The sequence below is a fragment of the Lemur catta genome, chromosome 12 (genome assembly GCF_020740605.2).
Source record: "Lemur catta isolate mLemCat1 chromosome 12, mLemCat1.pri, whole genome shotgun sequence".
Classification (NCBI taxonomy): Eukaryota; Metazoa; Chordata; class Mammalia; order Primates; family Lemuridae; genus Lemur; species Lemur catta.
In genome coordinates this window covers 4040073-4143295 of record NC_059139.1, presented here as the reverse complement: position 1 = coordinate 4143295, position 103223 = coordinate 4040073, and the positions used below count along the sequence as shown (strand labels likewise).

The 103223-nt window shown below is 44.0% G+C and overlaps 2 protein-coding genes across 3 annotated transcripts; one reads left to right on the top strand and one right to left on the bottom strand.

Annotated features, from left to right (window-relative positions):
* Window positions 1–29019: 29019 nt before the first annotated feature.
* On the bottom strand, window positions 29020–65311 carry SRD5A1 (steroid 5 alpha-reductase 1). Of its 2 annotated transcripts, XM_045566142.1 has the most exons (5): window positions 64923–65279; window positions 48053–48219; window positions 44894–44995; window positions 38105–38255; window positions 29020–31143 (listed from the first exon to the last, which is right to left on the bottom strand). In XM_045566142.1, exons 1-5 carry the CDS (start codon window positions 65207–65209, stop codon window positions 31077–31079), a joined length of 774 nt encoding a protein of 257 aa, XP_045422098.1. In that variant the 5' UTR covers window positions 65210–65279; the 3' UTR covers window positions 29020–31076. The 2 variants fall into 2 exon arrangements, with proteins under 2 accessions (XP_045422098.1, XP_045422099.1); XM_045566143.1 differs by lacking the exon at window positions 48053–48219 and having other exon boundaries at window positions 64923–65311.
* A 127-nt stretch (window positions 65312–65438) lies between these two features.
* NSUN2 (NOP2/Sun RNA methyltransferase 2) lies at window positions 65439–93576 on the top strand. Its single transcript, XM_045565820.1, has 19 exons — window positions 65439–65884; window positions 66005–66162; window positions 66750–66854; window positions 71591–71696; window positions 74133–74204; window positions 75071–75155; window positions 76669–76861; window positions 78979–79053; window positions 80145–80275; window positions 82778–82851; window positions 83468–83598; window positions 83973–84069; window positions 85814–85998; window positions 86331–86423; window positions 87225–87360; window positions 88225–88305; window positions 88532–88670; window positions 89863–89902; window positions 92561–93576. Exons 1-19 carry the CDS (start codon window positions 65789–65791, stop codon window positions 92913–92915), a joined length of 2352 nt encoding a protein of 783 aa, XP_045421776.1. The 5' UTR covers window positions 65439–65788; the 3' UTR covers window positions 92916–93576.
* The last annotated feature ends 9647 nt before the right edge of the window (window positions 93577–103223 follow it).

The window sequence follows — 103223 nt, the reverse complement described above, 5'->3', positions numbered from 1 at the left end:
GCGGAACCCGCTTCCTAGCCGGTCCGCGGCCGGGCGTGGGTTTCCTCTGGGATTGAAAACTTCCGAGTCAGTGCCCAGTGCAGCTGCCCGCGGCCACACGGGAGCGTTGGCCCGGGAGGCGGCTCGAGGACGCAGGCTCGGGGGAGGTCGCCCCGCTGCCCGCCTGGGACCCGGTGTCCCGAGCCCTAGGGAAGCCGGCTTGACGGCGGCTTCGTTTGGAAGGCGGCGCCGGTCCCGCGCTGTGAGGTCCGAAGCTGACGCCGGGTGCCAGTGTCCGTCGCGGCTGCGCCCCCCGCGAGCCCGGGCAGCGCGGACCCCGGAGCCGCCCCGGCGAGGCAGCCCCGCGCGCGGTCCCGGGCCCGACCCCAGAGTTTGCCCACTGGCGCCCGGCACCGTGTCGGCGTCAAGCTCGACCGGGCCTTTTAAAGGGCACATTTTAAAAGCTCTCCTCGTCTGCATCACGGATGAGTGGGCGTTAGTGAGCGCGACAGCAAAGATCCCGGCGTTGCGTACTGGCTTTTGGACAAGTATTATTTAATGATAAAAATGAATATTTCAGTTCAGACGTCTTTAAGTACCTGTATGTGGTACAGGTGGAAATTATGACCAAGGATTAGAACATGTGTATTAAGTAAACTACAAAGTATCAAACACACAAGCAAGTCAAACTAATAGTCGTTATTCTGGAGCTCTTTGCTTGCAGCGGCTCATTCCAAAGTCCTTGAAGTCATACCTGGCGCTTCTCTCTCTCCCTCTCCCTGTAACCAACACATCATCTTGGTCTCACTGCCAGCAATATCAATATCCAGAACCCAACTGCTCTCCCTCCTTCCACCGTCCTTCCTCGCCTTCCAGCCATCACTATTTCTAGCCCATTTTAAAGCAGTGTATCCTAGCTGGTTTCTCACTTTCCATTCTTGTCCCTTTAAGCATTTTTGCTTGAGTGATCCTTTTAAGAAAAAAAAAAGGTGTTACTATTTTTAAAGTCAACTCATGCCACTCTTCTGCTCAGAACCCTCCAGGGGCTTGCTTTCTGACTGAGCAAATATAACAGCCTTGCTGTGGCATTCGAGTCTCTTGCTGTCTGGTCCTTCTCCCTCTTCCGCCCACCTCGCCTCCCAGCTCTTCCCCTAATCCAGCCATCACCAGCCACAACTCCTGCTCCTGCTTGGGGCCTTCGCACTTACTATTCCATCTCCTGGCCTCTTCCCCCAGGTGTCTGCACAGCTCCCTCCCTCTCCACTCTCACACCTTAGTAAGGACTTCCAAGTGGCTCTACCTAAGGGCAAACTTAACCCTTCACGGATTCTCTTCGGGTTCGCTGCTTAATTTTTCTCTTCGCATTTTTGTCCGTTAAGTCTCCTAGGGCTGCATAACAAAATACTACAGTCTGAGTGGATTAAGACTGCAAACTTATTCTCTCACAGTTGTGGAGGCTGAAAGTCCAAAATCAAGTTGTCAGCAAGGTCACTCTCTCTCCCAAGGCTCTCAGGGAGAATCTGCCACATGCTCTTCTCTCAGCTTCTGGTGTTGCTGGCCACCCTGGGTATTCCTTGGCTTGTAAATGCATCACTCCAGTGTCTGGCACCATCATCCAATGGTGATTTCCCTGTGTCTGTGTCTCTTCTTACAAAGATGCAAGTTGTATTGGATTAGGGCTAACCCTAATGACTTCATCTTAACCTGATTACATCTGCAAAGATCCTGTTTCCAAATAAGGTCCCATTCACAGGTGCCCAGGTTTAGGACTTACGTGTCTTTTGGGGGCACACAATGGTACCCACTACACCACTAGTATATATTTTATCTTGTTTATCATCTGTGTCCCCACCCCATTAGAATGTAAGCTCCATGAGGAGAAGAATGTTTAGCTGTCCTGTCCCTGCTGTGTGTTGGCTCAAGGACTGTCTGGCACATGCTAGGTCCTCAGTGAACAGTGGCAGAATAACCGACAGTGACCTGACCCACTGGCCTAGTGGGAATGAGCTCAGGCAGGTGCCCTTGTGCAGCTGCCAGGGTCTGTTACACAGGGTGTCACTGTTTGCTGCTTTCAGCATTTTAAGTTTTTCTTTATCACCTCATGCTCTGTCTTTGCAGATTAGCCTCTAGCTAATCCCCCTTAATTTGATTCATCAGCCACCAGACAACTTTTTGTAATTAAAGCCAAGGTTTCGTTATTTATGTATTCGATCATAAATCTCTTTATATAAATTAGGAGCAGTATATTTTTTAATACAAATCAAGAAACAATACTGAAAGTAAAATGTGGTTCTTGAGACCCTGGGCAAGGGAGATCCTTCTCTTTGCTTGTCTATTTCCACAGATAAGCCAGGCTATTCTCCTTTTGGGCCAAACTCACTCTTCTCTCTCACCTGATATTGGAGGGAAGGTAATATTAGAGATTACACTATGGTTTTAGATTTGTTATCATGAAAAAATGGTTTACAAAGTATATTCCATGGACTACCCATGCCCTATGCAGCAATACTGGTCAAAATGCAGATACCTGGTGAAGTTTTAAAACTTTTGCCTAGACCACAGAGACTGAATAGGGAATGTAAATAACTGAAAAAATCAACGTGTGTGTATATTGGTCAGCTACTGCTGGGTAACAAACAACCCCCAAACTTGGTGGCTTAAAGTAGGTGTTTAGTATTGCTCACAAATCTACATTTCAGCTAAGTAGTTTGGCTGCTCTGGGTCACATACCACTGAACCTGCTGTGGGCAGCTGACAGGTCAGCTGAAGGCTGGCAGGTGAAAGAGTGGCCACACTCACATGGCTGGCACTTGGCTAGCTGGCAGCTGGGGCACCAGGGTTGACCTGCCTGTGAGTCTCACGTTATCCAATAGGCTGGCCCCAGCTTGTTCTCAGTGTGGCGCTGAACAGGGTTTCAAGAAAGCAAGCTGACATGCACAAGGCTCAGAACTGCAGTGCCTTCACTTCCTCATCATTCTATGGGCCAAAGCAAGTGGCAAGGCCTCGACAGGTCAAGTTGTGAGGAAATGGCCCCCACGTCTCAGGGAAGGAGCGGCATCACACCGCAGGGGTGTGGGGTACTGGAGGGGAGGAACCAGGACTGCAATATCCATACTCTGCTTCTGTCTTCACATGACATCCTCCCCTGTGCATCCCTCTACACCCGCTCCCCTTCTGATAAGGACACTAGTCATTGGATTTGAGGCCCACTCTAAAACCCAAATGATTTCATCTCAAGATCCTTAACTGATTGCATCTGTAAAGACCTCATTTCCAAATAAGCTCATGTTCTGAAGGAAATTTTACTATTCAGCCTACCACTGAGGCTTAAACAAAACCAGAGAGTCATTTTGCTCCCATAACAAGAAATCCTAAAATTGAAAGACACTGGCATGCTGGTTCAGTGGTCCAGGGTGTCCATGCTGACTTGTCTGAAATTCCCCTGGCCTTTGACTCATGGCTGCCCAGCCCCAGCCCTCATGTCTACAGTCGAGGCAGGAAGGAGGTGGGGGGAGGTGGGCAGTGTCTGTTGTATAGGAACACTTTTTTTTTTCATCAGAAAAGCGAAAAATTTCCTAGGAACCCTCACACTATATTTCCCCTTAAATCTCATCAACTACAACTGCCACCCCATCTGCAAGAGAGGCTGGGAAATTGAGGCACAGAATGATCATGAATGGCCTAGACCAACTATGAGCCATTGCTCATGCTGGACATAGGGCCACACTGAAAAACACTGGGGTCTGTTAGTGAAGAAGAAGCAGTTGGTGAGTACCATGTAGACCCTATGTCTGCCACCCGCACCTCTTCTGAATTTGCCTCATACGAGACTGTTTCTGAGAGTCTGTTCTGACAAAATCCGGTTTTCAGGTCAACCTTGAATAGGGTAAGCCCAACAAGACACTGCGGCCCTCTGTTTTCTTGTCAGAGTGACCAGATAACTGCTTCTCCCACATCACCCTAGAGCAAGAAATCTCAACTGGAAATGGTTTTGTCTCCTGGGGGATACATGGCAATGTCTGGAGACATTTTGATTGTCACAACTGGGGGGTAATTGTCGGGGCCCCTGCTATGTGTCAAGCACATGCAATCTCTGTGTAAGAATCCAGATTTGCTCACAGCATAGAAAACACCCATGTGGTGTAGGCAGGGCTGTGGGATACTAGGGGAAGGGAACGCGGAGGAGGTGTTGCCAGACTGATCCTAGAAGATGCAGAGAATTAGCCTAACCGAGGAAGGACATTCCAGGGTGAGGTGGCAAGAGAGGCAGCCCTGAGGACAGAAATGCCCAGAGTTCTCAGTGGCCAGGGCCACAAACGGCAGCAGAAATTGGATGTGAGGTTGTCAGCCAAGTCCAGGCACAAAAAGAGTATCCATCTGACAGCACTTTGAGGCCACCATTAAAATATGGACATCAAGGAGTGACACAGTCTGACTTGTGTTTTAAGAAGCTCATTTTGTCTTAACAAATGGATGTGTGAGGGCAAGATTGAAGGTAGAGATAAAGGGTGGGGGGATGTGGCCTGTTGAGAGAAAATCAGTAATGGGCACAGTAGTAGGTATGGAAAGGATTATTTAGGAGAAAATAAATTAGGATCAGTAGCTGTAGTTGCTATAAGAAACAATCTGAAATTGGAACAGTGTGACACATTAAGAGCTTCTTATTCACATTCCAGCCCAAAATGAGTCTGCGAGGGGCTTGGGGCATGGGGAGAGAGGGCTCTGCTCCACACAGTCACTCAGCGGGCCCACTCTTCCCTGTAGAAGCTCTGCCATGCCCCACGGCAGTGGAATTCTCTGTTAGTTCTCTGCAGAGGGACTGGGGGTGGGAGGAAGGGGAGTAGGACTGAAGGTCCTGCAGAAGTTTAGGGGCCAGGCCTGGGGATGGCCAATACATTACTTGCGCCCATGTCTCTCGGTGTCCAGAACTCAGGAGTACAGCCCCACCCACCCTGAGGGAGGCTGGAAAGTGTGGACCAGCTGACCTCACAGAACAAAATGGAGCTGGGTCTGGCAAACACACAGCGCTGACTCTGCCACAAAATGTTTAGGAGGTAAAATCATCGGGGCTCTATAATTGATTCAACGTGGAGGAAGGAGTGAGGAAAGACTGCAGGGCTTCCAGGTTTCCACCGAGGAGGCTGGGACAGGATGCCTTAGATGGCAAACACAGGAGCCACTGCCTTAGCAAGTAAGATGATGGGTTTATGTTAAAAGCACCACAGAACACTTAACATTTACCACCTGTTCGACTATGTGACCTGCGTTCCATTTATCAGAGAAATGTCTCCTTTTATTACTATGTATTTTTTTAATGGATATAATTTACAACGTAAAAGGACAAATAACATGAAACAGAAAAATCCTCGTTTTTCAATATTTCTTTCTCACCTAGTAAGTTTTCAATATTCCTTTCTCGCTTCCCTTCTTTAGTTCTCCTTGCTCTGTGGCTTTGGCCTAAAGCAACAAGCAGCAGCAGTCGCTGAGTGTTTGTGTTGCACAGCAGACTCTGCAGGCATCGCCACCCCGGACACTCCCTGCGGCTTCAGTTGTCCTGAATTTGCCAGCTGAGGTCATTGGCAGCCCAGTACCAAACCTTACTGCCACCAGCACAAGGAGTTAGTAAGCTGGGTCTCCATACAGGGAAGCAATCCCAGGTAAATAAACCCAGAATGTCCATCTCAGGGAAAGTTTGCCAAACTTTCCCTCTGTTTTAAGAGCCTTTCAACAGGGCACACAGCCCATTCTCAAATTTAGATCTTTTTTTTTTTAAGAACAGAGGCTGTGGAGCCAACTTGCCTGACTTCGCAGTCATTCTGCCATTTCCTGGTATGGCCTTGGGCAAGCTGATTAGTCCTGCTGGCCTCAGTCTCCCATCTGCAGAAAGGGGACAGTAGGTGTAACTCGTGCTTAGGATTATGAGAGGATGAAAAGAATTCACATCCATGACGTGCTTACAAGAGTGACCAGCTCATCGTACCAGTCCTATGTGTGTGTTAGCAGCTGTTAGTTCCCTGTGGTTCTTCAAGAAGCTGGAGTTTTCTTCAGTCTTCTTGCCTTCTCTTTTTCGCTGCTTCTAACTGAGGAGAAGAGCAGTCAGTGGCTTCTGCTCTCGATTTAGACCCCAACTTCCCCATTAATGGAAGAGAATAGCTCTCCAGCTCCCCAGCTCTAATGAACTCATTAATTTTTCTATTTCTCTGACTGTTCTCTGTTCCCTGCCAAGCCCTGTGGGTATCTGTTTTGTTCATTTGTTCAAGCTGGGACTTTGAGAGGTAGGCTGGGGGCAGCTCTATTTCCAGTAATTGCTAAAGCACACACTCGAGGCTTTAGCGTCCATACGTGACGTCTAACGACCAGAGACAACAGCAGCCTCCCAGGACGCCGCAGGGAAACCACCGCAGACTTGTGCGCCTGCACCCCAGGCCAGGCCTCCCTCTCCCCACAGTAGGAAGGTGAAGGCCTGGAGGTTTGTGGGTCTGGTGATCAAGATTACTCTGTGTTTGTGTGGCAAGGTCACCGGGTGGGGGCCGAGTCGGGGTGGGGACTGGGTTAGGAAGCTCTGGCAGGAGCAGGTGGGAGCTGGGAGTTGAGTGGCCAGCAGGAGTCAGGTTCAGCACAGATTTTGAAGTAGAGCCATCGGGACCAACTGAGGAGTGGGCAGAGTCTCCACTGGGTCAGTGGCCTGAGGTGGCGGACGCTGGGAGGAGCAGGAAGCATCTCTTTAGGGAAGGTTAGTTCTGAGGCATCCCTTGTGTCCCTGGGGAGATGTCCAGGGGACGGCTGGACACACAGGTCTGCATTTAGGAGAGGAGCTGGAATGGAACGGCCCATCGGGGAGCGAGGCCTGCACAGCTGGCGTGGGGCTGGCATTTAGCGGGACCGCACTGGCTGAGCCCACAGGGGCGGGGGGAGGGGTGTGGACAGTGCAAGGGGTGGGGGAGCTTGTCATTTGTCTCTGTGAATTAGCTGTGTGACAATTTAAACCTATTTAAAGTTCTGAGTAGGTCTGAGGCATGTGTTGTACTTTTTCAAGGCCCTATTCAATAAAATATTTGGGTAATTACCAACTCGGGAAACTGGCCCAAGTCCACTAGGGCCTAAAAATAGCAAGTTTACAGACCTGTGGATTCTTTTCTCATGACAGCAAGGCCTAGCACACCCGCCCGGCAGCCCGAGAGGCTCAGGCCCCCCTTAGAGACACAGACAGAGGCTAGACACGGGGCCTTGCTGGCCGAGACCTTTCCAGTGAATTCTGTGCTGCCAGGAGGACAGACGTAGGCGATGACTGGTGCTCCACTGGTCCACCAACGGGCTGTTTGTTGAGAAAAGTGCTCCTGGTAATTTCACATTCCTTCTGAATTTCAACCGTTACACCAACGACAGCTAGAGACACCCATCACAGAGGGCACAACGGTACAAACAGATGGCAGCTGCAAGGACAGGACAGCCAGGTTCTAGACCCAGGGGGCAGCCCTGAAAATGAGTTAGTGACCAACGGAATCCTTTCCTGAGGTTTCGAGTCCTGTAAACGATGCCTCCATACATCCCTCGCCAATCACTGGTTGTGGAAAGGGAGTGCCACCACCAGCAGAGAAATGGTCACAAGTACCATGTTTAGGAAAAGAATATAGGCAAGGACATTGTTCACTGCTGTTGTCCATTCATTTATTTCCTTGAATTGCAGGAGTGTTTAATTTTAGCTGTGAAATGTCTCCATGCAGGTGAGAGAAGGTGGTTTATTCCATGGGAGTTTGAGGGCCTCCACTCTGGGTGCAGACTCTGGTTTACAATTGTGTTTCAGGATTTTGGTATTCAAAGGAGAGAGGCCAGGAAAACAAATTCTACACAGGGGAGCTTGCCGGAGGTTTCTCACTGCTCTGGACTCGCCACATTGCACTCGTTTCTGCTTGAGCACACACGTGGAAGGAGGACAGTGCCTTTGGGGTGGGACTAAGGCCACCCATCTAGCATCACAGTAGGCCTCATTAGCCTTTCTGGAAGGTGGGAGGGTGGCCACCACATTTGAAAAAACACCCCGGCCCAAGGCATGCTTTGCTTGGCCTACACTATGTTGTTTAAAAATGTTACGTATGAAACTCTTTATCAGTCAGCTCTTGCTCATTTATGCCGCAGTAACAAACAGCCCCCACATCTCAGTGTCCTATAGGAATGACACGTACACATCCTCAGTGGCCCTTCTCCCTGGTGCTACTCCACATCCTGTCATCTTTACTGCGGGACCCAGGCTGGAGTAGCAGCCCATCGCAGTCCCATATAGTGGCCCTCAAGACTCTGCAGGGATATGACAATGTCTCAAAGTGTGTGTCACCAGTCGAAGCAATGCCAGGAGCCCTGCGAGCCTCGTGGTGGAGGGTGGGCTGTGTGGTCCTCTGACAGGTCAGACACAGAACAAACAGGAATAACTGGGGGGCTCTCATATCATCTTCCACAATTCATTTGGATAAAGGATGCCTCTCCCGGGGACATGGCTTGTCCCTGCGACTCTGTCTCACCACTGGCCCAGACCACACATAATGATCTGAGTTGACACCTGAGTTTGCAGCCCCTGAACTAATAAATTCAGTGCTGCCTGCTGCTTCAGTTTGGCTAACATTTCCACACAGCCACTAACAAGTCCATTGCTTTTTATCATAAAATGTTTAATAATAGGCTGGGCTCACACCTGTAATCCTAGCACTCTGGGAGGCTGGGGTGGGAGGATCGCTTGAGGTCAGGAGTTTGAGACCAGCCTGAGCAAGAATGAGACCCCATCTCTACTGAAAATGGAAAAATTAGCTGGGCATAGTAGCATGTACCTAGCTACTCTGGAGACTGAGGTAGGAGGATTACTTGAGCCCAGGAGTTTGAGGTTGCTGTGAGCTATGATGACGCCACTTCAATCTAGCCTAGTCAACAGAGTGAGACCATCTCAAAAAAAAGAAAGAAAGGAAAAAAAGAATGGTGGATATTCTGACTTCAAGATATCTGGAAAGAAGAACAAAAACATTTAAAAACTGTCAAAATGTTGCCTTGTCTTTGTGACTGACTCTGTTCTTACATGGATACATACATCCACTCATGTATTTATTATTCAGTTATTCGACAAATCTACGTGGAGTTCTTCCCACATGTTGGGTGAAGGTGGATGACAATGAACAGAAACCCACCTGTGTGTGCCTCCCCTCCTGAATGAGGACTTGGGGTCACTCACCCCAGTCCTCAACATCATCCTTGTACCTATGAGCAGGCACAAAGGCAAGTTGTTCAGAGTGGGTGGTAAATGTTCTGTGTAAAAACTTTCAGCGTTAGCAACATTGCATGCCACGGCTAGAGAGCGAGCCAACAGCGGGGACATGGACTTTGTGTTTGTCATCAGTTGTTCTCTAGGAAAGGGTTCCTAAAGAGTAGGGACAGCAGAGGGACACATCATTGGCACAGATTGCCGTTCTCACTGTGCGAGCGACTGTTTTTCATCCGGGGTGTGTTCTCCATGGCCCCTTCCTCACCGCCTGCAGTCCAGCCCCTGACTGCAGACCTCTGTGGGTCTCTTTGTCAGCGTTCCACTCTCTCCTCCTCTGCCTTCCTCTCCAGGTCCCAGTTTTGCCCCCACCTAACTGGCACTCTACCCACGGCCACCTGAGCCCCTTCAGAGCCTCGGCTGCACCTGCTCCCATGCTGCAGGGCTGAGCGCTGTCCTCTCTGCCCCAGGAAAGCTGTCCGTGAGCTGCTCAGCAACCTCGCTCCCGGTCACCCCTGAGATCTGGCTCAGCCGTGCTCTGGGAAGCCTCTCTCCTATCCCTGCTCCTTTGACACATGATCAGGTCACTGTGAATTTACTCACTTATGTTCCTGCATTAGCTGCCCATCCCTGGGGACAGGGACAATGCCAACCCCTGGCCAGTCTTGTATGGCAGAGCTCAGCAGAGGGCTGGCAGAGAGCCACATACATAGTGATTGACTGAATAAAAGAGCTGATACTCGAGATCCTCCCCAGCCGGACCTCAGCCTCCAGACCAGCCCTATGTTCAGCCACTAGCGATCTAGCAGGATCACTTTGCTCACGGCCCCTCCAAGAGCTTTCTTGTCTCTGACCTGTGGCTCAGGTGCGCCACTTGCCAGAGGCTCCTCCCAGGACAGCCCAAGCCTTCCAGGCCCAGGTCCGCCCAAAGCCGCTCTAAAGCTTCCCTGGCCTCCCAAAGGGATGGAATCAAGAGGTAGAGATTTATAGTAATTGTGGAAATCACTGTGGTGATTTTGAAAATGAATGATAGGGCTTCTCTTATTGCTTGGAATTATGTTAACTCTTACATTTTTTAATTTTTCACTTTTTTGCTGAATGTCCCAAATGAAGTATAGGATTTGTCACCATAGGAGCCTTGCCTCTCAGAACCTAAGCCCTCTCCTGGCCCAGCTCTGTGTCCTGCAGGCAGGAGACAGCCGTGTAACACACACTGGTGGGGCTGGAGTTTGCCTACCTGCCTCTCCACTCCCTGTAATTCACAGGTGGGGCGAAAGTCCTTGGGGGTTGCAGCAGGCGTCCCTGACACCACAGGGGAGAGACGTTCCCAGCAGCAATTGGGTCTTTAAAACAACTATGAGAACTAGTTAGTCCCAAACTAAATGAGAGGGACATTATTCACCTCCACGTACTCCAAACAACAAAAGGATGAGGCTGAGGATAAGAAAAGCTTTCAAGACTGTAAATATTTAAGGAGCAATCCCTCAATGCCCACTCTGGGCCAGCCACTTTCAGGAAAAGATCAACTTAGAGCACAAGAGACAAAGGTTTTTCACACCTGTGAAATGTAAGCATTATTAAATAAAAATCAAAAGATTGAAATGGGCTGCTTAAGTAGGAAAGCCATACTCACGAGCTTAAAATCCAAAGAAACTCATGTAATTTACAAAATATATTCCATTTACTTCGTTTTCATCTCCAGCTCAATCGCATAACTTTTCAAAAATTCACTCCCCTCACTTTTGAAATGGAACATGTGCTTTTCTACTGGAATGATACTTTTCATCATAAAGTTAGAGAGAATGTCTTGGCTCAGGTGTTTTTTTTCCAGAGAAGTTGACTCTTTGCAAGACGAGGCACTCAACATATTTTAGAGACACAGATCATAGCATGTGTCTTCCAGAAGGCACACAGCTCTTGGAGGGAGGCGACAGAAACGTTTCTAGGGAGGAGATGGTGCAGTTTGGAGTGTCATAGGAGGTATGTGCATAAATGCTGTAATCATATTGTTAATAAAGGCTCATTTAGTGACAGATGAATCAATTTCAAGTCTAACACATTGACTGCCACACTAGAAAAACCAATTTTTTTCCTTGGGGCCACAGTGTTTTATTACGAAAATAGAATAAAAACTTTGAAAACAAAATGGCCCTATCTGATTTAATGAAAATTTTTTTATTTTTTTCTGTGTGTGAGCTATATGCAGCTTGAAAAATAGTTCATGTGGGTCCCAAGGTAAAGAGACAAGTGAGTTACTCATGCTTCACGAGGTCCTGGGCAAAACTAGTGTGAGTTAAATACAACTCACATGGCAGTTAATGGGCTAAACGATACAATGACAAACCATGGGGGGTGGTTCTCAAATTATTTCAGGGGGAGATAGAAAGCTCTATTCCAATAGTATTGTATTTGCAAAATGCCTAAAGCAAACAAAACACGCTGCCCAGGGAAAGGCATTTCCAGAATTCAGATTTTTAAAATAGCTATGAAAGATTATTGCCAACACTAGCACGTTATTTATATTCTGCTAAAGTTTTTTAAAACTACACAAGTTTAAATTCAAATTGCAACCTCTTAGGATCTAAAGTTTCCTGATATCTAAACTGTGACTTGCAATTTCATAGAAGAGAAATATTATATTTATGGTAAACTTAAGCCCATTGCTGGAAAAGTCTTTTAAATCTGTAAGTTTTGTATGAGAGAATAATTTGAAGACAAAATGTGTATACTGTTTTCAACTAGTGGATCATGAAACATAAGACAACAGTTCAATTGGTTAGTATGATATTTTAAGAATAATGATCAGCCAAAGTGAAGGAAAGAGCTATTCATAGAATGCTTTATCTGACTGTGAGTCATACTTAGAATTTCCTCACCCAATCAAATATGTATATTCATTTCTACTCCTGTGTTTATATTTTACATTTAAAACTTTAATGCATTTGAATTCATTTTTTTTGTATAAAATATGAGGTAGGAAATCTAATTTATTTTTTCTAAATAATTAATTAATCGTTCCAATATATTTCTCCAATTATTGGGATGATGACATAAGAAATTATTATAAACACTTAAGTATGTTTCTAAAGTTTCTATTCTGTTCTAGTGATTTGTCTGTCCAGTCCTTGACCAGAAAAATACTGTTTTAATTATTAGATTATAAATTGGTATGTTTACTATCTAGTAAGGTGGGAGAGGCGCCCCTCCCCCAAAATTACATGTTATTTTATCAAAAAATCATCTTGTATATTCCAGCAAGTGCATTGTTCCAGACTGATCTTAGAATAACTCTATTAAGTTAAAAAAACAAAAATCCAGTAGAGTTCTTTAAATTTAAATATATTGTATTATCTTACTTCTTAGATTCTATAAATTAATTTTATCAAATTGTATCAAATATATATAAGAATTAATACAAATCTCCTATCTAGAAGAATACTATCTTCACTTATTCAAAAATTTTATGTCTTGCAGTAAAGTGTTAATTACTTCACAGTGACTCTGCACATTTTTTAAATTTATTGCCAGTATCTTTATACTTTTTATTGAAAATATGTAGATTTTTTAACTAGTTATTGTGGCTATGCTGGAAAGATATTGGTTTCTGTGTGTTGGATTGCTAACCAACCATCCAATTAGAATTTGTTATTAATTCAAGTAGTTTTAATCAATTGATTCCCTTGGGTTTTTCAGGTGGATAATCAAATCACCTATAAAGACAAATAATATAGTCTCCTACTTTGCTGTATGCAGCTTCACAGTTTTCTCATCCTAGTTCATTGTCTAAAATCATTAGACAATGGAAATGCAAATCAATGAGGAACTATAGCAGGGACAGTTGGCATTTTCCCTTGTTCTTGATTTTAATGGGAGTACCCACATTTTTTATTGTTAAATACACTTTAGTTGCTGGTTTCCAGCAGATTATTAGATTATTAAGAAGATGACATTCTATTCCTAGTTCTAGAAGCTTTTTAAAATTCAGAAATGAATATTATCAAATATCTTTTTTATATTTATCAAAATATCCTGTAGCCTTTCTCCCTTGACTTATTTATTTATTCAAGAATTATAGAACAGCTACATTTATGTTAAATGACCTTCACATTCAAGCAATAAAATCTGCTTAGGCATGGTATATTATTACTAGAATATACAACTAGACAATACACATTAATATTTTATTCAAGTTTTCACATGTATAAGTGATACTATTAGGAAGTTTAAATAGTGTCCTTTGTTCCTTAAAGATTGCATGATGATGATTTATAAAATTATCTGACAACTGCCAACCCCCAAAACTCTGAAGATAGATTTTTGATAAATTTGAAATTTTCAAGAGCTCTTTCCTGGTGTTTTTATCAGATCCATTTATGTAATTTGTATCTGTCTAACAAAACATCCATTTCCTCAGGGTTTTCAAGTTTAAATAGCATAAAGTTCTATTTCTGTCAATTTTATTTGTATTTCTAAACAGCTTTTGCCTTTTGTTTTGAAGCAATCTTTTTTTGGTAACTGAAGACTCATTACAATTATGTATTAATTATGAACCGCACAATTTAACAGTATAAAATGTTCTTCTCTGCTCTATTTGCTCTCTTTGCCTTATGTGCCAGTCGGAGTTCTGTTGGAAACACAGAGCCATTATTAGAATTAAGGAAATATAGGACTTATTCTAGGAAGCCCAGCTCACAGGTGTGGGAGGAGCTAATGGAGGGAAGGTCTGGAAAAGGAGGTGAAGGGGCAGAGAGACAGTCACTCGCCTGCTGGACTGAAGAGAGCAGGTGAACCAGTGGGAGCTTCACATCCAGTCAGAGAAGCGGGGCCCAAGGGCAAGCACATGGTGAGCTCTAGGGAAACTGATGCCTCTGGGGGATGTTGCCTCCCAGTAACTGCCACTGTGCATGTCCAAAGCCACATGTCTGGTGGTTGCCTGGGGACACAGTTGGTCAGCAGGGCCAGCAGTAAGTAAGATGAGTTGGAGTCACAAAGGGGCAAATGAAGACAAGCTGGGGTCTGCCAATTTTCTCTGCATTTGTCTATCATTATATCTGACCAGAACAACCTAAGATAGTGACTTTTTGCTTCTAAGGCTAATGACTTCCACCTTCCAAACCATGTGCACTTCTCCTTTAGTCAACTATAGCCAGCACCATACAGAGAGGGGGGTTCTGGGAAAATGATATAGTCCTCAGTCTTCACCAAACATATAACACAACCACACTGAGTCAGATTTTGTCTAATGCCAAATACACATTGAGTCATATTTTGTCTGATGTCAATTTGTAATTGCTAGTTTCATTTTGTTATGTTTTCCCAATATGCCTTGGAGCATATTTTGATACTGCTTAAATAGATTTTTTCTGGTTTTAAAATAATAAGTTCTCTAGATAGCCACTAATAGAAGAATGTACAACCAGCATATGAATTTAAAAAAAATAAAATGATGCAAATATTTGACTAATCTATAAGAAGTCATGAAAAGACAAAAGAAGAACACAAAGCAGGTGGATCAAATAGAAACCAAACAGTAAGACGGTAGATACAAACACAGCTTTATAAGTAATTACATTAAACATTAATGTTCTAAATACTCCAAGAAAAAGATTAGGAATGTCAGTTGAGGCTTTAAAGACTCAACTGTATGCTTCTTGGAAGAGACAGACTTTAAATATCAGGACACAGAAAGGTTTGAATGTAAAAGGTTAAAAAAATATATGCCAGAAAAACCAAACCAAAAGAAAACTATTATAGTATACCTAAGCTAATACCAGATAAAATTGAGTTTAAGGCAAGAAGTGTTAATAGAGATAAATATTTGAAAATGTTAAAGGGATAAGTCCACTAAGAAGATATCATAAATCTTAATCTGTATGAATCTAATAAAAACTTCAAAATATATGTAAAGTAAAATTGACAAACCATGAAGGACAGCTGGGCATGGTGGCTCATGCCAGTAATCCTAGCACTCTGGGAGGCTGAGGCAGGAGGATCACATTAGGTCAGGAGTTCAAGACAAGCCTGAGCAAGAGCCAGACCCCCATCTCTACTAAAAATAGAAAAAATTAACTGGGCATGGTGGCACACACATGTAGTCCCAACTACTCAGGAGGCTGAGGTTGCAGTGAGATGTGATGACATCGCGGCACTCTAGGCCAGGTGACAGAGCAAGATGCTGTCTCAAAAATAAGCAAAAAACCAAAAAAAACATGAAGGATAAGTAGATGAATTCACATCCATGACGGTAGATTTTAACACATTAATTTCAAACCAGATATAAAAAGTAGACAATTTAAATAGCACGATTAGCAAACTTGGCCTAATTACTATATATAAAATATGGCACTCTAAACCCACAACACACACATTTCTTTGTAATTGCATGTGAAGCATTTACCAAAAGTGATCATGGCTGGTCAATAAAGCAAGCCTCAAAAATTTCAAAACATTTAAATAATAAAGAGAATATTCTCTGACCACAGTGAAAGTAAACTAGGGGAAAAAGAAACTGGAACATCCCTGGATATTCAAAAATTAAGCTATACAATTCTAACAAGCCTATAGATAGAAGAAATCAGAAAGGGCATTAGAGAATATTTGGAACTAAATTATAATGGCTATATAACATATCTAAATCTGATAAAGATTTTAAGTCATGCTTAAAAGAAAATTTCCTAAATATGAACTTCATATATTACAAAGAAAGAGAAACTGAAAGTTAATCTGTTTTCTTCATAAACTTAAGACACTGGAAAAAGAATATCTAATCTAGGCCGGGCGCGGTGGCTCACGCCTGTAATCCTAGCTCTGGGAGGCCGAGGCGGGTGGATCGCTCGAGGTCAGGAGTTCGAGACCAGCCTGAGCAAGAGTGAGACCCCGTCTCTACCAAAAATAGAAAGAAATTATCTGGCCAACTAAAAATATATATACAAAAAAATTAGCCGGGCATGGTGGCTCATGCCTGTAGTCCCAGCTACTCGGGAGGCTGAGGCAGTAGGATTGCTTGAGCCCAGGAGTCTGAGGTTGCTGTGAGCTAGGCTGATGCCACGGCACTCACTCTAGCCTGGGCAACAAAGTGAGACTCTGTCTCAAAAAAAAAAAAAAAAAAAAAAAAAAAAAAAAAAAAAAAAAAAAAATCTAATCTAAAAAATAGAAGAATGCAATAAAAATAAGAGCAGAAATCAATGATACAGAAAACAAATGTACAATAGAGATAATCAGCAAAGCAAAATGTTCATTTTTTGAAAACATTCATAAAATTGATTGAGAAAAAGGAAAAAGAAAGGATGTATATAACCAGTATCAGGAATGGAAAAAGGGAAAATGCTATACAACTTCCAGCTGTCAATCTTACACAAACTCTTTTAGGGAATGAGGAAGAGGAGAGAGCTCCCAGGTCACTTTTGAGGTCAGCATAACCTTGTTACCAAAATCCATCAGAAATGCTACAAGAAAGGAAAATTATGGGCCAATGTCTCTTATGAATGTAGACGCAAAAATCCTAGATAAGACATCAGCTAAAGCTAGCAATACATAAAGATGATAATACATCCGGTCTAATTTGAGTTTATTACAAGATTGGTTTAATGTTTGAAAGTCAATCTCTGTAACATAAAAAGTAGAAAATTATATGATCATCTAGAGAGAGGCATAAAAAAAAATCTTGTATTTAGTGAATTAATAAGCAGATAAAGAACTGAAACAGACCCAGGCAGACGTGGAATCTAGTAGATGAAAAGGGGTAGGAATTTCAAATACCTGGGGAAAAGACAAACTATTGGCTCTTCTTTAAGGGAAAAAAAAGTTATATTCCTATTTCTCAACACATCCAAAACTTTCAAATGTATTAGAGATTAAAATATTGTTAAATGAAACTATAAGGTTTAGATGTAATTATAGGATATTTATTAGGCAATCTTTTTCTGATTGACTTCTGGGTTTTAAAAAGCCTTTCCTACCGCTAAGACATAAAAACATTTTCTTAGCAAAAGATACTAGGAAAATGTTAAAAGACAAACACAAAGAGGGAAAATATTTGCAACTTATCTGACATATAAGTAATATACTTAATATATAAAGAATCTATATCAATAAGAAAAAAGGATGAACATTTCCAGTAGAAGAAAATGGGCAGAGAATGATGCTATCATTGTTGGTAGGGTGTGGGGAGGGGCTTGCTCTCTTGTGCTGCGATGAGTGTGGAGTGCATCTGACAGCATCTACCAAACCGCGGCTGGTGGTCTCTCCTACAGACACCCAGCCGCAAGGGGGCACAGTGACACAGATGTGGGTATTCCTTGCAACATCATTTCGAACAGTGGAAATGCAAAGAGAATAAGTATGCATATGTTGAGAATAGACTAAACATAATATGTTCACCCACACAAAGAAATGCCATAAAGCAGGCCGGGCGTGGTGGCTCACGCCTGTAATCCTAGCACTCTGCGAGGCCGAGGGCCGAGGCGGGTGGATTGCTCGAGGTCAGGAGTTCGAGACCAGCCTCAGCAAGAGTGAGACCCTGTCTCTACTAAAAATAGAAAGAAATTATCTGGCCAACTAAAATATATATATAGAAAAAATTAGCTGGGCATGATGGCACATGCCTGTAGTCCCAGCTACTGGGGAGACTGAGGCAGTAGGCTCGCTTAAGCCCAGGAGTTTGAGGTTGCTGTGAGCTAGGCTGACGCCATGGCACTCACTCTAGCCCAGGCAACATAGCGAGACTCTGTCTCAAAAAAAAAAAAAAAAAAAAAAATGCCATAAAGCCCTTTAAAAAGAAAATAATGCTAGAGGAATTAATATCAATGATATTCAGAAGATACAGAAAAACAATACTTTGTATGTTTTGTACAAATACATACTTTGAACCCATTTGGGTAAAAAAGAAACATACACACATGTGGTATAGAAAAATATTGGGTATACTATTATTCTATTGCTGCTGTAACAAATTACCACAAACGTAGTGATTTAAAACCACATAAAATTATTATCTTACAGTTTGGGAGGTCAGAAGTCCAAAGTAAGTTTTGCAGGGCTGAAGTCAGGTGTTGGTAAGGCTCCTTTGTCCCGGAGGCTCTGCAGAGAGAATCCCTTTGTCTTTTTCAGGTCCTAGTGGTCTGCACTCATGGGCTTGTGGCCCCTTCCTCCACCTTCAAAGTGTGTCAGTCCCTCCCTTGCCTGCATCGTGACGTGGCCTTCTCTGAGTCTGACTTGCCTGCCACCCTTACGGGACTGTGGTGACGACATTAGGCCCACCTAGATAATCCAGAACTGTCCTGTCTCAAGGTCCTTAACACAATCACATCTACAGGATCCCTTTGGCCATGGACGGTGACTTTCACAGGTTCCAGAGATGAGGAAGGGACATGTCTGAGGACATTACTCCGCTGACCACAGTTAGGAAGAACTGTATAAACAAACCAGTGGCTATCTCAGAGGTGGGAGATTTGAAGTTGGGGGAGGGGCTTTAAACCCTCTCATCGGGTTCTCTCTCTCTCTCTCTACCCCACCCTCAATGAGCACGCATCATTTTTCTATAACAAATATAAAACTCAAAAATATAAAAGGAATAGGAAACAGTAATGTAGCCCAGAGGCAGAGGTCTCGCAAGTTTTCCAAACATCAGTGCAGAGAGCTCTTGGGTCACTGAGAGGCAGAAGAGTTGGAGGAACAGCTGTTGGTCACCTAAGCGCGCTGTGAGCATGTGAGGGTGTGAGAGTGCGAGTGTGAGTGTGGGTGTGATGGAGTGTGAGCACGTGTGAACGTGGGTGTGTGCGTGTGAGCGTTTGCCTGTGTATGTTGGGGGGGGGTGTGTGAAGAAGAGGAGGAAATAGCTCCATTTAAGAAGCATCTTATTTTTCAAAAGCTGAAGTGAAAATGATGGAGGGAGCATGATTATGTAATTAAGTGGTCCGGAAACAATGAGCAGCTTCTGCTGAGGCTTTTACACACTGTGCTCCTCAGTGACTCCAGATGGAAGGAGCATTCGCATTTCACAGGCAAGAATTGTGAGGCTCGGGCGGTTAAATGTTCTTCCCAAGATTTCAGATGTGAGCCCAAAGCCAGCCTCCTGCTACTCTGCAGCCCCTTCCGTGCTGAGCATTTGCCCCGTTCCAGCTTCAAGGTCAGCTGCTCAGCTGTGCCGCGTGTGCAGATGAAAGCTATCCACAGAGATGGGCACTTAAAACCTTAACAGACACACTTTTATCTCTTCTCTAAATTTCAGTTGTTAGTCTGTGTGATCTATTTTTGAATGTGTTCACATATGATAGCAATTCTCTTGAATTTGGTGTTTCTGCACCTGTCTTGCTGAAATGCTTTGTAGAATCCATAATGCTGTTTTATTAGGGAGCCTATACTGGTGGAAGACGCAGTGGCGCTGTCCATGGTGTTAAAATACCTTTCAGCTTACAATTTGGGAGTCACAGAAAAGAAAAGAAAAGAAAATGCCTACTTTTCTAGAAGAAAGCTGGTCATTTGCTAGCATAAATGTTGGTTGATCTTGACTCGTCACTCTGGACACCCAATGGCCTGAGCAGGGCAGGTGGGGCTAGGACAGACCAGAAAGGAAGGTTTGGGTGGGGCCCTGGCCTTGCAGAAACATTTCAGCGTCCACGATGATTCTGCCGCAGAGCCAGTGTCAAGAACTGCAAGCCTCAGGACCGACGTTTTCTCGCCTCTGTCAATACACAGGCCTGCCTGTACCACTGGCCGAGAGCAAGAAACAGAAGCCCCAGAAAGACAGCATGCTCTTCCCAGACGAGAAATTTGATGTCTTCCTTATTACTATCCATGGTCACATAAGAATAGACATGGGGTAATGTGTTCTCCTTGGGGCAGTGAAGCTTTTGGAACTCACTTCCTGTTGAGGAAAGATTGAGTACTCAAAGGTTGTTTTTAAGTCCCAAACAATCAAAGGATTTTTTGTCTCAGACTCATGATAATTTTGGCAGTACAATTGTCTCGGAAATTTAGTGACTTCTGATCGATTTGCTTTTAGTCAATTCCATGTATCAGTAACCACATCCAAAGACCTTTCCTGGACATTGCTATCTAATCTCCTTTGATTCCCTGTCTCCCTAACATTGTGTTCTTCTCTCGAAACATAATGGCAGCCTCTTTGAAGTCATCAGGCTTGAATAAGAAGTCTACACCCATACTCACATCTTTGCCCTGAGTCACTTTAATTAGCTCAGAAAGTTCACTAGATCTTTGTCAGGTCAAATAATTTTTTATTCACATATTTTACTCTCTGGGGACTAGAAGCAGTTACCCCTTGCAATCCTATAAGGCCCTAAATTTCTGGACTCTCCACTACCTTTGGTTTTCTGTTGACAAAATAGCCAATTATTTCTGAGCTCATCTCTTTCTTATATTTCTTGCCTTTCCAAACAGAATCAATTCCAATTAAGGCCGGGTACAGTGGTTCATGCCTGTAATCCTAGCACTCTGGGAGGCTAAGGCAGGAGGATTGCTTGAGCTCAGGAGTTTGAGATCAGCCTGAGCAGGAGTGAGACTTCTTCTCCACTACAAATAGAAAAATTAGCCAGGCGTGGTGGTGCATGTCTGTAGTCCCAGCTACTTGGGAGGCTGAGGCAGGAGGATTGCTTGAGCCTAGGAGTGAGGTTGCATCGAGCTACGATGATGCCACTGCACTCTACCTGGGGCAACAGACAGACATTCTGTCTAAAAAAAAAATTCTAAAAAAACATACTTCTAACATTCCATTTTCCAGCAACCCCACCATGATCCTATTGTGATGCAATCTACCTTCCAAGTCTCTGCAAGTGACCGTTTTGCCAAATGTTTTGTCACTATATAACACAGATGCTCAGTCACCCAGCATGCTATATTTCTTGCCCAACTGCTAAGAAAATGACCACATATTTTTGTTACAGCAGCAGCCTGTTTCAGAAGACGAATTTCTATAGTATTAAATAAATCATGCTAGTTGTTGCAAATAACCCTCACAGTTTGGTGACTCAACAAAATAAAAGTTTATTTTTCACCCATCTGATGTCCAATGAGGATGTTCCAGTTCGGGTACCTCTTCCAGGCAGTGAGGCAGAGATCCAGGCTCCTTTTATCTTACTGCTATCCACAGCATGTGACTCCAGATTTACCACAGGAGGAGAAAGGATTAGGTGTGAGAGAGATTTTATGGACTAGTCTGGAAATATAATGCATCATATTTGCCTACATTCCATCTTGGTCAGAATGAGTTTCATGTACCTCAGTCGGGTACAGATGGCTGATAACTGTCATCTTTCTGGGTGCCCAGGAAGAGAACTGGTTGGCAATAATCAGAATTATTTCTGAATTATTTCTGCCACAATGATCAGTCTGAAGTGTCACTTGATTTCTTTGAAACTCCCATATAGAATCAGGCATGTCGTCCACATAATTTGTATCGTGGCACCTAGCACGCTGTAGTAGTGATTATTTTATTGTCTATGGGCCCATCAGGCACTGAGTCCATGAAGGTTAGGAACCGTCCGTCTTCATCTCTGCCGCAGCGGTGCAAGGCCCGTGCCGAGCGCTGAGCGAGTGCGTGTGGAGGGAACGCTGAGGTGGGAGAAAGGCCAAGCTCAGCGTGGGTCTGGAGAGATTGTCCTCCTTGCAGAGTAGGATGAGGTTTCTTAATTAGCAAGGGAAAAATTAGGGGTTTTTAAATGACATGTTTTCTAATAAAAATGAAAGCACCATTACTCTCTTTTTCATTTATTCAAACGAGAAACGTTCCTCCTTCCAGCCCACGTGCTTGGCATTCGCGTGGTAGTCTAGCATTTCCCAATGCTCTATTTGCAACACAATGAAAGTTCTCCGTAGAGGCTATTATTTATATATCTTTGAATAACATCTTTTGTCCCAAATGAAATTGTTACTTTTAATAGGAAAAAAAAGCCCCTAAAATATGGGCATTGGAAATTCTCCGGATCCAAGTTGCCGTTCAGTCCTGGGAGGGTGATGTGTGGGGGGTGTCTGTCCCCTGAAGATTTAGGATTGTGCTCCAAAGTTCCTCTATTCAAGGAGCCCAAGATAGAGTGCCTTCCTATTCAGGCAAACTATTTCCAATTAACTGGAAATATATAGAAATGAGGAACAATGGCAGTTTGTTTGCTATTACTCTACGAAACAAAGGGCTCGTGAGGAGACTGCACTAAGGGATTCTGAACATCATCTGAGATGTCTTCTGGCTCCTAAGGACACTGCCTGTGGGTGTGGAGAAGGCCTCTTAGTGTCCTGGTCTGTCCTAGAGAACTGAGGGGACCGGCCACCAGGAGGCCAGGTGTGCCACCTGCTGACAGGTGGAGGGGGACGTGCCACACCTGGAGGTGCCACGAGAGGTAAAGACATAAAGGTTTGTATTTATCTAGACAGTTTTCTAGCATATGAAAGTGACTTAACTGAAAAATCAGAACACTGTGGCAACTTTCTGATAGGTAGATGGAAAGTGTCTTGAAGCAGAATAACTTTTCATGGTTTGCCCCAAGGTGCCACCTGCAGCTGAGGGCAGGCCCTGCCCACCAGTCCTCACTCTCCCCTCTGGCGGGGCCCAGATTGAGGGGGGTGGGGGGCGGGGATTAAATCATGAGCAGGGGTGGTTCATGTGGACTAAAACCTGCTTCCTGGGAACTTGAGCACTGGTTGCAGTCGACACACCTGCCTTTGAGGAATCCATCCTGCACAAAGGGACTCAGTAGCAGCTCACTGAGCTATTGGCCACCTTTACCAGGAGGCCGTGGAGCACAACCCGGGAAAACCAGAGCGTTGGAGGGTGAGGACCGCAGCAGCGAGGCTGGCAGAGCCTTCTCCCTCCTCCCCCAGGTTTGTGCGCTGCAGGCTGAGTCCACCACACCTATGGAACTGGTTCTCAGTCGATTCAGAGTGTTGATTGCAGTCCGTCACCCTATGGGGACGGTTCTTGAAGTTCAGAAAAACTATTTTGCTGACTTAGCAGTTTCATTTATTTTCTTCTGACAAGTTGGATTTTGAAATGACCTAAAGCAGCTAGGATAATGTGACCAGAGCCCTCTATCGCCACGGGGTTTAGAATAAACAGACAAAAGGCAGGCTTGTAATAAAAGTGGTCTGGTTCTTTGTGAGGGAAAATTGACGTCCTGACACATGGATATTTGTCTTGGCTGTTTTGAAAAGTTCTCTGTCCCCAGTCAATTGTGGTTTTCAAACAAAGCAATGCATTATACTCTTTATCATTGTATCGGTTATCTGTGGCTGCATAACAACAGTATCACAAATGTAGAGCTGTAAAACAACATAAACTTGTTATCCCACAGTTTCTGTAGGTCAGGAGTCTGGCACAGCTCAGTCAAGCCCTCTGTTCGGGGTCTCATAGGCTTCAGTAAGGGTGTCAGCTGGGCTGTGCTCTCATCAGGGCTCGACTGGGGAAGGGGCTGCTTCCTCACCCTCATGTGGCTGTTGGCAGCCTTCAGCTCCTGTGGCTGTAGGAGTGGGGCCTCAGTTTCTTGCTGGGTCCACTGGAGACCACCCAGTCCTTGCTGCACGGCCCTCTCCACAGGGAAGCTCAGAGTATGGCAGCTGGCTTCTAAGGAGCATCTCCTCGCAAGGTGGGTGTCAGAGTCACAGTCATGTAATCACAGACATCCTGTCACCTTTGCCAGGAGGAGGGAATCACAAAATTATGAATACCAGGAGTGGGGGACCACAGAGGCCACCATAGATTCATTCTGCTGCAATAATACATCTTATAAAGTTATTATATCTTTTACTTATCTACAGAAAAATGTCACTCTAAGAGCATAAGGTAAGTAGATGAAGGTGCTCGTGGACTAAAAGCAAAATCAATGAGTTAAAACCATTTGGTAGCAGAGTATCTTTCTCATAAGTGGGTGATTTTAGTAGTATATGAGTGGAATTGAATGCATAATATTGGTACGTTCAATATGAGGGTGGAATGCACCGACAATGCAAATATTATTTTTTAACATTTGTTAAGTATATCCATGCACCAAACAGTATCTGAGAACTTTCCAAATGTTATTCACGTAATGCTCACAGCTGCCCCAGGTGGTCAATACTATTATTATTCTTGTTTTGCAAATGAGGAAACTGAAACACAGAACATTTAGGTGACTTGTTCAAGGATGCACAGATATGAGACGGTGGAGCCAGGATTCGGGCCAGTGCTTTTAACTGCTCCGCATGTCCTATCACCCTACACTAAGTTGGAGGCTGAGGCCAGGGGTGTGAGAGGTGGGGGAGAGGTCTTCTCTAATTAATGGTTAATTCATGTCTCCTGAAACTCAGAATCACTGGGCAGGTTGAGACATAAGGGAAGAACATGGCAGAGGAAATGTTATATCAGGGCTGAGAGACTGTTCAGTTGCAGCAAGGAACAGCATGATGTGCGTGCAGCATGCCAGGTTCCCAGACACCTGGAGACAGAATGGCTCTGTTAGAACGAGAGGTCTGTGCTATCCATGGGACAGAGGGGCCAGTTATCAGAGTGCTTAATCATGAGAACTTCAGCCAGATGCCCAGGTTAAGATGCAATGGCACATTTTCTTGGTATGAATTTCGCTAAAGACCCTGAGAGGTGTGGCCTCAGAGGGCCAGCTCACCAGGGTCTTTCAAAACAGCCCCAAAGGTCTTCAGAAGAAAAGCAAGATGTGCATTTAGCTCTTATGAATTCACCTTTTTATTTGCATCATATTTGATGTCTTCTCCCCCCACCCAGTTGTTCTAAAATATACTTGGGTTTCTATACTATTGGATTTCATTGCTTTTGGAATCTGAATTGTGTAAAGGCTTGGTTCAAGTGAGTTTCATGGAGCTGAAAGTACTTTTTCTGGCTCACAATGGTGACTGCAAATCTCAGAGCACAGGTTGCACGTGAGCATCAGGGATGGGCTTGATCAGTAGGAACCTCCACGTCCACCACAAGGCTGGGTGGGGGACTGAGACCCTTCTGACACCCAGCCCTTAGCATTTCTCTTCTCTGATCCATAATGTCGAGAGGGTGCTACCCAGCAGCACAGGAGGTCCTAGAGATGGGTTCAGTGGGGTAGAGTGATCCAACCTGCAGTCCCTAGATCCAGGGCAGAATTCCACCCGGGATCCACTGGAGGTGGAAGCCATTGGAGGAGTCTGGAAGGGAGGCACCATGATGAAGCTTGTGCTTGCTGCAAACAAGCATGGGGGAAGCAGCTCCTTATGTCCTCAAGAGGCTGGAGGGCCGGGAATGTGTTGATCCATATATGAAGAGGGGAGGCAAGCTTTGGTCATTATCATGGCCTGTGGTAGCAGTTATGGCTGTGTCAGACACCAGTGGGGACACAGTTCCTTCCCTTTGCCTTCTTTTTGTTTTTGTAATTTTCTTCCTACCTGACATTATTTAAGTTACTTATTTGTTTCTTACCTATCACTCTACCTGGGCTGAGCCAGTTTTGTCCTCCCATCCGCCCCCAGCACCCAGGACTGTGCCTGGCACATAATAAGTGCATGATAAATATTGTTGAATGAACACATGCATGCACCATGGGCCATGGGGCTCTTGCTTTAAGGAGGAGATGGGTACAACAGTAAGCTCTTTGCCTTGCTGGGTTTTGGCTTTGGCTGCTGGCCGGGCTCTTCCTGCAGGTAACAGAAGATGGGGCTAGAAGGAAGGAGAGAAATGGGTTATTGGCTTCCAAGTGTTGCAGGTGTCAGGTAGCTGAGGGCGTGCACAGTGGCTTCTTCAAGAGAGGTGGTGTGAGTGGAAAGCAGGTCAAACGTAGGAAGAGAGCGATGCTTGGCATCCCTGCAGTCCCCACCACGGAGAGGGCCAACTGCGACCAAGTCAAACCCCAGGAGGCTTTAGAATTGATCCTGGGGGTTATTGAGGGGGATTTTGAGTCAATAAAGGAAGGGGACCACCAGAGCTGATGGGAACGTGCTTGGTTTAAAACAAGTAAGGCAATTGGCAATGGTAGCATGATTACTGTTTCGGAAATACTGCCCGGTTCAACCCACCATCAAGGTTTAACCACAAGGTTGAGGTTGGACATCAGAAGGAAGTCCAGCTAGGCAAGAGAGGCCCAACAGAGACGCCTGCCCTCGGAGCCCTGGGGTACAGTGGGGAGAAGGAGGAAGCTGGGGGGAGACCCTGGCCCAGGGTGGGGAAGAGTGTCAGACAGGCCAGGGGGGACAGTGGGGCGGAGCTTTTGCCTCCATCACAGCCTGGAGCAGCCACCTCCGTCCCTGGCATGCCAGGCAGGAGGGGGTCCAGGCTGTGAGGAAGCAGCAGGCCCACAGGGACTCGCAGACGCCTGGGGACAGCTCAGAGGGAAGCTGAATTGTGGTAAGGAGGCCAGCGGCTCACCACGCCAGGCCAAGGACTGTGGGCTGGGACCCTGGGTGCAACAAGCTCCCGGAGAGCCCCAAGCCACGAGCAGGGGCTATAGAGGGGCACAGCGGGCCAGGGGCCAGCAGCCCTGACCATTTAGAGAGAGGCCAGAGCCCGGTTCCCTGAGGAACAGCCTCCAGCCCCAGTCCTGAGGGCCTTTCCATGTAAGTGAGACGGTGGACAGTGCCAGGGTCCCCAAGTTGAATTCCCTAGAGCTGGCCAAAAACCACAAAAAAACTTTCCCAATAAGCTTTTTTTTTTTTTAAAGAAGTCTCCTTTCCAAATCACTGTAGATAGTAAACAAAAGAAGTTGCAAAAAAACAAATATTAAAAATAGAAAACATGATAAAAGAAAGAACATTTCAATGTAGTAATCAGTAAAAGAATTAGAGCTACCTTATTAAATGGCAAAGTCCATTTATTATGTTGTTAAAGACAACAAAGCAAATGACATTTAAAAACTTCAAATAGGAGATAGGCAAGGAAATACCAGATGACTTTAGCAAGAAAAAAAAGCAGTAAGGCAACCTTCTTATCAAAGTAGAATTCAAGTCACAAAGCATTAAACAGGATTATTTCATCTTGATAAAAAGTATAGACTATGGGGGGGAAAGTTTTGCAAAGCAGCAACAGCAAAACATAAGGCAAAAACTATTAAGAGGAAAATTAGCTATGGAAGAAAAATAAGATTGCAGAGAATTTTAACACTATAATTAATATGTTTGAATTAGCAAAGAACAAACGGCATAAACCTTAAAAGGTGGCCTTGTTATTGTTACAAAAGGTGATCGATCTTTCTTCAGGCTACAAAAGAAAACTCAAAATCCACACAGGAGAAACTTCACAGAAAATAATCTTTACTATATCCATACATGGGGAAAAAAACAAAAAATTTTAAATAAAATCCTCCAAATGGATGAAAAGTAAAAAGCATCATCCTAAATGAAAATTATTTTCTTAAAAATATTTAGATCAAAGAAAACCTATGCAGTACAACTGGAAATTATTTAGAATAACAACTATAGGAACATTATTAAGCATAAGGAAATGTGGTTAGTGTTACTTAGAAAAAATATGCAGCCTCAAAACCTAAAAACTCTTGGTGAGGTGGTGCATGCCTGCAGTCCCAGCTACTTGGGAGGCTGAGGCAAGAGGATCTCAAGTTCAAGCCCATGCTGGGCAAAACAGTGAGACCCCCATCTGAGAAAAATAAAATAAAATAAAAACAACAGGAAAAAAAAAAAGAAAGAAAAAGAAAAAATATCCTAAAACTGTGCTTGCTAAGAAAATAAACAAATGCAGTACTCTTTCTATACAGTTATGCACAGCACAAAAATATCTACCCAAAATTAGAATAGATAGCAAGATAAAAGCAGAAATTAAAATATTAGGAAATACAAAGGACATTACAGTAGTCCCCCTTTATCTGAAGGAGAATCATTCCCAAACCCCCAGTGAATGTGTGAAACACAGACAGTATCAAACCCTATATAGTCTGTTTCTAAATTAGGCACAGTAAGAGATTTAATCACCTCTACTATTCAATATTGTTCTCAAAGTGTACTTTAGCAAGCAGCAGCAAAACAAAAGTAACATCTTCAATGTTGCAAAACATAACTCTAGGATATTTGCAAATGATTATGACTGCAAAGTTAGAAATCCTAAGAATAACAAAAAAAAAACACTGGAATTCATAAAATAATTTTAGAGCATAGCTGGAAACAACAAATATACAAACATGAACAGCTTTGGTCTATCCTAGTTAAAAAATGTATCGGGGAACAAATTTTCATTCACAACAAACAAAACATTAAATATCCAAAAATAACCTTAACAGAAATGTACAAGATTTATATAAAGAGACAGGAAGAGGTCTGAAAGAGTATGTGAGACCGTACGATACAGAGAAGCAGATGTGAGGGCTGAAGACGATGGGATTGTGCAAGGTTTGAGAGTGAAGTGTTGATTCAGTACATTAACACTAATCATACACAACACGACTGAACTTTTAACTGTGATGTTATTAATTCTTTAATCATGCTAATTAACACAATTGAGTTACAGCTTTGAGGAAACAGAGGGCAGTGAGACCTAAGATAGACCAGGATTTCCTTCTGTGTTAGTCATTCACTGGTTGTATTCTGGCGAAGCAGCGGGGGTGCATCCAGGCTTGAGTCAACCCGGACTTGTGCACATGTGAGTTCTTCCAGCAAAAACGGGGCAGGGGCAGAAGTCAGATTCACAGCGAGCATCTCTGGGGCTGAGACCTTCCGGGCAGGTCTGCCTTCCAGACCACAGGATCCCAAATCCATCAAGATTGGCTGTAACTTTTGAGGTTTTCTGAGGTGACCCAAACTATTATTTATTGCCTTAGTGTTTCAAGCAATTATTTGGTCAGAAAAAGGGCCCAAGTTCATATAAGAACAAACTCTTCAAAAGCATTGTTTTTTATTGAAGTGACATGCAGCCACATCACAAGAGGTTCTCTGTGCCAATTCTAAAACCATAAGAGACTCTAAAAACCACAAATACACGCAATATAGTTTCTGTACGAAAACCACCAAGGGGAGGAGGGGGCTCCCGCAGGCTCTGGTTGGGAGCTGAGCCAGGAAGGGGCAGGGAGGGCGGGAGACCTGAGGGGAGCTCTGGAGGTCCCAGCCAGATCCCAACGCACACCTGGGCTCCCCAAGTCCTCTCTTCTCTGTTTCCAGCCCCCAGTTAAGAGTGGCGGGAACAGAGACAGCAACCGGGCAGCTGGCCCAGGCGGGAAGGGGCCCTTCCGGCGTGTTTGTTAGACTTTCACAGTGGCCATGAGAGTCACTGTCCTAGTTGGAGGTTTCTCCTCAGTATCTTTACTTATGTAAGTAGCAAATTTTATCACTGCCACTTCTCTCCACGGGATGTCCAAATGACACAAAAATCACGGGAGTTCATCACAAGATGCCGGGAGAAAACACACAGATGAGTCCAGAGAAAATTTAGAAACCTTTTCAAATAATCAGGTGAAAGAGTGAAAGGGGAAGGAGAGAGCAAAGGACAAAGCAGAAGTGACCATAAAGGTGCAGAAGGTGGGTGGGCCGCCGAGAAGGGTCTTCCAGAGGGGTCCGAGAGCTTTGGTTTGAGTCCCTGCCTCGCTAAGGCGCTCACTGAAGCTGCGATTATTTTCCCTAAGAGGGGCGAGGGCGGCCTCTTGATTCCGTTTAGAACTTCCAAAGTGTCAGCTGAAAAAGGCTTCCCGAAGTCTCTCGGAGGTTATTTTCTGTTCTAATTGTGCTCACAGACAGGCAAGTTTGAGACCCCAATTTGGCCAACTAGTTTTAAGATGATCCTGGTAATTTCTGTCCAGAGACCTAGCCAATTACAGCTCCTTGGACCATAGTTTTTGCTCACAAAGCCCAGCTGGAGCGCCCGCAGGAACGAACTTAACGCACGTGCCGCCCGCTGCGCTGCCCTGCTGACTTGGTACCCTATTCGGGAGCAGCACCTCAAAACCCTACAGACGGCTGAATCCAGCTGGGAAGGCCCCCCACCCCAAACCTGGGGCCGAAAGGAAGGGCCCCTGGGGCTTCTGAGTGGAGGAGGCCTACAAGGAAGGAATAAAGTCTCCAAGACCTCAACCAAAGTGCAGGAAAGTCGGAACTGGAAAGAACTTACTCTAGCTGCACCCCCGACACAGTGCTGAGCATGCAGCTGAGCTCAAGTGCCTCTTGTACGCACTCATGCGCTGGGCCAGGGGGGTGCTGGGAGGAAGGTTGGGTGTTGCCTCGAATCCCACTTCTGACACCAAGGACGTAAACACAAGTTCTCTGGAAAGGAATTTAGAGGAAAGACTACTCCAGTGAATAGTTTGCACAGTGGAGACATGCAGCCTGTGGTATGAAACGAAGATGCATTCCAAGGAACAAAGGCAGAGTTCGGCTTTTATAGAGAAACCTCCCATCCAGGTTCCCAATCAAGTCCACTTATGTGAACAAAGGATTCAAACTTGCTTAGTTCTGATTGGTAGATACAGCTGAGAGTTCCGGACGTTCCAAAGTTGAACAAAGGTGAGAGTTTTGGGGGAACTCAGAGCACATGTGTGACTGCTAGTGAGCAAACGGCCACTTTGCTCTATTTTAAATTTAGGCCCAGTTAGACACTTGGGATCCCTCTTGAAGGACTGGCTGTGTCAGGTTCACATTTGTTCATCCCATGGATGCCTGAAGTGCCGTCTTGTACAGTTAGCGACATGTAGCCAACAGAGGTAAATTTGACGTTAGAAAAGTTATCAGCAGTAATCACCCAGAGCTACAAATCCCTGACCTGTTCAGCTGATTCCAGTCTGATTAGCTTATTACGTAGCTTACACATTTACTAGGAAAAAAATTCCTAGAGCACATTTTGAAAACAATGAAGTAACAGGAAAATTACAAAGATATAATTTATGTAGACTCCAGAGAAACATCATTGAAGAGCTTCAAGTTGAAGATAATTTCATTGACAATGCACTTACAACAAAAATGGAATTAAAATTTTTCTGAATTTGGGGTAATCTTCAAAGTTCTTAAGGTACCACCTAAAATAAGAAAAAAAAAAATTAAAAAGGAATAATTTCATTACTTAGCCATTTAACAAATGCTAACAAAAGTGACAATATTTTTCATAATAAAAGAATACTGGCTTCTTTTAAAAAGTAGTAATTTAAAACTTTAGTGCTTCATATAGTTTCATTTTGTCTATATCATCAATAGTTAAATATATCTCATCATAAGCATGATTCAGAAGAAGTCCCCCATATGACTCATCTTTCTGTTGGGAAGGGAAATCACCGAAATTTGATAAAATGCTGATGCGTACGCTGTGGAGCGACCTTCCCAGACCTGGGCAGTATGTGGACCGGAGGGAGGGCAGGATCACCCTGGTGTTTCTTACGTATCTTCTGGTGGCCAAGAGTTTTCTCCAGGCCCCAGTGGAGAACCACCGTCCCAGCCCAGGGTCTGTAGAGGGGGCACCCAGTCATGTTTCAGGGGCTCTCAAACAGGGCTTAATAAGGATTCAGGAAAACCCAGGAAAATGCAGCATGGCATCGTCCGTGATTTAGCCCTGAGCTCAAAACAAACAGGACCTTCAGTTTTGATATAAATTCCATCAACAGGGGCACACTCACTCGCTTTGGGGTAACAGCCACCTGCTGTTCTCAGGCAAGTTTAACACTGTAATCCTCAAATAGAGAATCAGAACATACTAGACTACCAGGTTCACTTCATATGCGGCTCTGTGGACCCCAAAAGGCATGCAATAACAATTCAGGACCTCTGGGTTAAGCGTCACCTCCCCTGGCCCAAGGTCTAGTGACAGCCCTGTGGCTCAGTGATGCTCGTTGAGATCACGAGGGACCAACGGCTAACAGCTCGACTGACCCGTGTGAAAGCGCGTCACAAGCATGTTCGCCTGTTAGTCACTGAAAGTGTTTACAGCCTTCTAGGGACTGGCACATCCATCACTTGCAAGCTGCCGAGAGCTTCCCCGTGAGTTGGCAGCACTGGGCACTCCCAAAGGAGTTAGGAGGTGAGCTGCTCCCTCCTAGAAACTGCCCACGGAAGACGGACACACTGGCCCCGAGGAAGCTAGGGCAGAGCAAACGACAGCAGGAGTGCTTAGGATCAGCACACACAGGACGGCAGGTAGGGACGGGAGGTAGGACAGGTCGGGGACACTGTGAAGACTCCTCCCAAAGTGCTGGGCAGCAGGGCTGGGCTCCTCATCATGTTAGAAAGAACATTTGATGGGTCAGAGTGTTCTTACCCAATAAAGGTCTATTCACCAAAGAGGTTAAATTCATTTCACAGAAACCGTTATGCAGGAATAAAATACACATTAAATGACTAGAGTAAAATTTTCTTATTTAATCACTGAGATCACTGATTCACCTCAAGAAATTATATTTTACAATATATAAATATGTATGCATAGATTTTTTAAAAAAGGGTAAACAGCATGAATTCTTTTATTTGTCTCATTTATTTTTCTATACCTAGAATTAGAGCTGTCACTTGCGTGATCCCGAACAAGGTTGGGCATTGATTTTTTTGCCTTGATTTTCTTACTTCTGAGCCTGAACTGATGTCCCACGGCCTTCTTGTGGAAAGCCACATGACCCCTAATCATGTGGCCTCACTCCCTGGCATCCAGGTCATGCCAAGGCTGAGGGAACTACCCAAAGTGTTCTTCAGATCGGTTATCGCTTTTGTGACTCACAGACAGCTTAGCGTTCCCAGTTCCTCTAACGTTAAGTCTTCCTTGGGTGCACTTGTCATTGATGTCATTGAATGGGCATTGACAAATCATGCTTTTGTATTTAAGTCTGATGAGTGGAGGACCATGAGAATAAGGAGGCATTTCATAAATATTCTTGCATGTCCTTATTTTTCTAAATCATTACACCATCGATCATGCCTTGAAGACACACTGAATTTGTTTTTAAAGTGACATAAGGGCCGGGTGTGGTGGCTCACACCTATAATCATAGCACTCTGGGAGGCCAAGGCGGACAGATCGTTTGAGCTCAGGAGTTCGAGACCAGCCTGAGCAAGAGTGAGACCCCATCTCTACTACAAATAGAAAGAAATTATCTGGACAACTAAAAATATACATAGAAAAAATTAGCTGGGCATGGTGGCACACGCCTGTAGTCCCAGCTACTTGGGAGGCTGAGGCAGGAGGATCGCTTGAGCTCAAGAGTTTGAGGTTGCTGTGAGCTAGGCTGATGCCACAGCACTCTAGCCTGGGCAACAGAGCAAGACTTTGTCTCAAAACAAAACAAAACAAAACAAAACAGTCTATGATTCTAAATCACATTATATAAAATTAAAAAAAGTGACATAAACTTAACAAACAGGTAGGCATTGCAATAATTTTTTATTTCAATGGAGGCTACATTCAAATGCTGTCCCTTATAGTTGGCCTCCAAGTTCAAGTGCTTAGGTGTGAACAAGCACATGTCTGTACCCTGACTCATTTCACAAAGCTTGTGCCGTCAGCACATGGTTCTACTAAGTAAGCATGGCCACTGGAAGCTGGTGAGGAAGAAAACATTCCTCTTAGAATTCCTTTAAATCCCACCCTTGAAAGAGAACATTTGTTAGCGATCCTGCACCGTTGATCCAGTGTTCCCCAACTAGAGTTTAAACTGTCAATACAATCATTTAGGAATTTAAATACTAGTTATTCTAGAAAGAATTTCACTGTAGTACAATATTGTTTTTAGAACATTATAATAAGTCAAATATAGTGCAAGGAATAGCTCTGTGGAGTGTTTTCTTTCGCAATTAATTTATTTGATGGTTTAATTAGTTGGGTTCACGGAATTATTTTTTTAAAAAGGGTAGTCTTTATTTTGCCCTCAGCTTGTAAGTCCAACATTTCTGAACACACTTCCATGAAACGAAATTGATTAATTCTTTGGGATTTAAAATTGTTTTCAATTTAAACAGCAAATGCCTGACAAAGAGCCCTTTCAACTCATAAATTCTTCCACAAAGAGTACCTTTGGGTTTTCATTAACAGAGACTTTCATTTAGAAAATGCAGTTATTTATTTTCCATTTCTATACATTTCATAATCAAATACTGAGGAGAATTTTCCTGTTTTCATTTGAGAAAACATCTTTACAACTGACTTAATGTGCTCTTTTCCATCTTACTCTGATCCAATTTTTAAAAGTGTCAGTGTTATCTCATTTGTTTTTATTACTGGAAATGAGACATTATTAGCTTCTTCACGTCAAATATTAACAATATAAACAACGTCTTCCCCCAGAGATGGTGACAGGCACACGAAGGTGGCCCTGGGTCCCTGTGCACTGGGCTGTCTAGGGCTGGCACAGTGCTGGGAGGAGGAGGAGGAAGAAGAAGAGGAGGAGGATGAGGAGGAGGAAGGTTACCCAGGCACACGGACACAGGTGGGGCTGAGATCAGCTAGTTCCTGCAGCCATTGTTATGGCATGAAACCTGCTTCTGTTTGAATTACTAGGTTGATGCAAAAGTAACTGCATTTTCAGACCATGAATTTTAAATCATTATAACTAGGCTCAAATACATCTTTATTAATTGAAATAGAAACCATTATAATCGGCACATTTTTGCCAACGAGAAATAAGTTTGTTTATTCCTGTAGTGTAAAAATCCATGCTTTGGGATTCGATGAACTCTTTGAAAGCATTTTCTGCATCCTGCTGGTTGTGGAAGCGCTTTCCCTGCAAAGAGCTGTCAAGATGCTTGAAGAAGTGGGAGTTGGTTGGCGAGAGGTCAGGTGAATATGGCGGATGTGGTGAAACTTCACAGCCCAATTCGTTCAACTTTTGAAGTGTTGGTTGTGTGACGTGTGGTCGGGCATTGTCATGGAGAAGAATTGGGGCTTGTCTATTGACCAATGGCAGCTGCAGGTGTTGCAGTTTTCAGCGCATCTCATTGATCTGCTGAGCAGACTTCTCAGAAGGAATGGTTTCGCTGGGATTCAGAAAGCTGTAGTGGATCAGACCAGCAGAAGACCACCAAACAGTAACCATGACCTTTTCTTGGTACAAGTTTGGCTTTGGGAAGTGCTTTGGAGCTGCTCCTAGTCCAACCACTGAGCTGGTCGTTGCTGGTTGTCGTATAAAATCTACTTTGTATCACATCACAATCCGATCGTGAAATGGTTCGTTGTTGCTGCGTATAAGAGAAGACAACACTTCAAAATGGCGACTTTTTTGATTTTCGATCAGCTCATGAGGCATCCACTTATTGAGCTTTTTCACCTTTCCAAATTGCTTTAAATGCCAAACAATGGTAGAATGGTCAACCTTGAGTTCTTCGGCAACTTCTCATGTAGTTGTAAGAGGATCAGCTTCGATGATTGCTCTCAGTTGGTTGTTGTCAACTTCTGAGGGCCGGCCACTGCACTCCTCATCTTCAAGGCTCTTGTCTCCTTTGCAAAACTTCTTGAGCCACCCCTGCACTGCATGTTTGTTAGCAGTTCCTGGGCCAAATGCGCTGCTGATGTGGCGAGTTGTCTCTGCTGCTTTACGACCCATTTTGAACTGGAATAAGAAAATCGCTTGAATTTGCTTTTTGTCTAACATCATTTCCATAGTCTAAAATAACCACAAAATAAACAGCAAGTAATAAGTCATTAGCAAAAACCACAAAATGAGAAATGTGTACTAATATGATGTATAACATAACCACATTTATTTAGGAATGTATTCTAATATCAAACAGCAAATTTCAATGATGCTAAAACCACAATTACTTTTGCACCAAGCTTAGTATTTTCTCAGCCTTTTTAATGTATATTTAGTTTAAAGTGACAGCATATTATTTCAGCCAAGCCTGTGACAATGTCACCTAGCAGAGGAGGAAGTGGAAGGCTTCAGAAATCACATGCGCTGCCTTTATTTCCTAAAACCCCATTTAAAATGGCTGGAAGCTGGTGCGTCAGTTTCCTGCAGCTGTGGGAACAAAGTACACCAGCAGGGTGGCTTAAAACCAGAGCCATTTACTCTCTCACGGTTCTGGAGGGCTTAAGTCTGAAATCCAGATGGCACCAGGACCACGCTCCCCCCGAAGGACGTTACACTTCTGTCTCTTCCAGCTCTGGTGGCTCCAGGTGTTCCTTGGCTTGTGGCAGCATCACTCCAATCTCTGCCTCCATCTTCACGTGGCCTTCTTCCCTCTGTGTCTTCACGTGGCATTCTCCTCTGTGTACGTCGGTGTCCAAATTTCCCGTTCTTATGAAGACCCGGGTCACACTGGAGTAGGTCCACCCTACTCCAGTACAACCTCACTAACTAGCTCTGTAACAACCCCATGCCCTCCTAAGGTCCCAATCACAGGTACCTGGGCTAGGACTTCCACACATCCTTTTGGTGGGCACAGTTCAACCCAGAACAGCAAAGTCGTTCCTGACCTCCAGCATCTCCTGCCGCTCTTGGAGTCATAACCCCTTTTCTGAGACCCTCTTTGCCTTTAGACCCCTCTGTCTTTTTCAGCAGCTTTGGGATTTAGAGAGGTCATGGCTCTCTGGTCTAGCAATCTCCTCACTGCCTACGTGTAAAAATACCGAGCTCCCTGGCACAATGGAGTGTCTCAAAAAAGTGTAGGGCGTTTCTCTTAGGGACCTCGTTGGCTCTCTCCCTTACACTATAATTTCTTCAAATATTGGCCAAACAGACATTCCAGATCTGGCCTTTCTCCTCCATTATCTCCAACAATAATCCTTTGCATTTTCAAATCCATGGTGAGGCTGGGAAGTACACTTAGGTATTCTGCCTTGAAAAAGTCTGTACTTTTTCCACTATACCATGATATCAATTATTCTTTTAGCTTTTTATCTCTGTCCTTGTTCCCAGAGGAGATGATAAACTCCACAAAGTAGGGCGGTGCTACACACTTCTGCACAGCTCATGGCATCGGCAGACCTGGAGACTTCAGCGAAACATCTCGAGTGGATCATCCCAGGAAGGGGTGCGGGGCCCTCTAGTTCAGAGAACAGAAGTGATAAATGTGCACTCAAGGTCAACCCGCTTGCTAAGCCAGACTTCCATCCTTTGGCATCACGGGCACGTGCCAGCGGTAGGGCGGGTGAAGGACCGTGCACACTTGCTGAGCTCTCTCCCTTCTCAATGGGATGTGCCTCCCAAGTGGTCTCACTTTGCTCCCAAACCTCAGTTTCCTCATCTACTGGATTAGAAAGATGTTCTGTAAATTTATTTCAGCTTTGACGTCCTTTGATTTCTTTTATGAGTTTGTTGGTCAAATGGATCATAAGCTCTTTTGGGGATCAGATAAAAGCCGAGTACCCCCTTTCTGGAAAACTATGTTGTTTCAGGGGGCACACAAAGCCTCTGTAGCCCACGAGAGACCCCAGCTCCAGAGCTGTGCCCAAGCCACCACACGGCCAGAGATCTCTTGCACGCGTGAGTGCCGGGAGCGACCTGACACTGGGACTTGCCTCCCGCTCCGGGACTCCGCTAAGGGCGGCGTCCACAATCCCGCTCTCACCCAGTCAGTGTTCTCAGTTTCAGCCAGTGATTTCCAGCCCAGATCCCCCAATCCCCTGCTTGGTATTTAACTTGACCACTGACTCCAGCAGCATAAATCCAGGGAGGCTGAGCATGTGGCAGAGAAAACAACTGCGCTGATGTGGATCGGAAGCTTCCCTACAGCTGGGTTATTCTACAGACATTTGCTGGGTGTTGTACTTGTCGGGGGGAGGGCAACCCGCAGCCTTGGGGCCACATGTGGCCTTCTGGATCCTTAAGTGTGGCCTTTTGACCGGGTTCAAATTTTACAGAACAAATCCTGTTAACAAATGGATTTGTTCTGTGAAGTTTGGATTTGGTTGACCACATGTGACCTTGAGGCCACAGGTTTCCCACCTCTGACCAGGATTCAGAAATTTAACTTAATATTGACATTTCAAAAATCTAACCTGAAAATTGTTATTACAAAGTCAAAGAACAAATTGAAAACATCAAAAGTATTTTTAGAACTTACTGGTGATGCTTCTGTGCTATGGGCAATAAAATACAAAACGTGAACAGAGCGAACGCCCCGCCTTGGAGAGACCAGCTGGCAAGCGCGTAGCCGCACCACTCCACGATTTCCCCAAAATAGTTGGCTGCAGTTACATATTCAAACAATCCTCCTGGAAGAAAACATAGACCAAAGTGGTGCATTTACTACACAATGATACCTAGTGAAATAATGACTTAACAGATGCTAGTGAATACTTACTAGGAGAACATAAATTCAGCTATGGAAAAATATAACCTTTATAGAATATTAATCAATGAGATATATTCAACATCACAAGTTTTATTACTCTATATCAAAAGTTCTGACAGCCCATTATACATTTATATTGCTACCTATTTATCTGAATACACAAACCTACAGTTACAGTGGAGGACTTTAACATGGCACTTCAACAGTTAACAGATCATGCTGACAAAACCTAAGCAAGCATGTAGAATACAGAATGACTAACAAGGAGCCAGCTCAATAAAAGGGAGCTATATAGAACCCTAGAGCAACGATTCAAGAAAATGTTAATTTTCAAGCACAGATTCACTTCTTCATTCATTAAATCTTCACAAATGCATTGAGTCTGCATTATAGACTACGCCCTGCCTGGGCACCTGGACAGACCCCCTCCACACATCTAGAACCATAAATCCCAGCGCCATGAACAAGGAAGGCACAGAGCACATGGAGGGTGAGGGGGCAGGGCAGGGGTGGGGGGGTCACCGTCACAGACAGAGTGGCTGGGAACAGGCCTCACTGCGCAGGTGAGGGTGGATCCAAGGCTGGCAGGTGAGGGTCAGCCAGCAGGTGTTGGGGGCAGGAGCGCTCCAGGCAGGGGAAGGGCTGCAGCAAAGGCCAGGACACTGCAAGGACCAGGGGAAGGGCGGGAGGGGGCCCTGGCAGAGAGGGAGGACAGGAGGGCCATCTTTGGGGGTCACCCTCAGGCTGTGGCTTTGGGGCTGGTGAAGGGGATTGCTCAAGGGTCTCCTAGAGAGGCCCGGCGTGACCTGCTCCAGGTCCTAATGTGCCTCTCTGTCTGCCAAGCTGAGAATATTCTGTAGGCATGTAAGGGCGGAACTTTTTTTTTTTTAAGTGATTACATAAAATCAATTTCAACAAATACTCCAGCACAGCATAGAGACTGCATCTCTGCATCTCTAAACACACAGCAGGAGGGCTCTGGCTGGAGCTGAGCTGGTTTTCTTCTTAGAAAGAAAGAAAATGGTTTTGCTGAGTCCAAGACAGCAAAGTACTTTTTTTTTCATTTGAGGAAGGTACAGTACATGGATGTTTGTGATAATCGAGTTCTCTACTTTACTGTAAGCTTGGAATAATTCACAGTTGTAAAATAATGCCAATATTCACTGGTAAGTAAACTTTTTTACGATAAGATAAAATGTAAAAATATAAAACTTAATGCCAAATAAAGATAATGTCATTCATGTAGAATGTGTGGTCACTGTGCGCCTGCAGAAACATCCACAAGGATGTGCCCCAAAGCATTTAATGCAGTGTTCCTTCTGAGCCGTGGGATTTAATCAGTCACACTTTGTTAGTGACTTGTTTCTGTAACTGTCTCAATATTCTACAGAATTATGTCTTCATCATCTGTGTCTCATCAGGGCCCTGGGCAGCTGAATCCCAGCAGTGGAAATACCTTTGCACTCTGCCACGCAAATGCCATGTTACCCCAAAGACAGACGGCCTTGGGGCAGGGCTGGGGAGTGGAGGCTGGGACAGCTGACGCCTGGCTGCATCCTGCACGGTGACCCTTCCCTCCAAATGCCCAGCATGGAAAGCATGTTATCTGGTGGAACCACAAGGGAGGGCTGGTGAGCACGTTATTAGTTAAGAAAACCTGTAGATGCCAATCTACTGAAAGATGTCCCCTTAATACACAGTTGGCTTAAGGGCAGCATGTTACAAAACGAGGAGGCATAGCTGTCACACACAGCCCACAGCACTTGTGCTGTACCCCAGTTCAGCCTGCATGTCCTGACAATCAGGCATCTTAACTGCGCATCTCTTTATTTCCACATCCATTCATGTTGTCACCTCCCTCCTTTATTTCTGAAAGTCACCGCATGGCTGCTGGACGTAGATGGCAACCTGTGTGTGAGGAACCCTGAACCTGCCGAGGGAAAACGCCCCCTAAGATGAAGAGCATGCGGTGAGGCGGGGGTCACAGCGCCGCCCTCGGCAGGGTCCTCCCAGGGCTCAGCAGCCACGTTCCTGTGCCACGGATGATTTCGTGCGAGGGACGTCAGGGATACGTAACATTCTGGGCTTCCGTGTTCCTTGGGCGTCTCACGGTGCTGGCCGTCGGGCCCTGGCACTGACTGGCGCTGCCAAGAATCTGACGAACTTTCCCGTAACAGTCACCAGCTGCACGGAGTCATCTCATCATTGGGCGTCTCCCGGCGCCTTCCCCCGGCACACGGCGGGCTCCTTCAGTTGGTGGACTTGAGTCTTGTTTTACTTCGCAAGAGCTTTCTTGAACTAGTTTTTAACATATGTTCTGTCCCAGTGCATTGGATTTCTCCTCCACCAACTTCCCCGTGCACAGGATGGGCCTCCCCTCCCGGCCTTCTCCAGTCCAGCCATCGCTAAAGACATCTCTTGGGTTTCATTCTCTAACATGCTTTCTGTAGTGTCTCTCTTTCTCTCTCTCTTTTTTCTACTTTTTGGCCTTGAGTGCCTTTTGATTTAATGAGTGGAAATAAAGAATTTTTGAAGCAATTTCTTCCCACAGGCTTATGAGTTCCCATCTTGACTTTACCCAAAGTCCGGCACCCTCTCCTGCTGTCTGGGAGTCCAGGCAAACTTCTGCACTTCACTGGGTTTGTCCTCAGACCTGCCGTGACACCCACAGCCAGAGAGGACCAGGGACATGCCCACAGGCAAGGAAGCTGGGTTCATCCCTCACTGCAGGAAGGAGGCTGCACACCATGAGGAGCCCTGGTGGGGAGGAGGTCTCTCTACTGCGACAGCAAAAAGCTAAGTCGTAGTCTGCAGGTTCCTTCCGGGTGCTCTCTAGCTGATGGGCACAGACCCTGCAATCGCTTCATTCACATTTTAAAATTCATGTTGGAATTTTTATTATAATTTTCCTCTGCTTTGTGAAACACGTTTTGCTGCTGTTTTGTCTTTCCCTGTAGGGCGTCTGCACAGATCTTGTCATCAAACCTTTTTTGTTCTTCAGGTTTGGAGAATACATTGGATTAGAACAGAGATCAGCCACCGACAGCATGAAATGGAGGGAAAGGCCCCTCCAGTTCGGATGCCCCTGACCTCTCTGCCACCAGCCAGGTTTGGGCGGGCTCTCCTGCTGGGACCCTGCTTCTCAGGGCGTGCCCTCCCTTTTGCAAACGGTGTTTCTCAAATCTGCCACTCTCAGCTTCTGGCATTTTTGTGTATTTACATCCTGCCTCCCCTGGGCTCGTGCCCTGTCCCTTCTCCGTCTGACAACCTAATAACGTACCTTAAAGAATTAGAAAAGCAAGTACAAACTAAACCCAAAATTAGTAGAAGAAATAATAAAGATCAGAGCAGAAATAAAACTAAAACCAAAAAAATACAAAAGATCAATGAAATGAAAAGTTGTTTTGTGAAGAGAGGAAAAAAATTGACAAACCTTTAGACAGACTAAGAATAAAAGAGAGAAGACCCAAATAAATAAAATCAGAGATGAAAAAGGAGACATTACAACTGATACCAAAGAAATTCAAAGGATTAATAAAGACTACTATGAGCACCTATATGTTAATAAATTGGAAAACCAAGAAGAAATCAATAAATTCCTAGACATATACAACCTACCAAGAGTGAATCATGAAGAAACCCAAAACCTGAATAGACCAATAACAAGTAATGAGAACAACACTGTAATAAAAAGTCTCCCATCAAAAAAACAAAACAAAACAAAACAAAAAACCCAGGACCTGATGGCTTCACTGCTGAATTCTACCAAACTTTTAAAGGAGAACTAATACTAATCCTACTCAAACTATTCCAAAAAACTGAGGAGGAGGGAATACTTCCAAACTCATTCTATGAGGCCAGTATTACCTCGACGCCAAAACCAAAGACAAGGACATCACACACAAAAAATGAAAACTACAGGCCAATATCTCTGATGAACATAGATGCAGAAATCCTCAACAAAATACTAGTAAATTGAATTGAACAATACATTGAAAAGATTATTCATTATGATCAAGTGGGATTCATCTCAGGGATGCAAGGATCAGTCACCACATGTGAATCAATTAATGTGATACATCATATCAAAAGAATGATCATTTCAATCGATGGTGAAAAAGCATTCAATAAAATTCAACATTGCTTCATGAGAAAAACTCAAACAACTGGGTATAGAAGGAACATACTTCAACATGATAACAGCCATATACAACAGACCCACAGCTAGTATCACACTGAATGGGGAAAAATGGAAGGCCTTTCCTCTAAGATGTGGAGTAAGGCAAAGATGCCCGCTTTCATCATTGTTATTCAACACGGTACTGGAAGTGCTAGCTAGAGCAATCAGACAAGAGAAAGAAATAAAGGGCGTCCAAATTGGAAAGGAAAAAGTCAAATTATCTTTGTTTCCAGGTGATATGTTCATATATTTAGAGACACCTAAAGACTCCACCAAAAAAACTGTTAGAACTGATAAATTCAGTAAGGTTGCAGGATACAAAACCAACATACAAAAATTAGTAGCATTTCTATATGACCACAGTGAATAATCTGAAAAAGCAAGAAAGTAATCCCACTTACATAGCTACAAATAAAACAAAATACCTAGGAGTAAACGTAATCAAAGAAGTGAAAGATCTCTATAATGAAAACTATAAAACATTGCTGAAAGAAATCGAAAAGGACAGACACTAAAAAATGGAAAGATATTCCATACTCATGGATTGGAAGAAATCAATATTGTTAAAATATCCATACTATCCAAAGTAATCTACAGATTCAATGCAATCCTCATCAAAATACCAATGACATTCTTCACAGAAATAGAAAAAATAATCCTAAAATTTATACAGAACCACAAAAGACCCAGAATAGCCAAAGCCATCTTAAGCACAAAGAATAAAACTGGAAGAATCACATTACATGATTATACAACAGAGCTGTAGTAACCAAACAGCATGTTACTGGCATAAAAAACAGACACACAGACCAATAGAACAGGACATGGAACACAGAAATAAATCCACACATCTAGAGTGAACTCATTTTCAACAAAGGTGCCAAGAACATACATTGGGAAAAGGACAGTCTCTTCAATAAATGGTGCTGGGAAAACTGGATATCCATGCAGAAGAATGAAACTGGACCCTTATCTCTCACTATATACAAAAATCCAATCAAAATGGATTAAAGACTTAAATCTAAGCTTCAAACTATGAAACTATTAAAAGAAAACATTGGGAAAATACTTTAGGACATTGGTCTGGGCAAAGACTTCTTGAGTAATATCCAGACAGTACAGACAACCAAAGCAAAGATGGACAAGAGGGATCACATCAAGCTAAAAAGCTTCTGCACAGCAATGAAATAAAGTGAAGAGGCATCCCACAGAATGGGAGAAAATATTTGCAAACCATCCATCTGATAAGAGATTAATAACTAGAATGCATAAGGAGCTCAAACAACTCAATAGGAACAAATCAAATAATCTGATTTAAAAATGGGCAAAAGATCTGAATAGACATTTCACAAAAGAAGATGTACAAATGGCCAATAGGTATATGAAAAAATGTTCAACGTCATTAATCATCAGAGAAATGCAAATCAAAACTACAATGAGATATCATTTCACCCCAGTTAAAATGGCTTTTATCCAAAAGACTGGTAATAATGAATGCTGGCGAGGATGTGGAGAAAGGGAACCCTCGTACACTGTTGGTGGGAATGTAGATTAGTACAGTCACTATGGAGCACAGTATGGAGGTTCCTCAGAAAACTAAAAATAGAACCACCATATGATAGAGCAATCCTGCTGCTAGGTATATACCCAAAAGAAAGGAAATCGGTATATTGAAGAAATATCTGCACTCCCATATTTATTGCAGCACTATTCACAATAGCCAAGATTTGGAATCAGCCTGAGTGCTCATTAATGGATGAATGGATAATGAAATTGTGATACATATACACATAAAAAAGAATGAAATAAGCCAAGCACAGAATGACAAATCTGGCATGTTCTCACTCAAATGTGGGAGCTAAAAATTAAAACAATTGATGTCATGGAGACAGAGAGTAGAAGGATGGTTGGTTATCAGAGGCAGGGAAGGGTATCAGGGAGGGGGGATAGAGGGGGGATAAAGTGGGGATGGCTAATGGGTGCAAAAATATAGTTAGAATGAGTAAGATCTAGTATTTGATAGCACAACTATAATCAGTAATAAGTTATGGTATACCTTAATATAAATAAAAGAGTGGAATCGGAATGTTCCTAACACAGAGGAATGATAAATACCAGAAGTGATGGATACCCCAATTATCCTGATTTGATAATTACATGTTGTATGCCTGTATCAAAACATAACATGTACCCCATAAATATATGCAACTATTATGAGTACATTAAAAAATTAAAACTTGAAAAACTTAACAGTGACTCATATTGAAAATTGGCAATAAATAAATACTATAATGCTATTTATTAGAGGTGGCAAAACTAAAATAGCAAGGCACCATGCAATGCAACTTTAAAATGAATTCTTCAATATCAGTACATACCCCTGGGTATTTTGTATCCAGTCTCCCCTGGTTTTCTGAGATTCCTTAGGATATGATCTGAATGGATGTTTATTAGCATGCCTATTAACCACAAGACAAAACCTAAAGAAAAAAATACAAGATTGTTATGCTTAATGAATTACAAAATTTTAAGAGCCCAAGCCTGATGGAACAGAATTATTGTAATCTTTCAGATTCTAATTATTAGTACAACATATTAGCCATAACTGGTAGTAAAAAATCATTAAGCACTGCTGTCAGGAATGCCAAATAGGGCTTTGTTTTTCTAATAATACTAATACATTATCTAATCCATTCAAAATACTTTAACCGGATGGCCACAGTCTATGTTTTTAGGATGATAGGTATGAACAGAAATATATTTTCTGACTGGCACAAGGCTCCTTTCCCGGAGAGGTGTTGGCAGCCTCAAGGAGTCAGCACACCAGGCAGACTTTTCTCACAGCCGCTGCACGAGGCAATGCTACCATCTCCACCTCTCAGGCGAGGAGAGGCACGGTACCAGTACTAGCTGCACACAGGCCCCTTGAGGCGTGGTAGCTGGTCCTCTTCTTTCATTCCAAGCTCGTTTGAACAAATTAATGCATGTCCATGCCTTCCCCACCACGGATCTCCTGGGATTTCATCAATCAGCATTCCTCCCCAGCTCCTGACAAGAATCTTTCACTGCCAGCTGCAGGGCTTCCCATCCCACAGCGCCCCAGTGGTTTCTCTCCCATCCTCACGAATATTCAGGGGTTTTTCATCACTTAAAGGAGACTTCTAGGTATCACATCAATTAATTCCAACAAGAAAAGGCAAAATGCCACCACAGTGTTTTATAAAAGGAGGTTAATTTGATCATTTGTGAAAAGCAGATGGTGCTTAATGGTGGCATTCAATTCAATATCAAAGAAATTTACTTTTGGGGTATCATTATTATTAATTATTCATCACTTATCCCAGTGACATCGAATAATTTTTCAGTTAGAACAAGGGACAAGGACATGGAAAGCCTTCTGGCCTGCAGACAGGGTTTCAAGATTTTTTGTTTTCCTGATTTCACCACTGCAAGCAGCTTTTTTTCCTAAGCAGTTCATATGAAATTTCATAAGCCGCTTATTGGGTCCATAAATTTATCATTGATTTGCTACCTTTTTGGATTTCAGTATGTCCCCTTTAGGTGATCTGGCTTCCAATATGAGGTTCTAGAAAGAATCATGTCTGAATAATATGCTTACTTTATTCTTCTTCTAGGGGACAAGTTCCCTTGACTGATTGTATTGGAAGAAAGCCAGTATTTGTGTTTATCTAAGCTAAACATTTAATTCCATTTGTAAGGCTCTTAAAATCTTTGTATAAACTCTTTTAGATTAATCACTTTTACTGTCATAAAAATCTTTTGTTAGAGTTTTATTATTATTTGCTTAGCTCTTCGTGATAATTATACAAATATAATTAATTACTCATGTGAGTACATGTTGGTCTCCTCACAAAAACAATAAACTCTATGAAATAAATTTAACACAAAAAGGTAACCTAGTTTGTTTCCCAACTGGCATATTTTTCATTTTCAAATCCTTCTGTTTAATTGCAGAGAAGCCAAGATGTTGTATAAAATTTGTTGGTGTCTTAAGTTTTCGACCAGTTTCAAAGGCATCTCTAGGTGATGAGGTAGGTATGTCTGCAGGGCTGCTCTGAATGACATTTAAGTTCACAGACCAAAAGGATTCTGCTGCTGTTCATCTTAGAAATGATTCCTGTGAGAATCTGAAAACTTGGAAACCTATATCTTTTAGTTAAAAAAAAAAAGAAAAGAAATTCCCCATCCTCTGATTCTCTGCCACTCACCTCTGGGCACTCAGCTTGGTGAAGTGGTTGAAATCACCGCTCTGCCCCTTCCTACATTTAGATCTGGGGACAGGTGTTTGACCCCTCTGACCTTTCATGTTTCATCTGAAAAGCATCATTTCTGTCCCAGAGAAAGTGGGGAGGCAAAAAGCATGTGTTACTCACAGGAACTCGAAAGTATATTCTTTCTCTTCTTCTGATAGGTGGAGTGGAAGAAAATGAGGAAGTCAAAAAGCAGGTAAATCAACAAGATTTGGGGGGTTCCATATGCTAAAAATAATTCAGTCTAGAATTTCATGGAGGCACAGATTTCTGGGGGTAGAAAAGGATCTTGAAACACTTTCTCAGACAACCTTCATTTCAGAGAGGAGGAACAGGTTTCTCACTGTACCCATGCTCAGTTATGATGAGGGCACTGCTGCTGGAATACAATTTTAATTCACTGAAAAAATAGGACTGAGAAATGTGAAAGTTTATAAATTCGTACACATAGAGAAAAAGCAAAATGAAATGTAAGGTCAATTTATGTAGCTTAAGGTGAGGCATTGCAGGGTAGTTTGAAAATTGAACGACTGATTTCAGACTCTTAGAACACTATCATGGGTGTGAGCTCCATCTGAATATGCTCTCATTTCTAAATGCTGGAAGGACTACATAAATAACAGAAGAGCCTACCTTAAGATTCTTCAAATTATGAATTTTTAACGCTCTCACAAATTGTTTCAACTGCTAATGTTTTATTTTCAATTTTGTTCAGAACTTGTAAGGTTATAATTACTAGCTGAAAATGTACATTAATTCACATTAATTGATACAAGTAAAAAAATTCAAAATCTTCACAAAACTAAAAGTTTATTCAAGTTCATATAACCATAGAAACCTAATTGCATTGTTGGAAGATCACCCAGTCTGGCTTTTTCTCACTTCACAGAGGAAACTGCAGGAGATTCAAGGCCAGTCTTAGGTTATGCGGTCAGTGAGGCCCAAGTCTCTTGGGTCTTATTGAGAGTCACTGTACCTTCTCCTGGAGCTTGTTGCTATTTTTAGGTTTTCAGTCTGAATAGGCATCTGTGCCTCAGGCCAGAGTGGGCGAAGGTGTCCTGCACCTGCATCACTGCCCTGCCCCTGCCCTGCCCTGCTGTGGAGTGGGGACAGCCTGGCCCTCCTGCTCTCTCCTCGGGGGAGCTTACAGACCACCACAGGCTCTGTTTTCTCAAGAAGTTTGAGCTTCCTACCTAGAAACTACTGGGACATGAAGACAAAAGCGATGATTTGAATGTGGTGGAGTTTGTAGCTGTGAACACTCACCTATTACGAAACGGGGGTCTGTCACCCAGTCATCGGCATACACTGCATATTGGCTCAAGTATCTGCTTTGCAAATAGCCGTTATAGGCGCAGAAAAAAAATGCTACTACACACGAATACACCGGTGTCGGTTTTCCTCCTCGAATCAGAAATGGGAAAATCAATGACCTTCGGAAACAAGAAACAGAAACAAACTTCAAAAAAAAAAAAAAAAGACTATCATTTCTGTAATTCTATTTTAAATATCTTGGGTTCTTAGTCTTGCTTTCTTATACAAACGTCATCCTCAGGAACACTTGCGCTGATTTACTGTATCTATGCTAAAAGCAGATTTCTAGATAAAGAATTAACCGGTTTCAATAATGTACACCATGGTGCACAAACTCATGATTCTATTTACACAGAATATGAAGCGGTACACTGAGCTACAGGAAACTGGAGGCTTCAAGAAGCTCTCACAGCTTCTACTATCCTAAGCTCACGAACCGGCCCTGGTCTGGGCACTGGGATTTGGAGCATGCCATCGCACCATCCCTCACCACCACCACCACGGCTTCCACTCCCTGAGCACCCATCGCCTGCAAGGCCTCCCAGCTGCCTGGGCAGGAGGCGCTGTCACTCACGTTAGACAGAGGATGAAATCAGGCCTCCATCTGAGTGGTTAAGTAAGCTACTCAAGCTCACAGGGCTAGTGAGTGGCTGAGATTAAATGTAAATCTGGGTAATACAAAGACCATGTTCTTTTCTTGTACTACACTGGCTTAGATGTACCCTACTAAAGGCCTAAAGAGAGAAAATAAAAGGACAAGAAATTAGAAACTTATAAAGAAAAAAGAATGCAAAATTTTATTTTGTGTTTGAATTTTTTATATCAATGTGGAATACATTGAAAGAGACTATAAATTCTACAAACCTGAAGAGGATAATAGGGAACCATTCTGAATAACTTTATGCCAATAAATTTGACAACCTGATAAAATAGGCAAACTCCTTGAAAGATACAGATGAATAAAACTGACCCAAGAAGAGATAGACAACTTGAGTAGCACTGTATAAATGAAAGAAATTGAATTCAGACTTATGCAATCTAGAAGAGGCAAAACTAGAATCAGAGGAGGGGATTAACTGCAAAGAGGCATGAAGGAGCCTTTTAGGGGAATATTACACTGTTCTATATTTTGTTTGTAAAGTTGAAGGCCAGGCATGGTGGCTCATACCTGTAATCCCAGCACTTTGGGAAGCTGAGGTGGGAGGATTGCTTAAGGCCAGGAGTTTGAGGCCAGCCTGAGCAACATAGCGAGATTCCATCTCTACAAAAAACTTAAGAAAATTAGCCAGGCACAGTGGTACATGCCTATATAGTTCCAGCTATTCAGGAGGCTGAGGCAAGAGGATCCCTTAAACACGGGAGTTTGAGGTTGCAGTGAGCTATGATGATACCACTGCTCCCCAGCCCAGGCAACAGAACAAGACCTTGTATCCAAAAAACAAACAAAAACAAAAAAGAAAATTGAACTTAGACTTATGAAATCCAGAGAAAGCAAAAGTAGAGTCAGGAGAGGGGACTGGCCACAAAGAGCCACAGGGGAATTTTTTAGAGGAATACAACTGTTCTACATCTTGAGTTTGGTGATGATTACAGAACTATACGTAATCACCAAAATTCATCAAACTATAGATTTAAAATGATGAATTTTATTATTTGTAAATTATACTTCAATACCACAGGAAAAATTTAAAAGCTTATTTGTTTTCATTCTAGCCATCTACTCCAGGGTCAAACCATAATCAGTCACTAGTTGCTAATGTAACAGGAATAATAGTAGCACGGTAATAGTAATACGATGTTGGCTATATATCCTCAATGTATTGTCTCATCAACAGCATCACTCAACTCCTTGGAAAACATTCACATGAATCAAAAGCAGTCTTCAGGGTTCCCACTGTGTCAGGCAGGTCCCCAAAGATGACTTCGTACAGGTGTAGAGCAGAGCACTTGGTGGACATCAAAGTGTCCATTTGGCTGTCGTGTCATCAGTGAGGTAGTTATTCGCCGGGAAGCTGTAACGTTGGCAACCACCTGCGAAAGCACAAGGAACCCCAGCCGTTTTTCTCCACACCTTGTAAACATGATTCAGACCAGGACAGGAAGTTGGGACAGTGAGCTGACATTTGGGATGCAGGCGCTCTGCAAATGTTTATACTGCCAGCGTTTCCTGTGTGACAACTAGAATTTGGTCTTCGCAAAAACAAGTGTGTGTTTCTTGGTCCAGTGTAGGCTCCTTAAAAATAGACGGAGACGTGACCTGTGGTGTTCAGGCATTGGTGTTCCCTCGCCTCCCCTGGTATCTCAACCAGGACAGCAGGCCTTGAGGGAGACCCAGAAGAAACAGAATTCAGGGCAGAGGACAGAAGGGTTTGCACTCTAAGTCCGAGTGTACAGACCTGAGAAATACCAAGAGTAAGCAGCCTGACTCCTGAAGTCAGCTTAGGGGGAAAGGGCATCGGTGTGAGAAAGTTGAGAAAAGACTTCCCTGGGAGTTATAGTCCCAAGGAATTTTCCAGTAGGCAAACTACAGGACAGAGCTGAGAAAGTGTTAGAGTTCTCACTTTGAGGAAACACAGAAAAAAGAACAGGAAGTAAGAATTGTGGGGGATGCAAGGCCTGGATTTGGTTTGGAAAGATGTCTGCTAAAATATACAGTACTCAGGTCCTAAGAGGTTGGGGCTGTTCACCTGAACAAAATCCATCCCAAATTCGATGCACGATAATAGGAAGGCAAAGTCAAAGAGAGGAAGGAAAAAATTAGGAAGCTTGAAATACACAGAATAGACACTAGAACAAGGTGGTCTAAGAAAGACTTCTGCACTGCATGTCACAGATTTTAAATAATTGACAAATGAAGTGTCAAAGAAGTACTCTGAGGAAATATCCTGTGTATGTGGTAGACTTTCCCTCCAGGATATGAGACCTCACACTTTTGATCTATGTCCCCCTATTCAGTTCCCACTTCTGGGCCGAATCTTGAACTGGTAAATGTTAACTGGCACCTTGTAAAGGTGAAACCCAAACCTCTCTCTCGCTTTGTCTTTTTTTTTTTTTTAGACAGAGTGTCGCTCTGTCGCCCAGGCTAGAGAGCTGTGCCATCAGCCTAGCTCACAGCAACCTCAGACTCCTGGGCTCAAGTGATCTTCCTGTGTCAGCCTCCCGAGTAGCTGGGACTACAGGAGTGCACCACCATGCCCGGCTAATTTTTTCTATTTTTAGTAAGACAGGGTTTTGCTCTTTTGCTAGCTGGTCTCCAACTCCTGAGCTCAGGCAATCCTCCTGCCTTGGCTTCCCAGAGTGCTAGGATTACAGGCGTGAGCCACTGCGCCCGGCCTCTCACTTGTATTCACGTTCCTTTTCCTTGTCAGTCACTGATGTTCTGGGTCTGCGATGGCAATGTGAATCTAGATGGCCTATTGGCAAACTATGGCCCATGTGCCAAATCCAGTTTAACACTGGTTTTTATGTGAGCTAAGAATGGTTTTTATATTTTTAAATATTTGAAAAAAATCAAAATAGTATACTTTATAACACATGAAAACAACGTGAAATTCAAATTTCAGTGTCCATAAATAAAGTCTTATTGGAACACAGCCATGGCCGTTTCTTTACGTGTTGTCTGTGGCTGCTCTCGTGCTCTGACAGCAGAGTTGCTGCAGGGGAGTCTGTGCGGGGCCATCCGTGACTGTGCACGGCTGCTCAGCAGGCTGCAGATCAGTAACACGGCTTTCACACGACAGAGTTCTGAGTGCCACGTGCATCACTGCACCACACATCTTACTTAATTTTATTATCAGTGCATACTCATCACGTCAAAACAAGAAAAGCGGACTTTGAAGCCACAGCGTAACATGGGTTATTTTGTCACTGAATCAAACGGCAAAGTATTCTTTAGTGTGCAATGACACTAGAGCTACGTCGATAGAAAACAGAGGGTGCTATTATGAGACTCAGTACCCATCACAATATTCCCAACTCACAGGAAAGTGATGGGAAGAAAAATTAGAAAATTTAAAACAGAAGCTCATCACAGCAGAATTCCTTCACAAAAGAAATGAAAATGAAGCTGCAACCGAAGTAAGTTATCGAGTGGGCTCATTTGTTAGTGAAACAAGGAAAGCTCTATATCAATAGTGAGTTAATTAACTGCAGCAGCCTAAGAGGCATGTCCAGAGGACATAAACTTAAGATGATTAGCCTTTCAGTGATAACAGTTGCTTGAAAAGTTAAAGGCACTGGGAGCAATATCAACAGTCAATTAAGAAACAAGGCAAACATTTCCTTGCAAAGCAGTCCTCCTTGGCTCTTGGTGAGTCTAGGCATGTCGGTTGTTGTTTATTCAAGGAGTCAATGAAAGAAGGTTGAAGTGCCTGAAGAAATCAGGCTCTCTCCATAGTCTGTGGAACAACTACAGGTGAGAATGTTTTCAAAGAAGTTGAGAAAACACTAATTTAGTAGAATCCAAAGTGGAACCTACTAAGATGTTACAATTGATAATGGTAAAAATGGATGGAACAGAAAAACCAAAAAATTACAAATTTACAAGGCTTGTGGAAATGTAAGGTGTTAAAAGCTATTTCTTGCATCAGAAGTTCCTTCCCAGAAAACCTACCGTGTGCGATTGAGCCAATGGTGTCAACAGTGAATGTGACAGTCCCTCTCTTGGACTTAACTATTATCAGTTCCGGAACTTTTTGTCAGGAATAAGCTGTATTTGTCCTACACGCAGCAGTTTGATGGCTTAGTAAAGTTGTCTTACATTATTTTGAGCTCACAGCCGAGATTTAAACTTTTCTGAACAAGAACTGCCCTCAACCACTATTACTGAGTTCTGAAGGGCTTTGGAAAGTAGGTTTTGTCACAGACTTGATAATGCAGCCTAATAAATTCAACCTAAAATTAGAAGGCAAAACAGCACTTATGTGCAAAAATTCTACTGTGTTAAAGTCATTTCAATGACAACTAACATTGTTTGAATCACAGGTCATGTCAAATTGCTTTAAGTACTTTCCATGCTGTTAAAATTTAAAAAAATGAGCTCTCCCTTCTCACATACGTTTGCAGTGGACATAATTTCTAAGCTCAAACTAAAGCCCTAATGGTGTTTGTGAACCTGGATTTCCATACTTCAAAATCTGTGTAATTGAGAAGTTGTCACCTAATAGTGAATAGGAAGATGCTAATCTGCAATGTAATGACGTACTGGAAAGCAAACACCCAGAGAAGAATCTAACAGAATCCCATGGTTACCTTCCATGTGATGCATATGCTCAATTAAAACCATATACTTATGGACTGATATCAACATTTGCATTTTCAAGGTAAAAAATACATAAAATCTCATTACAGAGAAGCACTAAGAGATGAGCATTACAACAGATTTTGATAATAGGGAACACTGACTTTGAATCCCAATAAGTAGAGTGTTATTCCTTACCAAAAAAAGAATTCTATTATTCTCATTAGACCTGTATTACAAAGCTTGCACTAAGAATTATATTTTGAATTTAGTGACTGAAATTTTTGTGAAAATTTGTTCGCTCCTTACAAATACCTACACAGTGTCTTGGCTCACAAAGCTTAAGACACGCACTACATGGCTCTTCCCGGAAAAGGTTTGCTGACTGCTGGTCTGGGTTCAAACTCTGGAGGCATCACTCTGACTTCCCCAGGGGGCATCCTTGTGTAAGGCGCTGGCACCCGATCACAGGCGGCTGCTGCAGAGTGGCTCGGCTGTGCTTTGGGGCGAAGGACGTGCTTCCGCGTGTCCACAGTTACAGGAACACTCCTGCTTCTGCATATGCCACGGGGGAAACTGGAAGGTGTTCCCAAAGGACCTTGGGAGAAGGTTTGGTCCCTCTCTGCGGTCTCACGAGAATGCCAGAAAAGTGGCGAGGCTGGAACCTGGGCCCTACCCAGACCGAAACCAGTCTCTTCTGTTGCTCTCTGATCCCTGCCTTGAAGCGGGCAGCAGTGACCCGATGCCCACGGGCCTGGCCACAAAACCACTGAAGTCAGCAGGAGAACAGAGTCCTGCTGCCTGTGCCCCAAGACCTCAGGGGGGGATAAGGTCCTCCTTCCCCTCACTCCTTCCTGAGGGCTGTGACTTGGACCCTGCCTGCCATCGGCTGTGAGGACACACTGGTGTCCCAGCGGGGGGGGGGGGGGGGGGGGGGCGCTCTGCTCCCTTTTGGCAGCTTTTAGATGGTCTTTCTTCTTCTGGGTCATTCCCTTTAGCGTCACTTCTTCTCCTTCCTTGGAAATCCATGTAACTGTGGTCAGCACAGGCTTTCCTATGACTGGGGACAACTGGAACCAGAATGGGGACAGGGAAGGGGGTTTCTAGGAATGGCTTTTATCGGAGTTTTCATCTACACTTGTTAGGGTGTGAAGTCCACACTCGGGGGCAGAAAGAATTCTCAGACAGTGATTAGGACACATAGAAGTAAAAGTTTGTTTATTTTCCTGAGAAAGAGAGAGAGGCCACGGCACAGAGGGAGGAAAGTTGCTTGGTGCTTTTAAAGGGTAAAAAATGGCTTTTTTCCGTCTGCTCCAGCAGACTGATGACGAAAGGAGCTGTAAAGCCGCTGCGCTGGGCTTTTCTGTTTCTCACGGAGCAGATTCATAGCAGATATTAGTTTCTTCTTTCTTCTTGATAGCAGGAGGCATCTGCTACTGTCTCTTCTCGAGGAGGCAGGGGAAGTTCGCACTCCTACTGTCCACTCAGAACTCCTCGAAGGCTGCTTAAACAATACTCAAAAAACCTTTTTATACGCAGTGAATTTTTGATGATGATCCATCAGATAGATAGTCTACCCTTTCCTTCCCTCTCCCAGAAACTTTCTTTCCTTTTCGAATGTGAATTGACCAGCTCAGATGAATGTTAATGAAGATTTATATCTTCTTTTGTCTGTTCAGTTTCTTTTAATTGCTAGGTAGACATCTCTGTAGGAGAGGTATTTATGCTACTAACCCTAGAGGCAGGGCTTGTGCTACTCTAAGTGGCTGCCAGTTATAAATTTATTTTTTTGTTAGCCAGTTAGCGAGACCGTTCTTTCAAGATTCTAGAGGGACAACAGCACTTTACAGACCACAGTGGATCCCAGGCAGTTTATGAGACTAAACTGATAGGGTCTCACTTAGGACACGGGGACAGTCTCAACAGAAAAGGAGGTGGGCACACTGGCCCGGACACAAACCACTCATGGCCTACACTGCACAAGGGCCCAGGGTCCAGGCCACCTCAGTTATGACGGACACAGGTATGCATAAGCCTTTTCTCCTACATTGTCTCATTCACACTCAAAATCACCCTTCCATATAGGAACTGTTGGAAATGACTATTAACCCTCTTTGACAAAAGGTATTGAACGAGAAGTTGAAAATCTCTTAAGATGGAAACCATCTTTAAGAGGAACTAGGAAACACTGGGACTAAAAAGTACTTTACTAGGTAATGTGTTATAAATCTATTTCTGTTCTGATAATGAGCTAAAGGGATACAAAACAGTCAGGTCCCAGGGAGCTACATAGGAATTCTATTTGTCAACTAATCATATGACGTGTAAAACTGAAATTGACACTTTGTTCTGTTGTTACAATTTTCCTATTTTATTTTCTTTCCATTCCATGTAAAGAAATAAGACTTATTTCATCGAGTTGTTTTTATTATCCATTGAAACTGCAAACCTTGGTGTCTGTAAGGCAACCAGGAATGTGGGACCTGTTTGATGATGGAGCTGAACCAAGAGTGTTAAGAAGCCAGAGTTTCTTTGGTGTTTTGACAGCCAAGACAATGGACTGTCTCCTGCTTGAGCTTACAAGCACAGACATAGCATAAAAGTGCTTCTGATACAGTGTCTGATAACAATGTTTCTCATAACCCTTAAGCCTACACTAAATGCCTTTTTTTATACTTCAAAACTGTTGCCATTTTCCCTATTTTACAGATCAGAACATGGAGGCTCAGGGCATGATGTGGCTGGTGGAGAGATCACACGTGAAGTGGTGGCAGGGAGTCAATGCCACCTTCCCAGAGCCCCCCCCCACCACCACAGCACGAGGACCCAGGGAGAAGTAGGAAGGCCTGGTCCACAGCATATTAAATAGTTGCTTGAAGTCATTTTTATTAGGTGTTTCTATTAAATCAGAAAAATACTTATGCTATTAAGTGCCAAAGTAAGTTACAAGACAGTCGTGTTTTTGTGTGTCTTTATGCTTAGAAAAAGTTATCAAAAACTTATTAAGAACAATGAAAGAGATGGGGGAAAAGATATACCAAAATATTGTCAACATTATCTCTAAGTGATGGAATTACAGGCAATTTTTATTTTCTTCCTTGGGTTCCTCTGTATTTTCCAAATTTTCTACAAGGAGCATGTATTTCAACTCTAAGTTCGTTTGCATGCCATACCGGCATGCATCTTAAGTCCTGGCAGCTAACACATTCAGAACAGACTGGAAGAGTGAGATGGAGAAATCAGATTTCCTGGGTTGATGACCTGTCACTGCTGATCGAAAAGGCTCAGCGACAATCAGGCAAAATTAATAAACAGGCAAACACGGATCATGGATCATCCCTCTAAGGAAAAAGAAAGCATCCTGAAGCACACAGGAAGAAAAATGGGTTACTGGAGGAGCTGTTGCTTTTGGATTTTCTTTTGTTTAGATAGTGACACGCCCAGTTTAATCTCTGAAACAGTAGGGGGTACTTGTGGGTGGACTCGACCCACACCCTGTATGATGAGTCAGTAGATGCAGTAAAAGGGTGTGCATACTGACTTCCCTGTCAGTTGGTGGCTCTTGCCCAGAAGGAACAAGCTGCAAAGTGGTTTTTGGGTCCTGTGACCAGCTCTAGTCTCAGGAGAAGCACTCTAATGCCCCAGGTGGCAGGTGGGGCCCTGGAACTTCCAGGCGTGTCCTTATGCTCCACCTTGGCAGGGGTGGTGGGGGAGTGAGACTGGGCAGGGCTGGGTTGGGTGAGCCTGCCCTCAAGCTCCACAGATGCTTTTTGCAGGGGTCAAAGGTCTGTTCCCCACCTCTGGGCAAAGGTGCCAAAGAGGGGCTGAAGTGGCTCCACTCAACCAAAAAGTCTGCAGTGTGGAGGTGGGGCTGCCTGAGACCTGCAGTCTGGCAGTCTGGAGCAGGCCTCCTTCCTTTCCACCCTCCCCTATTCCTCGGTTTCTCCCAGGCCTTTGCCGGCAGTCAGGCCCTCAAGCCAGCTGAGCTCCCCCATGGCTGTGATGCAGGCCAGAGGTTCCCTGCCAGGATTCCAGCCTGAGAGGGGAGTGTGGCCCTCCGGTGGGAGGAGGGGTGCTCCACAAGCACAACACAGCTAGGACCCACACTGATCTGCCCCTGAAGGCACACGCACCCCCAGACTAATTCATAAATATTCCCTGTGTGCCGCTGGGCAATGCAATTGAGACCTGGGGGTACAGGATCTGGCCAGTGGGCCCATCCCCAGGGCCTGGGAGATCAATCCCTGACCATGCCAGGGAGAAGCATGCTGGTCCCCAGCTAAAAAGTGGGCAAAAGACATGTACAGAAACTTTTCAAAAGAAGATAGACTAATGGCCAACACAAAAAAATGCTCAACATCTCTAATCAGGGAAATGCAAATCAAAACCACAATGAGTTATCACTTAACTCCAGTGAGAATGGCTTTTATCAAAAAATCCCAAAACAACAAATGCTGGCAAGGATGCAGAAAAATAGGAACACTCATTCACTGCTGGTGGGGCTGCAAACTTGTATACCCTCTATGGAAAGTAGTATGGAGACACCTCAAAGAGCTACAGGTAGAACTACCATTTGACCCAGCAATCCCACTACTAGGTATTTACCCAAAGGAAAAAAAGACATTCTACATAAAAGACATCTGCACACAAATGTTTACAGCAGCACAATTCACAATTGCAAAGATGTGGAAACAACCCAATGCCTGTCAATACATGAGTGGATTAATAAAATGTGGTATATGTATACCACAGAGTTCTACTCAGCCATTAAAAAAAAAATGGTGAACTAGCACCTCTTGTATTATCCTGGATGGAGCTGGAGACCATTCTTCTAAGTGAAGTATCACAAGAATGGAAAAACAAGCACCACATGTACTCATCATTAAATTGGAACTAATCGATCAACACTTATGTGCGTGACATTCATCGGAAATCAAATAGGTGGGAGCGGGGAAGAGGGGATGGGCAAATTCACACCTAAAGGGTACAACGTACACTATCTGAGTGATGGGCACACTAATAACTTTGACTCAAATGGTACAAAAGCAATCTATATAACCAAAACATTTGTACCCCGGTAATATTCTGAAATAAAAAAAAGTGTGTCACAAAAAGAAAAAAATCTGAACTAAAAGTATGTTATTGAGTTTCTAATGCATTAAATCATAACCACTTAATGACCCCCCCCCCCCCAAAAAAGAGAAATGGATTACCAAGAAGAACAAAATCACCAGAGCTAGCCTACATGTCCGTTCTCACTTTCCATGAAGTCGTTGGGGTGACAACAGAAAGACAACACAGAGAGCTCTGAGCTTTTCACACTCTTAAGCAGCACTTGTGATTTCAAACCAGTAGGATAATTGCTGATACAGTATTAAACACAATTAATTGGTAAATAACTGTTCATGTCCATCTGCTGGATGTGATCTGTTCAAAAGAGGAAAGACTCAAGGTAAAGTATTCATTCCAGAGAATCAAAATGCAAGCAATCACTTGGAATGACTACTCTTTAAACACTTAAAGTAAGATTTTTGGGTTTTGTGATTTTAGAAGCAAGATTTAATTCATATAGTAAACTAAAAAATTACCTCTTGAAATATCTTACCAACAAACTAGAATAACAATGCCTCAGTTTTCTTGCCATCACAAATAAGCCAATCATTTAGCAAATGACTTGACTTGAAAAATAAAAGCAATTGGATATCATCTCTCAGGACAATCTATAGTGATGCACCCCTAAGTTAGGGAACAATTAAATATCTAATTTGGTAATTTGGGAGTAATTTAGGCCACGGGAGATTTTAATTATATTTAAATGGTTAAAACTGAGTTGTTTTTTTTTCAAGGTCTCACTCCAGCCCAGGCTGGAGTGCAGCATTGTCATTATAGCTCACTGTAACCTCAAACTCTTGGAGCTCAAGCAATCCTCTTGCCTCAGCCTCCCAAGTAGCTGAGACTGCAGGTATGTGTGACTATGCCTGGCTAATATTTTTATTTTTTGTAGAGACGGGGTCTCGCTATGTTGCCCAGGCTGGTCTTGAACTCCTGGACTCAACTGATCCTGTTGCCTTGGCCTCCCAAAGTGCTAGGATTACAGGTGTGAGCCACTGCAACCAGCCTGGAGAGTAGTTAATTTAAATAATTGACTTTATTACTTTTTCTTAACAATTTGAGACCACTGAAATTGATAGCACTTCCTAGATTTGGATCTGTTCCTCTTGCTTGTCTTTCCTTCTGTAGCAGACTCTTTTGCAGTGATGACTAAATCACACAGATGCCAACAAAGTTGCATGCTTACATAAGCACTTTGCTTTTTTGCAACATTATGGTCACAATGAATATTTCACTTTTCATCATTCTACACTTTTGCATAGTTTTTCTTTTCTCAGATTATTTGAATTCACAAAGCAAGGGCAAAGGATCCAGTGCACCCCCCTTAAAAAAATTAATTGGAAGGCCATTAGGCTGAGATGGTGCTTTGGGTCCTACATAAGCAAAACAAAACCCAACTCAGTGTAAACAGTAAAAGGAAACGCAGGCGTAACCAATCAGAAACCACCAACTAACCTCCAACTGGAGACTTACCACTCAGAAACCACAAACTAACCTCCAACTAGAGATTTACCAATCAGAAACAACCAACTAACCTCCAACTAGAGATTTTACCAATCAGAAACTGCCAACTAACCTCCAACTAGAGATTTACCAATCAGAAACAACTAACTAACCTCCAACTAGAGACTTACAAATCAGAAACTGCCAACTAACCTCCAACTGGAGACTTACCAATCAGAAACCATGAACTAACCTCTATATCTGGAGGCTTCCACTCTAATCAATCAAATATTTGTCTTCCTTGTGCAAACACCTTGCAAAATAAGCTGTCCCCTCCAGGGAGCCAACACCTTTGTGGTTTGGCACTGATTCATGAATCTGTTTGCTCAAGTAAACTCCCTAAAATTTTAATGTGGCTAATTTTTATCTTTTAACATCCTTCATCCTCTTAATTCCTTGCTATGTTTTTAACATGTCACATGACACATTTAAAAGTGAGGCTGGGCCAGGCCTCCCCCAAGAGACCATTGATAGAATTATGCAAGAGGAATGATGAATCAGAAGTAGGTGAGGGTCTCTGAGGCATCGTAATCAGGGAAAACCACAGAAGCAAAACTGCACAGGCCACAGCTCGGGCTGAGCACAAACCTCGGGGCAGGTGTTAGGAAGAGGGGGCCTGTGGGCATCTGACAGCAGCACTCTGGGGCCACCTGGCAACTGGTCATAACAAAATGATCACCGAAGGCTCCCAGGGCAAGCAGCACCTGGGGCTCTGGCCCTTTGTCTGTTAAATCAGTAGTCCTCAACCTTTTTGGTACCAGGGACTGGTTTCATGGAAGACAATTTTTCCATGGACTGGGGGGTGTGGCGGTTTCAGGATGATTCAAGTGCATTGCATTTATTGTGCACTTTATTTCTATTATTATTACATTGTTAACCTCTCTGCTAATGATCATCCGTATCTGCAGCTGCCTCCCAGCGCTAGCTTCAGCCCCATCTCAGACCATCAGGCATTAGATTCCCATGAGGAAAGTGCCACCTAGATCCCTCGCGTGGGCAGTTTACAGTAGGAGTCACGCTCCTATGAGACTCTAATGCCGCTGCTGATCTGACAGGAGGCAGAGACAGCTGGCGATGTGATCGAAGGGGAGTGGCTGTAAATACAGATGAAGCTTCGCTCCGCCACTCACCTCCTGCTATGCGGCCCAGTTCTTAACAGGCCAGCCATGGACTGGTACCCGTCTGCAGCCCAGGGGTTGGGGACTACAGCGTTAAATGGACGAGTGATGAAGAAATAACGCCCCGACTAATGAAGTCACTGCTGTGAGCGGGAAGGGATGATCTGTGAGCAAAGGCAATCCAGGAAATACTGGACAAGCCTGCTTGGCCAGAGAGAAAGCAGGGCACGAGGGCAGATGGATGGCAGCCTGGAGAGCCCCACAGAGGACCTCTGCCACACACATGCAGTCCTGAGCTGATGCTGGTGACAAGAGGAGCCTGCTGCCATGTCTAGCAAAGCCGGATTTAAAGGTGAGGGTAGGGAAAGAGTGTGGGGGCCAGGGGGAAGGGTGAGGAAGCCCAATAGGAACCAAAACCGGTGACTAGGACCAGCCCAGGGAGACGGAACAGAGGGCCAGGGAACACGATGACCACAGGTGAGGCAGAGGAGGGAGCATCACTGTGACCACAGTGTCAGACCTGGGTAACGAGGAGAGCAGAGAGCAAAGGTCGTAGGACAGAGTAAAGCACAAGCTTAGGAGGGCCCTTGGATGAGAAGGTGGGAGGCTGGGTAAGAGGCAGGAGAACGCACCTGCTTCAGGTAGCTGGCACCAAGTCAGATGCTCTGCACGCTCAGGAAGACTGGGAACTGAGCAAGGAGACGCTGCCTCTGCCCCCAAGACCCCACACACTCCAGGACTAAAAGGAAGAGGCTTTAGTGCAAAAAGAAGGCAGGCAACTCCTGTCCCTGCTCTGGGCCCTAAAGACATTCCTGAAGATGTCCTTTACCCTCCTTGGGGGAAACAGGCAGGGCCGGGGCTCGCTCTGCATCAAGCTTTGCCCCGTCCCCCTCCCAGTGAGGCCGCCCTCCCCTCCCTGGCACTTTTGCCCCAAAGATCCTACAGATGCCCCATAACCTGTCGCTCCTCCACTGATAGGGAATATCGTGTCTCTGTGTGCTCTGTACTACAGCAGGGCCATAAGTCAGTCCTCAGTGAATGTTTGCTGGACAAATACATAAAAACATGCAGGTCTCCTCTATCTCACACGCAAACACAGCCTTCCTTTCCTTTTCCTTCCTCCTTGAGCTGACTGTTCCATCCTCATCATCCCCTGAACTGTCAGTCACTCTGGGAACAGCTGAAGTCCTGCTGTCTTTGGCCTCACTGTCTGTGGCAAACCCCTGGGCCTGGCCTGGTCCTCACTGCTCCCACGAGGGGCTCACACTCCTCAGGGCAGGGCCCTGCCTCACTCCTTCTCAAGCCCATGGCTCTGCACGCAGCAGGGTCTCTGTGGACACCTCTCAAGTTCTGCAAGGTACTACCCACTCGGCCTTGCCAGCACCTCCCCAGGCTCAGCTTCCTCCTGCCTCCCGCACAACTCGGGCTTGTGTTCACGCAGCCTCCTCTCTCGCTAGGTCTCATATCATCTGCAGCTCCCCATGCTAACACGGGCCCCCACGCCGTTCACAGGCCCTGCTGGGATAGTTTATCGCCAGCGCTAAATGCTGTTTCCACTCTGCTTCTCCTCCAAGTGCTTGCCAACTTAGGTCAAATGACTGTTTAATAAATTAGTTGCTTGAGTAGAATGGAAAATGTTTATCTTTTCTATTTAGAAAACTTAAATGGCCCCAAACCACACAGACTATGTGTACAGGAACATGTACAACTTAAAAAGCCCACCAGTTTTAAAAACTATACCTGACCTGGCAAACCATTCTGGAGCAGTTTTTAAGACCACTAGTCTGGGAATCAGTCTAGCCCCAGCAATCCCCCGTCCAACAGCCTTGGGTAGAACATCCACCTGCTGTGTCTCAGTGCTCTCGCATGTACAAAATGATCTAGTCAAGTTCTGTCACACCAGAGGTGACTTTGGCCCTGTGGGAGGCTGCATTTGTTCTCCCACAAGTGAGCCTGGGTACAATTAAACAGGACGTGTTAAGTTTGAAAGTTTCAACTCAGGTTTTCAGACAAAACATTGTTTCCAATGCCACATCTTCATTGGCTTGGAAGGCTGGCAGTAGTGTGCACGAATGACCCACAAAGTCACACAAGGCTATGCACGCACAGCAATTCAGAACGGTGCATTATTTATCGAGCATTCAGATGTGCCAGCACCATGCAAGCATTTAGGGAGTTGCCTTTGCTTAAAATGCATGCCAGACCCACAGGGTGGTACCATCACTATGCCCATTTTACAGATGGGGAATGCCTGGTGCAGAGCAGCTTGGTTAACTTATCTGAGGTTGTGAGCGATGGAGTTGGGATGGCACCTAACAGTCTGACCCCAGAGCTTGCCTCTAGTCATCAGAAAAACAGACAGACACAGCTTCTGGATTATTGATGGAAAAGTATATACAGATAGAAAGGTCTGAATGATATTCAGATTTCAGCAATGTTTGATCATCTTACCAAAAAAAAAAAAAAAATCCAGCACGCTGACTATTCCTTAAAGGTAAAGAGTTTCTGGTACACAGCATTCACTAAGCCTTTGTAAAGTGCCCACATAAAAGCAGAATGAGAACACCGACTACATCAGGTAGGTATAAGGTGCCAGTATCCAGGTAGCGTATGTACTGAGAACCGGACTGGGTCCCAGACACCTGTTCTGGCACTGGAGCTGGGAAACCTGTCCTTTCTCCTTACTGGAACGTAAGATACAAGGAGAAAGAAGAGAAGCTTATAAACACACAATGAATCCTTCCTATGTCTCTAGAAAGTGGGTGTTTTAAGGTGGTTCAACTTTTTCTGCTGCAGAGAGATCCTTTTTAAAACAGAACAAAAACAAAAGATTTAGAAGTCATCTTTAGGACTTCATTTGTTAAGGTTTAAGGTTGTTGCTTGGAAAGGCATTATGCAAGCCCTGGGGCCCCCTGCATTTTGTGGAGGTGAAAGACCCTGACAGTGATCGAGCTTGCAGTGGGGAAACCACAAAGTAGGTTTAGGAGACCAGGCTTCCAAGTTGCAGTTGAATCACTCAGCTAGGAGAAAACAGCTCCACCAGTTCCACCACCAAAGATGCCAAAAGGAGCAAGGACAGAAAAGGAGCAATAATACACGATTGTAAGGCTGGCTCACGCCTGTAATCCTAGCACTCTGGGAGGCCGAGGCGGGCAGATCGCTCGAGGTCAGGAGTTGGAGACCAGCCTGAGCAAGAGCTAGACCCCGTCTCTACTAAAACATAGAAAGAAATGATCTGGACAGCTAAAAATATATAGAGAAAAATTAGCGGGGCATGGTGGAGCATGTCTGGAGTCCCAGCTACTCAGGAGGCTGAGGCAGGAGGATCGCTTGAGCCCAGAGTGTGAGGTTGCTGTGAGCTAGGCTGACGCCACGGTACTCACTCTAGCCCGGGCAACAGAGTGAGACTCTGTCTCAAAAAACAACAACAACAACAACAACAAAATACACGATTGATAGGGTGATGTGAGAACACCAGCATTCTACTTTGGACCCTGAAGTCCAAAGGATTCTGACCGATCTGACCAAACAAAACCAAGGATTATTGCACAGCTAATACTTTCAAGATCAAAGTTTCACAAATTTCCTATCACTCCCTTTCAATCCTTTCTAACAGTCTCCCGCTTTTTTCCAGACTAATCCCTACTCGTTTCTCAACTGAATCCCTGAGCGGGCACAGGGACAGCACACCCGGCCCGCGGGGGAAAAGGACCAGCAGAGAGGACGCCAGCGGGGGCGGGCAGGGGCGCAGGGCGGCAGGTGACCCCTGCGACAGGGCGCGGGGACCCTGGCGGGAGGCAAGCAGGGCACCAGGGCCAGGGCACGGGGAGGCGCGGGCTGCCGGCGTTACCGGTGCACGTAGTGGGCGACGAACATGGCCAGCAGGACGCGGTTGGGCGCGCTTCGCAGGCGCTCGGGCGACGCGCGGGCGCACTCGTACAGCGGCACGGCCAGCGAGGGCAGCTCCTGCACGGCCCAGGCGGCCCGCGCCGGCAGGCGGGGCCCGGAGCTCGGCGAGGAGTAGCGGCCGTAGGGCGAGCCCACGATCGAGAGCTTCGCGAAGCCCAGCAGGGCCAGCAGGCACTCCAGGTAGGCGAGCGCGTCCAGCGGGCGCTCCTGCGCCAGCGCCATCGCCATCGCCGCAGCGGGACGGCTCGCTCCATGCCCCGGTGCCCGCGGCGGCCCACATATAGGGCGGCGGCGAGGGGCGGAGGCGCGGTTCCCCGATGCCCGCGAGCCTGCGACGCCCTAGCCCCATGCCGCGCCCAGACCCAGCCGGCCGGCCCTAGCATCGCGCGGGGCTGGGTGGGGCCGGGCACCTGCGCGGGCGGGGCAGGGGCGGGGCCTTCCGCGGGCCCGCCCCCACCCGGCAGCCGGAGCCCCGCCCCGCGCCGCTCTGCGCACGCGCCGACCTCGGGCTGCCCGCGGAGCTGCCTGAGCCCGCGTGCGAGGCTGGGTCGCTCAGCGCAGGGACGCCCTTGGGGCTGTTCCCTGGAGCCTTTTTCCCCCTCAGGGCTGTCCGCAATTTTCTGTCGCAGGTTGTCTTCCGGGAGGGCAGATTGCGGTGCTTTTGGCTTAGTTCTCGTGCGTCCCCGCAGGCTCCTGAAGGGACCGGGCCCAGACGCGTGGGGGCCTCGCGCTCCGGCCGGAAGTGTCGCGCGCTGCCGGGCAGTGGCGGGCCGGTGTCTGCGAGCGGCCTGCGCGGCCGCGGGGGCCATGGGGCGGCGGTCGCGGGGGCGGCGGCTCCCGCAGCAGCAGCGGCCCGAGGGCGCGGAGGACGGCCCCGAGGGCGGCGGGAAACGCGGCGAGGCGGTAGGAGCCGGCGGCGGCGGCGGGCGGGCACCCGCGTGTGCCTCCCCGACCCCGGCCTGCGGGGCGGCGGCTGGGGGCAGCTCCGCGGGCCTCGGGGTACAGCTCCCTTTCCTCCCTCAGGGCTGGGAAGGCGGGTATCCTGAGATCGTCAAGGAGAACAAGCTGTTCGAGCACTACTACCAGGAGCTCAAGATCGTGCCCGAGGGCGAGTGGGACCAGTTCATGGGCGCACTCAGGGAGCCCCTCCCGGCCACTTTAAGAATTACTGGTTACAAAAGGTAAGGGGGCTGTGCTTTCATTTTGGGGGGAATTAGGGGTAGGATGCCCCAGGTGAAAAGCGAGGTGGTTTTCTCCCAAGTTTTATAGTGCCAGTGAACTGTTGCATTTCAGCGATGTCGACTCAGCATTGAAGAGGGAGCACAAGGGTCCGATGACATAGAGAAGTATTGGAGGTGAAAAGTTAGAATAAGAAATGGAAATGCAATCAAAGAAAGGTTTGGATTCTGATTTTTAGTGAGCTGAGGATTCTACAAGAGAATTTGTAGAGAATTTATGACGTCGAACGTGGATGAAATTGTCTGGTCTTTTTTTTCGATCTTTGTAGTTAAATTTTTGCAAGTGAGTTGCAAGTGAGAATGAAACCATAGGTATATTTAGAAGGGAAGAAATGCAGTTTTGTTTTTGGAGATCAAACAATGAAGATTCTTTAAATTTTGAAGAGATACAGGAAAAAGACAGTGACTAAAAAATGTCTTCGCTCTATGCAGAGTTGGATCTAGTTTTAAAACATTTGCAGTCTTAAAAAAGATACAGTGTATTAAATTAGCTTTTTAGATTGTTTTGAAACTTTCTTATTTTTTAATAGCCACGCAAAAGAGATTCTCCATTGCTTAAAGAACAAGTATTTCAAGGAATTGGAGGACTTGGAGGTGGACGGTCAGAAAGTGGAAGTTCCACAGCCACTGAGTTGGTAGGTACTACTACACTTAATCATGTTGGGTATTTCCTTTTTTCCTTCTTTTAAAAAAAAATTTTTTTTTTTTGATTTCACAAATAGATGCTGACAGACATGTTGGGTATTTCTTTGGGATATTAATCTCTGTCACATGAATATATTCCTTGGTACTGCATTTGCTGTTAACACAAAAGAGCCTGAATGTATTTCCAGATATCTTAATGTTCTGTTACCCAAAGCTTTTATGGACATTACTATGGTATGCAAATTTTCATAGATATTTTACAGCTCTCTATTTGAGACACTAAGTTCAGTTAACTCTTCCTAGTAGATCCAGCCTCCTTCTTTCCTTGATATCACCACTTCTACCATCACCATGTTACAGCCTTTGTTTTCTCACATCAAAACTTTTGCAGAATGTGTTCTCTACCTTCAGAAAAAGGACAGACTTAACCTGAGGAAAGGTTGCCACAGTCTGCTGTCAGGTAGTCCCTGGTAGTCTCAGTGCAGACTGGGCTGGTCCATGCAGTCTCCCACCACCTTAGCACCCAGGCACATTACTGCTCTCAGTGCTGCCCTTTCTTTACCTGTCCCAGAAGTGTCCTCTGGGCTACCTGTTCCTCCTGGCCCAGTTCACATCTCAGTTATGTGAAGGTGATCCCTTGTGCTGGCAGCGTAGGTGTCTTGTAAAGTAACTGGAGTACTCTGGAGGTGCCAAGCCCTGGGTTAATTTATACTTGTAGAAGTTGTTAAAACAAAAATTGTTACGATTTCATATTTCAAATTACTAACATTGAAGTATTGAGTTTTCAGAGTAAAAAAGAAATGTTTTAAGTAACTTTTATAAAAAGAAAAATTAAGTATTTTACATTAACTCTTGAGGTTTTGGCCATTCAAGTGCTTGGCGTTTGTTGTCTTACCTTTTTGTTTTGTTTTTGCTTTTGTTGTTTTGAGACAGAGTCTCACTCTGTGCCCTGGGTAGAGTACAGTGGCATCATTGTAGCTCACTGCAACCTCAAACTACTGGGCTGAAGCCCTCCTGAGCAGCTGGGACTACAGGCGCTGGCCACCATGCCCAGCTAATTTTTCTATTTTTAGTAGAGACGGGGTCACACTCTTGCTTAGGCTGGTCTCAAGCTCCTGGCCTCAAGTTATCCTCCCGCCTCGGCCTCCATTACAGGTGTGAGCCATGACACCTAGCTTGTTGTCTTACGTTTTTAGATACCCTTTAGTGATTACAAACTAAGGTCAGGTTTTCATTAATCATGGATTACAGATTTGCTTGCTTTTTTTTCATTGGCCTTTTGGACTTTCAGTGTCCATATCACAGACATGCGCATGTACAGCACACATATTTTGAATAAGTGCTGACTGGCCAAGCACTAAATTGATACCCAGCGAAGATCAAAACCAAATGTACCAAATTAATTTGTTTCTGGGATAAATTTGCAATTCTATTCCAAAAACTTCAATGACGGATTTTTTTATGGCATATTTTAGTCAGATTTTGAAAGCTTGAAGGGTACCGTACAGGAAAGTAATTCAGTTGCTGGGTTGCTGTCGTGGTTACTAATTGTGTGTCTGTGGTAGTGAGGTCAGTGGGAGAGGAAGATGTTCAGCCTTTGGTTATGGCATTGCTGAGGTGAAGTGACCTTCACAGGATCAAGCTTTTCTTCTGAATAGTAATAACTAGGTTATAGACTTTGAAGATTTTGTTGATTGTACTGATGCTTGTGCACTGCTTAGAGTAGAGGCCGTCTGGCGTTGCCAAAAACAGGGTTATAGTTGTCCTTGGGTAACTTCTGTTTTGTAGTTTAGCATTTATTTGCTGCTTTACACAATCCCCTGAAAACATTTTTTCCTAAAACCTTGTGTCTGTGCAGTGATGGGGTAAGAAAGACTTTCAAAATGAGATGTCTTTTTCCTCTGGTCTCAGCCAATAGGAGCATTTTAGCACACATCCGTAGGGCAGAGGTGCCCTCTGAAGCCCTGTCATTGAGATCATTTTCTTCTGCACGTTCCAACAAACTATGAGAAACCATGGGTTGCTAATGAGTCTTGCTATTTTGTTGTTCTGCAAACTGCAGTTAAACTTTTATTTGGTTAGCCCTTTTTAACATTTAACAGCTGCTTTTTCCATCTTGTTTGTTGAACATTATGTATGGGTACATGAGGAGGTGAAAGTCCTAAACCTCTTAGAAAGGCCGTGCAGGTTGTCTGAGTTGAAGAATGAAAGTGAATCATTTTCTGCCAGCAGCCAGCAACTCTAATGCTATTTTTTGCTTTAATTTTCCGAACACACAGCTGAAAGGAATGAACAAAAACGTATGATTTGGGTTCCTGATACTTGGCTTTTACCATTATCGATGACAGTTTCTTGACAGCTTTGTTCTATAAACATTTATTCATTCACATTCACTTGTCAGTTGTGGGATACTCATAAATCTTTCAGCAAGCAAGTAAAGCAGAAACTTTCCAAGACTTCTAGTGGTTTTCTGTATTGTTCAAAATACAGAAATAGATCATGTAACATTCTTCCTAATGCTTTTGTGTATAGTAGGACATAATTTGGGAAAGTGTGTTTTGGAACTGCGTTTTTTAAAAGGAATGTTACAGTGTAGGACTATAGCTTGGGCAGATGTAATTTTTTCTTACTTTCTATCGACTCTGAATAGTAAGCTATTATCCTAAAGCCCTTTTATTGATTTGACAAATCAGTTGGTCAGAACACACCTTATTGATACTCTGTTCATGTGTTTTTTAATGTCTGGGTAGATGATTTGTCATAGATCTTGTATATGTTTACAAAGTTTTTATTCCCTTGAGAATTTTTAATACACAAAGGTGACAATGGTGCTTTTAATTTATCATCAAGAAACTCTACATAGGACTTTTTCTTAAGACTCATGAGGTAAATTTGAATTAAATACCAAAAAATTAAATACAATTCTTCAAGATTGTTTTATTTGTTGTTAAAATCTACAGAGATTTTACTAAACATTTATTGGCTCAAAAAAGATGAAGCTGTTCCTAAAGCTATATAAGAAACATACTTTTTATTTATTTTAACTGTTAGTCTCTGTAGTTAACTATTTGAAAATTATTAAATGTTTATTCATAAGATTAACATTTTTCACAATTATAAATACAGTAGGATTTTAATCCCATAGTAGTAAATTTACATTTTAACTATTAGAAATTAATTCTGTAAGGCACATATGGAGATATTTGTTATATATAGACTGCTTATGAAAATTCAGCTGTTTATGATAACTCTATATGGCATGTTTATATTGATAATGTTTTTGGTGATATGATAAGGTGGTAACTTATGTGAAATCCTACTGTCATTGATCACAGAGAAGTTCAGGATTGCCAGAAATTACACAAATAGAGGTTGCAGTGGCACAGCAGATTTTGCTCAATACGGGGAAAGCCAGATTTGAGTACATCCTACTGTTTGGCCCTAGTGAGGCCAAAAGGGTATTTAAAACTAAATTCGTTTTTACATGATTTTCTTTTGGCTTTATATTTTTCAAACAAGTTAAACACTGAAGACAGAACCAGGAGTAGGAAATAGAATCAAAGCACTGGGACATTTAAAGAGTGACCATGAACAGATTCAGCCAGTTTAATCTTCATTATTTGGTAGAAAATACTTTTCAAATGTATCTTATAATATTATGACTCTTGAGCAGTGTCTTCAGTTCTTAAGGCCTGAGTTTGTTTCTGTCAAGTAATCAAAGTTTTAAAGCAGTCAAATGTATTTGTATTTCCCAAACATTCCAGTTTAATTTTCATCTATCCCACTCCAGCTACAATTTGATCCATGGAAACATTGTAACCTTGCTTCGTTAAATTGAGCTTATTTTTATACCTCAGACTTAGTGCTAAAACTGCAGTAGGATTGCTGCAGGATATGCTTAGCTTGTCATTGGGTTAATTGAGCATAGTGCTGTGTGTCACATCATCGTATTCACTTGTGCAGGTGCAGGTTAGTGGATAAGTCAAGTTTGAAAACACATCCTTCCCAATCAAGGACATTGTCATTTATAGAAAGTTCAGATATTAATATATTCGCAGAAGTGGCAGGGAGATACTTCATTCTTAGGTATATGTAGGTAACAATTAACCTAAGGGCTCAAATTAATGTATTAATGTTTCCCAAGGTGGTTTTTTTGTTTGTTTGTTTGTTTGTTTGTTTGTTTTGGTATATAAAACCTTTTAGTACATTATTGAACTGGTTTGTTTTTAGTAATAGTGAAAAGTATGTTTTTTTAAAAACTAATCAAATGTTTGTCAAGCACCCTGACAACTGTCCTCCTGCATCATGTTGATTCTGTGCAACCTGTATTTCTTTAACATTTAAGTGACTCATGATTTTACATCTTTTTTTTTGTGATGACCTCTATACCATTGTTAATGTACTATAGTGAAGAGCAGAGGAGTCTCTGCTTTTTCGTCTGATCGTGAACATTTCATCATTATAATTCTACAGTAGTATCATGTGCATGTGTCTCTTATAATCACTGTGGCTCTCTTGCCTCTGACTGGGCCCAGTGCAGTTAGAACCAAGCTCCTTTTCCCCCAAGGACATCACTGAGTGTTGCTGACTGTACTTGAGGATTGTGAATATGAGCGAGGAGAATCAATTTGAATGTCTTATTTGGTATATGACCTGTATAAGCAAGAAATTGTCAAGAGACCACTTTACATATAATCCATACATGTTTTACTTTCTTATTGGTCAGGTATCCTGAAGAACTTGCCTGGCACACAAATTTAAGTCGAAAAATCTTAAGAAAATCTCCACAGTTGGAAAAGTTTCATCAGTTTCTAGTTAGCGAAACTGAATCTGTAAGTAGATTTCTTTGGGTTTGTTGGTTTCCTTAAAGCTCTTCAGGCACAGATGCATTGTGGTTGTCTTTTTATCATACTTGTCACTGGAAGTGATGGGTAGACAAAACACACAGAAGAGACGATTGTGCGCACCACCTTTAATTTCTGATCATTTGTGTTACGTATCCACTATCTTGTTTGGCTTGTCTAGTCATGCAATTTATTAGGGGTATCAGTCACAGTTGTCTGTTTGATCTATTGTTTCCTCTTACTGATGGATTTGGGTGGCTGTAGAATTGGGGTGAGCACTGCGCTTCGTTGGCAGGACATCGTTCAGGACAGCTACTTAGTCCACTTTCATTTCCTCCTCAGGTGCACCTCCCAGGTGCCTGCCCTGCAGATAAAGTATTTATGTTTTTAAGGCCATGTTGGTGGGGCATAGGATTTTTGTTTGTTTGTTTTTAATATATTTTATTAAAAGTGAGACTTGTGATTTTACTTTTTATCATCTCTGTTTTTTCTTGCCACGCATTGCACCTGTACTTTGACAAAAAAACAGAACACCCAGGCACAACTTTGATTCTCATGCGGCATCTGTTGTCACTGTCTGGGTTTCTTTGCCACCCCACATTTCTTCAGTGCAGTTCAGGTGCTGAACTTCTTACCTTTAACATCAAACCATCCCTAACAAAATAGCTGTTTGCTCATGTAATGAATATTTAAATGAATGCCCATGGAGTTTGCATATTGTAAGCTTTTTCTTTGGAGTTCTTAATCTCACATTTAAAATCAGAGGTTTCCTACTTTCATACTTTCTAGGCAAGTAAACCTCTATGTGTCACTAGTTTATGGTTTTTCTTCTTTTCACTCTGAACTTACAGAAATACTGTGCTTCCCATGTTTTTTCACTGAAGCTTTTAACTAATTTGGAAGTCCTTCACCTCAATGCTAATCTCGACTCTAATCTCTTCTCAACCTACAGCTGTTTCTTACCGCTGTGGCTTTCTGTGCATTTCGGTAGCCTTTTAAACTGGGCTTCGTTTGCCTAGCCTTTCCTTCCTGAACAGTAGTAAGAACCAAGAACTAAGCGCTGCCACATACTCTGTACTTTGGCCAGCACAGGAAGAGATTCTCTTGCTCAGCTTTTAGTCTAGATGGAAGGTCAAGTAAGGATAAACAAACTGTTAGAGAACAGTTCAGGTTTGCACTTTGAATAGAGGAGAGGGTTTATGAGGGATGGTGTGATACACAGTGGGGGATTGGTTTGAAGAGCCAGGTTTTGGCACCTTGGAAGGGTGGAAGTGACGGGAGTTTAGTGTGGATAGCAGTTGTTGTAGGAAACCAGTCTAGGTTTTTGATCAGGAGTCAGCATGATGAGAGCTTTCAAGATTAATGGTGACACCCTCTGGGTTGTTCAAAGCTGGCCGCAAAACCTCTTCGGAGAGTGTTCATAATCAGGTGACTAATTGCTGGAATGTCTAGGGCCTGACTTCCCCATCCTGCTTAATGCTTTAATTGGAAACTTGCATGGAAACTGAAGGCAAGTATATCAGAATCACATTATAACCCAAAAGCTGGGAGTCAGTGTGCCTAGTGAGTGACTCAAGATTCAAGTAGTCACTGTAGACTCGTTGCTGGCCAGAGACTCATGAAGTGAAAATTAGCAGTTATAAATGTAAAAGTCTGACTGTTAGATGCCTAAGTTTAAGGTGAGTCATGGCTGCTCAAGTACAAAAGGCCAGGGTTTTAGGATCCTAATGGAGCAGAAGCCTCAGGCTGTGAGGCTGTTAGAATAGAGCTGTGATCCTGGCAAGTGCTGGGACAGATCAGGAGAATTTTGTCTACCTCTGAACAGTTGTACGTTTTAACAGATGTCCTGGCCTGCTAGAGAAGATGTAGAGGATGTTGATTGGTGAGGAATTCTAGGCAATGATGATCTGAAGAAGGAAAGATGGGAGCATTGGTTGATGTCTTTGTCTCTTTGAAAAGGCAGTTATGAGGAATAGAAAGTAGATGTGGGCTGTTTCTGAAAACAGAGGATGACTAAGAAATAGGTGCTAGAATTTTAGTCAAGAGGGAAAAACCACCTGGCAGTAACTTTCTGTCCTGTGCTAAGCTGATGCTCCCTGTTGCTAAAGGTGTTTAAACAGCAGTCTGCCTTGGAGAGGTGCTCATCCAGCTTCTGTGCTCTTAACGATTGGGACTTGCGACTATGCAAGTGTAAAATCCCTTTTCTTTTATAAAACTCAGTACCTGCAGTAAGTTTTGATATTATTGGTTATGCTTGATTGGCCTTTAGATTGCTTTATCCATTAGTACAAAATCTATCCTCATTTAATATAGTAGGAATTCTCTCGTTCCGTGTAAGATTATCTGGTCTTTTTCTGTTGCATTTGAAACAATGCCCAATATTAAAATTTTCTATTTTTTTTATTGTTAATTTTTTTCCCCAAGGGAAATATCAGCCGTCAAGAAGCAGTTAGCATGATCCCACCACTGCTGCTCAATGTCCAGCCTCATCACAAGGTAGGAAACTTTAACTGGAAACATGGGGTATATCAAGCAGAGTCCATAAGAAAAAGAAACATGGGAGTGGATAGTTTGTTAATCAGTTTTTGTTGAAACCATTTTTTCTTGATATAGTTAATCCTTTTTTCCTTTTCACTTTGGATGAAGAATGATTTATGTTTTAGGTTCTTTTTTGCATTTTTGTCCTACTTAATTTTTACAGTTTAGATAACTATTTTGTCCCTTTTTTTTTTCCATCATACTTCCATTGTCTACAATATTTTGTCCCTTCTTAAAGTCTATTTATTTATTTACTATGCAGATTATCTTCAGTGATTTTGATTGGCTAAATTAGCTTGACAATCATAGTGAACATCTGTTGAGAGCTTATTGTATTCCAAGTATTGTTCTGTGTTCTTTACGTGAATTAATTCATTTTGTCATCTGCATAACCCTCTTAGGGTAGGTACTGTCACTGTCTCCATTTTTCCAGATGAGGAAAAGGAAGCAAAGAGAAGTGAAGTAACTGGCCCAAGGTTTCAGAGCCAAGAAGGGGCTGAGGTTTTGGCCCAGGTAGCTCTGTCCCATAGCATTATAACAATTCTTATTCATCTCTAAGTTTATTGTTTTCAGTGGTTTCTAGTGCTATTCTGTTCCCATCTTCTTTGGAGACTGTACCTTTATCATTCTGTGATTTTGGGGGCGTTATATTATGGAATCCTTAGAAGTAAAACATGTCATACAGTATAGATGTATTCTATAAAGAAATGTATTTAGGTCTTAGACTAGAAATCAAAAGATTAGACTGACTCATAAAATTTTTAAATTAAATGTAGAATATTTGATTTAAAAAAAAGTTAAACATTTTCTTGCTTTATGAATAGATCCTAGATATGTGTGCAGCACCTGGCTCAAAGACTACACAATTAATTGAAATGCTACATGCCGACATGAACGTCCCTTTTCCAGGTATGCATTGGACTTGTTTTTAGATGGGTAGGAATATTACTACTTTGGTTGGTTGTAGACAAGGAAAAGATCCTAACATTGCCTGCTAATTGGGCCCTGAAGTCCCGTATGACAAGCAGATAGCTTTTCTGTCTGCCACTGGTAGAACTAACTGGACGTTTTTGTACACCATCATCAGTAGTTCTCAGACCAACACATTCGTACTTGCAGGGGTGGAGAAGCTATATTTTATAATTATATTTTCTATAAAAGCAAATAGTGTTTCTTTATCAAGCATACTTATAGAAGATAGACTTTGCAGCTTGAATTTTTAGTAGTAAGAGTTCACCCCTTTCCCCTACCCTTTTTTCTTTTTTGGATTACTTACTGCCTTATGTGAGAAGCAGTAGAGCATAGTTTCTAAAAGGTGCTGTCAGAGTTCCTGGGTTGAAATCCTGCCACCATTTAATAGGCAAGTTATGTGATGGTATAAGACATCACGTAAGGAATGGGATATCAGTGCTTAGCTTGCAGGGATGTAAGAGAGAAAAGTGCTCAGAAAGTGGCAGCTGTTATTTTAGTATCACCCATGTCTCTTTATAGGGATTCTTGAATTCCTGTCCTTAAGTGATCCTCAAGCTGGGACTACCAGCGTGAGCCACTGCATCCAGCCATAGGGATTCTTTTAAGAAGCAGATACAAATACTCTCTATGGTGTTTTAGAGTCAGCTTTTAATTTCATCCTACTTTCTTTGTTCAAGCTGCCTGCCCTAGTTCTGTTTTAATGGACATAGTTGTTAGCTGTGTTTTTTAAAGTCTTCCTTTTTACATCATTCAAAGATAATGCCTTTGCTAGAAAGTCTTCGTTATTCTTCCCTGTTTTTAATTATTTTCTCTAGATTGGTGGTAAAGAGCCTTGATATCCCAGCAGGAGTAAATTCTCCTCTTTATATTATTGGTGCTTTGCATTTCATGTTGTTTTGAAGCGTGACTTTGATCATAAATGTTGTAGGCATGTTTGCCTTTTTGCTGGGCATGTGAGAGGAACCAGAAGAACAGAAATAGTACCCAGTGAACTTGCCAGCAGCAGTTCTTAGCCTGGGGAGAGTCCCAGGGACAGCTTATACTTTCAGGTGCTGAAACCCCACCCCAGGAGTCTGATTCACAGATTGAAGCCCCAGCCCATGCTCAGTATTTTAAAACACTTGTCAGATGATTCTGTTTTCTATGCCTTTCTCTCCTTACCCTCCTTTGTAATGAATAGTTACTAATAATAGAAGACATTTTGGGCACAATATGAATAATTGTTGAACAAATGAATTTTGAGGTTTTGAAGTTTAAGTGTCCATAAAATCTATGCAGAGCTACCTAGTTCCTTTTTTTGAACTACTTAATGTATTTCTAGAAAATCTTGACCTTGGGTCTTAACTTTGGAGGATTTCTGTTTGTCACCCCGCTGACTTAGAGGTTATATTTCAGGAAATGACTCCACTTATGCTGCATTTCACCTGACGGTACGATTTTATGTTCCCAGAGGGATTTGTTATCGCTAATGATGTGGACAACAAGCGCTGTTATCTGCTCGTTCATCAAGCCAAACGGTTAAGCAGTCCCTGCATCATGGTAGTAAACCATGACGCATCCAGTATACCCAGACTCCTGATAGATGTGGACGGAAGGAAAGAGATTCTCTTCTATGATCGAATTTTATGTGATGTCCCTTGCAGGTATTTATATTTTTAAGGGTTCAGAAAGCCCAAAATCCATTAAGGAAATCAAATCAAACATAGACTAAAATGAAGCTGCCTATGAAAACGCATGCAATTGTGCATATGAGTCTTGTGGCCACAGGTGTGGAGAAAGGTACTGAAGCCTAAACCACAGGATGCACACTCAAAAGTTTTAGTAAGAAACAGATCAGACATTGAGTACAGAACAAAGAGATTAAAAAATGGATGGTTTTTATAGTCTTGAAAAAGCTAAAAGAAAATACCTAAGAGGAAGATAAAATCATAAACTCTCATTGTGGTGTATTTCAGGATATTATTGGTTGGAACAATTTGTGCATCCCAAGAATTTCTATTTGTTTTTCTAATAAGTCCAGTATGTAAAAAACTTTGTCATAGTATAAACATAAACACATTGGGGTTCACATTGTTTATAGTACAATGAACAAAATTCAAGAGTTCAGACCTTTGAGAAACTTAGTTTACCTGTATTTTTATACTTTTCTTCAAATTTTACATGTAAGTTTTAGATATTTAGAGTTTATATATGAAAGAATTCCATGGTATAACTGATTAACAGATTTTCCAAAGAGAAAAGAAAAAAAACGTAGCTAAAGGCATCTGTTCAGTTTGCAGAGGTGGTGCATGGACGATGATGATCTCAGGTGTTAATACCTTTTGAACAGTGTAAATTTGTTGAGACCAGAGTTCAAAAACTTCCCCAAAACTTGTTAGCAATGAATGCAAGGTTTAAATATGATACTTCATTATGGAAGAATTCCATTTTTTTTAAATAAGTGGCAGGTAGATTTACTGCTTGTGGCAGACTCAGGTTGAAAATTTTAGCCGGTCGCACTGAATATGCCTTTGTTTAAAATACCCGAAAAATTCCTCTTTAAGGTAAAATTTAAAATAGGCCTGGAAACTAAGTTCTTTTTTCCCCCTAGGTTGCAATTTTCTTTCTTTTTCTTCTTCTTTTTTTTTTTTTTTTTTTTTTTTTTTTTTTTTGAGATAGGGTCTCTGTCTATTGCCTAGGACCAGGGCTAGTATGCAGTGGCGTCATCATTGCTTGCTGCAACCTCAGACTCCTGGGCTCCAGTGATCCTCCTTGCCTCAGCCTCCCAAATTGCTGGGACTACAGACTCCAGCCACCGCTCCCAGCTAATTTTTCTATTTTTTGTAGAGATGGGATCTTTCTTGTGCCCAGGCTCTAGGTTGCAATTTTCTGATTTTCCCTAAGGACCAATATTTTCCCACTCCTGGTTTCCTGTGATCAGAAGGATAACTCATTTCTTACGCCTGAGAATGGAATGACCTCGTGAGCAGTTGGTTGCAAGCTGAGAAAATTTCTCAAATTATGGTGCAGTTTCCCACCATATAAGCCTCTGGCATACAGCCAGGGACATCATTTAAAAGCAGGCATCATGTCTCATAGGACATTTCCATCCTGCTGACCTTGTACCTTAAGCACATGTGAGTATGACCACCAAAGAAAATTAAACTTCACAGAGAAAGACAGGCATTACCCCTGGAAAAACTGGGCAGATAGCATTAGACAAGGACAGAAGATTAACAAATTTAATCTTTATTATAAAATGTATAAGGAAATAGTTTCCATTAATAAAAACATGAGAATAACTTTCATTAAATAAAAGTAGAACGTCAGAAATGTTTAATTATAGGAAAACTTTAGTAAAGAAATTAAATTAGCTTAATTGAATTTGCTGTGGAAAATTCTTTGAGTATAAATTTATCATTATTCACATAGTTTTGATTAAAATGTCTTTGTTGATGAGATTCTTTGCTCTAGGTCTGCAAATAAGTTTTGTAAGTATTTTTCCCAAGAGGAAGCAGATTAATATCTCTTTAGGTGTTGAATGAGGTTTCCTGTTCATTGTTTTCTTTTTGACTGAAAATTGAAATATAGTTAAAAAATATAAGGTGTTAGATTGTTCCTAAACTAGAAAGTTGATTGTGGTTTGTGAAAATTTAGATTGTTTTCTAATTGTTATTTATAATAATACCTATTTTGTAATTTAGCTTGAATATGACACATCTATTAAAATTGAATTGTCTACCTGTATAGAATTTTAAGTTCTTGAATACTTACTTTCTAGTGGAGATGGCACTATGAGAAAAAACATTGATGTCTGGAAGAAGTGGACCACCTTAAATAGCTTGCAGCTACATGGGTAAGTCAAACTTTGTGACTGGTAACACTGCATGACAAGTAGATTAGTAAAGATTTATTGTTAGATTATGTCACTGAGCATCCAGATCTTCTAAGGCTCTGAACATCAGACAACGATAGTAAATGGCCACCTTCAAGGGTTTGCTTATATATCGGAAGTTGTTTTTAAAACTTTTCAAGAGTAGTAACTGCAAATTGTATTCATTTCAGATACACATTTATTAAAAATACTTTTTATGAAAATTTCTTACAACATTTCACATGTTTTTTCATGAAATAACTCCTCTTAATGTCTTATTAATCTTTTTCCTTTCCATTCTTGTCCTTTTGTGTTCTTATTTTGCTTAACATTTTGATTTCTTCTTAGAAATATTTTTTGATTGGCTTTTTTTATGATGGGGAAAACTTTGTAAGAAAATTTGGAAAATTCTTAAATGAAAAGAAAATCTCAAAATTGTGATAACTTCTATTAATGTTTTGTGTATTGTGGTGTTTTTCTGTGTATAGGGATTTTTAAAATACTTGTTTTAAATAGATTTGATTGTTGTGTCAATAGAATTTTGTATTCTTGTTTTCATTTGACATGAAAAGTTGGAAGTTCTTGCAAGCAGGACCGTGCGTGATATAAAGTGTACTGATCGACATCCACCACACATAGCTCCAGCAGGGGATTTGGCTTCTTTATAACAGCAAAATCCTGTTTTTATGAAGCAGAGGCAAAAGTTAGGATTAGAATATATGAAGGAATACAAATTTTTCATAGAAAAATCACATATTTCTACAAGTATGGAAATTTTTAATAGTGAAATTCATCTAGTATGTTGAATTTAGTAATCAACTTTCTGCTTTGCTTGGTGACATATTCGGAAAGGTTAACTGAACTGTAAAGACAATTGTTTAAATAGATGCTTTTTTATTAACACAAACACCTTATATAAGTTTACTCTAATTTCACTTAGAATCTTAAGCTTTTTTATTATAAGTGTCATAAAAAATTGAGATAAATAAGTGACATAATTTATAGATAGGTGCTTCTAATATGTGTGCTTTGTGGACTAGTTCAGTCTTCTGTGACCTAACGTCAACCCTTAGCTTACAGCTACGTATTGCAACTCGAGGTGCTGAACAGCTGGCAGAAGGTGGGAGAATGGTGTATTCCACATGTTCACTGAACCCCATTGAGGATGAAGCAGTCATAGCGTCTTTGCTGGAAAAAAGTGAAGGTAAGCACACTGGATGCATCTCTTAATAAAAGTGTATGCTTTTCAAAAATGTTTTTTGCTAAGGAATGGTTTGTATTCCTATAGGCCTTTTCCTGGGCATTTGCTTATATGGTATATAATATAAAGTTTACCATCTTAATCATTTTTAAGTCTGCAGTTTGGCAGTGTTAGGTATATTCATATTGTTGTGCAACCATGTCCATCAACATCTGTCTCCAGAACTCTTCATCTTGCAAAACTGAAACTCTTGGATCTATAAATAGTAGCTCCCCATGTCTTCCTCTCCCTCAGTAACCACTGTTCTTTTTTTGGTCCCTGATTTTGACTACTCTAGGTACCTTATCTAAGTGAAATCGCATAGTGTTTGTCTTTCTGTGGCTGGCTTATTTTACTTAGTACTGTGTCCTCAAAGTTCATCCAAGTTGTAGCGTGTGTCAGAATTTTATTCCTTTTTAAGGCTAAATAACATTCCATTGTACATGTAAACCACATTTTTTATCCATTTATCGTTCAATGGACAGTGGGTTTCTTCCATCTTTTGGCTGTTGTGAATAGTGCTGCTGTGAACATAGTGTACAAATATCTCTTCGAGACCCTAGTTATAATTCTTTTGAACACATACCTAAAAGTGGAATTGCTGGATCATACGATAATTCTGTTTTTAGCTTTTTGAGGATCCCCCTCATACTGTTTTCTGTGTCGCTGCATCATTTTACATTCCCGCCCACAGTGCACAGGGGTTCCAATTTCTGTACATCTTTACCAACACGTCTTACTTTCTGGGGGGTTTTTTGTTGTTGCTAGTAGCCATCCTAATGGGTGTGAGGTGTTATCACACTATTTTCTACTATAGACATGTAGTGTAAAATATTCTGAAAGAGCAGTTTTTCTAATGTTTTTATATAAAATATTTGTTTTTGTTTTGCTGAAATCTTAACTTTTCCCATCATATCCTCCTTAAAGCAAATAATGAGAAATTTCAAACTTACACCGTGTTTCCAGAGTAGAACACTACTGAATTCACTGTGCCCATGTGTGTGAAGTAAGTTGCAATGTTACTAGTGAAATGTGTGTGCACTTTCTGAGCAGTGTCCACACCTGCTGTCCTTTCAGCTGGGTTCTTACCAGTGGCCTGGCCGGGCTGGGCTGGGCTGCAGCCCTCTGATCAGTCATGCCTTTAGGGACCTTTATACTGGAATTTAATGTGTTTATTTTGTTTTCCTGTACTTCCGTAGACCTACATAGAAATGTGATTTCTGAGTGATCCTTCTTGCATGGTCATGATCTCCGTGGTTTTGGTGGTACTTTATTTCAGAAGGTGTGTAAGGAGGACAGTGGCAGATATAATTTCCTAGTTAGTTTGACCACAGTAAAATCATACCCAGAAGTATGACTTTGGGTCAGTTGTGAAAACTGTTGAATCATGCTCAGATATGTCTCTAGCTAGAAATTTTAGAGAAATGTTGTTCCATGTAGCTTGAACCACACAAATACCTCATATAAGTCCCTTGCCACAGTCTGGTCTCAGATCTCGGAGAAACAGAAAATCGACATTTATTATTTCCACGTCCAATTGCTACTTAGTGCTCAAGCCTGAAGGGCAGTTTCAGTATTTGTGGATTCTCAAACTGCTTTCTTAGAACTGACCTCCTCTGGTTTCTTGGTGCGGGGCTTTCTTGACTTGGAGTGGCAGCCACAGCCCCATCTCATGCTGCTCAGTAAGGTTTTTGAAGATCCTTTAAGCGTTCATTCGATTACCTCTGCTAAGTCTCTGTTGCCTGATTAAGAACTCTATGTATTTCTTTTTGTTCCTTTTCCTCTTTTAAATATGTAGCTGGGACCAAAAGCCACGTCTCCTGCTGATTTAGGAGAGAACAGGCCCTTGTCTCCACTAAGCTGGCCTTCCCTTGTGTTGGGTGGCATAAAACTGAATGTTTAAAAATTTCCACAGTTCATTTTAAATGTTGCTTTTTGGTTCTGGGATGTTTGTTAGACATAAAGCCATGAAGACCCAAATCATCTAACTGGTGTGTTTCTAGAACAGGGAGATGGACCAGGCACTCTGAATCCCAGCCTCATATCACATACCAGGCTGCCTTCTAAGCAGAGTTAGTCTTGCATTCATGTTGGACTCTGCAGCCTCTTTTCATTGGAACAGCTTTTTTGCACTATAATTTCCATATTGTAACATTCATTTTAAGTGTACAGTTCAATGATTTTTAATAATTTTACTGAGTTCAATACCCCTTACCAGGGTCCAGTTTTAGACATTTTCTTCATCCCCAGAAGGTCCCTCATGCCCATTAGCACTCGCTTCCTGTTCCCATCCCAGCCTGGGCAGCCACTGATCTACTTTTCATCAATGGAATGTCCTTCCCTGGACATTCCCTGTAAGTGGAATCATACAATGTGAGATCGTCTGTGTCTGGCTTCTTCCACTGGGCATAATTACCAGGCCTTTCTAAAAAACAGATATATCTATATATTCTTTTTGCTACATAGGGGCTTTGGAGCTGGCCGATGTGTCTTCTGAATTACCAGGGCTGAAATGGATGTCTGGAATCACACAGTGGAAGGTAATCTTTCTTCAAGGACTTCAGTTCAGAAGAGTAGGTTCAGCTTAAGAGACTTAGAGTCATAAAAGTTTTAAAGTATGCATTTTTGGGTAGCTTGAATAAATACTACATCAGGTTATGTAGTTGAATCAATTTAAAAATTATATTTAATGACAAATGATACGATTATACAAATGTGGAAAAGCTTTCTTGCTCTTATTTCACCTGTAGGAATCAGCTTTGTTACTCTTCTCCCCATAAGATAACTTTGCTTTTTTAATGGTCTGGAATTCCAGTTTCACTTCCAATATGAAACAATTCACTTTACAGTTTTAGGCCAGAGTCAGTTTTGAGGATTTAAACAACAATAAAAAACTACATGAAAAATGTTGTCTTATAATGGTTGTCCTGGTTTTTTGGAATGAAAGTATTTCATCTTTGTTTTTAACAAGTTTTATGTAATTTGGAGATTTTCTGTAAAGATTGGTTTGTTTTTATCTTGGCAGATAGTCTTCCTGTCTTTGGAGAGAGTGAGATTCACCATTTGTCACATTTGAGAGCACTTGCACTGTTACTCTGTGATTTCTTATTATTAGATAGTGCCGATAATCCAGAAATGTGCCTTCCCGTGTTGCAGGTAATGACAAAAGATGGGCAGTGGTTTACAGATTGGGATGATGTCCCTCACAGCAGACATACCCAGATTCGACCCACCATGTTCCCACCAAAGGACCCGGAAAAGTTACAATCGATGCACCTAGAGCGGTGGTAAGTGTGTGAGGCTCTCCGGGTTAGGAAGCTCCAGTCCTCTGGGAAGCTGATACGCTTTGTTGGGATGAGTTAGGCAGCAGGGTGACAACCTCAGAGGTGTGAACTTCCCAGCAGGTACGACATTCTCAATGACTGTCAGTCACTGGCAATAGGCATTTATAAATAGTGAAATTGGTAAGAGCCTAAATGGTAATACTTTGAATACTTCGTGAACCTTTACATATTACATACTCGCCATTCTATGAGTGAGGGTTGCCTAAGTATCTGCAGTAAGACATGACTTTTCTCTCACATCATCTTTGTCGTATTTGTCTTAACACTAAAAGGATGCATTTTAGATCAGTTAAAAAGCGTGAATTCCTTTTTTTTAGCCTTAGGATATTACCACATCATCAGAATACTGGAGGGTTCTTTGTGGCAGTATTAGTGAAAAAATCATCAATGCCATGGAATAAACGTCAGCAAAAGGTAAGTTTTTTTTTTCTTTTTCCCAAAATAACAATATTTCTTCAAGTGCTTTTAAGACAAAACCTACCAGTTTAGTGGGAGATGTGCAGCGATGAAGAGGAGTTGGATGGGCTGCAGCAGAGGGTGGAGCCTGAACGAGAGGAAATTCATGTAAATTTCAGGTTTTCAAAACACATTTCTTAGGGGATGGGTAAGTGAAACGAGAGTGTAATGCTCCCTGCCTCCAGTCGGAAGCCTCCCAGCTTCTGTTCCGGTTCTGGGTGGGTGCAGAGCCCCTGCTGACCCCAGGCAGGCCTGGCTTCAGCGTGGCTGTACGGGATGATGAAAGACTTGGTCCAGGCCTGGCTAAAAACGTACTTCCTGACCTGTAGTAATGAATCTAAAAACCTGCCTGCCGGTTCCTTTCTGAGGCAAATCAGGAAGCCGAGAGGTGAGGAAAGCACAGCCTTCCTGTCTTGGCACAGTGCTCCACGCCTTGTTGTGTATTGGCCTTTTTGTCATGTTATTACCTACGTAACGGGTTTTGACTTTTCCTTCATTTTGCCTCTGATAACATTGTCTTACTTGTTAGAACAATGTGGTGTCATTTGTTCATTTAAATATTAATACTTCTCCCCTTTCAGTTATGTTGGTTTCTTAATCATTTAGTTCAACACGTGTTTTGGTTGTCTTCCCTGTATGTTTGCACAACTTATGCTGCTGGGGGCCTGCGGGTCACTCCAGTACAGTGTCAATGGGCAGCACGCCCTAGTCTAGTTGAGGTGACGAGGCGTGTGAACACACAGCTGGAACACAAGCCAGGGAATTCGGTTGTGGAGGTAGCACAGAGAGAGAGTGGTGGAGAAGGGGCCATTTGAGCCAGCCTCTGAGCAAGGCGCCATTGCCAGCAGGGGCAGAAGGCTGTCACTGACCTGGTTCCGAGGCTTGGAGTTTGTCTGTCTGTTCTATGTGGAAATAAAAGGCACTCTCTGGGAGGCAGTGTTGCGTAGTGTTAAGAGCACAGAATCTCAGACTCCAGTTCCTCCACTGTATACCTCTGTGACCTTGGAGAAAATGTGGAACTTGCCTGTTTAGAAGCATCTTAATTTGTAAATGTCATTGGAACTAGGAATTCCTACTTTTACCAGTCTTGTGACTTGTTAGAAGGAATACTACACGTATTTTTAAAGATTTTTTGATACAAGTAAAACATTTTGCTCATCCTCAAAGCCAAGTGTAAATTATACTATTGCCCTAATTCAGAAGTTTATTCTTCAGTGCCTGTTTCCATAGTGCCTGGAGATGTGTTCTTTTTCCTAATTCCCACAGCGGTTTGTCTGTAGGCCCTGGAACAGTTCTCGCTTTTTTTTCTTATTATTATACATGTACTTTTTGCCCTCACCTGATGTTTTAGGAATCATGTTTACCCATTCTTTGTGTCCTTCCTTGTGGCTTACACAGAGCAGATGCACAATAAGCATTTTTAGATGGAAACAAGCTGGTGTGATGGGCCTGTCCAAAGGCTACATATGCTCTTTGTGGGAGTAAGGTGTAATCAGCTTTAACACCAAAGAAATGGTGTCCATGAATTTCATTTACAATAGCTAACATTTAAAATGACACTTTAATAAAATTCTCTTGTTTTTATGCATGTAATGCTGTGCAAAAATGTAACTGATTTTGTGAACTTGGTATTTTTAGTTTTCTTGTAGCATTGCAAAATATGCTGCTCTATGTGTGTAAATGAACTTTTCCCCTCGGACAGCTGCAGGGTAAGTCTTCAGAGAGCAGAGAAACCACACAGTTGGGCCCTGCAGATCCCACAGAAGGGAAACCCACCAACCCCTCCAAGCTGGAAAGCCAGTCGGTCACAGGAACTGGCGACACAGAAATAATTCAAACAACTGAGAATTTAGAGAATAATGGCAATAAGAGAGATGGCGTGTGTGGGTAAGAGAAAGGGTTATGTCTTGATAATGATCTAGTGTTTTCTCAGCCCTCTTGTATTAAATGGGATCCCACAGCTGCACCTGTTGGGGGTTGCACGGGTGGGTTTGAGAGCACACCACATGTGTGGTATTGACACACACGTGTGGGTGCTACACTCCGCGTGTGGAGGTTAGAAGCTGTGGGCATCTGCTTCCTGGTACGGAACACGTGCAGAAAACCCCATGCTGCATGGAACAGGGCGAGCACTGGTGGAAGAGGAAGGATGTGCTTTAGGTATTTAACTTATCTCGAAGATCACAGGTTTATTTGTCATATCTTAATTCCTTTTTTAGTCCTCCTCCTTCAAAGAAAATGAAGTTATTTGGATTTAAAGAAGATCCATTTGTGTTTATTCCTGAGGATGACCCACTCCTTCCCCCTATCGAGTAAGGGTTAATGCAGTCTTTTTAATTTTTTAATTCTTCATTTAAAGAAATTTACTGTCGAGTAATAAATGCACACTGACCACATTTAGCCATTGTTTTGTATTTAGTGCTGTATGGCTTTTTTTTAATTGCGTGTTAGAACAGGATGACACTTTAGAGGTTGTTTACTCAACTTTTCAATGTAAGCAAAAGAGAAAGCTTTATGCGCAAAGAACGTGGAAAGATGATGAATGAGAAAACTGGACTGTGATCCTCCTGAGCGTGATTACAGAGTTCAGTTGAGAGTCCAGTGGCCAAGGCTGCACAGTCAGCTCCTGCTGCAGAAACGAAGAAGGGGCGGCGGGGGTGCTAAGTGGGGGTAATGTAGGCAGAGCATAGAGAAAAAGTGCTCAGGATAACAGTCACAGACTCTTGTGTTTCTTATTCATTAAATTTTAGTATATGTATGTCAGAGTAGCCACTTAGGTTTTCTTTATAACTGGTCCTTTGCATACATTTGTAAAAATCTTTTCTTAAAAATTAAGTTTCAAAAATAGTGTTCTCAGGTCCTTGTCACTGGAGTAGCTGCTGATGGGAAGCTGCACTTGTTAATGTAGGCCCCTGATTCAGTTGTGCCCCAAATAAATACTGCCTGGAGGTTTCAGGTGGAAGGAGCCGAAGCTTGGACGGTGGGGTGCAGAGCAGAGCCCGGTGCCCTCACACCGCACTGTAGCTTTGGACATTCAAGTCTGTAGGAGAATGAGGTGTTCGGAAAGTCTACCAGAAATTAAACTAGTATACACAACACTATTTTGTTTCCAGGAAATTTTATGCTTTGGATCCTTCCTTCCCCAAGATGAACTTGTTAACTCGGACTACAGAAGGGAAGAAACGGCAGCTCTACATGGTTTCCAAGGAGCTGCGAAACGTGCTGCTGAACAACAGCGAGAGGATGAAGGTACCGCCACCGGGCGCGGACGGGTGTGGCTTTTTACTTCCTTTACGAGGACAGGTTTGATTTGGGTGGAGCAAATCCCAGCACCTGCCTTCCCCGTCTACAGCATTGGCTGAGGGGGTCCCTGAGCCTGCCTTGTGGCTTCAGAGCTGTTGGCCAGCACAGGGCTGAGGGGTCCCCACCATAGTCCTCCTGACTCTGGTGGCCTGTGGCCTGTGCCACTGTCCTCAGCAGCTGGACAAGCCTTGGTGTGGTCCTCATGGCTTGGCCTCCTGGGAGAGAGTGCAGAGGGTTTGGGGGCTGCGACTGCTGCTGCTCCTGTGGCCCTTTGATTTGTCCTTTCAGACATTTTCCTTAGAACTTTGCCAGTTTTAGGCCCCCCTTTCATTTGCATTACTGTTTATTCTCTGGGGGCATTCCCCCCTTGCCTGTTTGTTTAATGCAGCAGGTCACCAAGTGCTCTAGGGCCTCCATGGAGTCAGAACTATTTCCGTAACAACACTAAGACAAGATGTGCTTTTTCACTCCTCACCTGGGGGTTGCAGCCCAGGTGACTTGTGACAGCATCCTTAGTGGCTGCTGGAATGTGTGCTGACATATTCTTGTGTTTTCAGAGTTTCCCAGGTTTAATTTCTACGGCGGTAGTTATTCCTGCCCTCGAGCCCATGTACGCAGAAGCTGTTAGTCGGTTGTTGAGAACCCTGTTAGAGGCAGGTGGCTTCTCAGTGGTTTTCTGTTTCTTCTTCCTTCTCCCCTTTGCAGGAGCTGCTTCCGTACAGCCTTGCCTCCTTTCAGCAGGGGGGTTGTTGTAATTGATTATCCTGAGTTTATCTGTGTGTGTATTTCAGCTAATTTTTTCATTTATAGGTCATTAACACAGGGATAAAAGTCTGGTGTCGAAATAACAGTGGTGAAGAGTTTGACTGTGCTTTCCGGCTGGCACAGGAGGTAATTTTGGGACGAGACTTGAGTAACACGAGCCCTGAATCCCTGGGAACCGGTTGAGAGGACACCGGGCTTTGTAGCCGGCAGGACACTCCTGCATCAGGTCATCCAGCTTCCTCCTCTGGGGGGCCCATAGTGAGGCCAGGACATCATGCACAGAACGTCCCTCAGAGCCCGATTGCTGTCTTTCATGACTGGCATTCTGGTGATCTATCTCTTATTTCCACAGGGAATATATACATTGTACCCATTTATTAATTCAAGAATTATTACCGTGTCAATGGAAGATGTCAAGACACTATTGACCCAGGAAAATCCATTTTTTAGAAAACTCAGCAGTGAGACATACAGTCAAGCCAAGGACCTGGGTAAGCAGTTTGAATCGCATGGAGGCTTAACTTGTATTATCTTTATAAGGGCAGTGAAAATACAAGTGTTTCTTTTTCTGGCATATTTATTAATCATATTTTTCAGTATATTGTAGCTTTCTTTTTACTGATTATATCAGTTTTCAGAGGGTTTTTGTGGAAGCCTAATTGAATGTTCAGGATCAAAGGCACCTCTTGGGGGTTGCTCTACTTCCCTGGGCCCTGGGAGAGCCCTTGGTGTCACCCAGCAGCCCGCGGTGAGCCTGTGTGAGTAGCCCCAGCCAGAGCTCCTGCCCAGCTGCCTGTTGGCAGGTCCCTGGTGCTTGGGTTCATCTGTTACTAATACAAGGAACACAGGTAGACAAGACCAGTTAACATCTGGGTTGTTTGGTGTTTTAACCACCTTTGTTGAAGCAAAATAGTACAGTCTCGCCAGCAGTTGCTACTGTTCTGCTAGCCAGCCAGGATAGATTATTGGTTGCATTATTGTTTGCATATTTCATAAACTTCCACTTCAAATCACTCTAGTGACCTTTTCCCCTAATCATGAAAATAATTTCACCAAGCCATTCTAATTTTGTCCTTCTTTTGTGTTCATTCTTATTTTTTATAACTTACTGTTCAATGTTTCTGACTCGGTTTGATGAAAACCACACAAATCAGTTACTGCAGTTATGTAACCATATCTCTTACCTGTCCCTGCTATTGTCTCCTTGGGTGAAAACCACAATTTAAAGTAGAGATTATTTTAAGGAATAAGGAAACTGTCCTTGTTTTCTTTTTTCTTGTAATCCTGCATTTAGGTGATTGCAGTATCATTTTTTACAATTCTTGTGTATTTCATGCTGTTTCTAGGAGTTGGTGCTATAATTTATTTTATCTTGAATTTTGAGGATTAACCAGTAGTTACTTCCCAGCCTCCCTGCTTCTTGGAGTGACTGGTCAAGTCACTTCACTTTAAATCCCTTGTGTCGGTCCCCGTCCAGGTTGTCCTCATTGCTCTGCTCGGACTTAGCTTCATGTTCAGAGGCCTCTTTTTTCCATCCAGATCTCTGAGACCAAGAGTGTGTATTATTAATATTTGTTCACTTTCTTCACAATCCACTCACACAGCACTAGGCACCTAAACATGCTCGTTGTATGTGCCCACTACCTGGAAAACTTGGCAAATGTGCGTCTGTTTCTCTTCCAGCAAAGGGAAGCATCGTGCTGAAGTATGAACCGGATTCTGCGTAAGTCGGTACACACCTTGTCATTAGATGTACATGCCTCGTAGCCGTGTAGTCATCAGCCGTGTAGTGATCCCGTTGGGGAGGGAAGGGTTACGGGAGGGTGGGACCTTCCTGACTCAGAAGCCTTTTATGAGGTTCCCCTGAAGGTAGTATCGTGAGAACTTCAGAACTGAAATATTCTTGTAGGTCATCATGAGGACACTTTTTTATAGAACATGCAGGCCGAATAAATGTGTTTTTATTTATAGAGAATAAAATGTGTAGTACTTATTCTTTAAGCGTTAGAAATTAAGTCGAGTTTATGTCTAATGCAGAATAAACGTAAAGACAGGACAGTTAGGCGAGGTTGAGTTCTTGTGTCTTCATCATCGGTTCAGACGATGTGTGTAGGTCACCTGCATGTGTCAGGTGTCGTTCCAGGGGTGGGGCATGGGGAGCTCGGTGCTCATGGTCACCGGCATGGTCTCCCCGGATCCTCATGGAGTCCACGGAGCAGCAGTCCTGGTGTCAGCAGCACTTGTCGGATGAGGACAGCAGGACACAGAGTTAGGTGGCTTCCCCGAGTGCCTCAGCTCGAGTGGCAGGGTCAGATCTCACCTGTGACAGCTGCCCCTTTGTGAAATAAAGCACCATTTTGAAGAGGAGGAAATAAAACAGGGTGCAGGGCTGAGCGGGATTTGGGGGGTGGTTAGGTAGAGCCACAGTGTAGGTTCTTTGGGAAGTTGGCATTTGATGCCTGGTCTGAGGGATGAGAAGGAACTGCCCGGGGACCCCTGAGACAGGGACGGGCTGGAGGGCCATGCGGTGGGGCTTAGGGCTCAGCCTAGGAGGGAAGGAGAACCGACAGGTGAGACCTGCGCCCCTGCATGGCGAAGGGGCTCTTGTGTCCTTGGGAGTGGACTGCAGAGAGTGGGTGGGCAGGGGAGGGCGCAGACCAGCTGGGGGGGCGGCTGCAGTGCGGTCGTGCAGGGGGCCATGGGGATGCGTCCAAGGTGGGTTGTGTGTGGGCAGTGACAGGGAGGAGCACCCAAGCTGGGCTTCTGGGTTTTGAGTTGAACAAATGTCATCTCCCAAAGTGGGAAGACAAGGAAGGAACTAACATACTAATGCTTAAATAGACTTGAGAGTAGACATTAGGGTAGGCAGCTGGATAGAAGTATTAGGAATTCAGAGGAAAGAAAGCCCCAGCTATGAACATTTGGGATTTATGAGCGTCTAGATCCAGTATAAAGCTGTGAGGCTTGTGAGATAACTTAGAAAGATGGTGTCGGTGGACAGAGAGGGCGTTGGTCCACCCGGGGTCTGCCATCACTGGAAGAGGCAAAGGCGGTAGAAATGGGAGTGGCCGGGAGGCTGCAGCAAAGCCGTGCATGGACAGTGCAGCAGCTGAGGGGGTGGTTCTGGGAGGCTGGAGTAGGGAACTGTGTCCCACGCAGAGGTGGCAAAGGTGGGTGGCATTGGCCGTGGGTGGAGTGGCAGCTGATGGGAGAGGGCAGAGCAGTGCAGAGCTGGTGTGGCGGGCTCCTAAGTGTTGGCTGTGAGCGCCAGTGGTGGGGCTTTGCGGGGCGAGGGTGGTGGGTCACGAGGAGGTTTCAGGTGGGAGAGGCAGGGGCGTGCTTGTCTGCTGGGTCGCAGAGGCCTGGTGCTTTTACCAAGCAGTTTGGATAAGGGCCCAGCAATGGTTTTTCAAACCATGTGGCCCACGAAGAAAACGTTGGGCTATCTTAAGATAAGGATTCACTTTTCCACATGGAAACACCAGTTTTTACTAGTTGAAATACACAGGTGAAAAGACAGCTTCAGGAATAATTATTAGATATTTTTTTTAAAAAGGTGGCAGTTTGGGAATTTCTTATATTTTCCTCTCACTTAGTGTCCATGCTTTACACTAGGAAAATGGAAAGGTAATTAAGTAGGGCTTCTAGGAGCCTAAAAACTAGAGCAGAGGCGGTATGGAAGAAGTTAAATAACAATGCGCAAAGCACTTGCGAAGGGCGGCCTGCGTGGTACACATGGTACACACGCCGACTGCCCTCTGCTGAGGGAGGGTCGAGCGGGCCTCGGGCTGGAGGCTGGGACGCTTCGGCACGGAGTGCTGCACGCTGGGAGCAGGAGCGGCATGGCCCGGCAGGGCTCAGTTTGCGACATGGGGTCACTAGACACCGTGTTAGGCAAAGCACTGAGTGTCGAAAGGATGGTCCTGGGTCCCACACCTGGTTCTGCCGTCTGCTCACTGGCATTATTACTTTGGGCAAGTCACCCAGGCTCTAAGGAGCCTCAGTCCATTCTGTCATGGAAATGTGAGGGCAGCTGTGAGGAGCACGGGGGGAAATGGTTCTCGTTCATTGGCCGGGGAGCATGGGTAGAACTTTACACTTGAGGAAGTAGGCAGAAATTCTAGCATTGGAAGTGTGTGTGAAATCTGAAGATTTGCAGGCTGTTCCATTGTGAACTCTCAGAAGGAAAGGCCAACCCGAGGGTGTTGATCTTATTTGGGACGTGAAGAAGGCCCCTAGGATCACAGCTTAAAATGTCCTTCCAATAGTTTTGGCGGTTTTGTGGGTATTTTTTTGTTTTTTGAGAGGTTGCATATTAATATCTCTTTAGATGCAATTGTGAGAATGTTTAACATTTACACGAAGCCATTTTTATTTGTAGGAACCCAGATGCCCTTCAGTGTCCCATTGTGATGTGTGGGTGGCGGGGAAAGGCCTCCATCCGAACGTTCGTGCCCAAGAATGAACGGCTTCATTATCTCAGGATGATGGGGCTGGAGGTGTCGGCAGAAAAGAAGAAAGAAGGGGCTGTTCCAGCGGGCGAGAGCGCAGGTGGTGCCGGGCAGCCAGAGGGCGAGGTGAGTGAGGAGCAGAGAGCAGGGGCGGCCGGCAGCCTGGACGCAGAAGCGAGCTGTGACCACAATGTGGCGGCAGGATGTGACCTGGACGCGGAAGCGGGCTGTGACTCTGACACGGCAGCGGGCTGTGACCCAACGGGGGCCGAGCTGGCCCGGTGAGCGGGCCCAGGCAGGACCCCGCCTTCGTCGTCATCGTCTGAAACCAAATCCAGAACTGACTCTGACCGCTTTTAAACATGCAGACTGACGGGTGACGGGAGCGGCCCGAGTGATCAGCACTGCTTTCCTGTGCTTAGAAAAGGTATTCTTTGGGCACCCTAGGAGTTGCTCGTTTTGCTTTGTTTCTCTGGCCAAGCTGTGTCTGGTGTGTCTGCTGCAGTCATAGACTTTCACTGTTACAGGCGTACTTCTATCAAGAAGTAAAACTACCCTTGCAGAAATTTCAGGTCCCTTTTGTTAAGCCTATATTGATTGGTCTTAAGGTCCAGTATTTTTTTAAGTATTATTTATAGAAAGAATGTATAACTCTATGAATTGTTGGGAAACTGTACTATAAGCTTTAATAATTGAGTTGCACATTAGCAGTGTGACCTTAATATGCAGTGGGGTTAATATCTGAGGCCTCAGATGACCTCTGTGCCTTTTGTAATAAAGGATAAAATAAGATGTTTCTCAGAGCAAGAGCTGTATTGTGAATTGTGATACTAATTATGAGGGAATTTTATGTGCTTTTATTGAATGAAGTGCTTTGCAATTTTTATTTTTAAATGGGGCTTGGGATCCTTGGAATATTTAAATAAAGTTAATGATAATGTGTATTTCGTATGACTCTTGTTTGTTTCTTGCTCTCATGAGGCAGAAAGAACAAAGTTTTTTCTTTTTTGGCTAAATGGAAATGTTAGAATTGCAGCCTCTTTGTTTATCTAGTGAAAGGTGTTTCCCTGCGAGGGCTGCTGTCGAGGGGAGGCAGCCGTCTGGCGAGCAGCGCTGTGCTGAGGCGCTCTCCTGTGGCCGGCCCTCCTCTGCCTGGAGGGAGCAGACTGGGGGGACTGAGGGAGGTCTCCAGGCCTGGGGCGGGCTCCTTCGGGCACGGGCTGAGGGACCTGTCCGTGAGGCTCATGGGCAGGAGCTGCCTGGACACCTCAGTCCGTCACACTCACTGACGGGTTCTGGGGCCAGTGACACCTTATCAAGATGATATCAAAACCTCAACACCCTGCAGCTGGGCAGTGGGTGGGCCTCAGGCCTGCGCCTGGCCTCAGCAGTCGCCAGCACGGTCTTCGGTTGTCAGGCTGTGCAAACCCAGACAGCACATTGCATTGGGTTGATTCATCTCCTGAGTGTGTTTTGAAAAACTTTCTAACTCGTTGGTATGTGGAGCTCCTGTTTGCCCTTCACCTGAATTCTCTAGTTAACATTTTCCACATTTGCACGAGCATCTCTGTGTGTACGTAACTCAGTTTTTTCTGAAGCATTTGATAGCCAATGCAGACATGTTCCAGTACCCCTTACTACTTTGGTGTATCTTTCCTAAGAAGAAAGGCCCTCTTACCTACTCCCAGCACAAGCATCAGCAGGAACGCTTGATGCAAGTCACCAGCTAACCAGCAAGCTCGCCAAAAGTGCCATGGGCCTAGCAGTGTCCTTTGAGCCTTGCCTTTGCTGTCTTGTCTCTTGAGTCTACTCCCATCTGGAATAGTGCCCAGTCTCACTGCTGTGGTCTGGACAGTTTGCAGGGTACAGATCAATTACTCTGTAGAATGTTCTTCAGTTGTGGTTTTTTTTGTCTAATGTGTCCCCGCGATTGATGCATTTCTGGCAAGGGTGGCGCAGTTCTTTTACGGCAGCCTATCAGGAGGCTCACGATGTTGGTTTTTCGCCTTGTATTGATCTTAAGTTTCATTCAAGGCGGTGTCTGCCTGCCGTGTTTCTCCACATGGAGAGTCAGTATTTTGCAAAGAGGTGTTTCAAGACTGTATGTTCCTTTTCCTCATCAAACTTTTAACTGTCAACTTTAGCATCTCTTGATAATTTTTGTCTTAACCAATTTTTACCATGATAGCTGCAAAATGATGATTTTCTACTTTATTATCCCTTCTCCGTTATTACTTTTAATTCTATATTAAACACCCTTACCCCTATTTATTTCTTTATTCATGTATTTATATCAGTATGGATTCAAGGATTCTACTTTATTTAGTCAGTTCTAATTTGTTAACTGTCATTTATTTTGATGCTCACATTGTCCCTGAATGGCCAGTGGGAGCTGCTTCTAATTGCTTCCAGTGTCCTGTATGCCCCTGTCATCTTTTCTGGCACAACGAGAGATCCCTGGCTCCTTTTAGTGAGGCCTGGTAGTTAGACACCAAGATCTGGTAGCAGGTGTGTTCTCCGCTACTGAGGTATCATTCCTTACAGAGCCTCAGCAGACATAACTGGGAAATAAATGTATTTGTGTGTACACACGCATGCACACACACACATATGTATATGCAGTCATCCCTTGGTATCCATGGGAAACTGGTTCCAGGACCCCCTGTGAAAAACAAAATCCACAGATGCTCAAGTCCCTGACATAAAATGATACAGCATTTGCATATAATGTATGCACATCCTCCTGTATACTTTAGTTCATCCTTAGATTACTTAAAATACCTAAAATGTAAGTGCTATGCCAATAGTAGTTACAGTGTATTATTTAGGGAATAATGACAAGGAAACACGTCTATGTGTTCAGTACGGATGCAACCATCCATGTTTAGATACATGCGTGTTTTTGATCTGCGACTGATTGTATCCATGGAAGCAGAAGCCATGGATACAGAGGGCCGACTGCGTACATCTACCACTATACGGTCCACCTGCATTGCTAAAAACCGTGTCACACCAGGGCCTCCAATTCCAGCACAGCACGCTGGGTTTCACTGCTGGCGCCTCTTGTGTATTTACAGTTCCCTCTGGTAGTAGCCTGCAGGCCCTGATTTCCTCACTGTATTTATGATGTTGTTCGACCCTTGCTTATACTAATTACCCGTTTTTTGCTGAGGCTGAAACCTCAGACTGTGGCCCTCCAAAAACTCACTGGCTGTGCCAGGGCCAAAACTTCACCGCTCTTCCTCCAAGCCCTGTCTGGTGACACTCGCTGGCCAGGTCCCTGGATGGGAGGCGCTGGGCAGGGAGGGGGTCTGGGTGCCACACAGGTACAGAGGGGTTTAGTGACTGCATCCCCCACCTCAGCTCCCAGAATGTTTAGGGCAGCCAGACCTTGGTCTCCAGAAGGGGGTTCCCGCAAGACGCTTCTCTGGTGAACCTGTCCAGCTCCAGAACAGCCCTAAAGACAGTGGCTTCAGAGTTCCCAAGGAATGGCCCACTCCTGTCACCCTGTGGCGATGCTCAAAGATGGCATGTGGTTCCAGGGCTCATTGCTGCCAAAGTGCCTGTGAGCCCCTCTTACTCGAGAGTGGACAACTCAGGGTCACCAGACATCTGAGAACAGGCTCCAGCTTTGAACATAGGGATCGAAGCAAGCAGAAACACAACTGGCAAGAAGTACAGACTACACAGGGAGAAAAAAACTTGCTTAAAATCCTGTTTGGTGGTAAATAAAGTGGACAATTGTGATGGTGTATGGCTAAGCATGATGAGACTTTAAAAAACAAGGAAAAGATATTCCTAACATGAATGGTTACATGGAAGTGTTTTCTTTCTTTTTTCTTTTTTTGAAGACAAGGTCTCTGTTGCCCAGGCTGGAGTGCAGTGGCATCATCGTAGCTCACTGCAGCCTCAAACTCCTGGGCTTAAGCGATCCTCCTGCCTCAGCCTCCCAAAGTGCTAGGATTGCAGGCGTGAGCTACCGTGCTGACCTCTTTCTCTAATTTTAATCAACACTTTGGCAGGGATCTGATCCCCAAACAGTGCATTGCAGAAGCAAAGACATTGGCTGAAGAAGGATTTCTCAGACCTACCCAGACAGGCCTGTCTGTGACCAGGGCCTCTCTAAAGTCACCCCATGGCTCTGGAATAGCAGCTGCCTCATTGCGGGTGGGGTATAAATGGGAGACAAACTTTTCACTTAAAACCCTTTGTTCCCTCTCAACTTTGAAATACTTATTGAGAAGATGAATAAAATAAATTTCCTACAAAAGAATGACAAGCGTAACATTGACCCAACAAGTTAACTTCACACAGCTGCAGATGTGTTAATGTGTCTGCAGTGTCGTTCGATGCAACAGGATTTACAACAGCAGAAGACCGGGAAGCCCCTGGTGTCCATGACCGGGGCACTGGGACATAAATGGTGCAGCGCCACTGATTGGAACACCGCAGCCACCAAAGGGGTTGACGCGGCTTTCTGTGTCCTGGAATCAAATGACCACCGAGAAAGAGGAAGGCAAGTGTGGGGAAGAGTGTCCGCTCTGCTGCCATCTGTGTAAAGGCAGAGAGACACGGGCTTCTAGACAGACACACGTACTTTCGAAGCTGCATAAAACGAGGGACACAGAAGTTGACAATATTGTTTGCTCTGGGAAGGGGATCTACTGTGGCCCCAGGCCAAGGTTAGGAAAGAGATTTTAAATACAGATGCTCCTCCACTTAATGACGGGTTATGTTCTGAGTTGAAAATGGATTTAATACACCTACCGAACGTCGTAACTGGCCTGTCCTAGCTTAAACATGCTCAGAACACTTTCATCAGCCTACAGTCGGGAAAATACCTGGCAATGCAGTCTGCCGTAGCAGTCCACTGTGGCCTTGTGGTCACATGCATGACCAGGGGCTGCAGCTCACGGCTGCTGCCAGCGTCACAAGAGAGTATCTGCAGCGATCACTAGCCAGGAAAAGATCAAAATTCGAAGTCAGTTTCTACTGCACGCACACACTTTCGTACCATCACAAAGTTGAAAAATCGTAAGTTAAACCTTCATAAGTTGGGGACCATCTGTATTGAACCATGGGAATCTTAGACCTGTTTAATAAATAAGTGAATGATGAATGAATGAATAAGTGATGTAAGAGGTTTCTGTGCATATGAGTCCAGAAGGCAAAATTCCTAATGGACAGCCACCGCCTCTGTATATATTTACATATATATTTTTTTCACATTAATAAAATGTTCGTATGTGTTGATATATGTATTTCACATTAGTAAATGGAACTCCATTCTCAGAGCGCTTCTCAGGAAATGGGACACTGGGCTGTGTCTGTCACTCACTTTGGCGGACGCTGAGCAGCCTGGCGTGGAGGGCCGGAGCCTCGGCTCCTGGCTCTGCCCTGGTGGCCTTCTGTGTGCCTGTGGGGTGGGCCCAGGACCCCTGCCTCCAGGATTCATGCCCACGTGCATTTCTCTCTAGGTGTGTGGGCTGCACCTAGCGGCTTGCTTCTAATGCATAGAATGACAACAGTGATGGGGTGTTACTTCCAAATGAGGCGAGAGAAGACTGTGACTTCCATCTTGCTGGTGGCACTCTCTCTCGTGCAGTGCCAGGGGTCCCCAAGGTCACCTCTGGGTTCGATGGTTTACTAGGAGGACTCCCAGGACTCAGCATATGGTCCCGCTCACAGCTGGGATCTGTTACCGCGAGAGGCTTGTGAACGCAGCAGAGGGAAAAGGCACACTGGTGACACCCAGAAGAAACCAGGTGCAAGCTTCCAATAGTCCTCTCCCAGGGGAGGCACGCAGGACACAGTTCATCCAGTGAGTCGTGACAGCACGTCCAAAGTGTTGTCTACTAGGGCAGCTCATCAGAGACTCGGTGCCCAGGGTTCCTGCTGGGGTCACGTGGCACCTCTGTCTGGCACGTCCCACGTTCCAGACTCCCACAGGGAAGCAGGTGTTCAGCACATTGTTTGCATAAACAGCTTAGGCACAGTGAACTGCTCTCCTCGGTCGGGGTGGTGGCAACGCTCCCGAGATCCGAGCGTCCAGACGCCAGCTAAGGGAACCCTGCGTTCAGGCCTGCTGTGTACACGCTCCTGCACACCTGCCTTCCTGTGAGGAAACTTGCAAATGCAAGGAAGCGAGGCCCTGAGGCCAACAACTCGCTTGGCACTGAATCCTGCCAACAACCCAGTGGGTGAGCTTGGAAGTGGATCCTTCCCTAGCTGAGCTTGAGATGACGACCCTGTTGAGAGACCTTGAAGCAGAAGATGCAGCTAAGCCAGGCCAGCATTCCTGACCTTCAGAAACTGAGATATTAGCTACTGTTTTAAGCCACTAAGTTCTGGGGTAATTTGTGACAAAGCCATAGATAACTGACACAGTTGCTTACTTCCTGACTGTGTGACCCTGGGCAAGTTTTTTAACATCTCTGGGCCTCCCTTTCCTCATCTGCAGAATGGGCACAGTGGTGGTACCCTCCTGACAGGGTGTGCTGAGGACTGAATCAGTGAATATGTCATCGCACTGACAACAGCACCTTGTAGCCAGGGTTTCAAGGCGGAGGCTGACTGGGGGTAGAGGGTGCTAATAATCACTGCTTTCTCCTTTTGCCAGTGAATAAAACCTTTTGATTGGGGGAACTGAAGATGAAGTGGGTGAAGTGCATGGAGCTTAAGTTGTTGTCATTGTTCACATGTTGTGCTGCTACAAAGTCTGTGACAGGGACAAGTGTAGTCCGTCATCGAATCAAAGCCCCGAGAATCAAGCAGCATCACATGGTCCACATATTCTTGCTCTGCTTTCTGTCGGTTTGGGAAGGAGAGGACCCGTGCACTTCTGCTGGGCTGGCAGCCGCACCGGAGCTCAGGAGCCAGTCGTGGCAGGAAACGGAGAATTGTGTCACTGACCACTCTTTAATTTCAAACACTGATTTTTACCACCTGCCTCTCCCCTCCTCAGAAGTCAAACTTTAGGATAGAAGATTATTCTAAACTAGTGAACGGAAAACTAGTAAAAACTGGAAAACATTGGTCCTGGATTAAAACTATCCAAGTACCTGGGAATTGACACAAATTTGTGTTCTCATGCGGTTATTTATAAGATTGTTGCTGGCATTAGGGGAATGACTTTGCTTTTTATAATAAAAGCAAATATCTGTAGTTTATCCAGGTGGATTTTGGTTACAACAAATATCATTTCCCAAAATCAAGATCTCTAAAAATTTCAACCAATTTTAAAGAATGACAACTGTTATACAAACAACATAAAGGGTCCAGAGAGGTACAAAGAGGGTATAGCCAGACCAGCACACAGAGATGCGTTTTCATGACTGATCACCGTTCACGATTAGCACTGTGCTTGGCATATTACGGTGTGTGTTAGACCCTGTCAGACGAATCCATCTTTGGAAGCTAGATTCCCTGGGGAACAGACTCTGTGCTGGAGATGTGCACGCAGGAAGCGAAGGACGAGTGAAGGACGTGGGGAGATGAGGGCTGTGTCGCAGGCATGACAAAGCCCCCAGGCCCCCCACAGGGGCTGTGGAGCTGGACGGCGTGGCAGAGCTGGGTGAGGGACCAGGCCTTCACACACCTCCACACTTCAACCGGTGGTTAGATGCTGGATGTGGGCTGCCCCGCGGAAGGAGCGAGGCCTCGGGCAAGGAGAGGTTCTCCAGCTGCCGAGGGCAGCTCCCTCAGAGCGCTGCGGCTGACAGCCAGCAGCTGCCGGAACTCCCCGCTGCTGGGGACAGGACGGCGTCAGACCTGGACGCCTCAGCATCCACGCCACTACTTCGTGATGTCTGTTCACCTGGTAGAATAGTGATTAGAAACACAGAAATAGGAAGTATAACCTCCAAGCCACTAGAGGAAACAGTTACACAATTGCATCAATCTAAGGAGAGAAAACAGGTAAAAAAAAAAAAAAAGATAGAAAAAGCTAGAAAACATAGTAAATAGAAAATGTAAAATAGCTTCAAAAAATGGAAACAAGACTGATATAGGCAAATGCTAATACAAGATGTAGGTGTGGATATTTAATTTTAATTGTGTATTGAATAAACACTCACGGAGTTCAATATTTGAAAGATTCAGATCAGTGAAACGCCTCACTCCCACCCTTGCCCCAGACACCATCCTCCTCAGCGGCAGCCGCGGGGACAATTTCCTGTCTCTCCTTCCAGAGATACGCCAGGCGGACACAGGACCGAGGAGATATGAGTCCCCTGTCATACAAATATTGACATCTATACAGATCGTTCTGTTCCTAGAATTTGTTTTTGTTTAATAACAGGTCTCAGAGTTCATTTCCTATCAGTGACAGGGGAGCTTCGTCCTTTCTGGACCGGCAGAGGACGCCCGTTTAACCAGACCCAACGACTAGACTGGGCTGCCTCTAGCCCTTTGTCACCGCCCCAGCAGCCTGCCATGAATAGCGTTGTGCCTTTCATCTCAAACATTCACATGTGTGGGTCAGAATAAATTCTACACGTAAGATTTATTGGTCAAGGTGTATGTGCATTTTAAATTATAGGTATTAGGTGTGTCAATATTAATATCACATAAAATAGAATTCATGGCAAGGCACAGTAAATGGGAAAAATAGAGAAACCCTCCGTATTTTATATTTATAAGAGGAATAACCCACCAAGAACACGTAGCAGCCTTTAACCTTAAAGCATCTTACACAAAATACTAAAAAAAGAAAAAAGTATTACCAATATAAGAAGAAATGGACAAATCTGTGATTATATTAAGAAATTTTAATAATAGCATCTGACAAAAATTGACAAGTAAAATAGAATACAGGGATTTGAGCATCAGTTAACAAGCTTGAGTAAACGCACAGTAGAGAGATGGAATATAAACTCAGTAGGGGTCATCAGTAATTCAAAAGCTTACTCTTTTGAAAAGACCAATAAAATAGACAAATCATCGATAACTGCTCAAGCAAAAAAGAGAAAGAGAGAAGGTCGTTACCCACTGAAGAGACTATTAAGCTTGCAAGAATATGCTAAACCTACTTTCACACAAACCGATTTGAAGGTGTAGGAGAAATGAAAGTATCCAGATAAGCACAAGGTGCCAGCGTTGTTCCGAGAAGGGGAACCTGAGTAGGAGTAACAACCGCAGGGAGAAAGGGGCAGGTGCTTGGAGACGGGGCCTCTTCCGCATCCCTCTCCCCAGAAGGGAAGCAGCAGGCCCAGGGAGGTTTCCAGTCAAGTTTCACCAAATTTTGAAGAAACATCTTTCCTATGCTAAACTCATTTTATAAAAAAGGTTGGAAAGTTTCCCCAGTCGTTGTGCGCCGCGAGTTTCTGTGAAGTGGGCCCCTGCGTGCTGCCTGGGGTCTGCTACCCACAGCCGCACGCAAGGCGCGCGCTGGCCCTGCGCTCCAAGTCGGCACGGATTTGCGGTTGGCGACCCGCGGTTCTTCCAAACCCCGATGTCTGGGAGCAAACAGGCACCAGTCGGGGCACCCGCAGAAAGGAAAGATGCCCACGCCGCAAAGGTGTGTGCTCGCAAGCCCCGGCGGTCGCCGTCCCCTCTCTACGGAGACCCCTGCCAGTCCCTGCGTCTGCGCGTGGCGTCCCCACCGCCAGCGCGTCTCCGCGGAGCTGGCAGCAGGGGCGCGCGGGCTCCGCCTGGCCCCAGGGCGGCTGGGGACGGGTCGGGGCGCCCAGGTCCCTCTGCTGCCTGCCTCTTGAGAGACGCGATACATACCTGATGTATTAATTTTAGAATTAGTTTGGCTACCCAGTGAGCCAGGAGCCGGCTGCTGCCTTACGCGTGGAGCATGCACAGTATGACGCGGGCGAGGCCCTGGAGCCTGGGAGGGTGGGGTCCGCTCTTGGGCCTTCTTTGCGGCGGCGTGGTCGCTGGGGTATCTGTAGAGGTGGTGGAGGCGCAGCGCGGCCCTGAGACGCTCAGACCTAGGCCAGGAGGCACACGGGCGTGCCAGCTTCCCGCCTGTTCCCGTTTCAGGCTAACACCTGCAGGGCAGGGACCTGCCGTAGGCCGCACGCACCGAAATACGCCGTGAGTCAGAAAGACCAGCATGGGGTCGATGATGCCATCTAAACACAACATCCCCTACCCCACACACTGCTCCTCCCTCCCCACTCCATGGGGGGAGCAGTTCCCCACCCCCACGGCCCGGCGGGAGCAGAGCCAGGGAGAATCACCGAAGATTCTCCCCTCCGAGGTGTAGACGTCCCTGACCTGGGGGTGCAGCAGCCAGCTCCCCGGGAGCAAGGTGGTTTTGTCCCCCTTAGCTGGCGTTAGGGCGCTGTGTCTGCCCTCTGAGTCCTGGACTTGCAGAAGTTACAGTGTCCATAGAGCGGAAGGACACATGGATCTATCTGAGATCAGGTACAGAGAGAGCACTGCTCTTTGATTTAGAGACATTAGGAAGTGAATTGTCCCCATGGGATGGGTAATGAAGCATTCCATCTTGTACAGGAAAAAAGAAAAACTCGCCATCAAATCAGTCACCTTCCAACTCCAGTCTGGGGGGCATTTCCTAGACCAAAGGTAGGTGATTGATGGGCTGGACAGCAGTGAACTGCAAACAAGCAGTAATTAATC

Excerpts from the sequence above, each read along its gene's own strand:
- NSUN2 (XM_045565820.1), top strand. The coding sequence starts at position 65,789 with ATGGGGCGGCGGTCGCGGGGGCGGCGGCTCCCGCAGCAGCAGCGGCCC. Across the intron at positions 74,205-75,070 it reads ATGTCCAGCCTCATCACAAG|ATCCTAGATATGTGTGCAGC; the intron begins GTAGGAAACTTT and ends CTTTATGAATAG. Across the intron at positions 83,599-83,972 it reads TCGATGCACCTAGAGCGGTG|CCTTAGGATATTACCACATC; the intron begins GTAAGTGTGTGA and ends CCTTTTTTTTAG.
- SRD5A1 (XM_045566142.1), bottom strand. The coding sequence starts at position 65,209 with ATGGCGATGGCGCTGGCGCAGGAGCGCCCGCTGGACGCGCTCGCCTAC. Across the intron at positions 38,256-44,893 it reads TGGATACAAAATACCCAGGG|GAGGATTGTTTGAATATGTA; the intron begins GTATGTACTGAT and ends GTTTTCTTCCAG. Across the intron at positions 31,144-38,104 it reads ATAGCACAGAAGCATCACCA|GTGGTACCTTAAGAACTTTG; the intron begins GTAAGTTCTAAA and ends TTCTTATTTTAG.